The sequence below is a fragment of the Mugil cephalus genome, chromosome 22 (assembly GCF_022458985.1).
Source record: "Mugil cephalus isolate CIBA_MC_2020 chromosome 22, CIBA_Mcephalus_1.1, whole genome shotgun sequence".
NCBI lineage: Eukaryota > Metazoa > Chordata > Actinopteri > Mugiliformes > Mugilidae > Mugil > Mugil cephalus.
Genome location: NC_061791.1, coordinates 785,234 through 927,691, shown reverse-complemented (window position 1 = coordinate 927,691; position 142,458 = coordinate 785,234). Strand labels below are relative to the sequence as shown.

Sequence of the window (142,458 nt, the reverse complement as noted above, 5' to 3'; positions counted from 1 at the left end):
AATGATCGCCACCTACAACACAGACAACGTTAGCTTAGCATTTCCACCCGGCGCTGCTACGTCTCCTGGTGCTTCAGCGTCAGGACGGACGGTTTCTCACATTTACACGGAGGCTTAAACGTTTCTGCAACGTTTTACATGAAAACATCCACAGATGTTTGATAAAGAGAAGCTAATTAAACAAATGAAACAGAAACGCTTTTGTTTTTGATCATTATATTATTATATAGTATCTGCTCCTAACTAACTGTTTCTGGCTGGTTGGTTTTAACCCTCTCAGATATGTAATATTGGCTCATTTTCATGAATTTCGTGTTTTCTCTTTGTTACTTTCAGGTTGTTCTGAGTCAATTTTATTCACAAATGTAGAAAATTGTGAAAGATGCAAAAACAAATAAAAATCTTTGATTTAATCATCGGAGGAAAAAACAACGTGTTAATCTAATTAACCTCCGTATGTTTGACCCCTGTGCATCAGGAAATGGTCTCGTTTTACCTGAAAGGCCGTCTGGTTGTTGTAGTTCTTGATGTCCTTGTTGGCTCCTCTGAACAGCAGCACTCGGGCGCAGCTGTCCTGAGAAACCAGACATTTTTTGATTTGACGCGTCAGTAACTAACATGACTCATATGTAGCTGCAAGAAAACGTATCTGAAGCCTTCGGGATTGTGTGGATTTCTGCATAAATTGGTCATAAAATGTCATAAAATTGATCTTGGTTTAAGCCACATTCTGCTTAACTTTTACGTCCTGTTTGGTTGAAGGAGAAACTTCCACCGTGTGGCAGAGAGTTGAGAGGAACCTTCATTTTTCATATATTTTTAAAATGTGATTTCAAACATTTCAACAGGTCAATTAGACAAATATTTTTTTACTTTTTTTTTTTGCTTAAATCTGTTTATCAGATCTGACTAAAACTAATTAATATTTAAAATTTATTCAAAATTTTAATTTCTTTTATTTTATATGGGAAAAACAAACACAAAATATTATTATTACTATTTTCACTATGAATGATCAGAAACAGGACATTTCTTTGGATTATCTCAGATCGTTGTATATTTCGTTTTTGTGCAGAATCAGATTTTCTTAGAACTCCCTGTTTTTGTCCCATCGACTCCCATTATAAAATATATACAACTAAATCTTTTGACATGTCACTCAATAACAATACATTTTATAATGTTGATGATTTTCTCTGTTCAGAAAGGTTCAAATTTGTCAGTTTTACTGTTGATCACATCATCTGCTCACCACACAGGCCTGTGGTAGAAACAGCTTAGTTTCTGTATTTTATACATCGATTCCAGGAAAGATAAATTTTATATCTAAAACCAGCTACTAACAGTGTGAAAGGGAAGTTTTTTGAATAGGACACAGGGGTTAAACTAATACTGCAGAAAACATGACACGTTTCCGTGTTTTTATTGAACACAACATGTAAACACTCTCAGCGCAGGGCGGATAAAAGCTGATGACTTTCTCCCTGGAGTCAAACCGACCTGGAGTCCAATCAATGAGCCGAGCGTGGAGGTGAAGCTTAAAGCCGCCCTGACCTATAAAAACCACACACCAGCTTTCACTTCGCTGTTCTGATAGAAATGAATCTGTAAAGGCCTCGATGTTCGTGCAGAACGTTCAGACGGAGACGAATCCTAGAGACTCAGACAGAGACAGAAACTCTGGCACTAATCTACAATAAGTAAAACATTTAACAGTAATGGAGTCAAACTAAACACTGCTGCACGTTTGAAGTCTGAACACAGAACCTGGATGTTCCACAGAGCAAATGATGAAACTGAAACTGAGTGTTCTGTGAAAGAACCCACAAAACCAACATGAAAACCTGAGATAAGGTGGAGGAGGCATCGTTTTTAAGCTCTAGCTTCTGTCCAACATCTGGAGTTTAACGGAGGAAAAGTGAAGCAACAGGACAATGACCCAAAGTAAATCAACAACACAACGATTCAACAGAAGAAAACGGCCTCAACTCGACCAACGGCCGCTTAAACTCACCTCATCTGCAACTACAGGAAACGTTCGGTCGAAGGTGAAGTGACTGTGAATGTTTACATGTTGTGTTCAATCAAAATCAGATGAACATCAGGACGTATTTTATGAACCAACTTACGCAGAAATCCAAGTAAATCCAAAGAGTTCACAAGCTTTGTCTTGAAACTGTGTTTATATATGTAGAGTTTATATATACGTGTGTGTGTGTGTGTGTGTGTGTGTGTGTGTGTGTGTGTTACCTGGTTGTAAAGTGCACAGAGGTGCAGTGCAGTGTTTCCTGATGCATTCTGGGAACTCATGTCAGCGCCGTAGAACAGCAGGTGCTCCAAGTGCTGCACGTTGCCATAGCGACACGCCTGAATTCACACACACACACACACACACACACACACACACACACACAATCACACATACACACACACACACACACATGCAAAAAATCATAATTGTAGAATCCCTGAACATGTGATCAGTGCAGGTCATTCAACCGACAACGTGTGTGTGTGTGTGTCTCTGTGTGTGTGTGTGTGTGTGTGTGTGTGTGTGTGTGTGTGTGTGTGTGTGTGTGTGTGTTCTCATCTATATTTAGACTCATAGGTTAAAATAAAAGTGCTGCAGAACGCATTCATATCAATGCAGGGTCCCCACAAAGACAGAAACATGTGTGTGTTTGTGCTTGACTCACCTGGTGGATTTCCTGCCACCCGTTCTCATCAGTCATCCCTGTAACCATGACAACCAGAACTCTTTCAGTTTTTTTTTTTAATTAACGAAGACGATGCTGGAAAAATATTCATGGCTGAGTTACAGTAAAACCGAGGACCAGGTGCTGAATAACGTTATTTAACGTGATGAGATGTTATTTGATCATCAGACATTAAAAATACAGGAAATCGTTTAAAAAATCGTGCGTCTTCTGTCATGTGATCAGATAAATCTAAGGTGACCAGATCACAGCTCGAACATAATGAAGAAACACAGATAATTATGGTTTCACTGATTTTAACGTATTAATTCATATCCGACATATTTTAGTAAAGGGATAAATGGAAGTCGAAGCCTCCTGTACATAGGCCCCGCCCATATCACTGCTGAGCCAATCACAAGGCTGCACATTACACGGTGACTCTGTCAGGTTTGATTGGCTGAGAGCCTGTAGCACATGTTTGAAATAAAAAATAATAATATATAAAGCTGTGTATTATTTTTACAACTTTATTACTTTATTTTTTAATGCAAACTGTTAAAAATGATGTATATTTATTTAATATAGAGCAAATATAGTAGGTAGTGGGTCATTGGCCTGAAAAACATTGAAGACGTCTGATCTGAAGTATAAAACTGATGTTTTTAGTGTCAGTTTCGCTAAATGTATGAAGTAAAAGTCGAGGAAAATGTAGTAAAATATATATATATATTTTTTAAATTGACTAGATGGAAAAATTAACACCAATCTGGATGTGACGTAGGATTTGTCTCTGCACCGTCTTTTCCTACCGATGGAGGCGTGGTCCTGCAGTAGCAGCTCGCAGCAGTAGGGGGCGCCGCCCACCATGGCCGAGTGGTAGAGTGGAGTGAGGCCTCTGCTGTCCTTGTAGTCCGGAGACGCCCCGAGGTCCAGCAGAGTCTGAGGACGCGATTCAAGACAAAACTAAAATAAATACCGAAACTGAAATAACAAATTTTAAATTTTTTCCAGATTTTTAAACTGTCATGCATAAAATCCAGATTAAATCAGACAAACTATATATATATATATATATATATATATATATATATTCTGTGATCTTTTTTCATTAACCTCTTGAGACCCCGTGTCCTCATACGGGGACATTAAGCTTTAGGTTTAAACTTTTATCCTCATAACTAGATGCTAGTTGGTGTAAAAACATGACAGCGTTCGTTTCAGTGGATTCATTCTGCAGCCGACAATGTGTAAAACCTCATCAAATTTTCCAACTGAAACTCGTTTATTTACGCTTATTAACTTTTCTAGTTCAACATGACAGGTCAGTTAAATCAGTAGTAACGAGCTATAGTTTCACTAATTAGCAATTAGTACTCGATTAAAGGGATGGGAACTTCATTATTTGCTATTCTGCTTTTGCACATGTTCAGACATGGAAATGAACAGTTTTATATTTTGCTGCATATTGTTGACTTTATTATAATATTGAATGGAATAATCTCCGTGTGAACATATGGAGACATTTTTTTGGTGGAGTGCATTTTTTTGTGTTTTTGCTGAACTGAAAAGTTGGACCCAGGCTAAAGATGAGTGGCTGAGGTTTCAGCCCAGGCTGCAGTGGCGGTGACTCACAGTGAGGGCGGCGCTGTTCCTGCAGAGCACGGCCCGGTGCAGCGCCGTGATGCCGTCCCTGGTCCTGAAGTCCAGGTGGGCGCCTCCACTGCGAAGAACCTTGATGAGCTCACAGCTCTCCTCCAGCTGCACCGCCAGAGTCAAAGGACACTCTGGAAAATGGCAGAAATATTAATTAAAACCTTTGTTTAAACTCAAACCAATTCACCTTTTTTTTTTTTAAATCTTAATATTCTCACCTCCGCTGTCGGAGTCGTGGAAGTTGGGATCGAGGCCTTTCTCCAACCATTTGGAAACCTTCTCCACGTTCTTCTGATGGACATGTTCCATGAAGCGCTTCAGATTGGCCTGAAATAAAATAAAATAAAATAAAACTTATTTTCTTGTTCTTTTTACCAAATAGATCCTCCTTCATGTTTTAATGTTCAGTCGAGTTTGAGAATGTTTTCATGAGTGAACCTAATGAACTGTCCAGTTCATTTTGCTCTGTTATTTGTACATGTTGACTTCATTGCAGTAAAGGATTTAAATGTGACTGTGGTGATAATAAATACAACATTCAGTCACTTTAGTAATTGTGAACATGTTAGCATTTAGCATCATTAGCCTAATAGCATAATTGCCTAAGTCATATTTGAACATTTTTGGAAAACAAAAGGAAACATTGTTTAGTAAGAACTTTGAAATTTTTTATTGATATTGGAACAGAAAGTAAAAAAAAAAAAAAAAAATGACTTGAGCAATTATGCTATTAGGCTAACGACATATTTTTATGTTCATGAATGTATTGATAATCAGGTTTTGGTCAGAATTATAATAAATCTGACCTGGACACTGTGATTCTACTCAGACATACGGGGACCGCGGAAACTGAACGTCCCTGGACTGTATTTTAACTTTTAGAAAAACACAAACCTCTAATCTTCTCGTGTTTTACCTTTGTGTGCAGCTTTGCCAGCTGTTTGTCGTCCACGTAGCTTTGAGTGTAAACCCTCCTCTTATAACGAAACTGTGCAAAAAGAGACATGAAGGTAGTTTTTAATGAGATGAAGCTAAAAGACGTTTTAGTTGAGGTTTTAGTTGAAAATGAAAATAGAACGTCCTCTGTTGCCAAATTGTATGTGAAGTTAGGGGTTTATAAGAGCTTAAACCATTTAGTTTTATGTTGTGGTGCATCACACGTTCACTAAAGTCCAGTTTTACATTGGACCAGAGGTTTTACATCTTTTTAATAATAAAACTCTCATTTTAATAATGAAGGAAAATCAAGTAGAAATGGACTGAAAACCTTAAAATCCCGTCTCTACATGAAATAACAAATGTTTGTGAGAGAAATCTAAAACATGACAATAAAATGCTACTGCTAAAAATCTTAGCAAGAACTCCACATGTGTATTAATCCTCATCTGAAAGTGCACCACGTTTTCCCTCTCTTTTTAACTTGAAGATCTGTGGTTTCTCTCAGATTTATGGGTTTTGTGACGCTCGTTGGCCCCAGATTTGTCCTGTAACTCCTTTAGCCGCTCTCCGCGGGACGTTTACCTCCAGGTATGGGATGGGAGTGATGGGGGGGAGAGGATACTCCTTCAGCAGGCGCTCCTCGTCCAGAAACTTTCCGGCTCGGCCGTTGAACGCCGGCTGGAAGAGACCATAGTTCAAAACATCCGACAGAGACTGAGTCAACGTCACCAGAACCCTCTGCTTACTGGTCCAAACTGGTAACTCTGGGTCCAACCGCAAACACTTCTGAGAGAGCCAGAGCCAGAGGGACAGACAGACGGACAGAGACAGAGACAGGGACAGGGACAGACAGACAGGTTTGTGCTGTGTCTCATATCGATGTCCGTCCTCTGCACATGCACCATGCAGCCTGTTCTGGGTGTGCTTGTTACCGTCTGCTGCAGGTCCGGGATGCCGATGCGGACGACGATGCTGTTTCCAGGGGGCGTGTCATCCGCGTCGTCGTCCCTGGCAACAGCAGAGCCTGTCGGGTTGCCGTTAGTAACCGCCTGTTGCCGCGGGCGATCATGTTTGGTGTCAGCAGCCGGACTCAGAGGCATGTGGCTAGAAAACAAACGCGATAGACGGGTTAGCTTCTAAAAGAACCGTCACTGTTCAGGTGAATGTTACAGAATATTTAGATTTGGAGAAAATGAGTTAAAATACAAAGTCAAACTTTATACATTTTTAACAATAAAGAGACAAGACAAATAATTACAATCTAAAAGTTGAAACAATATAACTTTTTTAATTTTTTTTTTAAATGTGAAAGTGTAAAAAGTTAATTTGATTTACTTTATTTAATTAATAAATTCATATTGGAGTTTTATTATTATTATTTTTAATGATTTAGTTGATCATGATGTGTTTGACCTCCTGTCCTCAGGAGGCGCTGCAGGTCAATAGAAAAACAACACCAGACTATTAAACATGTTTTTCCTCAAAGCCATTGAGTCCATTAATGAACACACTCAGTGACTTTGTTATTCTGTACAATATATTTAAAATATAGCACCGCTGTGATGGGCGTGATTATCAAGAGGTATATGAGGACATATTAAGAGGACAGGTTTATGAGGACATATTAAGAGGACAGGTTTATGAGGACAGGTTTATGAGGACAGTCCCTGAATCTTCTTCTCATCAATAACCTGCTGGATTTCAACACATGGACTGAACCAGTGTTCATGAAACTGTCATGTAATGAACTGAAAAGAATAATATTGAGGAGAAGGTGAAAAGATTCAGGATCCCACCACATTGAATATAATCACAGCTTTGCTCAACATTAATCATATTCACGTTGTCATCACACACAAGTTGCATCTCAAACAAACTTTCCTGAATTTACAAGTATTCGTGAGTCATCATATCATTAATACTTGGATTAGAAACTGATCCGGTGTCAGACAGACGCCTCTGTGGAAAGACACATTAGCATGAAGCTAACAGCTTCCCACAGACATTTCTCACAGCAGATCATTTGCATTTTCGAGTGCAGGTGAACATTAATGTGTTTCGCTGCTCAGCCTCGTCATTTAATCCGTTTATTTTCTCTCTGATTGTGGGACGTCATTTTATTCTGTTGACTCTGATCTGACCTCCACCTTCTCTGACGCTAATCATGTTACATCACTTCCTGTATCTGCATGTCCATACATAGAGAGGAGTTTGATCGATCTGTTTTGCTGAGAATTTAGAGGAAAATGTTGTTGTTTTTTTTTCTTTTTGCTGGATGGAGCTGGATGGTTGTGATGTTTAACTGTATATTAGGAAAATCATTTTATAAAATCTTTCTTTTATTTTTTTAGTTGGGTTCAATGAGAAAACTGATGCAGCTGAACAATATCACAACCCGGAGCATTTTAGCTTAGCTTAGCACAAAGGCTAAAATTAGCTCAGTCCTCTTGTCCATAAAACAATAGAAATATGATTACGTTTGTTTTTTCTTTTTGATTTCTTTTTTTAATCAGACACTTTTAGATTGTCTGATAAAAAAAAAGAAAATCTATCACATCATGTAATTAAGTTTGTTAGCAGAATCTATTAACATTCATGTCATGTTTTTGTAATTTATATATAAATAAAATCATAATCTATCACTTAACTTGCTTCAAGAAGTCCCTGTACTATTTTTATTTGCTTTTTCATTTTATTTATTTACTTAAAATTACATTGCACATTAATCAACTTAATAGTAAATTAGCCAGTGTTAGCCAGCTGGCTAATTTTGAACTGTTTTCCTTTTGGTTACGTGTTTTTAGAACCATTACCAAATGTGTGGAAAACATTAAAGGTGTTGAAATTACAAAGCAAAATGAGTCATCAGTAAAAACCAGGCAGTTGCCATTAGGCTCAAAGCTAAAACAAACAGCGAAGAGAACAATAGACGACAACACAAACAGAGCAATCGACGACAACATGCAGGCTACAGGGCAGATACGGCTAATGATGTTCATCATGTGCAACACATATTACCTTCCTCAAAGTCCTACAGCAACTATACGTTGAGATTTAAAAAGGAGGATAATAATATATATATATAAAAAAATATAGCCCATATATACAGCTGGAGTTTAGAAGCTCTCACAGAAAAGCACAGTTGATTAAAGACGGAAAAAGTCAACTCTGAGCATTAACTGCACTTAAATATCACTGCATTTCTGCACTTTATTCCCACAGCTGCTGTAAAATATTGAAAATTCATGTATATATGAGCAGTTAAATTGAGTTATATCTCATCTCATCTTATATCTTATATGAGGCGGCCGCTAGAGTCTTTCTAACCATCTATGATTCTGAAAAGGAAGCAGGCGTCAGTGCGTTTTATTATTATTTTATTAAGTCCTCCCAACTGAGGATGTTAAGTTTTACCACGGCTGATTAGCATCGGTGCCGCTGAGGCCGTGGCAGAGCTGGGAGAGTCGGAGCTTTAATGGCTGCTTCCATTACAGGCCGAGATGAGGAGCGAGGCAGACGGCGAGGATGAGTTGTGAGTTGTCATAGAAACTGGAATAGCAGGGAATCCTGTGCTAACCTCACAGTGTCACTCTGTGTGTGCGCGTTAAAAAAAGCCCCCCGATCTACATGCTCGCTGTTGCCATGGAAACGCCGTTGAACAAAATTTCGCAGTTCCCGTTTAAAACTAGCGACCTGCTGACTCTCCCCGTCTCTCAGTGTGTGTCAGCCTGTCAAACGACGACACCAGGATAATAAAATAATAATAAAATAAATGATAAGAAACGATAATTAATAAGAATCCCCTTCAGGCTAAAAGTGTTTTCATCTCAACCTCTTATTTACAGATGCAAATTACAGGTGTAGGGTTTATCATAGCCTTTTAGCATGCTAACATTTACTAATTAGGATTAAATACAGTTGAGGACAAGAGATGCTAATGGGAAGCTAACTAGTTGTGTAGTTACCACAGAATAAGATGAGACAAATCAGACCTGCTGATGCTAATGATAGCTTTTAGCTTTTTTTAGCACATCAATTTTTCAATAACAAGAGAATGAGATTGAATTAATCAGGGAATAAGAGGCTAACGTTAGCTTTCTAACTCGTTTGTAACGTTTAGCAGCTAATGAGAAGAGAGGCTAACAGGAAGTTCATTAGTCTTAATTAACCAGAGAATAAGATCAAGTTAATCACAAATTAATCAAAGCAGAAGATGCTAAAAATTGCTTTTGGCTTCTTTGTAGCGTTTAGCAGTTAACAGCAATTAACAACATGACAGGCTAATGGAAGCTAATTAGTTTTTCAGTTACCACAGAATGAGATGAGACAAATCAGAACAGAAGAAGCTAACAATAGCTTTTAGCTTGTTTGTAGCATTTAGCAGTTACAACAAGAAAGGTTAACAGGAAGCTCATTAGTTTTGAGTTAGCCTGTTTATTTGTAGCTTTTAGGAATCAAAGCTAAGAGAGGTTCATGGTAACATGATTAGTTTTGCATTTACCAAAGAACGAGATCCAATCAATCAAAGCAGAAGATGCTAACGATAGATTTTAGCTTTTTTGTAGAATTTAGCGATTAACAGCAACAACACGGCAGGCTAATGGAAAGCTAAATAGTTTTGCAGTAACCACAGAATAGATAGATAGATAGATAGATAGATAGATAGATAGATAGATAGATAGATAGATAGATAGATAGATAGATAGATAGACAAATCAGAGCTGATGATGCTAACGATAGCTTTTACCTTTTTTTCTAGCATTTAACAATTAAGGACATGAGAGGCTAACGGGAAACGGCTAACAGTAGCTCTGCCTAGCTTCCTAGCCTCCCAGATAATAATAGCTCTTCCTAGCATCCCAGCTAACAATGACTGTACTGAGCTACTCCTAGCCTCCCAGCAAATAGTAGCTCTTCCTAGCCTCAAAGCTAATAGTAGCTCTTCATAGCCTCCCAGCTAATAGTAGCTCTTCCTAGCCTCCCAGCTAATAGTAGCTCTTCATAGCCTCCCAGCTAATAGTAGCTCTTCCTAGCCTCCCAGCTAATAGTAGCTCTTCCTAGCCTTTGATTGATGAACACAGACTACTGCCACCTGCTGGTGTCAGGAGGTGGGTTGTGGAAATTGCTGCTGTTTCATGTATGTTTCCTCTGTTTCAATCAATCATCTTCAATCGTGAAATCTTTGAATCCTCAGATGTGAGAGCGTAGTTATGGCACCAGAGGCGACATTAATTCTAAATCAGCGTCTGCTCTCATCACCATGAACCCATGACGACGGTTTCACTGGAGAGTCGACACCCCCGAACATTAAGCCGATTTTCACAGCACGCTGAAACGATCAAGCGGCGCTAACAGGACACAAAAGAAGCATCTCGCTGAAAATGAATCACTTCCTTTCACTGACTGGAGTGAAAGCCTGGATATCACTGACATGTTTAACGCTAACATCCGACCTGTAAAGGAATCCTCTGCATGTCAGCCGCTGAAATTTCACCACATTTAAAGAGCATTTTATTCCTTTTGCATCAGCCCTCGCCAGCGTGAACAGATCAGCCACAAACACACACAAGATGTTTACTAAACTTTAATATTCATTCAAGGTCTCACTGAGGGATACATCTGTATTTTAAGCTCTTCAATTATTTAGTCCTTGAAATGTACACAGAGTTTCCTGTCAGCGAATAATAGCGTCAGATCAGTGCGTCATGATTAGAAATAATAGAAGAAATCAATTGAAATAATAATTTCATGTTATTCTCCTTCTTCTTTCACTGACGTCGTCTCAAAATAACACACAAAACTGACAGAAATGACACAAACGACACATTTCCATCAACGTTTTTAACAGTTCCATCTCGTTCTGTTCATTTTTTGGGACAAACTCGTAATGTTTGAGTTAATTTGTGTTTTATTTTGCAGATTTCTTAAATTCTGGTTGAAGTCGATGCAACATTTTGATGATGTTTTGGTTTAACTATCGTCAGTAGTTTAATGGAACAGACTGATGAATTAGCTCCACCCACTGTTTGTCTCAATTAAACATCTGCTGATATTCACTTTTTTCTTGCAGCTCTTCCTAGCCTCCCAGCTAATAGTAGCTCTTCTTAGCCTCCTAGCTAATAGTAGCTCATCCTAAAAACATTTTTGATAAAGACCCAGCTCATATTTGGTGGTTTTGATTTATTCATTCTCTACAATGTTTTCAGACACATCATAAAATCTTTTATCAGCTTTTTTATTATTCATGATTTACTTTTGCTAGTTTCTATGTGCGTGTTTTTATCTTGTTTTTATTTTTTTGTATTTCTAACACGTCTTTTCTGTTCAGCCCTTTATTTTGCATTTTATGCATGAATTGTCCTACATAGATGAAATTTATTATTATTAAAGTTTATTATTATTACTAGCATGTTTGTTGCTCTTTGAGTTTTTATCGGTTTTCTCTTTTTGTGTAAATATGGTTTTAGGGTTTGGGTTCTATTTACATTCATTCATTTATTCATAGCGATTCATTTTTAAACCGTTTGCGTCAGAGAACTCGTAAACTCTGTGTTGATGAAGAATGAGGAAACAAGAATATTTCGAAATATTTTCAATGTTGTTTTTCTTCTTCTTGACAAAAAATCCAAACACAGCTGGTTAATGCTGCATAAGTTACGCCGAGATATTTTAGACAAATGTTTTATCCACTTTTTTTTTGCAAATTTTATTTCTACTTTATTCTTATTCATGTTTTACTTATTATATGTCTTTTCTTATTTCGTGGCCCTGTGAGGATCAATAAAATGATCTGGATTTTGAATCTTTGGTTTATTTGTAGCAGCAGTTCCAGTTCACTTTGTTTCAGCTCATTTTTTGGACAGAAAATCTTGGGAATTTAAAGCTGAAGTGTAAAATATAGACGCTCCTGTAAAATGCCTTTACTGTATCTGTGGAGCGTAAACAACACTGAGATGTTATTGACGTCCAGCTCCGACCACTTGACGCCACCACCTCTGCAATCAGCTCTGAGTTGCTGGGTTTTCATTTTCAACACTTGTGATCCACCAATCAGAGGCTCTGAATCAGCTTCCTGCCATTTATCAAACCTTTCCTGCTCCGAGCGGGAAGACGGTCGACTCCATGGAGAGATCTCCAAACACCATTTATCGCTGACTAAGAACTCCCCGACAACCCTTGCAGCTGTGCGTCTTTTAATCTTCACCTCGTTCTTTCTTTCTCAGGGTTTTGAACTGAGATGCTCTCGTGAGAAAAGAAACCGCAGAAATCACCGCCTCTCTACGCACCAGCGCCTCGAATAAGAACTCATTAAATTGGAGCTTTTCACCACTGGTTGACGGATTAACCTTCAACGTGAAGGCAAAGACAAAAGGAGAAGCGACTCCCTGACGGATGTTCAGACATAAATCAGTGACACAGTTTCTCTGCTGGGAAAGAGCTCGTTTTTAAATCTTTAAAATTTGAAAAAAAAAATTAAAAATGGTTGCTATGTGTCCGGGTTGCTATGACATTTCTGCTCATCTTATGATAAAAATCTAAAATCCTTCATTCAGCTGTACTATAAATATCATAAAACTATGATTACACACTTAAAGTGACTTGGACCCGTAACGTGGCCTGACCTGGACCAGGTATGTGGTTCTACGCAGGCTAACGGGGAACGTGGACTCAGGGAACTGGTGACTTTGTGGAGTGATTGCATGTGATGCGGGTTTTATTCCTCTCATTCTCATTCCTTCTCAAACACTTTCACGCCTCAGAAAGCGAAACGCTTGTGTTACAGCGTCGACAATCAGGGCACATTTTCCCTGGATGGAGCTCGGCTCCTCGTTATCTTCACGCCTGCTATTGTAAATGTGAATGAGTCCTTCAGGTAACACTCAGTGGGAGCAGAAGCAGCTTTTTGTGTCGCTCCCAGCGGTTGTTTTTCCTCCACTCGTCTTCTCACAGTGCTCTGTTATGTAACATCCTCGGCTTTTCTTCCAGGATGTTTCGCCAGATCTCTGTCCTGAAATTCTCTTCGATCCGAGCGTCAGGAGGCTTCGGCCTGAAATAACTCGGGGGTCACCAGTTTGATCATTTCCAGCTTTTGTCCTGAGCAGATCCTCCCACACAGGCTGAACAATGCTGGGCTCCACGTCTGGAAGTGAGAGGGTGTCCTGAACGGGTTTTAGCGGGACTCAGAGGGGAAGCGGTTAAAAGCCAAAAAAACTCAAGCTAAAAGAAATTTGTTGATATCGAGACGTTCAACTCCGCGGCTGAAGAAATTCAGTTGTTTGACTTGTAGCTGGAGCCGATAGCCAGTTAGCTTAGCATTACACAAAGTCTGTGAGTAACAAAAACACCTCCACACGCAGCTGTATAGTCCTGGGTCATTCCTACTATTCAGCCATTTTAGCCTGATTTACTTCATCAGAAATCTCATCTGAAGCAGGATTTATTAAACTATAAGAAGCTACTAATAATCTAATGATTCTGACCAAATGTCCACCCTGTTACATTAATATATGTTTTGAATGCACATGAATATTATTGTGAAAGTCTCTGAATGATTGGAATCTAAATGTGCGACTTTAACTCTGTTTGGGGAAAACGTGTCCTGTGAAAAGCTTAAAGTCTGATGGTTTACATCACACCAGCAGTTAAATTAATTTGTTCTTACACCATCAAAGACAACTTCTGTAAGTGATTTCAAAATCAATCCTATAATGTTTTTTATCAATGAAACCAGAAGGAAATGACATATTGCATCATGCAGCCTTTACTCAAAAACAGCTGGAGTCCAGAGCTCTGATTGGTTCATGAAGCTGCTGCTGCCCCATAAACCACCCAGAGGAACGATAAAGGGTTAAATTTATTCCTCCCGCTTCCCCAACGGCGGCCATTTTGTTGTAAACTAATTGTTGTAAACTCAGATGACGTTACTCCACATTTTTCCCCAAATGACCTCATTGACTCGGTGGATCTTTGCTGGAGCAGAATCAGTTCCTGATGGAGAGACTCCAAATAAACTTTGCAGCACAAAACTAATTGTAAGTGAGGCAGGAAGGGGGCTAGCTTCCAGGTTAGCATTCCAGGGTACTTCTGGCCCCGCCCCTTTTGGGTTAATGTTAACTGGACAGTCCTACGTCCTGAGCATCTGTCCTCTTCTTATTTCTTATCGTGTTTCTGTACGTGAAGTTTAAGCAGCAGTACGAACATATACTGTATATATCTACAGACCATATAAATCTAAATATACATGTTCATGGAAAAAACAAACAAACAAGCAGGAAGTAAATGCTAAATGGAGAAGGGAAGGATTAGATAAGTGTAAAGCTTCTTCCTACTCCTTTTTGAACCTGTTTTTTTTTGTATTACATATTCACTACATTCATGTGCTTCTCCTGTACAGCATGATATTTACGTGTCCTTCAGTTCTTCTCAGAATATGAGTTTGGTGTCGCCAGACTAATGATAATCTGCAAAATAAACCAGAGAGAATATGTTTTTTTTTTCTCATTTTTCTGAGCTGGGATTCCATCAGTCGTCAAATTCATGGTTAAAATTAGATTTTTTGATATCAGCAAGTTGCATTTGATTCCCATTAATTATTGAGGAGCCGATCAGAGGCTGAGATGTCCGTCTACAATCCTCTTGTATAATTCAGACAGACTGAATGTTCCTCTGTAGTGAGAAGAGCGTCTGTGTTTCCAGCTGACAACCATCACAGCTCGGTTTTACACACCAAGACTCAGAATCAGAAATGAGCCGACGCTGAAACGACGGTTCAGTGATTTTATAAGAAGAAAACAAAGAAAACGTCCCGAGGAACCAGGTTTGACTCCCTGATTCATATTTAATCTTAATGTAAATCTGTAAAGTTCATTAGTTACACTAGTGAAAACATCCAGACACAAACCTTCATGAAGCCTCTGGGGGATGTGGACTGATTTGAGGAGTTGACGCATATTTTGGAGCAAAGCCACGATTCGATATCAACATCTCTCTCAGTTACTCAAAACTAAAACTGAACAACAAAACTTTCATGAAGATTTAGAGACTGTTTTCACTTGTTTACCTGAGGAACTAAGGAGCTATTTTGCTCTATTATTAGCATGTTAGCATATTTTTGTTGTTGTTGTTTTTTTAGTCAGTACATCCAGCTCTTACTTTAATAAACTTATAATTATTTCCTTAACTGACCTGGACCCATGTGTGTGACTGTACACAGGTTCCTCTCAGGACTCTCAGTTATTAGAAACTAAATATATATGCACTTAGTAGCCAGTTCATTAGTAACACTAGTGAAATCTAATATAACAAATCCTTTTATAGTTCCAGATGTTCCAGTTTGAACAACTGCAACACTTTCTTTAAAAAAAAAAGACAATAAACACTTTGATGTATTTTCAGAAAATCCTGCTTAAGTTTCCTAATTAGATCAAGTGTTATTTTAAAAGCAGTAAGTAAAGAATGTGAGGACTTCCTCCGCTACTGTTGACAGAATTCCAGCAGCAGAGAAGTTCATCCACTTCTTCTTTAAAGAGTCATTTGAGCTCTGAGACGTTCAGAGACTTTTAAATATCCAGAGAAAACCTAAATGGAGACGAACCGGGTCACGAGATTCAGCCGTAAACATGAAGATGGATGAGCTGAGAGAGTCTGGGAGCCTGGAGGGGCCACGTTGATCTGGTTTTAGATTCAAACTCCGCTCTAACTGGGTCTAAATGAGTTTAATTAAATAAACCAAACCTCATTTAATCACATAAATGTTCCAGTGGTGTGGAGCTGTTACTTGTGTTTGGAACAATCATGTTCTTAGGAAGACCTTCATCTAGAAATCAGTATTCGCAATGCGACTTCACTGAAATCCACTGAACGAGGACGAAGACACAAAACTAGAGACATAACGATGCCACAAAGAGCCTAAATGAAGACGCAAAGGTTTGGGATCAAACTCAAAAACTACAACTACAAGGAGTCTCAAAAAGATCTGAAGAGACTTAAACTGAGTCCTGAACAAACAATCAGACACAAGAGACACAAAACTACAACAAAGAGTTTAACTGACCTCAAGAAAACTCAAGAGGAGCACAAGGATTCTCAAAAACGATGACAAAATGACCACAAAGAGACTGAAAACAACCACAAGACGTCTTCAAATTGCTGCAAAACAACCTCAGACTCAAAACGACCAGAGACTAAAACCCAACTGAAAGACACTCAAACTAATACAACAACACTTAAAACAACCAGAACGAGACAAAAATGACCAGAAAATGACTTAAAATACCCAGAAAATGATTCAAAACAACCACAACAAGACACAAACTGACCATAAAGAGACTCAAACTACTACAAAGTAGCTTCAAAATACCCAGAAAGACACTTAAATATCCAGAAAACTACTCAAAACAACCAAAAAACTAAACACACAGAGACTTAAAATACCTGGAAAACTATTTAAAACAACAACAAAGAAACTCAAATAACCAGAAAATGACCCAAAATGACCAAAGAGATTAAACCACAAAAAGTCTTAATCGCAGCAAAACATCTCACAGAGAAACAAGTGAAGCGTCCAAACTACAACCAAACACCTGCAAACGTCATCACTTCATAGCCTGAAACACCGATGAATGAATGAACTGTTTTTATTGGTTCTAAACCCAAACCCGCTGACACCAGATGGATCCACTCACCTATCGTCAGCAGTCCCATCAAACTTTTCCACTGAAGCCTTTACTGAGTTCTACTGATCTCTGCTGGTCTGCTTTGGTCTGGGAAGCCCTGGTTTGGTTTTCTGGTCCGGTGCTGTCTTTGGCCTGGTTCTGGCTCTGGTTCTGGTTCTGGCTCTGGCTCTGGCTCTGGCTCTGGTTCCTGGTCGTGGTCCAGTCTGAACGGATGAGGTGAGGGGTGTAATCCTGTGGCGGTGGCAGAAGCAGAGGCAGACGTGTGGATGTTGCTGTGGTTAACGTGAAGGAATCCTGCAGGGGAGTTTCAGACGGTATTCTGGGAGCTGCCCTGCCCATCCTGTAGAAAGGGAGGAAAAGAGGGAGGAAGAGCGAGAGGAAGATGGGGTGGGAGGTAAAGAAGAGGGAGGCCAGGATACAGAGGAGGAGGAGGAGGAAAAAGAGAAAACATGTGAGGAGACGGTGCAGCAGTTTGAATCAGATCTGGGTCAGACTCGGATGCCATTTCAGGTTCGGTCCCTTATACAAGCTGTTAGCATGGCAACGAGGCCGAGCCGCTACACCCGCTTCTCTCTGATTATGTAAAGTTTCACATATCGATTTATTCCTCTGTTTCTATTCTGAGCCAAAAGAATAAAGACATTTAAAATAAATGAATAAATAAATGACTGGGAGCCTCAGGATTCAGAACATCAGCGTCGGGTTCAAAACATCCACAGAGTGACGCTCAAAACACTCATTTAAAATCTAAACCAAAAGTGCAACCGCAGAACAACATCCACCAAAGGGCCATAACATTATGACCACCTCCAGAGCTCTGAGGGTGTGCTGTGGTGTCTGAGACATCAGTTGGATCGGACTTGTTTTCATCCACAGATGCTGGACCATTGAGTCAAAGGAACATCCACACGACCAGCAGAACATGGACCAAACATCACTCCGCCTCCACCAGCCCCTAATACCCATAATGCATCTTGGTTCCATGTGATCTCCAGGTTAGATTCATAGACTCTATAAACACAGGTGGTGTAAGAGCTCCTCTAAAGAGAAACCAAAGAATGTAGAGCTCCCTCTGGTGGCTGGAGGCTGCAGTGCAGGTCATAAGCTCCACCCCCTCCATGTCAGTGGGACCAAGCTAAAACACTAAAATACACATCAAATAAATATTTATATATCAGGGAGGGTTTCTGTCATTTTAGGTAGTTAACATAATGTTTATGAATATTTCGTTTTAGTTAGTTTAGACGCCATAGAAACAGGATGTGATGTGATAGCGACCACCAGTTGCCATGACAACCACTTCTTAAAGAGGTCCCGTAAGAGTTGGAAAAAATGATTTTTAAAAACAGGTCAGTGTATAATCCAACATTTCCTTGTAACCGGTGGAGTTAAAGCAGAGCGTAGGATAAATTAAATGTAAACGCCTCTGAGTCTGGAGGAAGAGTGGGCGGGGCATCGATGTACAAGATCTCCGGGAAAATAGCTTCAGTTTCACCGATGACAGGAAGTGGAGACGTGGCGTCCATATTTATTACATTAATTATATGATTAGATCCATCAGAACCAGAACCACACGGGTCAGAACCAGTGATCCTTGGGTCCAGGACCCTGACTCTGGTTCTCCTGCTGCCTTGGACCATTACAGACCAGTTATTCAACTCTTCTCTATACTTAATTTGATTTTTCTTTCTATTTGTGGCTCTTAAGAGTGTTTCTTTTATGTGCAACTAGGCTGTTGTGACCAACCAATTTCTTTTGAGGATCATTAGAGTCTATCTAAGTGTAGACTTTTGAGGTCTTGTACTGTAGAATAAATCGTGTTTTATATCCTGAATATTTACAGGAAGCAAAATCTGTCAGGTCTCAGAAAATAGATCTTAAATATATAGACATTTTATGCATCATCTTGAATCTTTGTCAGATTTACCAGTTTAAATGAAATAAAACCAAATTAGTGTCATGGTAGCATAGTGGCAGGCAGCTGCTAGCCTGCTGCTAATTGCTAACAGAATGCTATCCAGCTGGTTTGCATGAGTCTGTCAGAGGAGGAGGAGGAGGAGGAGGACATGTTGGAAACCTTTGCCAAAGATTAGAAGCAGTTCCTTCCTTTGACTCACACTTCCTGTTTCCTGTCTGCGTTGCCAAGGAAACGGATGTTTGGCAGGAAGAAGTAGAGAAGCTGGACGCTACTGATAACACACACGTGTTTATTACTGGTGTCTCTGCAAGGACATTCAGAGTGTGGGCTGGATAACCTCGACTCGGACCAGGTTCTAACCCGACCCCTGATCAGCCGGGCCTCAACGTGTCCTCGCAAACACACCGTTTTATTTAGTGGCTTAAATCTGTGGTGATGAAACCAACTGGGAACAACAAGCGCTCCATTGTTTGATTCATTATTAAACTGACAAGTTCCTTCATTATGAAAAACATGATCACTGTAGTTAATTCAGAAAGAGCTCCACCGGCTAATAACAGCGATCACTGTCGCCTCTAATTCATGGGTTTTAGTTTGGGAGCGTTTTTTCAAACCGGAGTCACTGACGACAACAAATGATCATCACAAATATTCTGGGACGATTCTGGTTTTAATTATTAACCATCAAAAACTTTTCAAAAGGTCTCAAGACTCTTTGCATGAAAAACGATAATCTAAGAAAAACCTCAAGCAGAACCGGCTGTTATGTAGGAGGCTATGAAGGTACTGAAGCTAACTACGACAGGCTAATCTTGGTTGCTTCCTAATATCACAGCTAATAGTAGCTCTTCCTAGCCTCGAAGCTAACAGTAGCTCTTCCTAGTTTCCTAGCCTCCCTGTTAGTAGTAGCTCTTCCTAGCCTCACATTAATGGTAGCTCTTGCTAGCTTCCTAGTTTCTCATCTAATCGTAGCTCTTCCTAGCCTTCCAGCTAACAGTAGCTCTTCCTAGCCTCCCAGCTAATAGTAGCCTTCCTAGCCTCACAGGTATCAGTAGCTCTACTTAGCCTCCCAGCTAATAGTAGCTCTTCCTAGCCTTGAAGCTAATAGTAGCTCTTCTTGATTACCTATGAATAATGAATGCAGACTACTGCCACCTGCTGGTAGTAGTAGTTAATTCCTCCACATGTATGAACAGCTGGTTGTTAGTTCTAGTCTCTGTGGTGTAGGTAGGTGGTCAGTGCATCATGGGAAATAGACCCATAGGAACTTAGCTAACAGAGAGAACTGGTGTTTGATAATTATTTGTTGGTCCGATAAACCAACCAAGTTTACTCCAGCAGAACCACAGAGGTGTGAAAACATCCCTCGATTAAATTCCGACCTCAAGACTTTCACTGTAATTCAGAGACAAACCGACGTCTCTTCTAGAAGCTGAAGACTGAATCTTTACTTCATTTACAGCCTGAATCCGTCACAGCTGGATTTCAGTCGGTGCAGTTGTGGTCACGTCACCAAGGATGCATTTCATCGTTAGGTGTGAACAGGATGTGTGTGAATGTGTCCTGGAAACAAAGCTCCCTCGGCCATTACCATGGTAACCAATGGCAAGAGCTGATAACACACTGTATTCACTGCCTCCGACACACACACACACTTTATCTTGTCAAGTTTCGCACATCTTTGGGAAGCTCAAAAAACTGAGGAGGATCTGCTCGGTTTCCCTCTCAGAGATCAGAAATATTAAATTATTAAAGCCAGAGACTAAATGAACGTTAGCATAGAAGCTAAGAACGTTGTTCAACCTGAGAGTCAGTAAAACATCCAGAAATATGAGAGGTCCTGATCTCGACATCACGGTGGGTTTACAGTTTATTAAATTAATCAAATTCAGTTTAATACCAGAAATAACTTTGCTGCTGTTTATATAACAACTACGAATCGAAAAGATGGTTTTATCTGGAACTATGCATCCGTTACTCATTTCAGTCTCAAAGCTGGTTTATGAGACCTGGGTCATCTGGTCTCTAGAGTCCACATATGGAGGTGGTCTAGGACTCATGTCACCTCATTCATTTGGTTAGTGTGAACCCACTTTAATGAGTCCCGGTCCCGTTATAAACCACCAAGTGACCAGAAGAGGAGCTGAACTCATTCATTCATCCACTGGTAGAAATAAACCTGAATAAAAGACGTCGGTTCATCAGTAATAAGACTTTTAACATATTCTGGACCTGGAGCTGAGGACCAAACTAAAGACAGCAGGGGGCGCTGCAGAGAGGAGCTAAACACCAAAACCAACTCTGACTTAATACACCATGAAGTAGGAGAACGTGCTACGCTGCTAGCACGCTGCTAGCACACTGCTCTTCAAAGCTAATTGTTTAATCGTGTATTTACATACTTTAAATTAGCCACCTGTTAGCACTGGCACTAGGCTCTGAGGCTAGCTAAATGCTGACGTCCGTCCACGGACCAGAGGTTGAACCCCGTTCTGCTGCAGATGAAACGTTTGTCTTTACGCTTCCCACTTTAAGTTGTTAGCATGCTAAATGTTAAAAGCATTTAGCGTGCGTTAGCTCTCTAACGTCGAGCATTTATCGTACACAACTGAGGCAAAACACTCTTTGTGGATTTAGCCGGCTAGCTAGCGATGCTAACTGCAGATGTTCAACCTCTGGGTTTAAGGCGTTGAAGAAGAAGAAGAAGAAGAAGAAGAAGAAGAAGAAGAAGAAGAAGAAGAAGAAGAAGAAGATCCACTTCCTGTTCCTGTTTGAAGTGTTTGAATGTTTTTTCCTTTTTTTTTTGGTGGGAGGGAGGACAGATCATGTCTTTAGATATTCGGTCTGAGACGACGGCCTACACACTCTCAGCTGAGCTTATATAACACACACACACACACACACACACACACACACACACACACACACACACACACACACACACAGGACAGTAAAGTGATGCTGGAGGAAACAGGAAACAGGAGAGAGAGAGAAAGAGAGTGGAAAGAGGAAAAGAAAAGAAACGCTGAGGAGAGGAAATTTGTAAAGGGATGAAATAGGATTAAAAAATATGAATGGAATAAGAAGAGAAAAGGAAAGGAAAGGAAAGGAAAGGAAAGGAAAGGAAAGGAAAGGAAAGGAAAGGAAAGGAAAGGAAAGGAAAGGAAAGGAGGAGAGCGGCAAGGAAAGGAAATGTAGAGATGACAAAAAGAAAAAAGGAAATTAAAGATGAAAGAATTAAAATAAATATCAACTACATAATCACATCTTTAAAGTTACAGAACGGCAGCAAGTGACCGACACACAATTACACACTAACGCACACACCTGCACACACACACCCACGCAAACACACACACACTCACCTACACACAACGCTGCAGAGAGACTCACCCTGAAGAAAAAGAAGAAGAAGAAGAAGATCAGCGACTGGTTCTCCATCATGATGAACTGAACAGAAAAGAAAAGGGACGGATGGAGAGAGAGGAGGATGAGGAGGAGGAGGAGGAGGAGGAGGAAGAGGAGGTGATGGAAGGTGGGGGGAAAAGAAGAAGAAGAAGAAGAGGAGGGAGTATCTGGAGACGGAAAGAGAAGAAGAAGAGGGAGATAGAGGGAGAGTGGAAGGCTGATCGGTTCAGCCCACTCACTGCTAGCATGACACACACTCTACGCTGTGTGTGTGTGTGTGAGCGTGCATGTGAGCGTGCATGTGAGCGTGCACGTTGTCTCCCACTCCAATGCGTGGGTTAGAAAACACACCTCTCTCTCTCTCTCTCTCTCTCTGTGAGGACGAGCGACAGAGAGAGAGAGAGGGGGTAAGCAGCGTGGGTGTGGAGGAGCGGCCCCGTAACCATGGCAACGGGAGAAAAAAAGCCTTCAGCATCAGCATCAGCATCCTCATCATCATCCTCATCCTCATCATCATCCTCATCTTCATCCTCATCATTCTCAGAGGTGGAAGATGATGCATTAAAAAAATGTTTTAAATTAAATTTTTATTTTCTCTTCGACCAATCAGAGGTCACGAATCAGAGTCATGTGACCAGAATCAGGTCTCCCCATTCATTCATTCATTCTTTTATTCATTCATTCATGCATGTCACCTGGTCCTGTAACGCCAGCGTCCGCCCACGGACCAGAGGTTGAATCCCGCTCTGCTGCAGATTAAACGTCCACTAAAATATACGTTAAATCATTTTTTTTTTCACAAATTGTTTCTGTAATTTTAAGCTAGTTAATCTCCTGCGTCCTCATACGGGGACGTTAAGTTTTAGGTTTTATCGCTTCTTATTCTGCTTCATTTAAACCCCTTGTCCTCGTTAGTGGACGCTTTAGTCTGCCATCTAGTGGTAGCAAAGGGTCAATACACTAGATACAATACACTCGATTCATTCTACAGACAAATCTCCGTCAAATTCTACAGTTAAAATTCATTTATTTATGATTATTAACGTTTCTACTTCGATACGACAAATTTAACAATTTTTATCAAAAGCAACGAGCTACAACCTCACTAATTAGCAAGTACTCGTTTGAGGACGTTCACTGTCTTTTCACACACTGGTGTCTTTATTATAATATAAATAATGAAATAATCCCAGCGTCCACATATGAGGAAAAACTTGCTTAGCAGATGAAAGCTCGGGTCTCAGGAGGTTAAGATAATGTTGATGCAAGAGAGTTTTCCTGTTAGTTGACGCTATAGAAACAGGAGGCTTTGGTGGTTTCTGCTAGATGCTAACAGTCTAGTAGAAACAGTCTCTGGAGACACAGGAAGTTGTGGACATAAAATGTTTGGTGTTCACGAGATTACATCAGCAGTTAGCCACAAAAGCTAACAGTTAGCAAGCTAATGAGCAGGTAACTCATCTGTACGAACAACAGTTTTTAGAGGAAGTTGGGTACAAGATATATTTCGTTAGCCTAATAGCATAATTGACTTACTGATACAAAATCAATAAAAATACCAAAGTTCTTTTTTCTTCAAAACTGACTTTGGCAATTATGCTATTAGGCTAACGACTTGGCATTCAAGTGGTAGCTACCTAGGCTAACTGTTAGCAAGCAAATGGACAAGTAATTCTTGTCTACAGCGCCCCCTGCTGATAACAGGTTATGATAAGTTTTTTATGCTAAATGTTCAATCAGCTGTGAATCGTGAGAACTGTTAGCATCTCGAAGCCAACGAGGCTAACACTAATCACACTTAGTTGTAAGTTTCTTGATTATTAGCTTTTCTGCATTAAACTATACAAGGATAACCTAATGCTAACGATACAGCTAGCAGGCAAAAACTATCAGTTTCATTGCTGCTACGCTAACCAGCTAGCAGTTACTAATAAGTCCAGGGTGGTAAAGACGATAATGGAGTTTGATCAGATTTAGGCCGAGCAGACGATCGATACCAACAACTCGTAGCATCTGGTTTGTTTTTCCGATAACGAATTGATCAGGACGTAACTTTGAGAATAAATCTTTTTCACTTCTTTATTTTACGTCAAACTTATCAAACAAACATCAGCCTCCTTCTGTCTTTTCCTTCACATGGTTTTAAATGTTCAGTCTGCGTCTGTTTGAACCGTCTCTAAAGTAAAGTCGGTTTTCCCTCCTGAATGAGCCGAGACAAACGGCGAGAACAGATGGAGCTTAAATGGAATCAATGAGACAACTGTTTGAGATGCAGCCACATATGGTTTCAGGGAGGGAGCCCAGAATGCACTGCAGCGTATGCTGGGTTCAGGCTGCACCATGTTTTGGTCCGATTAGAGTCAAATCTGAGAATTATACAGTCATAAGTCCTTGTTGTGATTTGGCCGAGACCATAGACTGGATATGAATACGGACGGTGGGACTGAAAGTGAAGCCAAAGCTAGTAGAGCTCCCCCTGGTGGCTGGCTGCAGCATGCGTCATAAGCTCCACCCCCTAAAATAGACGCTGATTTTCCTTTTTTTTTTTCCTTTTCAAATGGTTTCTGTCCTTTTAGGTTGTTAATATAATGTTGATGAAGTTCATTATTTGACGCTCTAGAAAACAGGATGTGACATGATGGCGACCACCAGTTGCCATGACAACTGGTCCGTAAAGAGGCCGCATGGGACCGTAAATCTTTCTTAAAATGACTTCAGTGTATAATCCAACATTCCCTTGTAGCTGGTGGGAAAATAGCATCAGTTTCACCAAAGAGAGGAAGTGGAGACGTGGCGTCCAGAAGAAGAAGAAGAAGAAGAAGCAGAAGAATCCAGTGACCTGTCTGGTGGAAGAGCTGCTGAACTAACACCGACTGAAGTGGAGGCGTCTCCAGTGCGGAGTTACAGCGCCCTCTGCTGGACGACAGGAGCTTCAACGCTGAGTTTCTTTTCAAGATGAAGAGTAAAAGCTGTTTCAGGTCCGGCTGACGGCTCAGATAATCCATCGGCATTGATCAGACGAGATGTTAAAAAACAACTTTTCAACACTGAGGATGAAAGAAGATCTGAAAACGAGGCATTAGAAAAATAAGAGCGATATCTTGATTTAGGACCAGCTACTGACTTGATGTGGTTCTGGGTTTAGACTGGATCTGGACTTGGTCTAAGACTGGTTTTAGCCTAGATTTTTACCAGATTTGGACTTGGTCTTAACACTTATTTTAGATTTGATGTGATGTTGTACTGGCTGTAAACTAGTTTAGATTTGGACTAGTTTAGGTTTAGACTAGTTTAAGGTTTAGTCTTGGACTTGTCTTAATCTGGTTTGAGACTAGATTTGGACTAGATTCTGACTTGATGATTAGATTTATTTTAGAGTGTTGTGAGATTTAGTTTTGCACTGGGTTTGGTCTAGAATGGTACCAGACTTAGACTTGGTCTAAGTCTGGTTTTTGACTTGATGCTGGATTGATGTGAAGTGAAACTGGTCTTTGGATTTAATCGAGTCTAAACTAGTTTGAGACTTAGTCTTGGACTAGTTTTAAATTTGGCTGTAAATCCAACTTTTCCTCCATTTTTTTTTCAAGTCTTCTTTCATCCCTGATGGTTTGGATCTGGATTCTGGGATGTGATGGATTTGGTCTAGTTACCATGGAAACGGTGTCAGCTGTGCTCAGCGTCTGATCCAATGATGCTTTTAAACCTGGAAACCACACAGAGGACGAATCTGAACGAATCCGAAGAGAAACTTAAATCTTTACGGGTCTGACCTGGTTTTTCTACGACGGTGGAGACAAACTAACGGCAGCGTCTTATTGTTGGTGTCCTTTAACCTAGAGACACTTTTGACGTTTTAAAATGATCAGATCTGGATCAGGTCCAAACTTTCATGGTCATTTGTTAGAAATCTGACATAAACCAGAAAGAACTACGTCCCTGTAGCGTCTAAATGTCTTCCTGTTTTAATACGCTGTCAAATACAGAAGAGGAGGTTGTCAATGGCAACCGTCAGTCATCCTGACGTCACTTCCTGTTGTCATAGCGACTAACACCAAAACTTGTCATAGCGACTAACACCAAAACTTGTCATAAAAACTCTTGAACAAACTTTAGTGTCGAGCAGCTTCGGTTTATTTATGAAATCATTCAGTCACAGTAAAAGACGTCTTCGGTCCGGGGGGGGTTCATGTCTCTGGTTCATGTCTCTGAGTGTCCCTTCATGTCTCGGTTTGTCCCTTCATGTCTCGGTTTGTCCCTTCAGCAGCAGGTCCATGTAAGCGCCGGTCACCAGACTCTCCTGTTTCACACCCAGCTTCTCCATCAGACCCTCGGCCACCTGAGAGAAACATAAACCACTTTATACCTTTAACATCTACAGGCTGAAGGTTTAGAGTCCGGGTGTGAATCGTATGAGGTCGGTTCTAACGCAGAGGAACCATCACAACCATCACAACCATGAGGCTGATCCACTGATTCTCCTCAGATATGAAGAGGAAAAAGTTAATCTCACCCGAAATCTTAGACGCCATAAGACAAAGGACTGCAGGTTAAATACATGTGTAAACTACACATCAGTGGCTCAGTTAGTTTAGATCTAATGAAGCCATGAAGCTGCAGAGATGAATCAGATGTGACCCCTCTGGAGTAAAAAGATAAAACCATCATTCTATCATGTTACCTGGGCGACAATAAAGCTGTGACATCACATCAATACATCAGGTTGTTGTCCTGAATGAAATGATCCTGATTCTGAGCTGAGTTTGAGCTAAAACATCCTCTTCTTTGTGTGATTATCTCCTGAAGATGCGTTCGCGCCGTAACGCTCTTCTAGTGGTTTGGGCTCCGATCTCAGTCAGGTCTCAATGAAAGGACACGTGATTCTTTCCTGAACAGATGATTGGCCGGTGGGCGGAGCCTTTTATGGGATTCAGATAAATCCTGAAAGTTACTCTGACCTGAAGCAGGTCAGCTGTTCAGAGTCAGTTACCATGGTAACGTAGCTCCATAAGTCTGTGATCCTGCTCCATGATACAGGCCTCTGGTCTCCATTGCTTTTCCTTTTTTATGGATTTATGTTTTTTATGTTTTAATTGGGCTTTTTATTATTCACGCTTTTATTTTGGAACGTCGAGTACTTTGAGTAGATCTCACCGACATCACCCACTTGGATTTATCACATTTACACCAGACGTCAAACTCTCGTCTCTTCGCGTTGTTTCTAAAAAACAATTTAAACCCAGAGACGCTGACGTTAAAAACCTGATCCCTGTAAAAAACCGACCTGCTGTCCGTCCTCCACCGTCTGATCCGGTCTCATCACCACCTCCAGCTCCATGTAGTGTCCCAGTCCCTCCACCGTGTCCAGGTGGACTCTGGTCTGACCAATCAGAAACAGCCGCCGCTCCTTACGCACCTCCCCTTTAACCCCGAGGGCGTCGGCCAGGACCTCCTGCTCGGCCGCCACGATTAAGGTCATTATTAGCATTAGCATCAACACCATTATTAGCATTAACATGTCATCTTTGATGTCGGTTAGTAGTAACTGCTGTGAGTATAGAGTATAGAGTATATATAGTATATAGAGTATATAGTAGTATAGTGTATAGTATATAGTATATAGAGTATATAGAGTATAGCAGTAGTGGGACCTGGAGGCTCTGTGGGTCGTTGGTGTGACTGATGGAGTAACGGGACAGTTTGGGTCCATCAGTGTCCGGACGCTCATAGAAGATCAGCTGACCAGACCCGTTCTAGAAAACAAACAAACATTTCATTTACAAATGAATAATTATTCATCCATCCACGGGGTCCAGACCTTTAAGGGGACACGAGGTCCAGACCTTTAAGGGGACACGGGGTCCGGACCTTTAAGGGGACACGGGGTCCAGACCTTTAAGGGGACACGGGTCCAGACCTTTAAGGGGACACGAGGTCCAGACCTTTAAGGGGACACGGGGTCCGGACCTTTAAGGGGACACGGGTCCAGACCTTTAAGGGGACACGGGGTCCGGACCTTTAAGGGGACACGGGTCCAGACCTTTAAGGGGACACGGGGGACACGGGGTCCAGACCTTTAAGGGGACACGGGTCCAGACCTTTAAAGGGACATGAGGTCCAGACCTTTAAGGGGACACGGGTCCAGACCTTTAAGGGGACACGGGGTCCAGACCTTTAAGGGGACACGGGGGTCCAGACCTTTAAGGGGACACGGGGTCAAGACCTTTAAGGGGACAAGAGGTCCAGACCTTTAAGGGGACACGGGGTCCAGACTTTAAGGGGACACGGGGTCCGACCTTTAAGGGGACACAGGGTCCAGACCTTTAAGGGGACACGGGGTCCAGACCTTTAAGGGGACACGGGGTCCGGACCTTTAAGGGGACACGAGGTCCGGACCTTTAAGGGGACACGGGGTCCAGACCTTTAAGGGGACACGGGTCCAGACCTTTAAGGGGACACGAGGTCCAGACCTTTAAGGGGACACGGGGTCCGGACCTTTAAGGGGACACGAGGTCCAGACCTTTAAGGGGACACGAGGTCCAGACCTTTAAGGGGACACGGGGTCCAGACCTTTAAGGGGACACGGGTCCAGACCTTTAAGGGGACACGGGGGTCCAGACCTTTAAGGGGACACGGGGTCAAGACCTTTAAGGGGACAAGAGGTCCAGACCTTTAAGGGGACACGGGGTCCAGACGTTTAAGGGGACACGGGGTCCGGACCTTTAAGGGGACACAGGGTCCAGACCTTTAAGGGGACACGGGGTCCAGACCTTTAAGGGGACACGGGGTCCGGACCTTTAAGGGGACACGGGTCCAGACCTTTAAGGGGACACGGGGTCCGGACCTTTAAGGGGACACGGGGTCCGGACCTTGAAGGGGACACGGGTCCAGACCTTTAAGGGGACACGGGGGACACGGGGGACACGGGGTCCAGACCTTTATTGCGGACACGGGTCCAGACCTTTAAAGGGACATGAGGTCCAGACCTTTAAGGGGACACGGGTCCAGACCTTTAAGGGGACACAGGGTCCAGACCTTTAAGGGGACACGGGGTCCAGACCTTTAAGGGGACACGGGGTCCGGACCTTTAAGGGGACACGGGTCCAGACCTTTAAGGGGACACGGGGTCCGGACCTTTAAGGGGACACGAGGTCCAGACCTTTAAGGGGACACGAGGTCCAGACCTTTAAGGGGACACGGGGGACACGAGGTCCAGACCTTTAAGGGGACACGGGTCCAGACCTTTAAGGGGACATGGGTCCAGACCTTTAAGGGGACACGGGGTCCAGACCTTTAAGGGGACACGAGGTCCAGACCTTTAAGGGGACACGAGGTCCAGACCTTTAAGGGGACACGGGGTCCAGACCTTTAAGGGGACACGAGGTCCAGACCTTTAAGGGGACACGAGGTCCAGACCTTTAAGGGGACACGAGGTTCGGACCTTTGAGGGGACACGGGGTCCAGACCTTTAAGGGGACACGGGTCCGGACCTTTAAGGGGACACGGGTCCAGACCTTTAAGGGGACACGGGGTTCGGACCTTTGAGCGGACACGGGGTCCATGTTCGTACCATGAAGTCTCTGAGCTTCAGTCGTCCTTGGCCGGAGGCGAAGAAGGTGTCGCGCTGCCTGATGATCGTGCCCTCTGATTGGCTGAGCTCTGCTGCCTTCAGGGCGAACTGAGCGTGGTCGGACACTTTAGCTTTGATCTCCACGTTGGACGGCATGACTCCACTGAGCATGCGCAGAACAGAGAGAGGGAACGGGTCATCGATAACAAGACTACACTAATGATCACATTTATATATTAAATAAAGAAACAAGAGACAAACCAGTTTAATTAGACTGTTGGTCTGATCCTTAAACAAACTAATTATATTATATTATATTACATTATATATGTGTATATATATGTGTATATATATGTGTATATATATATATATATATATATATATATGAAGGGATTTTATTCTGGTTCTGAAGCGTTGCAGGTTTTAATACATTTTCCAAACAAACCCAAACACGTGACTGACAATAACAGATAATATTTATAATAATTTTTAGCATAATGTTCATTTATCTTCGTTTCCGGGTAAAATCGTGAAGCTGTAATAGCGTCGCTAGATCAATAAATATAAACACTTTAAAGCTCTTTTGCACATAAAGAGCTTCTTCATGTTATAATCACAACACACAGAGCAGTGAACAACGTGCTAACGTTAGCCTGCTAGCCAAAGACGCACTGGAGATAATGTCTTTAGCATCGTTAGCTGTAGCTGCCAGCTCGCTCGTAGTTCAAACGGCGACAACCACGCGATATAAACTGGAATTTTTTACCTTTTATTTTTGTTTCTGCTGCAGATTCACGCAGGATGACGCTTAATTTTGCCGCGAAATCCTCCCTCCAGGGGGCGGGGTGAGCGCTACCTCCACGTCACTTCCTGATCCGGTTTATAAAAACTTTATTTAAAACGAGGCGAATTGTAATGCGTTCACTGGGAGCAGGACGTCAGGGGGCCGTCTTTAATATTATCTTCATCGTCCTGTCAGAGTTGGTTTAGTTTAGAATGTCTTCCTCTGGTTTTCACGTTCCGTCATCTTAGAGACTTTATTATATTATTATACATATATATTATTTTATTTTACTTCCTTTAGAGGGTTCAACACAAACGACGTGTTGTTGCTGTCGTGGTTAATAGAAACGGTGGTCCGCTGTCCGACTCCCCCTGAAAGTAACACAAAGCACCCTTACAATATACTACAATACACCTACAATATACCTTAAAGTATACTAGACAGATACTTTATTCATTCCCCTTTATATATATATATATTCTAATAGGTCAAATATGGGATCCAGTGTTATTCATGCCGTTTTTTTTATAATAATAATACTACCTTTCTTATTTTATTTCTTCTACTTTAATTAAAAAAATCAAAAAACAAACAAAAAAAATAAACTTAAGAGGCCCCCAGATTTAATTTAACCACATAAACAATCCTCCATCCCCTCCATGAGTCTTTACGGATTAATTTCATGTTTGAGTTTAATTCGGATCATTTTAAAAGTGGGAAATGTAAAGACTTTGTGTTTGCAGAGACACAACCACAGATACAACCACCCAGAGGAAGGTCTTCCTGTCTCAGCATTTCCTGTAACACAGTTATCACCACAAACACAGCAGTTGTGGTTCTGACAAAGTTTAACACCCTCTCATACACAAACCAAATTCACTCTTTCAATATTTTTTTTTTTTTTTTTAGAATTTTTAATTCTTTTACATGACGATAAACAGATTCTTTCTTTTATAAATTCTGGCTGATTGAAACATTTACATGTGTTGAAACTCACTATTTTATAATATTTAAAAGGACAAAACAAAAACAACAACAAAAAATCATGTAGATCATCTGGACATTTTGTTAAATGAAATCAACTCCACGTTTCTGAACACTGTTGAGCCTCTAGCGTCATATTGAGAACTAAATGTTCAATGCGCGATTCATCCACTGACTAACAGGAGCATCAGGTGGTCATAATGTTATGGCTAACCAGAGTAAATGGCCTGACTCCTAGTTTCAATTCACCTTAACAAGAGGAAATGCAGCTTAATGACATCTTTTACCAAATAATATTGTTGCAGTAATTAGGAGTATTTATCTGTACTGTAGCACAATGACATTACAGGGGCTTCAACGAGGAAACAGTATAAAACCAGGATATAAACATAAAATAATGTAAATATACAGAAGAAGAGAGAAGTGGCAGAACGGTTATTCTTCACCTTCTTGCCACAGTTCACACATATTTTACTGCATCATGAATCTAATTTGTGTCTGAGAAAAGACTCCACAAAAAACAACCGCGCCCAAACCGTCTGAATCCGTCTTTTAACTTCTGCTTCAGTTAGTTCAAGGTGGTTAAAGTCACTGTTTCATGATGGACACATAAGAACAACTCCAGAGTGTTCATGTGTTACCGCGTCTTAAAGAGGACGTGGAACACGGTGACTTAAAGGACGTCCATCGTACTAAAAAGATCATTTACGTTTTACTCTGAATCCTTTTAAGTTCCTCTGTTAAACTCAGGGCGGCTCCGTTAACGTTGTGTCTCTGGACGTCGCTGTAGTTGTTGGTTCTTTTACTTCTGCTTTGACAGTGACAGAGAACCAGGAGCAGGTTCTGAAACCAGTTAAAGGAACCGTGTTCTGGTCCTGGATGTTCTCATGAGTTTATATGTAACCGGCTAGTTTTTACCTCTGCGTTGTGTGATGAGGATTAATGGGCCAGACCAGGATTTCTTTGGAGGAGGCAGTCTCCGTTTATTCTCTGACGAAAGTATAAATGAAAACAAAATCCTCCCATCAGTCACGAACAACATGAGCTCCTACACGCATTAAAGGACAGAAATATGTTAGCTTTAAGCTAGCGAGCGAACTTTAACAGTATAGCTTTAGCACATAGCTAAAACACAAATCTCTGTGACTACTGTGTCGCTTTACCTCTCCAGAGCACAACAGGAAAAGGGAGAGGTAAAGGCGGGAGACACATTTATAGGGGAGGGGGGACCCCGAAAATAAACGTAGGGGTACAGTAGCTCAGTTTTAAAGGTTCCACATAACAACTTAGGAGGACAAACATGTCAGGTAAGAACAATTTAAAGTGAAACAGATTTTGTGTAATTATACTACTGTATACTGTACAGTACTGTATATTTGACCCTGTTACATATACAGTTAAAGACTGAAGGAGAAACATGTTCATCTCCATCATTTACCACCTGTTCTCCTCCTGTTCTCCACATGTTCTCCTCCTGTTCTCCACCTGTTCTCCTCCTGTTCTCCACATGTTCTCCTCCTGTTCTCCACCTGTTCTCCTCCTGTTCTCCACATGTTCTCCACCTGTTCTAGCTGCACTCACAAGAAGAACCTGTTGGATCTGAACCAGGTTCTAAGTAGAACTTTAAAATGGAGCAAGAGACCAGATACAGTCTCCTCCAAAAGTACTGGAACAACGAGGCTTGTTCCTTGTTTGTGTTGTTCACTGAAGACATTTGGGTTTGATGATGAGAAGAAGAGTTCAGAACATCAGCTTTTATTTGCTAGATGTGTTGAACTTATCACCGTTCGTATCAGACGCAGTGTTTTAGGTGAGAAACGTAATGGAACAAATGAAGAACGTTTAATATTTGGTGGTATAACACTTCCTTACAGTGACGCTCTCAAGCCTGCGACACATCGACACCAAACTGTTGCATTCTTCATGTGTGAACTATTACGGTTTTTACCGCAGCTTCTTTCAGTTCTCGTTTCAGTTTCCACTTGAGGAGGTGAAATTCTGCTCAGTCGGGTTAAAGGTCAGCTGATCAACTTTTTCAGTCTAAAACCTTTCACACCTTCAAAACATGTACTTCAACACACACCCATGTCCACACAGCAGACAGACACAGGAAGCCTGGTACAACAAACAGCTGAAACTTTACAATGAAAATAAACGTTAAGAAAAACGTTTTCACACATAAACAGCTGTTAAGGGGCTTGAATGCTGATATTGTAACACTGAATACTATCAGTTAGCTTATCTACCTTCTTCTACCCTTAAGGCTGCAGATTAACAGAGTGCTGCTACTTCCAGTCAGGGAGGAAAAGGACAACAACGAACACCAGGTTCTTCTTGTAACTTCGTAGTTCCGCGTCCGTCATGGCAGTGGACCGAGCCGCACGCGCCGCCGCGCTCGCGTCACGGCCAATGAATCCAGCTCAGCTGGAAAACTAATCGAACTGTGAAGTAATTAACCCGACAACGTCACCGGTTTTACGTTTCAAACTTAGCGTTAGACTAACGTACCAGGGACACACGTGGACAGCAGCTAACATTAGCATACGTTAGCGTTAGCGTCAGTTTTATGCAGTGGTCACGTTCTGAAGCTAATGTTAGCTCAGGTCGGTCTCACACAAAGTAACACTGTTAGTTCAATAAGAGCAGTCATCTACTGGTCACCTTACCCTTATATCATTGTCTGCTCCACTTTCTTTCTTCCTTCCTTCATTCTGCTCAGAGGCCCTGGAGTTACCTGCCTTACCTGTTCACAAGCTGCACGTCTGCATACACGCCCAACACATGACACTACCTCCACCAGGCTTCACAGATGAGCTTTGGCCTTTCCATCTCTTTGGAGATTCATCTGGTCTCATCAGTCCAGAAGATTGTGTTCCAGAACGTTTGTGGCTCATCTCTGTTCCTCTGAATCTTCCTGCTGATGACTGGTTTGTATATGTTGGTTTGGCCTCTATGTTCCTGCTCTGAGTCTCCTCTAACACTGGACACACTGGTCACTTACTGATGTTTTAGGGTTTTTCTTCAGCTCTTAAAATATTTCTGTCATTAACTACTGTTGTTTTCCTTGGCCGACCTGTTCCACGTCTGTTGCTCCGTTCACCAGTAGTTTCTTTCTTATTCAGGACGTTCCACATTGTTGTGTTGCTTTGTCCAATGTTTGTCCAGTGGCTCTGTTAGATTTTCCTTCTTTTCTCCCATAGACAGATCTCTGGTCTTCATGTTGGTTTATCCTCTTTAACAAGAAGTTCATACTTTATAGGTTTCAACCCAGGCCAAACAGTCGACCAGTCATGCAGCTATTTACTGTTTGAACAACCGACCTTAAAGGCAACACCTGGTCAACAACAAACACCTGTCAGTCACATGTTCCAATAGTTCTGCTCACCTAAAAATGCTGTGGTCTAATACTAACAGTGATAAATCCTAAGTTGTTTAACACATCTAGATGTGAACACAGGAAATAAAAGCTGATGTTCTGAACTCTTCTTCTCATCTTTGATCTTAAACCCAAAACAAGCCTTACTGTTCCAGTACTTTTGAATGGAACGGTAACACTTTCTATGAAGGTTGTATTTATAATGCCCTATGAATGCACTCATAATATTTTATAAGGTGTCTATAAAGCATCATAATGGTCATTATTACCTTCTATACATATTCACAAGTCGTCATAACCAACTTCATGATGCATTATGACAACTGGTTATGAATGATTATAATTTTAATCTGAATAGTGCATTATAAATATGTCAATATCTGCCTAGTCACTTGTTAGTTTTATAATGCATCATAACTACTTTGCTTTGCTAAATGTGCATAGTGATGCATACCCCCCCATCCAGAGACTGAGCATTAAACCCCTGCAGATGCCAGATAGACTCTGATACTGCACTGCACCCTGTCTAAACATGCTGCTATACATGCAATATTCATACTGGTCACTTTAAATATCCTTGATTGCACTACTACCTCTCATCTCATCTTATTTTATTCTTAAATTCTATTTTTATTTTAACTTGTTATTCTATTTTATATTTCCTATTCTACATTTATATTATTTATATATCTCAGGTCTGTACATTTATACCAAGAGCTGCTGAACAGAATTTCGTTGTGCCTTGCATAATGACAATAAAGATTCTTGATTCTTGAATGAGTTTTGACTTCGCCTATAGTGCTTTATATCTGCAGTTATAAGTATATGTAATAAAGTTATAATAATTCTATACATCTCCCTACAGCACACTGTTATAAACAGCCATGCAATATCATAAGTGCTATTTGTCAGCGCTAAGTAAAGTGACAAGAATATGACACTATTATTAACAGATATAAGTTACTATGAGTAATTAAAAGGTGCAATGAACTAAGTCCTGAGTCTGGCATCTTTACCCCATATGCACAATGTTAATATCAAAGGTGTTATTTGTCAGCTTTAAGCAAAGTAGAGCAAATGAGGTGTTGTTATAAATGGATATAAGACTGATGGAGGCATAAAACCTGTGTGAAGTCACGTAACAGTAAATAGGCCAACAGCCCAAAAGTAGCCACCAAGTGACCTAATTATCAAATCAAAATATACCTACTTAGCCTCATGTACATTGTATTTTCTTATATCAAGCATGTGTGGCATTTGAGAAATGTCCGCATTTATTTTTCCTATGTACAGCAAAGCACCACTACACTGGCAATGCCGTCAGATATGTTTTAATATCGTTTTTATTAATATTATCATTATCGTAGAAATGTCATTCCTTAGTCCATAATAACTTTATTACATATACTTATAACTACAGATATAACGAACTATAGTAGAAGTCAAAACTCATTATGCATCACTATGCACATTTAGCAAAGCAAAGTAGTTATGATGCATTATAAAACTAACAAGTGACTAGGCAGATATTGACATATTTATAATGCACTATTCAGATTAAAATGATAATCATTCATAACCAGTTGTCATAATGCATCATGAAGTTGGTTATGACGACTTGTGAATATGTATAGAAGGTAATAATGACCATTATAATGCTTTACAGACACCTTATAAAACGTTATGAGTGTATTCATGGGGCATTATAAATACAACCTTTGTAGAGTGACGCTTTATTCATCCCAAACTGGGAGATTTCACCGTTGCAGCAGCAGTGTACAGGCACTCAGCACCACACACGTTATTTACAGAATTATAAAAGAGAAATAACGTACAGAGTGTTATTGTTCACATGCAGAATGAATGCACTGAAGCACTCGGAGGAAACAAAGAAGCCATTTTTGACTTTATCTGATGAGAAGTAAATGACGGGTGTCAGGGCAGCTGTGAGAGTTTACCACCACCTCCACCACCTCCAGGGTGTGACGGTGTGGGTGGATGAGGGCACGTTGTGGCTGGTGGTGCTGGTAAACTACCTCAGGAGTCTTTTGGGCTATAAAAACCCATTAATTATCATTATCATCATTATTATTATGTAGAATATCAACGCTGCGGCCTCCATACGTCAGGACTGAGCTGGGAGTCGTGAGGTGAAGTCGCTTCCTCTCAGACTTCACTGCATCATGTTCAGACTCAGTGTGTCATCAGTGCCATTTAAAAGTTTAATAAACCTTTTTTAAAACATGTAAACGCTTCCAAAGTCAATAAAAGACACAGGGAAAACAAATTATTTTATCACATTAACACGTTATTAAAGCCCAAATTACGGACTTGATTTACATGAACAGATGCAACTTCCTATATAATTATAAACTTAACGTCTTATATTATATTTATCATTCAAAATCTAATATTAAATGGTATAAATTTGACAAAGATGATTTAATTTAATTTTAAGTGCATGACTCTTCTCTGGCTTCTCTTCAACAGGGCGTTCAGGATGTTCAGGGCGTGACCAGCTCATGTCCTGTTGTTACGGTGTGAAAAAAAAAAAAAAAAAAAAAAACAGTATAAAGAGACCAGAGTCTGCAGAAACCCACCAGAAGACTGAGAAGCTGCCTGGTTCTCGTCTCCAGCCGTCATGAAGCTTTACGGAGCTCTGATCCTGATCTTGATGGTGTCCTCAGGTAAAAGCAGATTCATTCATTCACTCTCTCTAGTTCATTTAGCGTCTTCACCTTTTCTTATTGTGAAATTTCCTGAGCTTCTTGTGGGACCAGAACATTTAAATTGATTATTTAAATCATATTTCTATATTTCTTTACAGTGTGTGGATTACAATGCTTCTCCTGTGAGAAATCCACCCCTGAATCCTGCACCAAAAATACAACTTGTGATGCTGGACTCGACCAGTGCTGGTCCAGCAAAACAGACGGTACGTTTATCATCTGCAGCTGACGTGATTAAAACTGTTCATGAGATGAGTTGATAAATGTCTCTGAACGGATTCTTGATTTCAATGTTACTGGAGCTGAGGTTTTTCCATCATGTCTTGTAGGTCAGGTCACTAAAGGCTGTACGAAGGGTAAATGTGAACCTCCTATGGTTTGTTGTAAGACGGACTTGTGCAACAGCGCAACACCAGCTGGTTCCAGCGTCCTCTTCCTCCTGGTGTCCTCGTCCATCGTCACAGTCTTCCTCTGAAGGACACGAAGAAGATTTGATCTTTTCTCGATGATTAAACCTGTAAAATCTGTCAAAGAAAACAGATCTTTCAATAAAAGCAGGATGATCAATCACTGGTTTGTTTGATTCTTTAGGTTCAGACAGGACATGAAATATAGAATAAGTAGAGCTCCCCCTGGTGTCTGGCTGCAGTATAGGTCATAAGCTCCACCCCCACCACAATAGTGGGCGGGACTAGCGCCAAACTAAAACACTGAAATACACGTCAAATATTTTTTTGGTTTGTGTCATTTTAGGTCGTTAATATAATTTTGGTGACGTCTCAACTGCGCCATCTTTAGGACTGTCAGATACCGGAAGTACGCTGTCAACATGCCGTCTATCTGGCACATTGACCTTAGCGGTAGAGCTAAGGCTAAAAATATAGGACTTACGTTTTATAAATATCCCCAAAACGATGAAAGAAGACAGAGGTGGGTCGCTGCCATTAAAAGGCCGTTTATGACCTAGCGCCACCACCCGATGAATGTGTCAGTTTAGTTTTAGTTCGTTATTTGATGCTATAGAAACAGGATGTGATGTAATGGTGACCACCAGTTACCATAGCAACTGCTATGCGTGCAGAGGTCCCGTTGGACCATGAGAGTTGGAAAAAACCTTTTTTAAAAATAAATCAGTGTATGATCCAACATCTCTTTGTAGCTGGTGGAAGTAGAGCAGAGCAGTAGTATTAAATAAACCCCGGGGAGTCTGGAGGATGAGTGGGCGGGGCATTGATATCGTGGCTCCGCCCTCAGACTGTAGGGGTAGAGGGAAAAAAAAACCTCAACTGGTTAAAAAAAAAAGAACAAAAAAAGACACAGCACCACCTGTTGTTTCAGAATCAGAAAAATATATTAATCCTTACAGGAAATTGTTTTGTTGCTCCCATAAAGTTACAGTTCCAAGGTTTTCCTTGGTGGGCTTGACCTGGCCTACGTGGAATGTGGGGTGGTGGTGAAGGGATCGAGGCAGGTGAAGGACAACAGCTGCAGGACCCACAACCATAGTTATAGAGAATAGACCCATGAACTAACGTGCCAGCTTCCTTTATGGGACTTTCAAATGGAGGCCTTTACCTGAGAACCACACCCTCTGGCCTGGCTGGTAGGTGGGAGCTGGCCATCACTTCCCATCCACAGCTTCCTTTACCTGGTCTCCTTGGTGGATCAGGATTTGCCCAGATGCAGCGACAGCATCGGATCATGGTTCGGGCAGAAGGTACCGACACTCCGGGCTCATTATCTGCAAAAATTAAGAGGTTGATAGCCAAAACACATTTAAATGGTGAGAAACGAGTGGCTGAGTTGGGCAGAGACTCGTGGACGTATTCCAGCCAGACCAGGTGTTTGCTCCAGGTTGAGGGATTCTGGGACACGAGATACCGGAGCCCAGTCTCCAACTGCTGGTTAAGGCGTTCAGTCTCACCGTTGGTCTCCGGATGGTATCCTGAGGTCAGGCTGGCCTTGGCTCCAATAAGTCGGCAAAATTCCCTCCAGAACCAGGACACGAACTGGGGCACCCGGTCAGAGACGATGTCCTTAGGAAAACTGTGGACTTTGAAGATGTGGTTACTCATGATTTCAGTCGTTTCTGTCACAGTTCATCTGACAACGTTAATTTCAGTCATTGTGTCAAGGGGTTTAAACTGCTGCCCTTGCAGGCTTCCCCCCTCCCCATGATCTTTCCCATTGACAAACTTATGTGCAGGATATGACGGGTCAGCCAAGGATGTCCAAAAATCAGGGTGTGTGAAGTAGACGTGAATAGGACAAAGTTCATCTATTCGTGGTGTCCATAAATGTGAAGATCAAGAGGTTCTGTGTTGTGTGTGATGGTAAATAATGCACATCCATTAAATGCACACATCCTGGGCCGATCTAAAAGTTCAGTCTTCAGTCCCAGTTTCTCCACTAACCCCCAATCAGCTCCTGAGTCTATGAGAGCTTCCAGGTGTGTGGTGGTGGCTCGGTGCGGTACCGTAATCGCAGTGAGCTTTCGTTCACTCAAGCCGTGAATTAGCTCCCCATCGTGGGTCTCTTAGCTCTATGGGAAAGCGAATAAGTTGCTCCGGTGGTGATTGCCAGGGATCCGGCGATTTTGGTGCTTTGGAGCTTGGGGATTTCTGTCGACGATGACCTGCTACTGTATTCTGAATTAAGATAATTGATCTTGTTGTCCGTCTGGATGGCTAGTGCTATGAGGGAGTCCATGTTGGGGGTAAATCCAAAGGCACCAGGAGCTCTTGAATGAGAACAGCCAGCCCCTTGAGGAAGGCATCGTACAAGCAGGACGAGATCCACCCACTCTCCGCCGCCAGGGTGGCGAAGCAGATGCAGAGAGATGAGCCCCGGGGCCACTCTTCCATGGCCCGTGTTCAGGCTCTGACTAGTCAGAAGGAAATGACTGGGGTAAATTTTTAAAATGCATGGGACGATCTACCAAAAAGGGGTTGCATTGTCTGATCTCTCAGATACCTTAACGAGTGTACTGTCACACAAAACAGAACAGGCTGAAGCCAACTTCAATGAAAAACAAAAAAACAACAAGGCAAAGGACAAATAAAAGTACTTGGTCAAATGACCTAAAAATAAAATAAAACAGGAAATCATGGGTCAACAAATGGAACAAAACCAAAACCTCACCGTGTTGAGACACGGGCATTCAGGGCGTTAACCAGCTCATATCATGTGGTTACAGTTGTATAAAGAGACCAGAGTCTGTAGAAATCCACCAGAAGACTGAGAAGCTGCCTGGTTCTTGTCTGCAGCCGTCATGAAGCTTTACGGAGCTCTGATCCTGATCTTGATGGTGTCCTCAGGTAAAAGCAGATTCATTCATTCACTAACTCATTTAGCGTCTTCACCTTTTCTTATTGTGAAATTTCCTGAGCTCCTCGTGGGACCAGAACATTTAAAATGATCATTTAAATCATATCTCTATATTTCTTTACAGTGTGTGGATTACAATGCTACTACTGTATAGGCTCCAGCCATGCATCCTGCACGAATACTATGTATTGTATAGGAACATTAAACCAGTGTGCGTCCATCAAAGCAGGCGGTAGGTTGATCATCTGCAGCAGACGTGATTAAAACTGATCATGAGATGAGTTGATAAATGTCTCTGAACTGATTCTTGATTTCAATGTTACTGGAGCTGAGGTTTTTCCATCATGTCTTGTAGGTCTCGTCAGTAAAGGCTGTGTGACGGCATGTGAATCTTCTATGAGTTGTTGTAACACGGACTTGTGCAACAGCGCAACACCAGCTGGTTCCAGCGTCCTCTTCCTCCTGGTGTCCTCGTCCATCGTCACAGTCTTCCTCTGAAGGACACGAAGAAGATTTGATCTTTTCTCGATGATTAAACCTGTAAAATCTGTCAAAGAAAACAGATCTTTCAATAAAAGCAGGATGATCAATCACTGGTTTGTTTGATTCTTTAGGTTCAGACAGGACATGAAATATAGAATAAGTAGAGCTCCCCCTGGTGTCTGGCTGCAGTATAGGTCATAAGCTCCACCCCCACCACGATAGTGGGCGGGACTAGCGCCAAACTAAAACACTAAAATACACGTCAAATATTTTTTGGTTTCTGTCATTTTATGTAGTAAATATAATTTTGGTGACGTCTCAACTGCGCCATCTTTAGGACTGTCAGATACCGGAAGTACGCTGTCAACATGCCGTCTATCTGGCACATTGACCTTAGCTGTAGAGCTAAGGCTAAAAATATAGGACTTACGTTTTACAATATCCCCAAAACGATGAAAGAAGACAGAGGTGGGTCGCTGCCATTAAAAGGCCGTTTAGGACCTAGCGCCACCACCCGGTCCCGGAGAAAAATGGCCAGTCAAACGGCAAATATGCATCTTTCACCTTCCAAAAAACAACGCTGTTTAAAGAAAATTGGTATTTTGGGTTTCGATCCCTACTCAACAACAGTTTGGTGCCACTGCAGCATCGCAGGCAGTTCTGCAGGATGGTGATGATCACCAGCCAGACTGATATACAGAGACAGATCAGTGTTTTCAATGAATCCACCTGCAACTAGACCAAAGGTACGTAATGATCAGAAACAAAGCTTTGCACCTGCAGCTGAGCCACGGCAGCAGGATACTGACACGAACGAGTTGTACAGAGTGATGAACCGTCAAACTGATATTACATATATGATACAGATATGGTCGTCATGTTTGCCTCAAAGAGACATCCCTTTGTTTCATGGTGATACACTTGAATTTAGATTTGATCATGCTATTGACTCCAGAACTGACAATGATGCAGAAAAATTGTATTTTTTGGAGCAATATACAAGGAGCGAACCAAGAGATTTGGTAAAGAGTTGCCAGCATATGCCAGCGAGTCGTGGATATGGTCAAGTTCTGAGACTCCTGCATGAGAATTATGGAAGTGAGGTTAAAATTGCTTCCGCTTTAATGGAAAAGGCATTTAAGTGGCCTAAAATCAAGTCAGAAGATGGCAAAGCGCTCAGTGCTTTCTTGTTGTTTCTCCTGAGCTGTAGCAACACTATGGAGGATGTTGAATACATGGATGAACTGGTTGTGGCATCAAAGTTGCCATACAAGCTCATGGTGAGGTGGCAAGCCCAGGTATGTGAGATACAAGAGCAACGAGCAACGAATTTGCTGATCTTGTCAAGTTTGTGGACAAGCAAGCTAAAGTTGTCACGGATCCACTGTTCGGCAAATGCTAGAGGGAACAGCAGATGAAAAGAAGGACAAAGGAAAGCTCGAAAGCAAGCGACGCACAAAACCAGAAGGAAAAAGGGAAGTAGCTTGGTCACTAATGCTACTCCAGTTAAAACTGAAGGATTTACTGTACAAAAGACAAAGGCTGAAATGACTCGTCTCAAAAGCACCTTCAGTAAACCATGTTTATTCTGCGAAAGACATCACACTCTGAAGACATCACACTCTGGAGGAGTGTCAACAGACGATAGGAAGTTCACGTAAGGAGAAAACTGACTTCCTCAGTAAAGCAGGATTATGTTTCGGATGCTTAACTAAAGGACACGTGAGTAATGGCTGTAAGAAAAGAATGACGTGGTGTTTGTGTTCTGAAACATCCTAGTGTGTTACATTTTGAAAAGCAGGAGAGTTTCAGCAAGGTAAATACAACAGAGGCAAAGGTGCAAAAAGATGCTGTCACACACTCTACAGTTTCCAGCATGTCAGTGGCATCCAACGTCGAAACAAGTGCATATACCGGGACCAGAGGTGACTGCATTCTCTCAATCGTACCAGTGCAGGTCAAGTCAAAGAAAGGCAGCAAGGTAGTGGAGACCTATGCTTTAATGGACCCAGGTAGCTCTGCAACATTCGTACCGACACACTAGCCAAACAGTTGAACCTTCAGGGCGAAACACTGAACTGGAGCTGAAAATCATGAGCGCTAAGCATTAGGGTGTAATTTTAACGTCTGATGTGCTGAAAAGAAGATATGGGAAAATATATGCAAACAGAATGACTATGGTGTCATGTTTGATTATAAGGTTATGATTGAATTACAACGATACGTTCGATCATAATGTCATTAGCTTGATTACAACATTAAGTTTGATATGATGCCTTCACCAGGAATATGCTCCTAGAAAACAGAGGCAGAGCACTGGAACCAAAAGTAAATCTACTGTGTTCCTCACTTGGTAAAGTTCACAGATTGTTTGCAATAAACTTTATTATTTTTAAAAAATAATGAGCTTAAGAGTGGACTAGAAGATAAGGGTGTAAAATGGACGGGAGTAACTGTGAAACTGGGAGCCTGGGGAAATTCCAAAACTACTGATGTAAATGCAGGTGTTTGAACCTGAGGAAAAAAAAGAAAAGGTATTTGGACTAGATCACGATGCTCCAGGGCCATGTGGCTCATCAACAGTGACGAAGACAATTTCTAAGGGTATAATTGGTTAAAATAAGGGGCTGCCCCAAAGGTATAAAAGATAAGAACAGCAGCCCTCGTACCTCAGAGTGAGGTTGTGGTGACTATTTTTTTGTGCTGTGATGCTGCTCTCCTTTTTTGCCGGCAGTAAAGATCACTCTGATGCTCTGGACTTTGACTCCTGATGATTTTTTGAGACTCCAGAGAGAAGATATCTCCAGGCTGAATTGAACATCTTTCAAGGACCAATTTTTTACAAGGGTCTGCTATTTTGGAATAATTTGACACAACAGCATCAAGTGGAAAGCTATCTGCTCACAGATGTGGAAGTCAGCAGCATCGATAGCAACGACTTCATTGACTTTCCCAAAGTCTATACACAGAAAAGCATCCCAGTGTCAACAGAAAACATTACAACACAAGACATAGAAAAATGGCATCATCTCAGCGAAGTCAGAATACCTAGTATCAATGCAGATGTTGGACATCGGGAGCAACGTGCACGAAGCATTAGAGCCATGTCATGTGATCAGCAGTAGAGGCAATGGGCCGTACGCCATCAAAATTGTTCTCGGATGGACAGTCAATGGTGAGAGAGAGCTCACACAAGCACTGACTCAGAACTGTGGATATTCACAAGCTACAGTAAACCGCATATCAGTGGAGAATGTGGAGCAGCTTTTGTTACAGCAAAACAATCAGGACTTTCCAGAACGCCTGTGTGATGACAAGATGGAAATGTCACGGGAGGATCAACAGTTCATGGGCTGAAAGACACTACATATCATGCTGATGGTCATTATGTCATAGGGCTACCAAAGAAAAAATATGTTGTCATAATGCCCAACAACAACAGCTCTTGCACTGAAAAGGAAATTGAACAGAAATCCTGTCTTCCATCAAGAGTAGTGACTTCATGAAGGATATGATTAAAAAAAGGTTAAGCTGTCGGAGTCCCACAAAACCAGCTAAACCAGCCATGATGGTAAATTATAGTACGTCCCACATCACGGTGTTTATCATCCTCAAAAGAAACTGCGGTGCTAGTTTTCAAGGCACCTCATTGAACAACGAGCTTCTGCAGGGCCCAATAATTATTTTCAAAAAAATTAAATCGAAGGGAGTCATAGCTGGAGCTAATACTGCCCTTGACAGTAAACTAAGATTGGCTGCTACTGGACGAGGAACAGTTTCAGCTACGTATAGGTTACTAAGTTAATCACAGCCTGACAGCACTATTTCAACTAAGTCACAGTGGGAGCGGGACATTGGTTCATCTCTGACGGTAGATCAATTATTGGAATAATACTCTGACTTGGGCAGATTAGAATAGAATTCCTGAAAGGCTGCATTCATTTGTTTTTGCTCACATACTAAAGATCCCTTACAGTCATATGTTGCTGGAATATAGTGTTGATTTTCCATTAGTTTTAGTCTGAGTGCCAGCATTTTTCCAGCCATTTCACCTGATTCAAAGTATTTCCTGCGTGACTGAAACAAGGCAACGATGTCTCTTCATGTATCATTGCTTGCAAGTCAGATTTTAGCAATAACTGAGTTCCTAAGACTGGAAATTTGAGGGTCAAGCATGTGTCAAGAACTGATATAGGTGCCTGATCAGATATGATAATACTGTGAATCTGAGAATCTAGCACACTCTCCAGTAAGGCTTTCGATACCAGCAAATAATCTATACGAGAATATGAATTATGAACCATGGAATAGAAAGTATATTCACGGGTATTAGGGTTCAATAGGCGCCAAACATCTATCAATGCCAATGAGTTTTTTGGTTCAGTAAAGGCTGTAGAGAGGGCTCCATGTGATGGAAGGGGACGGCTGGAGCGGTCTATAGTCGGATTAAAGTCTCCTCCCAACAGAATGGGATCTCCAGCACACTTTGATAAAAGTACACGTAACAATTATAAAACTACAGCTTGATTACAATTGGGTGCATAAATGTTAACAAATGTATATTTTTGATTTTGTAAGAAGTGTGATATTATAATGTACCTTCCATCCTTGTCAGCATTTTGGTCTGTTAATTTAAATGAGATTCTTTTTGCTATCAGGATGCCGATACCTCTCGCTGCTCCACTTCCTGGTGCAGAAAATACTTGTCGTGCCCATGTGTTTTAATTTAGGCATCTCAGCTTCTTTTAAATGGACCTCTGGAAGCATTGCCACATTACATGCTAATGATTCCAGGTGTGAGATAATCTTATAGCGTTTAACTTTGAGACACCCTTTATATTCCACGATATCAGCTTTATGGTATTAGGACCCATATATGGTCTACATCTTTAATTAATGAAGGAGCTTTACCAAAAAACATACTATCTTCTGTACCAAGGGGTTAAAATAAAAAAAAATACACATAAGGGACAACATACAAAATGCCAAAAGGAATATGCACACATGACAAAGATGAGACAGATACGATACTAGTCTCCCATCCGTGAGCCCAAAGCAAGGAAAATGAGTGCAGCCATCCTCGATATTTAGACCCCTGAAAAAGTTGGAGCTTCATTCAGCTCAGGTCCCATTTCACAACAAATTACATTCAAATTAATGTTGAGCGTGACCAAAACATTTTCAGTGAAAGGTTGTGATGCATGGTAAAACCCGTCAGCACAGGACCCAAAACGGGGCAAAGATCCAGAGAAAGTAGGTTAGATCTGTAGACCTGAAATTGTTTTGCATATCATACATATGATGTCATACATGAGATATACCACCAAAGCATGGGTGAGGGTTCAATAACAGCATAGTATTTCAGGAAAAAAAAGTCACGTCAAAGTGCGTTTACTCTCACACAATGTCCAGAGCCCAGGATGCCAGGCAGGAAGCAGCAGCACATCTTTGGATCAAAGGCACACTGAGCAAAACAAAAAGTTCAAGAGGAGCTTGAACATGAGGCTAAAGCTGAGAAACTGCTGCATTTCAGCCACGGGAGAAGCATGATATGGAGGAAGCCAGGTTACCACCTCATATGCATTAGTGATGGCAGATCAAGCTTCATGAAGCATTGAAGCCTTTCATCCAACTGGTTCACAATAAGCTTCATTTGCTCTAGTAGGACATCTACTGGACGAAGTATGCAAAACATGTATATTGTAGTGATGGCAGTATACAGTGTGTGTATATATATATATATACTGGGAGTATGGAAAATGATTATTTGGAAACGATCATTTACAGTAAGGGGGGGAGGACATAACGTTGAGGTAAGGCCAGTAATTATGGTTTAGGGGACACATCAAGGTTTCTTCCTGTTAAAAGGGAGTTTTTCCCTCAGGCTGGTTTTTGTGAAGCGTCTTGAGACATTTGTATTGTTATTGGCGCTATATAAATAAAACTGAAGACCACTGTGGTAGGTCTTAGGCGAACCACTTCAACCATTATTGTTTTCATGTTTATTTTATCTTGTATTTCACCTTAATTTTTTTGTAAAGTGACCTTGAGGCTCTGAAAGGCGCTTTTAAATAGAATGTATTATTATTGTTATTATTATTACTTCCTGAATCAGTCACGTGGTATCAGCCGGGCAGCGAGGCTTTGGACGTCATCATTTTCAGTTCCTCCCCTAAATGAAGCAAACCTCGATACGTGCATCGCGGAAACGCCCCCTCCCCTACCCAGCACACACATCGAAGCCTCGGTACGGGACGTTACATCACTAATATGCATGCACGGCCACAAAACCCTTTGTTTGAAAATAGACATGACATAAAAGTTTACAGTCAGGAAACATGATTCTACAGAAGTTGTGGGCTTTGATTATTTCCTGCTCAGGCTCTAAGGTTGGCATGCACTGCCAGTCCTCTCGCAAAGTCATAAATGCGAATGTTGGGCATGCGCTTCCAAGATAATAATAAATCAATGAAGTCCCTTGGTTACATTTCAAAGAGACAACCTGTCCACAGGGACACATGACAACAGCCCAGCCACCCGAGGAAACAAGAGAGTTCAAGGAAGTCAAACTAAATTACCAGCAGTCATCTAACTAGAGATCAGCAATGAATGAAAAGACGCTCTCCCAACCTTTCCAAAGATTTTATCATATTTGTTTCGGGTTTTCATTTCTTCCCTCAGTCGGAGAATCAATCCGCTCTCTGCAGAGCTTTCAGATGGCATGTACCTGTAATTACTAGTGTTTTCAGTTTCTGTAAAGACCATTTAGTTAATATTAAAGGTTGATTATGTAGAATAATTATTAAAAGCCATCATTTTAGAGAGGTGCAGAATGAAAGTGTAGCATTTCCTTGAAAAATTATATTTAGTCTGAATTAAATCATTTTATAAATTTTGACGGGTTCGACAATGACGTCATGTTAGTCCAAAACGTAACACACGGATCCACAGTGAACCAGGCAGCTGTAATTATTTCTTGTCATTGTGATTACGATCTACACACACTAGATGGTGCTATTTGGCTAATCACTACATAATAAACCTTTTATATCAACTGAAGTTGAAGCCGTTGAGTCTGGAAAGGTACAACAAGTGAAATTGAAAAAACATTAAGTATAAAATGTTTTGGTAAAAAAGTAAGTTTATCAAAACAAGATATTATACACAATATGGTTAAATCTGAATACTGCAATTATCTTGAAAGATTAAATCTTACTGATTGTCCATATCAACTAAATCAAGTTCTTATTGTATGAAAGTACATGTGTTACTGATACCAAAGTTACCTGTGTAATGTTAACTGTTAATGTAGTGTTTCCTTTTCTAACAGGCGGTTGTCGGGCCTCTGCCCAGGAACTACCAGGTGTAAATGAGAAGCTCTACATTATGTCATTGTCAAATAAACAAACATGAAATATGACTGAAAATTGACCTTGTTGCATCACACCTTTCATTTTCAGTTTGATTGTAGTTTGATGAAAAGCACATATTTATTAATACACAAGACGAGATGTTACAATCTTTTGTGCCATGATCTAAGGCAAAACTCCTTTAGAAGCCAACAAACCAGCAGACCAGTGGTCAGCTACTACCTCACCTAGCCAGCAGCAGTAGGTAACAGAGATGATGGGAATGTAACTACACTCGGACCAGACATCTCTTCCTTCTGCCTATGTCAGAAACGAGGTACAATTAGCCTAGCCACAGAAATAAAACACCAGCTAATTAGCCTAGCCAACTGGGTGGCATATAGAGTAGAGAAAAGTACACAGCAAAGACCTTGTGCTTTTATTTATTTTTTATTTTTTTTTGCAGATCCCAATGGTTTCAGAACTTTGAACGCGTCTTGATGTAGAACCAGCTTGAGACAACTTCCTGAAAACGTATGTGTTGGACATAAAAACCAGTCACAAACATCAGTATCTGAAACCTCATTAGGCCCTGCCAATAACTGGATTCTAGCATCGCCTTTAAAGCATCTAGCACAGGAACACAGTGTGCAAATCTGTCTGTTCTGTCCTCATCTTTGCCCAACAACACTTTTTTGAGTTCCCCATATTTGAACATGTCTTTAAACTCTGGGCTGTCGTGGACTCTCTGTGTGGCAGGCTGAGAACAAGTCCGACTGCTTTACTGCTTTGCTTCACAGATTTTTGCAATGTCTTCATCTGCAAATGACATTTCTTTAAGAAGCAAGTTCAAGTTGTATATGCTATCCCTGTAGTTTTATGTAAAACAAGGTCAGTTTGTAAGTTTGGTCTGTGACTCTGTCTTCTGCATCTGGCAGATGGAAACTTGTGTGGCAACACTCTGAGTATCTTCATCACTTGTTTCACAAATCACATTTTCCAAACAGTTTTAATGTTTTCTGGACATGTGAGAGGTAAAGGAAGATTTTACCCTGAACACACGGGGGCACCCTCTCACAGGGGAAGTTACTATATATACATATATAAACAAAGCTTTTATCCCCTCACACTGTCGTTCACAAAGTGAAACTGTGCATTTTAGTCTCGTTACAGTTGTGTTCAGAGTATCATGATGACGGTAGAAGTGCGCTTTTAATGCTGAATAACCAGTACACACCTGCTTGCAACGAGCTGCAACACACTTGAACATACACCTCGGTTCGTTGCCATGGAGTTTGCAATGGAAAACAAAAGCTTTAACAGATTTAACTGTTTCTGCTGTATGCTAGCCTAGGACGGTTAGCATACAGCAACATAGCGACACGAAGCAGATGTAGGCTACAGCCAGTTCTTTCTTTCTTTTCTGTGCAATTTAAACTATTAGCTTTCTGAAACGTTCTTCAGTGTTTCCATACCTGAGAAATAGAGCAGCTCTTATGGAGATGGTTGGATGAGAAGTCTCTGAACTGAGCGGGCAGTGGAAAAAAAACATGAACCTCCGAGTCCGACGGGTCCTCAGGTGCAGCGTGTTGATTGGCCCGTTCAAATCCGCCGCCTCCAAAATACCGCCAGAGTTCCACTGCGCATGTGCGAGCAGACCAGAATTGCAATATCAACTACTATCAACTACTACAGAAATTTGCAGCGTATTTCTGTTATCACAATGAGAGTATGTAAATTTACAAGAATTAAACCTAAAAATTACAGTATTGACTATTCAAGTCCTTGCTGCATATTTCTCCAATTGCCACAACTGTATGCACATTAACAGTTACAAACTGTATTCTTTAGGAAAAATAAGTGCCAAAATTACAGTATGTGCTGCTATAAAATTACAGTATATTACCATTAAAAGTAGTACAATATTTTTTTTATTACAGCAGGGCAATGTATATATTCTGGAGAAAAAACCTAATTAACTTATTTACGGTAATTATTTGTATAAGACACTGTTTAAAACTGATTTGCAATTTACAGCTTTTAACTGTTATGGTTTACATTCTTTAACTGTAAAATTTATATTATTATATTTTTTACAGTGTACATGTGCAGTGAACCAGCAGGAGCATCACATGCCGAACTAACACTAACAAAAAATCTTGAACTGCCCAAGTCCCTTACACAGTTTCACAAGCATTTTATTCAACCATGGTCACCACAGCCCATTTCACATGTTATTTTTTTCATTATTTCTATCAATGCATTTGAAAATGCACGTACTGTAGATCTTTTAGTGTTAATCAGTGTTTCACGACCCTTTACTGCGGATGTCATGCATACTTTTATCCACATTTAATCGTATCAAATGCTTTGAGACATACACAATTTCTTCAGATTGATTCAGTGTTTCAGGAATCTTCAGTTTCCTCATCACTACAACGTACAAAGGAAATAATGAGGCAAGAATATGTGGTGCAATGCAGAGACCAACTGTGGCCATAAACACTGACAAACAGACAAAACACTCGGGCACATGACAAGAGGAGACACAACCAATATAAACACACAGACAGGAGCTGGGGAACAGGTGGAAACACTCAGCAATCAGGCAGGACACACCAGAGACACACGAGGGAAGGCCAAGTGTCCTGAAACGAGAGGAGAGTTACTTTTCAAAATAAAACAGGAAATCACTGAGTTGTGACACATTCAGGATGTTCAGGGCGTTAACCAGCTCATATCATGTTCTTACAGACGTATAAAGAGACCAGAGTCTGTAGAAATCCACCTGAGAAGACTGAGAAGCTGCCTGGTTCTCATCTCCAGCCATCATGAAGCTTTACGGAGCTCTGATCCTGATGTGGATGGTGTCCGCAGGTAAAAGCAGATTCATTCATTCACTCTCTCTAGTTCATTTAGCGTCTTCACCTTTTCTTATTGTGAAATTTCCTGAGCTTCTCGTGGGACCAGAACATTTAAAATGATCATTTAAATCATATTTATATATTTCTTTACAGTGTGTGGATTAGAATGCTTCTCCTGTGTGAAATCCCCCCCTGAATCCTGCAACAATACTATGACTTGTGGTCGCAAGGCCGACTACCAGTGCTGGTCCAACAAAACAGACGGTACGTTTATCATCTGCAGCTGACGTGATTAAAACTGTTCATGAGATGAGTTGATAAATGTCTCGGAACGGATTCTTGATTTCAATGTTACTGGAGCTGAGGTTTTTCCATCATATCTTGTAGGTCTCGTCAGTAAAGGCTGTACGAAGGGATGTGAACCTCCTGTGGTTTGTTGTAACACGGACTTGTGCAACAGCGCAACACCAACTGGTTCCAGCGTCCTCTTCCTCCTGGTGTCCTCGTCCATCATCACAGTCTTCCTCTGAAGGACACGAAGAAGATTTGATCTTTTCTCGATGATTAAACCTGTAAAATCTGTCAAAGAAAACAGATCTTTCAATAAAAGCAGGATGATCAATCACTGGTTTGTTTGATTCTTTAGGTTCAGACAGGACATGAAATATAGAATAAGTAGAGCTCCCCCTGGTGTCTGGCTGCAGTATAGGTCATAAGCTCCACCTCCACCACGATAGTGGGCGGGACTAGCGCCAAACTAAAACACTAAAATACACGTCAAATATTTTTTTGGTTTGTGTCATTTTAGATAGTTAATATAATGTTGGTGAATGTGTCAGTTTAGTTTTAGTTCGTTATTTGATGCTATAGAAACAAGATGTGATGATTTTGGTGACCACCATGTTTTATATTTTCCACTGGAAGATATACAATTTTAGTGAAATTAACGGGGAAATATTGTAATGTTACATGTTAATTTATATAGAAGTAAGATGGTAAAAATATCTGAAAATAAATAAATAAGAGTGGACAGGGTCAGGATGGACAGTAAAACACCAGATACCGAAAATAATATAATGTGAAATACCTTAATGTCAGATTCAGCAGATGTATACTTTTGAGTACGTTTTGAGTTCATCCTCAAACAGCCTGAACCTGTGAAGCCCGCCAAACGGCCGCAGAGACGCGCGCGCGCGCGCACACACACACACACAAGGAAACACGCGAAAACTAACGGTCACGCAGTTCAAACCGCGCGGTGGTTCTGCTGTTATTTTTTCTTCGGAGAGGATTTAGCACAACGCACTAAAGAGCACGTAAGTAAAATTGTCGTCTTAAAATATGTGTAAAGCATTTGTTCCAGTGTGACAGCAAACAAAGCTTTGTAATAATGCTGTGTTACGTTTACATAGGTCTGTCTGTTACTGTCTGTTGAGCTATGTAACAGATATAGCTAGCTACCGAGCTAGGCTAATCGCTAGCAGTCAGCTAACACGGTGGCCTCACTACTGGTTTGACGCCATTTGTCCTGACTAAAATATAATATATTAAATACACTTATGATTTAGAAATGAATGTCTTTAATTAAAAAAAAAAAAAAAATAGAGTTCTGTTACAAGTTATGTGTCACATTTCATATCTGGGCTAAAATCAGTGATGTAGTGATGATGTGATGTAAAATAATGTGTTATGTGTACGGAATATTATTACGAATATTAACACTTGGTTCCTCGATCTTAATTTACATCACCGTCTGACCTAAACTAAAGTTACTAGCATATAACTTAGTTTAAACATTCTAGACTAACGTTATGTCTGGATTCATAATGTAATATAACAATAATATATTAATATAACTGAACAAGGCTCAACACATCAAACCGAACCAAGTCTGTCCTTGTTACCGTAACAGTGGTCAAAAGTAACGTGAAGGAGACATTAATGTTTCCTACTTTACGTGGTGGATTAATATTTCCCAAACTGAGACACTTTATTTAAAAATATCACAAATTATTATTTACGTTCTGACTTCGGTGGCGATTGTTAGCCTCCTGTTAGCCTGGCTAACAAACCGGAGCCTTGCTGGAAGGCTAGCCTAAGGCTAATTCATTAGCTGGCTAATTAGATAGTTAACTTCAGCTACAGGACTGGCTATATTGGGCACTGACACCGACCATAAAAATATTTTTTCAAATTCACTTACCGGATGGTCTTGTAGGAGGTGCACCAAAGCAGACAGGTGGTAGTTTTTAGTTAAATTGATCCAAATTGGAAAACCTCAAACTCAGCCAAAAGGTTGTCATTTGCTCAGGTGAGGACTAGCAGGGAGACCAAGGCTAGCAGCTAGCGGCCTCTGGCAGCACCTGTCACTATAGTGAAATAAACTATTGAGACCAAAATCGTTTTTTGAACCATAAAAATGTTTAGTAGCCAGCCTCAAGCGACCACTTGATGAACTGCAGTTTTTTGCACTTCAGCATGGGCTTCATCGCTCAGACCCTCTCTGACTTGAAGGACTTGGAGGAGAATGGGATTGTTGTATCAAATGAAACAGTCAAGGGAACCTTGTGTTGTATTGCTTTCAGTTTCAGCTCCTCAAACTGTTTCTGTAGGTTCTGCCTAATAAACACATCTGACTTTCAGGGGGATCCAAATCTGTGTGGACCAGAGACCATTGAGAACTACAATTCTGCTGTTGATCGCCTCCAGACTGAAGATACATCATCAGATGTGAAAGGAGTAAAGTTTCAGTCGGTATTTAATTCTTTGAAATACTTTAATGTCTGTCTGCCAGGTTTGCTATCTTGTCTGGGACACACATCTTTGAGGGTGTTTTGTCTTACGATGTTGCACTTTATCCTAAGTATTTATTCTACAAAACCATGTGAGATACAGCAGATAATGTGGGGCAGTTCACTGATATGTGCTCAGAAAATCTCTGTCCCTCAGGTTGCATACCTTAATGTTCTCATTCAAGAATATTTAGAGTCGAGAAAAGCTCTATTCCCAGAAAGTGGCCTGAAACCAAAGCATCATTATTTACGTCATTACCCAGAAATGATTTTGAAATTTGGGCCCCTGATTAGACTATGGACAATGTGCTTTGAAAGTAAGCACAATTATTTCAAGAGATGTGCAAGGAATGAGAAATAAAACCTGTTAATAAGAATAACTCAAAAAATATCTCAGGTCACATACATTTACTTCTGACGCTGAGCTGCAGTGGCGACAGGCTGAGCGTGGTATTCCTCACATCTTTGTCCTGAGCCACAAACTCTATGAGGGATCACCCAGTCTACCCCTCTAGTGAATTCTAAACATAACCTGGGAGCTACTGATGCTATTTAGTGAATATAGAGAAACAACTAGAAGTTATCTGAACCAATGACCAATATTTAGAGGAGAAATCAAACCTACAAAGCGCAAAACTTCATTTATAAACGACAACTGAACTCAAAAAGACACAAAAAGAAGAGATATTCAATAACTCAAATGTTATTTTATGATGCTTTATTTTTTTTTGTTTTTTTTTTTTTGCAATGACATAGATTAAAATGGAATACAATGGAATTAAATGACATAAAACTGGATAGAAGACAATTAAGTAGAATAAAAGGAAGTTAAATAGAAATAGACGGAATAAAAGGAAGTTAAATAGAAAGAAATGGAATAAAGGAAGTTAAACAGAAAGAAATGGAACAAAAGGAAGATAATAGAAATAAATGGAATAAATGAAGGTAAATAGAAATAAATGGAATAAATGAATACTGTAGGGAACTCCTGCTCCACTGGTCTGTGTTTTGCTGAAACCACTAGAACAGAAGGTCTCCTCGTATGGCTGATCTGGGAACTGGGAAATCAGAAGAACCAGCTGGTGTTGTGTTTAGGCTTCATTAGATGTTCTTTGAAAGAAGCCACGATCACTTTGTCAATCACTGGTCGCCCTAGATCCATGAAAAACACAATAGCGTGTGCAGACTTCCACTTTCTGTGCAGGTCCTCCCAAACGGCCTTGTCGAGCTTCATGAACCTTTTCGTGGGGATGTTAATATTCTCACGCTGGAATTCAGCCCAGATTTTCGTGTACAGTCGGTAACGGATGGCCTCAAACTGGTCGAAATCGTATGGTATTTTTGCTTTTGCAAAGGCCCTTAAAACCAGGCACTCAACAAAAGTGCTGACACACGTTTTGCACCTTTCTTGTTCGTCTGTTGAGGACTCGGTAAATTTTGGCTCAGACTGTACAGTGTCGTCCTCAACTACTGGGATCTCCAGAGAGGAGGGCTTCTTCTGCTTAGAGTCTGGGCCTGGTGTCTCTTTCGGTGATTGGTGACGTTTGGTCACTTCCATGATGGGGGTCTCTGGTGAGCGGCGGGCAGGGGTAACGTCTGGAGATGTTACTGTGGTTGATGCCTCTCCAGCGCGTGGTCTAACAAACAAGCCTCTAAATGCGCTACCGAGTTTTTTCAAGGACCATCTCTTTCTTGGACGTGTCGCTGGTGTAGGTGTCTCCTCCACATCCTGGACTTTTTCGCCCTCAGACTGAACTGTGCCACCCTCAGCTATTGAAAGTTGCAGAGAGGAGGGTTTCATCTGCTCTAAGTCTTGGGCTCGTGTCTCTTTCGGTGACTGGTGATGTTTGGTCACTTCCATGGTGGGGGTCTCTGGTGAGAGGCGAGTGGGGGTAACGTCTGGTGACTGCGTTGATGCCTCTCCAGCACGTGATTTCACAAACAAGCCTCTAAATGCTCTTTTCAGAGACCATCTCTTTCTTGAAGTTTTGGGTGGAACATGTGTCTCCAGATCCTGAAATTCTTCAACCATGGACTGAGCAATGCTGTCCTCAACTACTCTGTCCAGAGAGGAGGTCTCCAGCTGCTCAAAGTCTCGGGCTGGTTTGTCTTTTGGTGACTGGCGTTGAGGTGCAGGGATCTCCACGGTGGTGGCCTCTGGTGAGAGCTGGGCATATGGTTTTACACACAAGCGTCTACATTTGGTTCCTTTACGAGTCAATTTCTTTTTGGACTTCAGACCTGTGGCTTTCAGACCCTGAACTTCTTCAGCCTCAGACTGAGCAATGCTGTCCTCAACCTCTCTGTCCAGAGAGGAGGTTTCCAGCTGCTCAAAGTCTTGGGCTGGTTTGACTTCAGGGTCTAGGAGCACCACAGCCATGGCCTCTGAAAATTCCTCATCGGGAACAGTGACCACCACAGTAGTGACCTTCTGCTGAGACCCAACTCTATCTGTAGAGGCAGCTTTTGATGACCTCATAGAGGGTGATCTGACTACAGCAGGCCGCACCTTGAAAATCCCTTTAGCACAGAAGCCCTTAGTCTTGAATTTCAAAGACAGTTTCTTCTTGGACTCCGGGCAAACAATTGAAGCCTGGCTCACTGCAAAGCTCTCGGTCTCTTCGTCAGACTCAGCGTCCTCATCTTCCACTACTATGATCTCCAGGGAGGAGGGTTCCTGGTGTCCATATTCTGGAGGTGTTCTGTCATCTGGTATGTGATGTTCAGGTACAACCACCCTCACAGCAGAGCCTTCCTGAAACTGCTGCTCAGGTACAACCAGCACCACAGCAGCAACATCTGGAAGCTGCTGCTCGGGCACAATGACCTTCACAGAGTTCAGCTGTGGGACGTCTGGTGACTGTGTTGATGCCACTGTGACTCCAGCACGAGGCTTTCTGAATAAAGGTTTCACAAAGAACCCTTGAATAATGCCCCCCATTCTTTTCAGGGACAGTTTGCATGTCCTGGATTTAGGAGTCTGGACCTCTTCATCTCCAGACCAGTCTGGGACTGCTTCTCCTTGGATCTCCTCTCTGTCTATGTCTGTTTCTGTTGTATTAGTCTTGCAGCTCTCCTTGTCTCCTATGGAGGCTGTCTCTTGGGTGTATGCGTCAAATATTTGAATGTCACTTTTAGTTTTTGTAGACTCCACATCTTCTGACTTTTTGTCAGTGTCTTCGTCTTCCAGGGGGGTGGCCACACTTTTCTTCTTTTTCCTCTTATTTGTTCGAGGTCTGTGCGTCATCATCCCAATAAATTCTTCCAACATCTTGCTGATGTAGCGAACCATACGTCTGATTCTTCTTTTGGGAGTGACGTGTCGTTGGACTTCCTGCTCTTCAGTGTCATCACCAGCAGAGAGGATGGAGTTGACGCTCTCAGCTACGTCTTGAGCAATTAAGCTGGTCAACACCTCTGAAGTCTCAGAGCGGACCTCTTCTTTAATGTCCAGGACTTGAGCAAAGGTTTGAGGAAGTGTGTCGCCCACACTGATCAAGACAGCTTCCTCAGAAATATGACGCCTTTGATTGATTTTCTCCAGGATGAATTTGGAGATTAGCATGATCAAGTCTGTGACGAGCTGTGCCAGCATAGAACTGGTAACATCGTCTGGTTTGCCTGAACTCAAACATGCCCACTGGTCAGATGTGATGCCGTTGAAAAAGGATTCGATCAGTGGACGAACCATGTCCACAGTGATCTGTGGGACGTTGTGAGCAATGCTGTCCTCAACTACTCTGTCCAGAGAGGAGGTCTCCAGCTGCTCAAAGTCTTGGGCTGGTTTGTCTTTCGGTGACTGGTGTTGAGGTGCAGGGATCTCCACGGTGGTGGCCTCTGGTGAGAACTGGGCAGGTGGTTTCACACACAAGCCTCTACATATGGTTCCTTTCCGGGACAATTTCTTCTGGGACTTCAGATCTGTGGCTTTCAGACCCTGAACTTCTTCAGCCTCAGACTGAGCAGTGCTGTCCTCAACCTCTCTGTCCAGAGAGGAGGTTTCCAGCTGCTCAAAGTCTTGTGCTGGTTTGACTTCAGGATCTAGGAGCACCACAGCCATGGCCTCTGAAAATTCCTCATCGGGAACAGTGACCACCACAGTAGTGACCTGCTGCTGAGACCCAACTCTATCTGTGGAGGCAGCTTTTGATGACTTCATAGAGGGTGATCTGACTACAGCAGGTCGCACCTTGAAAATCCTTTTAGCACAGAAGCCCTTAGTCTTGAATTTCAAAGACAGTTTCTTCTTGGACTCCGGGCAAACAATTGAAGCCTGGCTCACTGCGAAGCTCTCGGTCTCTTCGTCAGACTCAGCGTCTTCATCTTCCACTACTATGATCTCCAGGGAGGAGGGTTCCTGGTGTCCACATTCTGGAGGTGTTCTGTCGTCTGGTATGTGATGTTCAGGTACAACCACCCTCACAGCAGAGCCTTCCTGAAACTGCTGCTCAGGTACAACCAGCACCACAGCAGCAACATCTGGAAGCTGCTGCTCAGGCACAATGACCTTCACAGAGTTCAGCTGTGGGACGTCTGGTGACTGTGTTGATGCCACTGTGACTCCAGCACGAGGCTTTCTGAATAAAGGTTTCACAAAGAACCCTTGAATAATGCCCCCCATTCTCTTCAGGGACAGTTTGCATGTCCTGGATTTAGGAGTCTGGACTTCTTCACCTCCAGACCAGTCTGGGACTGCTTCTCCTTGGAACTCCTCTCTGTCTATGTCTGTTTCTGTTGTATTAGTCTTGCAGCTCTCCTTGTCTCCTATGGAGGCTGTCTCTTGGGTGTATGCGTCAAATATTTGAATGTCACTTTTAGTTTTTCTAGACTCCACATCTTCTGGTTTGTCTTTCGGTGACTGGCGTTGAGGTGCAGGGATCTCCACGGTGGTGGCCTCTGGTGAGAGCTGGGCAGGTGGTTTCACACACAAGCCTCTACATATGGTTCCAACTTCTTTCCGGGACAATTTCTTCTGGGACTTGGGACCTGTTTCTTTCAGACCCTGAACGTCTTCAGCCTCAGACTGAGCAGTGCTGTCCTCAACTACTCTGTCCAGAGAGGAGGTTTCCAGCTGCTCAAAGTCTTGAGCTGGTTTGACTTCAGGATCTAGGAGCACCACAGCCATGGCCTCTGAAAATTCCTCATCGGGAACAGTGACCACCACAGTAGTGACCTTCTGCTGAGACCCAACTCTATCTGTAGAGGCAGCTTTTGATGACCTCATAGAGGGTGATCTGACTACAGCAGGTCGCACCTTGAAAATCCTATTAGCACAGAAGCCCTTAGTCTTGAATTTCAAAGACAGTTTCTTCTTGGACTCTGGGCAAACAATTGAAGCCTGGCTCACTGCGAAGCTCTCGGTCTCTTCGTCAGACTCAGCGTTTTCATCTTCCACGACTATGATCTCCAGGGAGGAGGGTTCCTGGTGTCCACATTCTGGAGGTGTTCTGTCGTCTGGTATGTGATGTTCAGGTACAACCACCCTCACAGCAGAGCCTTCCTGAAACTGCTGCTCAGGTACAACCAGCACCACAGCAGCAACATCTGGAAGCTGCTGCTCAGGCACAATGACCTTCACAGAGTTCAGCTGTGGGACGTCTGGTGACTGTGTTGATGCCACTGTGACTCCAGCACGAGGCTTTCTGAATAAAGGTTTCACAAAGAACCCTTGAATTATGCCCCCCACTCTCTTCAGGGACAGTTTGCATGTCCTGGATTTAGGAGTCTGGACTTCTTCATCTCCTGACCAGTCTGGGACTGCTTCTCCTTGGATCTCCTCTCTGTCTATGTCTGTTTCTGGTGTTTTAGTCTTGCAGCTCTCCTTGTCTCCTATGGAGGCTGTCTCTTGGATGTATGCGTCTAATGATTGAATGCCACTTTTAGTTTTTGTAGACTCCAGATCTTCTGACTTTTTGTCAGTGTCTTCGTCTTCTAGTGGGGTGGCCACACTTTTCCTTTTCCTCTTATTTTTTCTGGGTTTGTGCGTCATCTTTGCAATAAATTCTTCCAACATCTTGCTGATGTAACGAACCATACGTCTGATTCTTCTTTTGGGAGTGACGTGTCGTTGGACTTCCTGCTCTTCAGTGTCCTCGCCAGCAGAGAGGATGGAGTTGACGTTCTCAACCACGTCTTGAGCAATTAAGCTGGTCAACGCCTCTGAAGTCTCAGAGCGGACCTCTTCTTTAATGTCCAGGACTTGAGCAAAGGTTTGAGGAAGTGTGTTGCCCACGCTGGTCAAGACACCTTCCTCAGAAATAAGATGCCCCTGTTTGATTTTTTCCAGCAATGATTTAGAAATGAGCTCTATCAAGTCTGACAGCAGCTGTGCCAGCATAGAACAGGTAACATCGTCTGGTTTACCTAAACTCAAACATGCCCACTGGTCTGTTGTGATGCTCCTGAAAAAGGATTCGATCAGCGGACGAACCGTGTCCATTGTGATCTGTGGGATCTCCTCTGTCTGGGAATAGCTCCCTCTGTCCATTGGACCTGTTGTTGTCGTATTACGATACATAATCTTGGATGTGTAGGTTGACGGGTTTGAAAGTTTCAAGTTGCCCGAATAGCGTTGCTTTTTTATCGAAGATCAAGCGATTTAACTATCTAACTCTTCTCTCTGATAAATCTCGTATGAATCTCGTATGTATCTCTGATGAATCTCGTATGAATCTCGTATGAATCTCGTGTGAATCTCTGATGAATCTCTAGTGAATCTCTAATGAATCTCTTATGAATCTCGGATGACTCTTTGATGAATCGGCTCCTATTTAAGGTCTCTGAGATCAAAGGCACTGTGCCTTTGATCTCAAAGGAACTGTGCCTTTGATCTCTGCTAATTGTGGGCGGGGCTTAGGAGATTCCATCCCATCATATGACATCATCACAACATCAAGTGTTGAGTGACGTAATCACTATGGCAACACAGAGACTCTGTGACATCATCACCATGGCAACACCACAGCAGTGAGGTCAGGATTCAAGATTCAAGATGGCTGATTCTACTGTCTTAATAAAAGTCCATAATTATGGTACTATCCAACTATTAAAAACAATTTATGCTTAATATGAAATGTCTGTTTTTGTATTAGGTCTTCAAGATTCAAGATTTCTTTATTGTCAATTTCCCTTCATGTTCCGAATATAGAGATTAAAAATCTGAGTGAACAAAATGCAAAGGCAAAAAATAAAACAGAATAGACAAAACCTTCTGAGAAAGATGTAGTAATTTAATAAATCAGCTCAATCGGTGCAATGTACGGTGCAACAGGGTGTAGTAATGTCCAGTAAGGTTTGCAATATGGTGCAGTAAGATACAATACGGATTAATTAGGTGCAATAAGTTGTAGTAACGTGCAGTAATCTGTGCAATAAAGTGCAATACATTGTAATAAGGCGCAATAAGGTGCAGAAATCTGTGCAGTGAGATGCAACATGGTGCAGTAAATTCCAGTAATGTGTGCAATAAGATGCAGTAAGAAACAGTCAGGGGCAGTGATGTGCAATAAGGTGCAATAAGGTTTAATAATGTGCAGTTAGTTGCAGTAAGTTGTGCAATAACTTGTAATAACGTGCAGTAATATGTGTAATAGGGTGCAGTGAGGTGCAATAAGATCAATAAGCACCTCCTCCTCCAGAGCAATGCTGTCCTTTGTTTTTCGGTGACTGCTGTTGAGGTACAGGGATCTCCACGGTGGTGGCCTCTGGTGAGAGCTGGGCAGGTGGTTTCACACACAAGCCTCTACAAATGGTTCCCACTTCCTTCCTTCTTCTTAGACTTTGGACCTGTTTCTTTCAGACCCTGAACTTCTTCAGCCTCAGACTGAGCAGTGCTCCGAGGAGAAGCAGTCCCAGACTCATCTTCTTTTAAGGCTGAAGTAGATGAGGATGAAGCTGCTCAGCCTGGAGATGAAGAGGTCCAGACTTCTAAATCCAGGACGTGCAAACTGTCCCTGAAGAGAATGGGAGGCATAATTCAAGGGTTCTTTGTGAAACCTTTATTCAGAAAGCCTCGTGCTGGAGTCACAGTGGCATCAACACAGTCACCAGACGTCCCACAGCTGAACTCTGTGAAGGTCATTGTGCCTGAGCAGCAGCTTCCAGATGTTGCTGCTGTGGTGCTGGTTGTACCTGAGCAGCAGTTTCAGGAAGGCTCTGCTGTGAGGGTGGTTGTACCTGAACATCACATACCAGACGACAGAACACCTCCAGAATGTGGACACCAGGAACCCTCCTCCCTGGAGATCATAGTCGTGGAAGATGAAGAAGCTGAGTCTGACGAAGAGACCGAGAGCTTCGCAGTGAGCCAGGCTTCAATTGTTTGCCCGGAGTCCAAGAAGAAACTGTCTTTGAAATTCAAGACTAAGGGCTTCTGTGCTAAAAGGATTTTCAAGGTGCAGCTAATAGCAGCTCTTCCTAGCCTTCTTCCTGTGTTAGAGTAAATCTGCTATTAAGTAAAATGAAATCCGGGAACATTCGGAGCTTGGACACCACATGTGGTCGCCATAATATTAGGAGACTTCGTAACTCAACATGCAGTTCCTCTATCATCCACTAGATGCCGCCAAACCAAGGGTTGACTAAATAGAAGTGAATGAAAAAACTAATATTTAGAAATATAATTCTTTAAAGGTCCTGCTCCTATATGATATTTTGCAAATTAACCTTAAATAAATAAAACTGGCCTCACGTCATGTTTCTCTTTAGACATGTTTACTTCCACCGCTATCTACGTTGGCAACACACCCAGCTGAAACATGACCACATTTAGCACGCCGCCTCATCAATATAACTCTGGACAGAGTGTGTGTGCCTGCTGCCTGGCATTACTGGGCAACAGGATAGGGAGGGGGAGGCAGGGAGGGAGGCTGTGGTTGGATGGTTGGCATTTGGCACAAAGCAAATCAGGAAAGGAGAAGCCAGATGAATCACAGTGCTGAGGAATAAAGACACCGACCGTTTGGCTTCATGATGCCACAGTAGTGTTGGAAACCAGAGAGCAGAGGGACTCGTCGGGTCGTACAGGAGTCAAGATGACCGTCACTTATTCCAGTAAAGTCGCCAACGCCACCTTCTTCAGTTTCCACCGGCTGCTGCTGCGATGGAAGGGCAGCATCTACAAGCTGCTGTACCGGGAGTTCATCCTCTTCGTTCTGCTTTACACCGTCCTCAGCGTCGTCTACAGGTCATGCACAAACACTTTGGTCACACTTTTACTTTAACCCAACCCTAAAACTTGGTGGACTTGTTGGGTTGCTTGAAGTCGTCTGTGAAGGTTCTCAGTCGGTTCTCAGTCATCCAGGATCCAAAAAGGGTTTATAGAAAAATAAAAGGGTGACTGGATTTGTTGAGTTTTGAGAGAAGCTTCTTCAGTTCTAAGAGATGGTGGGAAGCAGAGGTTTAAATAAGAAACTCTGTGGGTAAAACCATCAGAAACTGGTGCAATTAATTGAATGGTTAGAACACCATCAACAGGTAAATATCTACACTAGGGATAGGTCTGGTTCAGGTTTATCTGATACTGGAGTCGGTGCTTAAAGAATGAAAACATACATTTTTATTTTGAAGGAATTGTGTGATGTGCAAGTTGAACAGAATATTAGTTTAAATAATATAAATTTAACAAAGACTAAGAAATAAATTAACCCAGTCTGCATCTTTAGAAGTGAAGTCCAGACAAACTTTTGTCAAACGTTTGGTCTTAGAAATTTTAAAGGTTCATTTCCGTCCATGCAGGTGAAAAACTGACGTCACGTCACGTGTAGCGTCGACACAGCGATGGAGCTAAGGAGGCTAAGCTAATTAAAATCTCACTGGCACCAAATGAAGCACCCAGATCTGTCTGGTTACTACTGTTAGCATCAGCGCTGTTAGCATCAGCACCGTTAGCATCATGGTACCCACTATCTGTACCCATCCCTTATTTAGCCGTTAATGGACATTGAACCAGTTTCTAATGGTTTTACCCACAGAGTTTCTGTTAAACTGAAGAAGATTGTCGGATGAGTCCAGTTGCCCTTGTTTTTCAACGCTTTTTGAATGTATTGCTTAAAGACGATTTGTCCAAGCGTTTCGGTTCTAAAAGTCTGGAGGGAATCTGTTTGGATTTTAGTCTCACGGTGTGAACGGGGATGAGACGTATTGGGTTCAGAACATTTTGTAAAACCTTTTTTTGCTTTTTATTAGCATATGAATTTCCTACCTCGAGCTAACTAGTTGCTAGTTGTTTGCCCCGGTAGCTTCTCAGAGGCAGCATTTTGAGTGAATGGCGCCCTGTTGTGTCGAATGTTTCTAAGTGGTCCATGTTCCCGAGTAAAATTTAGCGTTACATTATTGTCCCCTTTGAGTCAGTGTTAGCAATCAAAAACGATTTCCAGTGTCATAAGTTTAATGTTTGCCATAAACTTTACGAAATGATATTCTGAGGGATTTATTTTTCGTATTTTGAAACTTGACTAATTGTTTATTTTACAGCTAGATTTTCCTCTGTAGCATACATACAGCTAAGTCTTACTAACGGCATCTACTGCTACATCTTCCATTTAACTCTTCATCCTTTAACAACAATCAGCCTCAAATAGGAACAGCATCTAGTGGCCATTAGAGGAACTACAGTTTAGATATTATGCCTCGAAGTAGCCGAAGAGGAACTGAAGAAGAATTTCGCAGTTGTTGTTTGTAAAGACCGTGTCCTCTGTCCTCCAGGCTCGTCCTCTCCGACCACCAGAAGAGATTGTTTGAGAAACTTTCAATGTACTGCGACAAATACGCAGAACAAATCCCCGTCACCTTCGTCCTGGGTAGGTTTACCGACCAGTCGAAAACTTTCACGATGCTCTGGTGATAAATAACGTTTTCTCTGATGTTGTAATTTCCCGTCTGATCTGATGGTGGTGCTGTTTCTCACTGTTGCAATGAATAAATACAGTGATGAGCAGCTTATAATCCGTATTGCAGTATTAGTCAGTATTCTCATTCTTATGCACTTTATTACTGTTTATTTCTCGACATCAGTATTTCCTTAAAGCATCTTGTTTGATTTAATGGACGTTTACCTGTAGGTTGAAGACTGTTGAATTAACACGTTAAAGACGAGTTAAAACTAATTCTGTTCTTCTGCACGTTCAGGTATTTAAAATATTTTTATCTATTCACAACTTTAATAAAAACAAATCAGTGTTTTCAGCTCATTTCTCACCAAAACCCCAAAGATTTAGATTCTGAACAAGTGTAAAGTTACTTAACAGGTTTCTATGGGTGGAGGTGACACTTCACATAACATCATGATAATAACATCGTCATCTGTCTCTGTCTAATGATCTTCACCAGATTTCACTGGTGGTTTACACATCAGGGTGACAAGAACTACAAGCAGGGACAGGAACTACAGGTAGAGACAGGAACTACAAGCAGGGACAGGAACTAGAAGCAGGGACAGGAACTATAGGCAGAAATAGCTGCCTTTAGGGCATTTAGATTCTGAACAAGTGTAAAGTTACATAACAGGTTTCATCATGATAATAACACCATCGTTATCTGTCTCAGTCTAATGATCTTCACCAGATTCACTCCTGGTGGTTTAAACATCGGAGACTAAGCAGATTTACAGAGGAGGATTAAAGAAAATATGATGATTAATAATCACAGGAGGAGTCCAGCTAATTGTCGTCCTCTGGGAACCTGGTGTAAAAAAAAAAAAAAAAACAGACAGATGAGTGATGAGTGTGGAAACTACAGAACATGCAGGATTATCGTATCGCGTAAAAGACACTAAGATATGACTGAACTCTACTTCCCATCTGTGGAAAGAGAGTGTTTGGTTGCCTCATTAGCCGGGGCCGCTAATGGAAACGGATCATTAACGAGCAGAGAAGCTAAAAGCAGGATGAGTGCCAATGCTGCACCACGATGTTCCCAGGGTCCATACAAAAAAAAAAAAAAAAAAAAAAAAAAGAAGTGCTAGTAACAGCAAATACAATCTAAAATACACCCTGGATACAATACCCTGGATACTCATCGTTAAGTAGACCTGGAACACTCTAGAGAAATTATACAGAATAATCTTATTTGGCCTGAGAACACTGAGATCCCCGAGGAGGAGCTGGAGAACATTACAACCTTCCAATGAGGAATAATCCGGAGCTAAACACGTCCCATGATGCAACTGGACAGTGTCCTTCAGCAGCTCAGTTGGCGTGACCAGGTTCATTTGTTTATTCTGTGAAAACAGCAAATGTAAAGAGGTGATTAAATCCTAAATTAAACTATTTATTTCCTGATCATTTCGTTGTTGTTTGTGTTTTCAGGTTTTTATGTGACTCTGGTGGTGAATCGATGGTGGAATCAGTTCGTTAACCTGCCGTGGCCGGACAGACTCATGTTCCTCATCTCAAGGTACAAAGAAACCACCAGTTCTGGCCTCTACAGGACGGGACAGGAACTAAAGAAACACTCGCATCTACAACCAGGGACAGGAACTACAGGACAGGACAGGAACTACAGGACAGGAGAGGAACTAAAGAAACACTCGCATCTACAACCAGGGACAGGAACTACAGGACAGAACAGGAACTTCAGACAGACAGGAACTAAAGAAACACTCGCATCTACAACCAGGGACAGGAACTACAGCAAGAGACAGGAACTACAGCAAGAGACAGGAACTACAAACAGAGACAGGAACTATAGAAAGAGAAAGGAACTTCAGACAGACAGAAACTAAAGAAACACTTGCATCTGCAAGCAAAGGCGTGGACTAAAGTCAGTGACAGGAATTATAAGCAGAGGCAGGAACTAAAGACAGAGATGGGAACTACAAGCCAAGATAGGTACTACAAGCAGGGACAGGAACTACACGCTGAGGCAAGAACTACAGGGAAAGAGAGGAACAACAGACAGAGACAGGAACTAAGGGCAGAGGTAGGAACTACAAGCAGGGACAAGAACTACAGTCAGTGACAGGAACTTCTGTCAGAGACAGGAACAACGGGCAGGAATAGGAACTACATGCAGGAGCAGGAGGAACTACATAAACACTTGGATCTACAGGAAGGGACAGGAACTAGAGATAGAGAGATAGGAACTAAAGAAACACTGATTTTGACAGGTGTTAGGATCTGAGAGGCGAGTACTTGTTCGGTGTTTACGAATGCGACACGTCCTCATGTCCTCTTGTCTTCCTCCAGCTGTGTCCAAGGTAAAGACGAATATGGCCGCTTGCTGCGACGGACGCTGGTGCGCTACGTTAACCTGACGTCGCTGCTCATCTTCCGCTCCGTCAGCACCGCCGTCTGCAAACGGTTCCCGACCATGGACCACGTGGTGGAGGCAGGTCAGAGACCAGACATTACACCAGGAACTTTGAGTCCGGTCTACGTTGGTGAAAGTCACTCAGAGTTCAGCTCCTTCCTTCTTCCTCCTGTAACTACTGGCTGATACGACCCCAGGGACGAGCTCGTTATCAGCCAATTAGAGCGAGGCGGTAGGCCAGCAGTACGTCTGAGTGCTGTTCTGGACATTTAGATGAAATACAAGCCCGGGGTTTGTGTCTCAATGTTTTCAGTCACAGTTGTGTTTGAGAACAAACCAGTTAAAATAGATCAGTCAGGCAGAGACAGGAACTACGGCAGGGACAGGAACTACAAGAAGAGACAGGAACTACGGGCAGGGACAGGAACTACGGGCAGGGACAGGAACTACAAGAAGAGACAGGAACTAGAAGCAGGGACAGGAACTACAGGCAGAGGCAGGAACTGCAAGAAGAGACAGGAACTACAGGCAGGGACAGGAACTACAAGAAGAGACATGAACTACAAGTAGAGACAGGAACTACAGACAGAGACAGGAACTACAGACAGAGACAGGAACTACAGACAGAGACAGGAACTACGATCAGGGACAGGAACTTGAGAGGAGTCTGATAGCAGAAAGCTCTACCTCCAATTCTAGTTTTTGAAATTCAAGGAACCACAAGTGTTAGTTTTTTTAAAGATACAAATAAATAAAGCTTTTATTCTTCATCCTGATCCAATAATTAATTACCTAGTTTTACTGTATTCTCTCATTAGCAAACACTGAGTATGATTCATGAAGTAGTTTCTATTTACTTATTTTTTGCCGAAAATTCTGTACTGGATTTTAACTGATTAATAATCCCAAAGGCAAATCACAAATTGATATTTACTTGATATTGGATCAATACAAAATCTAGCGTTATCAGACACCAGAAGTATTTGGAACAGTCCAAAAACTTCTTGTTTCGGGTTTATAGAGGTTGGAGCTACTGGCTGAATGTGTCAAAGCGTCATCGTCTACTGTTGAGTGACCTGTGCCTCTACCTGTAGGTTTCATGACGCCCGAGGAGAGGAAGGTGTTTGAGAACATCCGCTCTCCTCACCTGAAGTACTGGATTCCTGTCGTCTGGTTCTCCAACCTGGCGTCCAAAGCCCGGCAGGAAGGACGCATCCAGGACAGCATCGACCTGCAGAATATTCTCAATGTATTTGCACTTTATGCTCAACTTTTGTCACAGTCAGAGGACAAAGAAATTCATATTCCATTACAGAGAAAAGGGGCTTTTAGGCTCTGCTTCAAAACTCAAGCTCTTGTTGATGTGGGACCACATTAAGCAGACATTAGCTGTAATGTGACACCCAGTTTATTCCCAGAACAGGTTCCCAGAGTCCTTTTCCAATCAGCCTCTTCGGTTACAGAAATTCAAAGCACATAGATGTTAAAACGCATCTTAACAACAGCTGCTCCGTCCTTGTGTTTAGGAGATGAACGTCTTCAGGACTTGGTGTGCGACTCTTTTTGGCTACGACTGGGTCGGCATCCCTCTGGTCTATACCCAGGTCTGTCTCTGTCCTCCTGGTCTCATATCTGTCTCGGTAACATGTTTAAAGTGGGTGTAATCTCATCACTAAACATTACTGTAACCTAATCAGAGCTCTGTCTGTGTGTGGGGGGGTTATGGTTCATTTTTACATCCATCTCTCTCTCTCTTCAGGTCGTCACTCTCGCTGTCTACACCTTTTTCTTCGCTTGTCTTATTGGCCGACAGTTTCTTGACCCTGCCCGGGGTTACAACGGCCACGACCTCGACCTTTATGTCCCAGTCTTCACCCTCCTGCAGTTCTTCTTCTACTCCGGCTGGCTGAAGGTCGGACAAATTCTTCTTCTTCTGGTGTCCTGACGTCAACAAAGTTGCTCATTAGACAAAACTGAAATCTACATCAAACAACTAGACAGAGATGTAGTGAGGCAGGGAGAATGATTGGTTGGTGGGTTGGTTGGTTGGTTGGTTGATTGGTTGGTTGATTGGCTGATTGGTTGGTTGGTTTAATTGATTGGTTGGTTGATAAGTTGGTTTGTTGGTTGGTTGGTTGATTGGTTGGTTGATTGGTTGGTTGGTTGATTGGTTGGATGATTGGTTGGTTGGTTGGTTTAATTGATTGGTTAGTTGATAAGTTGGTTTGTTGGTTGGTTGGTTGATTGGTTGGTTGATAAGTTGATTGGTTGGTTGATTGGTTGGTTGGTTTAATTGATTGGTTGGTTGATAAGTTGGTTTGTTGGTTGGTTGGTTGATTGGTTGGTTGATAAGTTGATTGGTTGGTTGATTGGTTGATTGATAAGTTGGTTTGTTAGTTGGTTGATCGGTTGATCTTTTCTGCAGCTCGACTGAATTCCAGATGTGATCTCTTGTTGTCAGGTAGCAGAGCAGCTGATCAACCCGTTTGGAGAGGATGACGACGACTTTGAGGCGAATTGGATCATCGACAGGAACCTTCAGGTCAGCAGCAGACGACACTATGTTATATTAAAAACCTTTATAACAACATATACGTTGTGTTTAGTTTGTTTGTGGAACAGGATTCTGGCTCCAATAATGAGAAGGGGCTGACAGCATGTTTGTCATGAGCACGAGATGGACAGAAATACATCCTGGAACGTTTCCTAACTTCTCTTTTATTTTTATCACACAGATCATAAAGTCAGTTTAAGGTCAAGCTAAACATAAATTTAATACTCGGTAGCTGAAGGGAGGGAGGGAGGTGGAGATTCAAGTATTAATTCTGTTATAGATCCTAAATCAAGAAAATTACCAGTTTCTTTTCTATCTAGACTCAGTTACGGGTTCGATGGGTTCAGACATTTTCACAAATTAATTCAGTGTCTGAAATTTTGAATTTTCAAAAGTATAAAATTTGAATAAAACACATGATTAAATATTTGTAGGAAAACCAAAACTAAATCCTACGACATGTACTCAAGAATAAACCCCATGAAGTCTCTGAGTGCTCGTTAAAGCCACGTTTTTTTCCCTTTGCTTCTCGCCGCCTCTCGTTTACCTGCTGCTCCAGGTGTCTCTTCTGGCCGTGGACGAGATGCACATGAACATGCCTCATATGACCAGAGACATGTACTGGAACGACTGCGACGCTCGGCCGCCGTACACACTGGCTGCTGCAGACTACTGCATCCCTTCGTTCCTCGGCTCCACCACCGACATGGGGTCAACAAACAAACACACCCACGCGTCACACAAACAAAAGAATTTAAAAAGGAAACCTGGACATTTCGTCTGAGTAGCTTCTTTGGTTCTGAGAGACTGGAGGAAGATGAGGTTTAAACAAGAATAAAAACTGTTTCTGTTAACACCCAGAATCTAACGCCACTAATTTCCGTTAACGGTTGGACACTTACTCGTCTTCTCTGGCTGAGATTTTAACGTATCCACAGATGGAGATGAAAACAGATGGTAGGAGAGAGGAGTAAAGGAAGTCATTACAGTTTTCCCCCGAAAATAAAAGCAAAATCGTCTGGTGATGTCCTGTAATTCTCTTAAATTCTCTTCACTTTGAGGAAGATGGATTCAAATGAAGTGGTCACATGACCCCAGGCTGCATCTTCTCCAGTGGTGGAGAAATGCCGAAAACGTGTTTCCATTGCACTTTTGAGATAAACTTTTATATCGATACGTCTGAAAAAAAAACTCGATGTTTTAGCTTTAGATATTTGAGAGGTTTTTAGAAATGTAGGCGTTTCCATCACCAGGTAACCTCAGAGTACCACCAGTCTCTTTACTGAAGAAGCTACTCGAACTATTCATCTAGAAAATCCTGATGAATTAATCTCTCATACCTGGATCCTGGTCTCATATCTGGTTCCTGGTCCTTAAACTAATGTTAACACGTATTTGTCACATTAGAACATCAGAGCTGATTCAGACGCTTTTCAACATCATCACATTAGAAACATTAGGACCCTTCTGTCAGGATGTAGGGGTGAATGTTGAGGACCAACGATGAGGAATCTGAGGGAAAAGGAGTTTCTAATGAAAACGAACAAAACGCGCTGCGTTGAGGCAGGTAAATCCAAAAACAAAAGAATCATGAACATGGAACGTGGCTTTGGGACGAAATAACAACAAGGAGCAAAGCGAAGGCAGCGCTATAAAGACACAGGATGCTCAGGGACAACGAGACACAGGTGAGACAGATCAGGGCAATGACACCAAGAGAAACCAATTAATAATCAAGGGACACACAAGGAACGCAGACAGGAAATCCAGAACTTAACAAAATAAAACAGGAAACTCCAAAACATGGCCACAACATAAAAGACAGACATAGAACCTTGATAACTTGTTCTTCTCCATGGTTCCTAATAAACCAGTTCAGAGGGGGACCTTGTAGACCACATTAGACCCTGATTAGACCTGACAATGTTTCCTTGATCTTGTCTGATTGGCTCAATGAAAACCACATGACAATAAACCTCACTGAGAGGAACCAGGAACCACGTTACCTCATATGGTTCCTGGTTCCTATAGAGGGTTAACCCCAGTCTCTAGCTCTGATTGGTTCCTTTGAAACTCTTTTTCCAGACTCTCAGACATCCTGCAGTTTGATGACGTTGAAGTTATCGACAGTCGTCCACGGCAACAGGACTGCACTTTGACTCGGCGCCAAGAGTCGGTATAGCAACCGTTTCTAGTGTTTGTCTGTGGGTTGGATACGTTCCACTTACATATAATTAATAATTCATGAGGCCTTTTACCAGCCAGGGAACACACCAATACTTTAAACACTTTTCAGTGTGAACAGCGCCACCGTTAATTGTGGCCGTTAATTAGACACTAAACATAAAGCATCAAATATTTAGATTTAACTGTTATTTTGTCATTCTGGAAAGTTGATTTATTTTATAGCAAATTTAGCTCAATAGCATATCCATTCATTGGCTAGTCACTAGCATTCTTAGGCTAATCAGTATCTGTCATAATTTGTCATCCTGCAACATTGATTTATTCTCAAATTTAGCTCAGTAACAACGTAACTTTCTAACTTTTATCTGGCTTTTATCTGAACGGACAGAGACACTTTAATGTCAGACTTATAATTTTCAGGTCCTGGGTCGAGTCCGGCGGCTGCTAAGTGTCCAGGAGCCTCCTGACCTCCGACCTCCTCGGCCCATCTTCAAACGACACAGCAGCGACGCGACTGGCAGCTTCTTCCCAGACCTAAGGTTTTAAAGTGCTACGTGTAAAACTGGTAGCAACAGAAAGCATCAAATAATATAGTATAAAATAGTCTTTACATTGAGCGGGCGTCAAATTACAAATTAATTAAGCTAAATTACACTTATTTTTCTTAAAAAAACATTCAGAATGAGTTTGACACCCTGTTTTATCTGGATGTCTCTCATGTCTCTGTTGTTTGAAACCTTTTGTTTTTAAATCTGTTCAGAGTCAATCTGGGTCCAGATCACATGGCTCCGCCTTCCTCCGTGGCCATGCCCCCGTCATCCGTGGACACTCTGTCCACCTTAAGGGAGGTCAGCAGCAACCCGCCGTCGTCTGAAAGTTCGCCCGTGTTCCCTCGGCTCGTCATCAGCCCCCCGCTGTTTGGTGACGTCTGTCACAGTCTGGACTCCTGCTGCAAACCTCAGAACGGCTTCGACCTTTCACCCACCGAGGAGGCTCCTGGCTCAGAAACCCCGCGGTGACTAGTTCACTCCGTTTCCTACTGTCCACAGTCAAACATTGAGTCGGGGATGGGGGCGTCATGGGCATTTATTTTCTTTTAATTTTCCAAACAGTTTTCAACATATCTTGCAAATAATATAATTTTGACCGACATCAAACCGAAGCATTTCCAGGCTGCTGAGGTAGAACCTCGTCTCGCAGCTGAATCGTCCTGCTTTAGTGAGACTGTCCATCATTCGCCTGCTGATCGGCTTCTGAGGCGTCTATGCTCCTTTTCTTTATTTCCTTTTAGAGATATTACATATAGGTATTGATCCGACTCTATTATCACTTCCCTCTGTGAATTTTTAGTTTAGAAAAAGTAGGTGTTGAGGTTCTAAACCAGAGACCGGAGCTTGTGTACGTAAACGAACAGGAAACTGGTCTCTGGATCCTCTCTTGCTCTGCTCTGCGGAGACTTGTCGTCATGTTGGTGGTTCTGACGCTTTTGCTTGAAATTACGATGCTGCATAAACGTTTCACTGGTTCCAGGTTCTTCACTTTGGAACGTTTCAGTCTCTCCTCCATCACGTCTTCGTTGATGTGAATGAGATGCTGTGATATAAAGATTCAGCAAGAAAAGAACCAATAAGAATGAAGATGATGTTTATGAACTGGAACTGGTTCTTTTAAAGCAGTGATTCCCAACCACTGAGCCATGAGAAATGATATAATTTCACTTCATTTGTCAGATAATTATTATTTATTTACTGCCACTAAATCAGTAAAGAACATTTAAATTCCCGTCCACTAGAGGGCAGAAGGCAGATAATTAACCTGTCGATCTACCTGCTGCCATAGAGATGAATAAATACAGGAAAAGAAAAAGTACTGAATCCAAACTGGGTCACCACTCCCAAGACAGTGAAGGTTCTCTTTCCTTTGGATTTATCTTTACTAAAGCTAATGGAAACTTGAAGGCCATCTCCAAACAAAACACCCATCCCTTCAAAATAAAAGCAGCCTGGGAAACATGCAGCTCTGTGGAGGGAAACCACAGAGATGAATGAGCAGCTCTCACAGCTGCTGTAGCGACTCAAAGCCAAATTAAAACGCAGCGTAGCAGAGGAAGATCTTCATGTGTGTCCTTCTTCAGTTCCCAGATTTCACACTGAGTTAGTAAATTAGTAAACTGACATTAGATGATCATCGGTTTATTATTATACTTTTTGTGGCGTTTTTATTGGTGGTCTGCTGTGGAGATATGATCCGTGGCTCAACAAAGGTTGAGAATCATTGTTTTAAAGAGTCGCCTCTCGATGCTCGTCTCTAGTCAAGACAACGTCTACGATGCCATCGTCCACCTCTAGTACTGATCATCTCTCTGTGTTCCTAGGACTGGCTACTCGGTTTGTTGTTCCCCAACTCAACTGGGACCCAAAGAATTTCGTTGGACGACGTGTAACGTCCCGAGTCAGCGTCCGACCCGACCACGGGGCCGACAGTTCTCGCTCCAGTTCTCCAGACAGAACTCTAAAGCTTCGGTCCGCAGCCTCCCGAGTCCCAAGGCGCTGGGCCGGCGGAGACGAAGCCTGGCCCGGTTCCACTCCCGACGGTCTCCAGGACCGACCCCGGACACCCTGCAGATCCCAGAGCCGGATTACAACCAAGACTTCCAGCCAACGGCAGGAACTGAGGACGACGAGAGGGAAGGAACCGACAACAGAGAGGAGACGAAAAACAGCCAGCAACAGAGTTCAGAGAAGAAATGATAGCCAGCCACAGCCCGACCCAACAGAACCCACCTCAGAGCTGATATCAACATCATCAACCTTCAGTCTGACTCAGAACTCATGTTTGGAGCCAATCAGGTAAAAAGCTGCCACTGTTTTTTAACTCCTTGTTTCCCAGAGTCTGTACAAGCTAACGCAGCTAATGCTACTGTGGTAGCACCTGGTCACACTTTAACAGGAAACACTGAACACAAGGTTCTGATGCTTTAACCCTGAAACGTCTTTAACCTCCTGAGACCCGGCGTCCTCGTATGGGGACATTACGTTTTAGGTTTGTTGCAGCTTATTCTGCTTCATTTAGACCTGTTGTCCCCATAGGGGGACACTTTAGTCTGCTGTGTACTGGCAGCGAAGGGTCAATACACTTGTTTATTTATTATTATTACCTATTCTAGTTTGATATGACATGAAAATTTAACAAATTCACGCAATTTCAACTCAAGTACTCATTTGAGGACATCGGGATTTCATCATTTCCAATTCTGCTTTTGCACATTGTTTTATATTTTGATTCACGTTGGTGACTTTAATCACAGTGAAATAATCCCTGTGAACATATAATTTATTTAAAAACTACTTGCAGTTCAAAGATGATGGTTATTTTTTTTTTTATACTTTTAGGTCGTATTAATCCCAAATACCTAAAGATCTTAATCTTTTCTTAAAGAAATTAAGATGCATTCCAGAGAAACGCTTGTGTCTCAGGAGGTTAAAATGGGAAGAACAACAGCTTCTAGTCAGGAACAAATCTCAAAGCACATTAGTTTAAATGTGGAAAATGCTACAGATGCTGTAACCACTTAAAGAAATCAGGTTATTCTCTGACGCCATCTAGTGGCCATTGCAGGATGTAGTATTCACTAAGGACCTGGTTCTCAGGGGTCGAGAACAAAATGTCTTCATGTTTCTGTGAATGTACCTGAAGACCTGAATGTAACACGATCTGTTGCTGCTGATAAACACACTTTTTTTTTTTTTTTTTTTTCAAATAAAAAGTTGACTTGGATTAGTTGCTGGGTCTCAACATTCGTTTTAATTGTTTGTTATTTATTGATCATGCAGTTGTCAGTTATTAATGAGGTTACTGTTCAGCCGGGTGTCTTGCCAGAGCAAAGCCGACCCGGTCCTGTCCTTTGTCGAAGATGGTGTAATACTCTGTCAGAAATACATCTCCCAGAATCCACAGGGGGCCTTCTGGAGAAAAGATGTCCACCGCCTGGAAACCACTGAAACACAACTCCTGGACTCCAAGCATCTCCTGATGACGACACACAGACACACACAGAGGTAGCAAGTTCATTAAAATCAGGCTCTGACAATAAGCAATAACAACAACTAACAAATATTTTACTTTCTGAAGACAAGAAATGAGAAAACAGAACTCACCTTCCTGACGTAATGCTCAGATGTCAGTGTGTATTCTTTCCCACCCAGGACGAAAGTGACTTGAGGCAAACTGGACAATCTGACACAGTCGATAAGAAACTGCAACACAAAAGTTGTTGTGTCAACAGCTGCTATTCCAACTAGCATTCCTTGACTGGCTAGTCACTACTATTCCTACAAGCAATTACTAGCAGGTTGACTAGTCATTATTAGCATTCCTTGAATAGTCATTATTAGCATGCCTTGACTAGTTACTATTAGCATTCCTTTTCTAGTCACTACTTTTCCTACTTGCATCCGTTGACTAGTCAACATTAGCATTCAATGGCTCGTCACTAATATTTCTACTAGCATTCTTTGGCTAGTCACTATTCAACTAGCACTCATTGGCTATTCCTACCAGCATTCTTCGGCTATTCCAACTAGCATTCCTCAGCTAGTCACTACTATTACCGTTAGCATTCCTTATCTATTCACTGCTATTACTACTAGCATATCTTAGCTATTTCAGCTAGCATTATTGAGGTAGTCTCTACCCAAAATGTGGATTATCAGATTGTTTACAACCTCTCCGATGTTTGTGGGCGTGGCTCCAATCAGTTGCTGGAGATTGAGGATGTCATTTGTTGGACCAGCGATGAGGGACGTTCCCGTATCGATGATGGCCTGGCATCCGTGGGGACAAAACGAGTTCACCCCCTGCACCGCCACACTGAAACCGACAGCATCATCACAAAGAACACAAGAACACAACTAGGGTTTATTTCACGCGGTCACCAAAGAAATAATCACCCGTCCATCTTGATCTGCCAGTATCCTTTAGCAGAGAGAGGCACCCAGTTGATTGGTCCAGTGTACAACGCCTCGTTGCTTCCGCCCAGCGTCAGTTCTCCTTCTGGGTCGGTGCTACTCGTCCTCCTGGAGGGTCAGAGGTTACACTCCGGTCAGGTTTCTATCTCTATCATCTGGTGAAATGTGGCTTGGCAAAACAACACTTTGAAAAGTTGAGGGGTTGGTTATCAGACAGTCGACCCTGTGATTTCAATCACAGCCTCCTGAAAACGTCAGTGAATTAAGACAATTTAACACCTTTGGAAACCAAAATACAAAAATTATTCCGAGACCTTTGGATGCTCTGGGCATTGACACCTCTAGGGCCACAGAAGAAAGGCCTACATCTGTCTCCTGGACACTCATGAAACATGGGTTAACCTTTGGACCCTTCCTGGACTTCCCCAACCCTTTCAAACCATGAAATTCGTAAAGGTCTAACGGAGGAACTTAGGAAAACCTTTGGGAATAGTTGTTCCCAAACAGCTGAAACAAATACCGCTTCTCTTTCCACCGCTTCCTAAAGCACCTGCTGAGGTAGAAGGAGAACACCGGCTCGTCCACAAGCTTCTGCGCCACCATGTTGTCAAACACAGGGTTCCCGACGATCTCGGCCAGGGATCGGTATCCCATTCCCAGAACGCCGTCGAACTTCGCCATGACGAACGCGGCGCCGGGTTCGTACACGGACTCCCCGAACTCTTGGTTCAGGGTGGTCAGACCCCCGATCTAAAACACAAACATCTCGTCACCTCTTCATCCAGTAACAACACCAGTTAAAAGTTTCCAGACGGCACCAATGAATTCAAAGCACAATTCTTTATCAAAATCTGGTAAAACAGTTTCAGAATTAACTCGGAATTTACTAAAGCTTCACTGTCTCCAACAATCTTTATCGATACAGTTGTTGTTGTACTTTTAATGTGTCTCTGGCCATGACTCCCAGCAGGTGTCCTGATCCATAGTGAATCCCAAACATCCGTCCATCGTGATGGAACGAGCTCGACTCAAATGCCTTGAAACGCTTGTGAAGAGCTGCCAACACAAACATCATAGGCTTTAATAGCATCTAAATTATAAAATAAATAAAAAAAAAGGTGAAGAGCTGTTGTGTGATTGAGTCAGAAAAATGTTTTATATTTTATATATTATATTATATATATATTTTTTATCTGTCAAAGAGAAGTAAATGCTTGGAGGACTGTCAGATAAATTTGTGGATGTTGTTGTTTTGTCGACAGTAACTATTTCAGTTCCAAATATAAATAACAATAAAACAATAAACTGAATATTTGTGATCACTCCTCATTATCCTTTTAACGCTACAGTATTATATGGCTAACCTAGCTCTTAGCATTAGCATCTTTTATTTAGCTACATTTATCAGAACTGACACTAACTGAACCTGAGGCTGATCCACTAGTTCACATGGATCATTGTTTAGACCAATTATCCTTCATTTGCAATCACACGTCACTACTAGAGGAAGTAACATCAGCACAAAACTGAACAGAGACAGGAACTGAATATTAAACACAGAAAACGTTAATCAATTCACCAGATAAACTGAGCTTTAATGTGATCAGAACACACTGACTGTATAAAACTCATCAGATCTGAACCTTAAACCAAAGCTTCACCCTAAATTTGAATTATTTACCTATTTTTTTTGTTTATTTTTTCACAGAATGGGAAAACTGTGAGTCCACAGACCTTGAACTTGTTGTTATCATCATCTGGTACAAACTAAACTAGAGTCATACTGTCCTGACCCCACAAACACTGGTGTTGTGTGGTGTTGTGTGGTGTTGTGTGGTGTTGTGCGGTGTTGTGTGGTGTTTTTGGCTGTTGTGTGGTGTTGTGTGGTGTTGTGTAGTGTTGTGCGGTGTTGTGGTGTTGTGCGGTGTTGTGCGGTACTGTGTGTGCTGTGTGTTGTGGTACCACAGGCCTCGCTGACGCAGTAGGACGACGGCACCCAGAGGTCGGCCGAGCCGGTGTCAAAAACCACCGAGAAGTTCTGCTCCGGGGTCCCCAAACCGATTTCACCATAATACTGAGCCTGACACACACATAAATAAAAAAACACACACATGAAATATTTCTAGCATTTAGCACAAAACAACTAAACCAGAAAAACTGGTGGCTGGTTTGCTTTTCACTTCCCTTTATTGTTTATTCTCAGTGCAAAGGAATATTTAATAAATCCAGGTGATGTAAAAAAAAAAACATAGAAGGATTTGGCGCCACCCAGTGGTGACAGCATGAACTCCTCAGAATGCAGCGTCAGAAAATTAAAAAATATAAAAAAATCCTTGTTTATTCGATCTGATAAACAGCAGGTGGCGCTAAGTTATAGCTTAAACCAAGGGTCTTCAACAGGTCCGTGACCCCTAGAGGTTAAGCAGAGGTACTGCAGGAGGGTCACAAAATCTTTGGTTGATTAAACATTTTTATATCTTTTTTATTTATTTTTTTTTTATTTCTGTTTTTAGTGAGGCTGTAATTGTCCTTTCCGAGCTGAATTTGAGCTAGCTACCTCTAGCCTTTGCTTTTCTTACGTCCATGAAGTTGTAAATCTTCTCGTTGGCGCGTCCCAGCCTCAGTGACGGGGTTCCGGGCGGGAAACACTGAGCGTAGCGGCGGTTGAACATGTCGGGGCGGTGCACCTTCAGGAACTCCTCGAGGAGGCCGTCGGCTCGCAGCCTGGTGCGAATCGAACGCACCCGCGTGAGAGGGACCCTGGGGTCGTTACAGGTGTAATTTAAAATGCAATTAAATCTGAGCAATTTAGTTGTTTGATATATAAGTGCAGCCAGTTAGCTTAGCTTAGCATCAAGACTAGGAGAGAGCTAGCCTAGCGAAATAAAATACTTCTGAATATGACTGGACAATCGACAGCTTTATTATCTACTATATTATTTACTTCGCTGTATAAAGGCGGCGCCATATTCTGCATTTGGAGCCAGAGTCTGATCAAAATACGGTCATAGGGCGGAGCCACGATGTCACCATAGCCCGCCCACAATCCCTCAGACTTGCGATGCCCCGCCCACATTTCCCTCAGACTGACTCGCGTTTTTCAACACTTCACACTTCAATAATCATCATTATATTAACTGCCTAAAATCACAGAAACCATCCTTGAAATAAAAAATATTAGTGGTGTGTTTTAGTTTGGTCCAAGTCCCGCCCAATAACATGAAGGGGGTGGAGCTTATAGACTATACTTCAGCCAGCCACCAGGGGGAGCTCTACTAGGTTTGGATTAAGTTTAGATTTTTCTTCATACGGTCTATGTGAAAGTAAAAACAAATCCATGCATCAGATTAATAACAAAACCAGTTCTCTTCAGTTCGGAGCCCCCTGGTGGCTGCAGGTGTAATAGATACAATAGTTAATTTAACGTGTATTATTTATTTAATTATTTCTTTTTGTCCTACCTGACCAGTGCCGAGCTGGTCCACACCAGAAACAGCAGAAACAGGAGCCTGAACATGTCGGGACCTGGATCAGAGCAGGACTCTGCTGGTTGGTTGGAGCCGAGGACGTTTATCAGACAGAACTACGACTCTGATTGGACCAGAGAGGAAATCCACCCCAAAAACACTCGGATCAGAAACTAAGACACTACAGGAAATGATTATTCAAACCAATCCACAATAAACTAAATAAACACATACGTTTGTGGATGTTGGAATTAAACACAAGAAAATAATCATAGTGAGAATAAATTTATTTCACTGTAAATCTTGTTTGTACTTTAATATAATCTTTTTATTTTAACTTGTCCTGCTCTGAATTTCCTCTCTGGGATCAATAAAGTCTTTATTCTAATAAATTATGTTCATGTTTTACCAGTTTGAGTTTCTAAATTCCCAATATAATCAGATATTTAGGAGGAAGTAATAATAAAAGTCTTATTTTAAACTAATAATCATCAGAAAAGAGTCTGTGGACTCTGGCTGATAAACGTTGGTCTGTTGACTCTCTGAGGTCTCGGTCACTTTGACCTGACGCAGTAAAAACAAGAACCACAACCAGACGACGGGTTAAATGATTAGAAGATGATTCACATTGGTTCTTTTTTTATGGTTTAAAAAAACAAACAAAAAAACAACAAATAAAAACGAATCAGCTGATCTCATGAGGATCGGTTCATTTATTTCAGTAAACAAAACAAACAACATCCAGACTTTCATCGGCTAATGTTAGCATAGCCAGCCATGTTTAGCTTCTAGCGTTAGCCTGCTAGCCTGCGCGGTGCATCCACAGTCAACAGAGAAAAGGACTTTAATTTGAGCTACACAGAGGTGATAAATAACACAACTGATCCCTCCCATGTTCTCCTCCTCCTCCTCCTCCTCCTCTAGCAGGGGTGATGGTCGGGAACTCTCTTCCTACAAACAAACAACAGACAAACATCAGTAAACATTCGCTGCTGATGCTACTGAAGCTACTGATGCTAATGATGCTACTGATGCCACTGAAGCTAATGATGCTACCGATGCTAATGATGCTACTGAAGCTAATGATGCTACCGATGCTACTGAAGCTAATGGTGCTAATGATGCTACTGATGCTAATGATGCTACTGAAGCTAATGGCGCTAATGATGCTACTGATGCCACTGAAGCTAATGATGCTACCGATGCTAATGATGCTACTGAAGCTAATGATGCTAATGACGCTAATGATGCCACTGGAGGCCGGACTGACCTGGGTGCAGCCTTGATGATGTTGTCGACCCTCAGGATCATCTCGGCCGCCTCGGAGGCGCTGAGCAGCACCTGACGCTTCACCTGGAAGGACTCGGTGATGCCGAGCTCCGCCATGTTTCCCACGGTGCCTTCAGACATGTCTGCAAGGTCACATCAGGCCGACAACATCAGTGGACCAGTCACGATCACAGGGTGAAACCAACTAATAAAAGACGTTTGTTTTCATCTCTAAACTTCATCTGTACCTGTCTCACTTCTGTTCGTCACGTCTTACAGATATTTCCTCATATATTTATTGTTATTATTATAGAGCAACAACTCAGCACAGGTTCATTCACACTGGTACATGTTGTTATGTATATTTTGACTATAATTATCTGACTCTTAGTTTTCTTCTTATCTCTGTTCTGAACACTGAGTAGAAGCAGTGATTCTGATAAATCACGCTGCTCTGTCTCTGCTTTTATTTATATTTCTACTTTATTTATCTTCCTTTTATTTCCATCTATACAGTTTTACTTAGTATTTATACATTATAGTTACTAGTAATAATCACTTCGTTCCATCTCAGGCTTCTGTTTGGTTGTAAATGACAAATAAAAATCTTTTTAGATGATTTAAAATTTAAAAAGACTTTTTAAAGACTTCTTAGTAAAAGAATAAATAAATCCATCAGATTTATGGTATTTGAGTGAATAGTTGTAAATAAATGATGGAATTATTAGTTTTCATTAATCTGAATATATACGCTGAATAAACCAGGTAACGTAGCTCATATAAAGAAGTTAAAGATGCTTTAGACCAATGAACAGTGAGAACAGAACAACATGAATATTTTTCTACGCACTTATTCTTATTTTCCGTGTGTGTGTGTGTTTTTTGGTTTGTTGTTGTTTTTTTAGAGTGGGATTATAGTAAAGTCTCTGTCTCTAAGGTTCTTTGTACAGTTCTCAAAGTTACACAACTAAACATCCTCGAATGAAATGCCACATTTACAGCACCGACGTGTCGTATTGTTCCTGAATGCCACCTGAGACGTGAATCAGTCGTCTTTTTTTTTTTTTTTTAGATGTTCGTCTCCAGCCTCTAAATGTTCCTGCTCCTTGTGTTTGATTCTCTTCATCTACTCACTCAGTCCATACGTGGTCTTGTTCTCCTGATGTGCAGCTCTGAGCTGAGCCACCAGGTCGGCGCTGTCGTAGCCGGCGTTGTCAGCGATGATGGTGGGAAGCTGGAGGAGGAGGAGAAGAAGAAGAGGAGGCGATCAGAGAAATGTTTCACATCATACAAGCGTTTCATCACAGACGTCCTGGTACCAACCATCCTCAGAGCCTTCGCAAACGACTCCATGGCAACCGCCTCCTTTCCTGGTGTCCTATTGGCCAGATCAGTCACCACCTTGGCCATGAGCATCTCAGAGCAGCCTGAAGAACAAGGACACGCACAGGGATTAAAGGTTCTGGTTCTAGTTCTGGTTCTGGTCCTGGTTCTGGTCCTGACTCTGTGTTTTTACCTCCTCCGTAGACGGTGCGCGGCTCCTTCACCGTCTGGGACAGAACGCAGAGGGCGTCGTGCAGCGAGCGCTCGGCCTCGTCCAGGATCTGCTGAGTGGCTCCTCGTAGGACCACGGTGCAGGCCTCACCTGAGAGGGGGAGGAGCCAGGGGTCAGAGGTCAGAGGTCACAGCCTCAACGAACCGCGGGACGGACTCGGTTCAATCAACACTTAAAACCTGCTGCAGACCCTTTAAATACGAGTCGTCTGCCCCCTGGTGGATTCATCCAGGCTCTGCACTCACTAGCTTTGGAAGCCGTTTCCAATATGGCCGCCGTTCTTTTTTAAAGGGATATTTTTGCCAATATTTAACCGTTAACGTCTCAAAACATAAATTAACATAACATTTAGTGAATTTTCCTAATTTAATGAGGACACTGATATATCTTATTATTCTACATGATAGTTTTTCATTCAGAAATGTTATAGAGAGAATATGAATTTAGAAATGATATAAACACATTTATTTCTAACTTAAAGTCAGTGAGATTTTATCTATAAATTTCTATTAAAAAGACATTTAGACAAATATAAAAGAACCTGACACATAAACTTGGGAAATTTTTAATTTGTAATAATTATTGTGGAGGTTTAAATTGCTGATGTTAGTAAATTTAAAGGTTTTTAAAGGTAACAGGAGGATTAAGAGGCTACGTTAAGAATATAATTTATGTTTTTACTAAAGTTTCAACATTAACATTAAATTAATTGAAGCTGTTGCAGTAAAATCTAACTGGACACAGCAGCTTTATATAGAGGTTCATTACGTTTATTTAACTAAACTGCTTAAAATTATTGTAAATTCCTGAATATTCAGACTGTGTTTACAGTTTATATTCAATGTTTCTCAGTTTTACATTGATACTGATATTATTTTAAATGTTTTTGCCTTTACATAGTGTTTCTGTTTGAGTGTCTCTGCTTTGCTCTGAAGTTTCATTTTGATGGAAATCTAAATGACAAATAACAGATGCATCCATTCATTCATTCATTCATTCATCTCGTACCCATGTCGACTCCAGAGAAGTGGATGAGCGTGTCCTCTCCGATCATCACCTCCTCGATCAGCTTACAGTGGCCGAGCTTCACCATCTCAGGGTGATCGAAGGTGGAGGTGATTTCTCCACCTGGTTCAAACGAGTCACAGTTCAGACTCAACACGTGACGTTAGCATCGCATTAGCATCAATCGTATCAAGTATTAACATTTACTCACCGGTGACGAGGGCGAGACGCTCCACTCCGGCGAAGTCGGCGTGTTCGATGGCCATGACGCCGGCCTGAGCGAAGAGCTGCTCCGGGTAGTTATAGATCAGCTGTCTGGACGTAAACAAAGAATCAGCTGTAGACTGTATAGAAATATGGACTCCTCCATAGACTGTATATAAATATGGACTCCACCATAGACTGTATATAAATATGGATAAATATTTTAATGTTTTAGTTCGGCCCGAGCTCCGCCCACTAACACGGAGGAGGTGGAGCTTATGACCTACACTACAACCTCCAGCCACCAGGGGGAGCTCTACCAGCTCCGGCGTCACGTTAGAGGTGGTTTTTACCTGTTGATGAAGCAGCTGATGCCGTGTTTCAGGATCCGATCGACCTTCTCCTTCATCTTCTCCTTCTCTGCCAGTTCGATCTCTGCAACTTTCGCTGTGGAGTCGACGCGAACCCTGGAGCCGAAGATCTGACGGACACAAACGCGACAATGATGATGATTAATCTGAATGAAACCAGACTGGACCAGACTGGAGTCCAGGATGTGGGTCCGTACCTTGATCTTGTCGGTGTCCATGCCGGTGTTGGCGATCAGGATCTTAACGTTCTCCAGCCTCTTCGGTTGGTTCACTCCGATCTTCTTGTCCAACAGGAAACCTGGACACAGAGACGAGGACGAGGAGGAGGACACAATCAGAGCCCAGTCACCAATCAGAAGCAAGAGGAGGGTTAAAAGAAAAGGGGGCGGGGCTAACCCTCGTCCAGGTAGGAGTCGGTGAGGCTGCCGCCCAGCTTCTTGATGACATGGATGGCCTCCAGGTTCCCGGAGCCCTTCAGCCTCATGACGGCGTCCACGGCGAGCTGGGAGAAGTGGTCTTTGTGGTGGGTCAGCAGCTTGGAGGACAGCGTCGTCCTGGCGATGTTCAGGAGGTCCTCCTGGAAACGGGCCGGGTCGTTGCTATGGAGACCGGAGGAACGCAACGTTCAAGCGACCACACGATGGCACGATCTTTACTTTTTCCCTTCCTTTCCTTCCTTATTTCATCCCTTTAATCTTTTCTTTCCTAGTTTTTCTATTTGGATTATAACACAAATAAAACATCAATAATGAAAAACTACAAAAAAATATTTGGTAGAAACTCAGAAGATCGTTCGTATCTAATTGACGTGTCCTCTGACCTGTGGTCCACGGCCGCCTCCCTCAGAGCGTCTCTGGCCACCTGCGTCGCCTTCCTCCATCCAGAGATGATGGTCTGTGGGTGGATCTTCTTGGCGATCAGAAGCTCCGCCTCCTGCAATAGGGGACAGAGACGGTTACTAACGAGGACAAAACTCTTCGTCTGGACACGTCCGTCAGATAGAGAATGGACATTTACCCGGAGCAGCTCTGCAGCGAGGACGGTGACCGAGGTCGTCCCGTCTCCGACTTCATCGTCCTGAGTCTTGGACATGTCTGGAGACACAAAGGTTGATAACTAGGACGAGGGGACAAGGAGACGAGGGGACGAACCAAAACAAAGATCGACCGTCTCGTCTTCACTCACCAACCAGAACTTTTGCCGCTGGGTTGTCGACTCCGATGGCTTTCAGGATGGTCGCCCCGTCGTTGGTCACCGTCACCGTCCCTCCCTTCCCTCCACCCAACAAGATCTTATCCTGGAGACGGAGAGGACGAGGGGGGTTAACAACACAAGACAGCGTCCTGTCCTCACACCATCACAGTTTAACATCATCATCATCCTTCCTGTGAATGACCCACCATGCCTTTAGGCCCCAGGGTGCTCTTCACCAGATCTCCGATAGCGATGGCGCCAATGAAAGACGACTGAGTGGAAAAACAACAACGACGACGATAAAGATGAAGCAGCGTTTCAGACATTTACGTGTTTAAATTTAAAATCACCAACACATCAGGAATAAACTCACCAGTCGAGCAGTTTCTGCTTTTTCTTCGTCGGCTCCATGTCTGAAGATATTGACCGGGGCCATCGATAAGGACGCCTAAAAAAAATAACCAATCAGGACCATGAACAGATGCACACGATGACCCATGATGACCACAATATATTACACTTAAGTTTAACGGAGCAGAGAGTCAGTAAACGCCTCCTTTTTAAGGTTTTAGTTGCTGTTGAATTTGCAATACTGACTCTATAAAACAAACTATCATTTGAAAATAAATACTATATATTAATAAATATATATAATTGGCCTTAAACTAAAACGAAGGTAACCAGCAAATATTTAAATTTAAAGAAGCTGCAAGAATAAATAAATACGAAAAACTAAGAAACAGGAAGAAGCTACGATGGAGTTGATGGATTCTGGGCGTGGGTCGCATTATTTATTCCGAGCACCATTAAAGGTAGCATCAGTGAAGCCCCGCCCCTTTCATCCTGGAAACCGCTAGAAGCTTTTTGACAAATGACGAAAAAAACAATACAAAACTTAAAAATACTACTTAAATCTGCGGGTATAGATAAAGTACATTTAAATATGAATCATCTGTCTGTTCCTTCTTATTCATCGATAATTATTTATCCACTAACTATTCATTTGTTCCTCTCTGACAACCACAAAGCCCAAGTGACAAGCTAGCCTAGCATGCTAACGGGCTAACTTCGAGTCAGAATAACGAACAGACTTCAGCAAACACGCTATTAAACAATAAAGTAAATACAAAGACGGCTTCTTCAAACCCGAGAGCGTCCGTACATCCTGTTTAGAAGCACATATCTGTAATAAGGCCGTTAGCTTAGCCGCTAGCCCATTTATAACGCCCATGTGCTTTCTCACCGGTTAGCACCGCTAGCTAAGACAAAGCCACATTACTTAAAAGTAATTAAAGCAGCGCAGTTTAGAAGCGATGCAGCAGAATCTACATGAACACGACCATGGTCAGAAGAGAGATGTCGTGTTTTAATCGTCTCCATCGGTTTAATAAAAGAGGAAATCTGAGAATAAACTCACCATGATGAATGTGATTCTGGGCTGAAGCCGTGCACGCACTCAGAAGAAGGAAAGGATGGGGCAGTGACGTAATTACGTAAAAACGTGATGTGGCGTTCAAGGCCAATCATGGTAACACACCACTGTTTTTTTATTATGATTATTTCTTTGATTTTCCCAGCTTTTTTTTCGATGTGTATTTTTAATTTCTCTTTGGTGTTTGTGGTTCGTAGAGAAGTAGAAAAACTAAGTATTATCTTTAAACGAGGGTCGTTTTTGGAGAAAAGAAAACGTGCTCATATGTGGACACACACTGGGATTATTTCACTGTATATAATAATAAATCAATCACTGTGTAACAACATATTAAACGGTTTTATTTTTAAGTCCTGAACATGAACAGAAACAGAAACGCAGCTGATGAAATCTGAATATCAGTTTAAAGTGTGTTTGTACTGTTTCTATATGTGTATCTGCACCTTAAATGTAGACGTGAGTAAATAAAATAAATGTATAACACACGAATGTCGCCTGTAAAAACGTAAACAATCTCAAAATGATGTATTTTCTAAATAATAAACATTATAAATAGTCACCAGCACATTAATAAGCTGTGCTACTTTCAAGACTTAAGGATCATTTATTAATTCGCAGAGTGGAAGCACCTGACATCCCCAACAGAGCTCATAGATTTCATTTGATATTTTAATTGTTTAGTTTCTTGACACATAAAACTTGCAAAAAATGACAAAAAATGCAACAAAGTCGTTAAAGTAACACTTTGACTTCTAGAGATTGTTCAGTTGATATTAGTGATATTTTTATGTTACTACTATTACTCTCTGGTCATCATCACATTAAGCTCCGCCCCCAAACAGGAACAGAATGACTCCTGAACAACTTTTCTTCCGCTAAAATCTCGTAGTTCGGGCTAGCTACCAGGCTAGTAGCACCTCAGAATTTTAACGATTTTCTTGCCCAATTTATTTTTACAACAAACCTACATAAACCTGGTTCATGTCTCAATGCAATATGTACAGTATATTTTCAACGTATTTGTACGTCATCGCCTCTTCATTAGGCTCCGCCTCCTGCCCTTGTGATTGGCAGCCTGGACGGGCAGGCAGTAGATGTGCATGGGGAACTTCCTGAAGTAGCTGCTGACCCACGGTCTGCAGGAAACAGAGTTCAAACAAAGTCAGAGTTTATTCTAAGTAGAAGTCTCCTCCCACCATAAATCCTGGCTTTATAATACTTTTGGTATTAAAGTGTACATCTCTCTGTGTACTTGTATTATTTGTGTCTTTAAAATGAGGTAGTAACGTCTTGGACGCTCAGGTGTGTGTTTGCAGGTGTTCTTCGTACTTGGCCACTCGCTGGCTCAGACTCAGGTAACACAGGTTCTGCTGCAGCAGCTTGTTTTCCTGCTGACGGAGGAATTCGGCTTCTTGCTGTCGCTCCACATCCAGACGCAGAGACTCACGAAGCTCCGCCTCGATGTGGGTGAGCTGAAACAAACGCACCTTAGAGTTACTATTAGTCTCATCGTTGCGATTAGATATGTTGAGGTAATTCCATGCTTTGCCACAAGGGGGTGCAAAAGTATATCTACCTATGTTATTTAAAGTCCTTAAATCCACCAATTCCTAAAATGCTGCAGAAATACACAACCTGACTAATAAATAAAGTCTCCAGATGGACCTAAAGGTAGGAAGGAAGGAAAGAAGGAAGGAAGGAAGCCAGATGCATTGTTATTGTTGTATTGTTATTTTCTTGTCTTTTGTAAACGTGAGATTAATTTTAACTCCATTCATGTGCAGATCTCTTTCATTTAAAAGCATTAAGGGATGTGATTTGGTGTATTACCTCCTCCAGGAGACTCCTGTCGGCCTCCATCGTCCTCTGCTGGTCGTACAGAGCCAGAGACGCTGGTTCAGACGCTCGCCTCACTTTCTGTCTCTTCACCTGGGCTGGACCTGGTCTGCCTGGTTCACCGGGTCTACCTGGTCTGCCTGGTTCACCGGGTCTGCCTGGTCTGCCTGGTTCACCGGGTCTGCCTGGTCTGCCTGGTTCACCGGGTCTGCCTGGTCTGCCCGTCTGCTGCTGGACGATGGGAGGCAGGAAACAGGTGCTGATGGAGAGACGAGTTCATGTTTCACTTCATCGTGTTGTGATCTTGTCGAGCAGCTGATTGACAGAACTAATGAACACACACACACGTCTGTAATCCTGTCTTTGTGAGGACCAGGCCTTCTGCTCCGTCCTCGTCCGTCCAAAAAAACAAAACCAGATCAAAAAGAAACGAACGTCCTCAGAGTCCAGACAAACACACACATCCTCGTCCATGTGACCTGGTTTCCACACAGTAACACGTTCATCCGCTCAGGTCACTTATCAGCACCATCACACGGATCAGACCTGACAGAGTTTCCATTTCTTCTGCAGGAACAATGTTTCCATCACAGCTTTAACTTGGTAACATGTTTGATTTGATATAATTATAGTTTCACTTAAAAGTTTTTTAAAACGACTCAAAACATCAACAGATTTTAATTTCCTGAAACTCAGACAAATAGAAAACAAATAAGTGAATTAGTTTATTCTGGAAAATGAGCCAATATTACATATCATATCTCTGTTTAATCTCTGCTTCAGTTTGGGGCCTGAAAAACGTTGAACAATCATTGAACAATCACTACAGCAACAATAACTTTCTCTATTTCCTAATTAGTTGAACTATATTTCAATTTAATTTCATCTTTCCTTTTACCTGTGTTTTTTAAAGTGTTCTACTAATCTACTGTGACCAAACTATTTAATCTTGTGGACGACTAAATTCTATCTAAGTCTAATCCCTCGTCAGAATAAGAATCACGGTCGGGTCTCGTGTCTCGGTACCTTTGCTCTCTGCTGTCTGACTCCTCCTGAATCTGAGAGAGAAGTCGAGCTCCGACTCTGACCTGAAACAAAGGATAAAGTTTCAGTTAATTACAGGAGTCTGGAGGAGGAGGAGGAGGAGGAGGAGGACAGAGGGAGAGAGATACAGAGACAGAGAGAGAGAGAGAAAGTTCCCCACGGCAACAGTTACCGCGGTGACAGGAGGCATCTGTACATAATACATAAAGGTGATCGTGCCTCCTCTACCCTCCATCTATAGGACGGTCTGGAGGCCACATTCAGCCCAGTTTGATCTGAAAGAGGCCGAACTAGTCACACAACAGCACATTAACCTATAAATAACAATAAGCAAAGACGAACATGAGAAAAGTTTAATGAACTGAATTATTATAAAACAGGCAACGAACAACTGGACATATGTGAAGAAAAAGAAGTTCTGTTTAGTTCTAGGTCTCAGTGTTGCGTTCACAGCTCTCACTAACAGAGAACAGAGTGAAACAGAGGAATAACTGTATAAAAAATGCAAAAATGACATTAACCTCCTGAGACCCTGCGTCCTCATATGGGGACGTTAAGTGGAGGGTTTAGTCTGCCATCTAGTGGCAGCAAAGGGTCAATGCACCAGTCAGAGAAAACATGATTCATTCTACAGACGATCACAGGACAAAACCTCATGAAACTTTACGGTTAAAACTTATTTATTCTTATTATCGTTTCTAGTTTGAACAAATTTTTATCAAGAGGCCACAATGTTGCTATATAGCAAGTACTCGTTTGAGGACGTCGGGACTTCATTGTTTGCAGTTTGGATTTACATGAGGCTGCCAAGACCCGAAAATGTTATCAGTACTTTAACTCTTTAGAGAGCATTAATTAAAATACGTATCATAGGACATAAGAAGACGTCTTTAGTTTTGTGACATTTTTGAAATTTCTTTAATGTTCCTGAGTTAAAACCAGATGAATGAATGTCTCATATCTGGTTCTGGTCTCATATCTGGTTCCTCGTCCTTAAACTAAGTCAAATTGACCCAAAGAATAGGAGGGTTAAATAAAGGTTATTATTATTATTATTATTATTACTATTATTTTTATTACTATTATTATTATTATTATTACTATTATTATTATTATTATTATTTGTCCACCCGTCCATCCGTCACTCAGTCTCTGGGGCTGACAGACGACACCCTGATGCTAACACTGATAGCTGAGTGGAGATTAGTTACCTGTATCAGCTTAGGAACGCTACACCTGGTCATTGTCTTCTTTTGTTTTGTTTGGATTTACCTCGCTGGTCCAATCTAATTAACCCGCAGGGGTCTGTCGCGTCATCACTGACCCTAAAACCACTCAGCTGATGCTTCTGTTACCTGAGCTTCAGGTCTGAAGAACTTCACAAGACACCGTCCTCCTGAACGTTCAAAATGAATAAAATGTCTGGAATCAAATTCTGCTCTTCTTTTTTAATTATTATTAATTTTATCACGTTGCAGCCGTGGCGCCTCCAGGCTAATAGTAGCTCCTCCTAACCTCCCAGCTAATACTAGCTCCTCCTAACCTCCCAGCTAATACTAGCTCCTCCAAGCCTCCCAGCTAATACTAGCTCCTCCAAGCCTCCCAGCTAATACTAGCTCTTCCTAGAATCCCAGCTAACAGTAACTTTTCCTGTACTCCAGGCTAACTGTAGTGCTACCTGGCCTCCCAGTTTAGACCAGTTCCTCCTAGCCTCCCAGCTAACAGTAGCTTCTCTAGCCCCCCAGCTAATACTAGTTCTTCCTAGCCTCCCAGTGAATACTAGCTCCTCCTAGCCTTCCAGCTAAGTCTTCCAATCCTCCAGGCTAACCGTAGTGCTTCCTAGCCTCCCAGCCAATATTAGTTTCTCCTAGCCTCCCAGCTAACAGTAGCTCTTCCTAGCCTAGCTTCTAATCACTGCTAACAATCACTAAAACGTCTCTTTAAATTACATTTCTATTGGTCGGATACGAGGAGGTTTATTGTCACCACACTCACATTTATTTCCTCCAGTATAATGTTGTTAATATAAAGTAGCCTTAGCGTTGTTTTAGGTGAACTAGTTAAATCATTCTAATATAACAGTCAAAGTATAAATATTAACTGCACAGGGACGATCCCGTACGGGCCCAGGACAGGTTCAATGATTCATTATAGTTTTAGATTTAAAGTTAAGAGTTGGACACGTTGACACAAACAGAACTAGAAACGTCAAAAAATTCACAAACAATTAATTTTACAATTACATTTCTACTTTTAAACGCCCTTTAGCTGGTTTCTCTTTTATTTATCCAGGTGGTAAATGTTGATATCAGGCTGAAAACTCCTGCAGCAGATCAGAACCATTCATTCATTCATTTATTCTGTTTCAAACTTGCATATCTGAACTTAAAAACCCTTTAAAAGCGTCTTCCACTCACCGTTTGCTGAGTGTCCATCTCTGTTTCGCTCCTGATCTGTGTGTTTAGTTTCCGTCCTGCAACTTTACCTTGGTCCCTGCGGCCGATTGCCTCAGACACCTAATTAGTTCCTCCTCCACCTGAATTAGTCATCAGCAGCCGTGTTCGGCTGAAGGAGTTACACCTGCTCAGGTCAAACCTAAAAGATGAAACGAAGAGAAAGTGGTGAGACTCGCAGGGAAATTTTCACATAATTCATTGTTCAACATGTTTTTGTCTGTTGGTCTGATGGAAATAGTCCTGTTGAGCAATTTATACACATTAGTGCTCTCTCTTCTTCATCTTATCATCATATTTATGATTTATTTCATAATGATATTCTTCAAACTAATGTCTCATATTGACTGGATCACATACTTACCTTATATTAATGTGATATTACTCTATGCAAACAAACCTCATGTTGTCTATATTGTAGTTTTTCCTAATAATTTAATATCATTAAATACTGTGTGTGTGTATTTATATGGTAGAGACACGGACTCAGATTTTTTCTAACGTGTTTTATTAAAGCAGTTCAGGAATCAGTCAGTTTTGTTCTTAGAAAAAAAAATATAAATTTTAACATCTTAACGTTCAGAAATGACTCAAACTACATCAGTGTTTGTTTTTATAAGTAACTTGACACTCGTTTTATTTTTAAATTTCATCTTTAACAACAGTTTTTTTTTCATATATTCCAAATTTCATAATTTATAAAAAAACAAAACGTTTTAGGATTAAATTCCCCACAATTGGCTGGTCACAGATATAATGTGTCTGTGACGTTACTTTTAGAGTTTTTTTTAGCATAATGAGGTAATATTACACAAACACACAAAAACGAGGGAAAGAATTAATTATTCTGAACAGAAGAAACGTTTTTCTTTTGGATCATCTGAGTGATTTTAAAGTCTCATGTCGGACTCCTGGTAATTATTCCTGTTGTTTTAGTGAATTATGGGACATATACTGAGTTTAATCGCACCATAGTCTGTGTGAAGCCTAACGAAGCAGAAAAGAAATAAAACGTAAAACACATTAAATAGCACAATATTACGGATCTGATCTAAATAAAATAAAAAATAATAATAATATTATAGAAGAAGTGACGACAGTCGTCTCTGATTCCTCTGACTGTCGTCTTAGTGTAGGGACAGAAAAATATACAAAATGTCAATTTGAATGTTTGGCTACGACTTTTTGCAGCGTCTGTAGAAGTGGAAGTAGTAATCTGTGAACAGCGCCCCCGCATAGTGGTGGTCAGTACTGCAGTCTCCTTGACCCTGTAGGACGACAGGGAAAAACACGTATTTATTATATTGTCATGATAAATATGCTCTGGAAAGTAATGAATCATTAACAATAAACTGGTGACTTCTGTAAATATTAACACCTGTGTTGTTGTCACGAGTGAAGAAATTAGTTATAGAGATAGAATCATGTTAACGTTAACGCATTTTAAAGCCTCTAGTGGACGTTAGAGGAACTGTAGCATCTTGGCATTTTTGTGCTTCATTTATTAATCTTTGAAGTTTTTTAATCCTCTAAATAAAAAGTCTAATCTCATCAAGGCTTCTGGAAAATAAACTCTTGGTTCCTGCATGAAATTAACTTTATACGACAGTAACTAAGTAAATGTTTGTCCTCGTCTGCGCTCAAAATGACCCATAACTGGAGAAAGGTTTGTGTTTGATGAAATATGAAATGAATGAATGAAGTTTCTTACAGCCACAGCCGAACGGAAGTGATATGAGCTGCGATAGTGACGAGCCACGTGAAGAGGCCACTCGTGTTCCCCCTGCAACAACACACACAAGACACATTACAGACATTTATTCCTCTGTCAAATGGCAGAAAGTTCAATCTGTAACAGACGTTTTTAAAAACAAATTAGTTTCTAGGCTGATAAAGTGTTTCATTCATTCAGTCCTGTTTACCTGAGTGTTTAACGGGTAAATGTTCTCAGTGACGGTGTTGACGTCCAACAGAGCAGAGCAGGACACCGACTCATCAAAACTGCACAGGTGGACGACCAGCAGCTCCGTGGAGCTATGCACAGACAAATCAACACCGATGAAGGAAATGTGGATTATTTCAACAACAGGAGACGCAAAAATGTCATCGACATAAAAACTTAGGCTGTCAAAATGAACACATTAACGTGGATTAATCCGTTATCACAGGGAGATATATGGGGAAATATTCCCTTCTTATTTGAGTCTGTTTGCACATGCAAAATGCAAAATATAAATTAATGCAAAAATATAAATTAACGATATTTAATCGCGATTAATCGATATTAATCAACAGCAACGCTGAGATTAATCTGATTAAATCTTTTAATCCTTTGACAGCACCAATAGTAGACGGAGGGAGAAGATCCTGAACACAATATTCAGAAACATAAATAATTAAATACTTATTTTGAACAAATACATTTTACATTTTAGAATTATTTGCTGCCTTTCCTTATTTGACCTCAGTGAATATTTGTGCGTCTCTATTAGCTGGATTTTACTGCCGATACATCCAGAATTATTATAATGGTTAATTATATAATAATTGTTTTAACACTTACATATCCTGAATTAAAAGTGCAACTCAAACTAATTTTTACATCTATTTTGAATTTTATTTGAATACAAATACAAACACATGATGAACTTTGGTTTAATGAGATTGTGACTGGATCATGTCTCCATGTGGTTCTGGTTCTGGTCCAGTGGTAGGTAGAGATCCATCAGAGACAGCAGCTGATACAATATTCTACTGACCACATGGTGGCGCTGCTGCTTAGTTACGGACAAATCAAGATTTCAGATTCTCAAGATTTCAAATTCATATCTCCAGTGCTGGAGACAAATATTAATGAATGGATGAATGAATTAATGTGTGAACACAGGAACGAGGTTATTCTGTTACTCACTTCATCTGCAGCGTGATTCTCATGTTGACTGGGACGAACTGGCTGATGGGAACTCTGAAGACGTATCTCCCCGGACTACAAACACGAAAAACACCGAAATCAACTCACGTCTGCAGCGACATTCGTGACTTATTATTGTTTATTTGCTCAAGTTGAACAGTAAAAGAAATGAAAAACTCATTAACAGTATAATTTAATAAAACGTTTTATCTGTTTTTCTTTACTCACCCACATTCGTCTCTCATGCAGTATTTGTTGTCGATCACCTGCTGGTTCTCTTTGATTATGAAAGACTCGATGGTTGTGTTGGTCCCTGGAAAAGATGAAAACAAATAGTGTGTTTCCTTTCATTCAGATCATCTTCATCCTGAAACAACACCAACGTGACTGGATTCTTTTAAACCGATGCCGTCGTTACAATTAATGTTAGAAATTGAGAAATATTAATATAGATTAAAAATGAAGGATATTTAATCGTGATTAATCATATTTATTAGTGTAGAAATCAAAGGGTTAATATAACATAATGTATAAAATACATGTTTATGTTGAAATATCATTAACATCATAAACAGATATTATTAATGTAAATTTTTCCCAAATTAAATTTCCTTTAAGTTTCTAACATTTTAACCACAAACCACTAAAACTGGAGAGATGTGTTCGACTTTAGGAATGTGCACGTTTAAGAAAACTTATTTCAGACATTTTGACTGTAGCTGATGCTAATTCAGCAGCGACGGGTCAAAATAAAACGCCAGTCACAATAAAAAAGTAAAAATAAAAAGGCTTATGTTGGAGGACTCACAGTCTTGGGCACTTCTCAACGAGTAATAAAGTGCTTCTCTTCTTTTTTCTGTTGAGAATAAAACATCAAATGTTACTAAACCACATTTAGTTTAAATTCATGTGTTTTATTCTTATATGAACAATCAGTGACCTGTAATGTTTGAGGTTTCTGTTTCAGGAGACTCAGTGACGGTGGCGTTGGTGCTGCCCTCTGTTGACGAAGGGCAGCAGTACACCTGGCTACAGTAGAGCAGGTCACAGAAGTCCACCTCAGGAGGCCAGAGGACCGGTGGTCTGGACGGCAGGACTGGAGGACAGAAAGGAAATAAAATAAAGTCTACAAACATCTAGAGACTACTGAAACTGGCTTAAGACCTTTATTCCAGACTGGAAGGACAGTGGAGAACCATGTTCTACCAGGAAGAAATAAATCCTGATTGATGGAGAAACGTTTGGAAGAAAAGCAGCAGTAGAACTCAGGGCTGTGTTTAATAGTGGAAGGAAGAGCATTTCACACCATGGACAATGTGAAGGGAACTCAAGGGACTGAACAGAAAACCACTGATCAGGGAGGACAACCGGGAAAAAAGGCTCCAATCTGACAGGGAGCAGCACAAAGACTCTGGAGACATGGAGGGAGGTCATGAGGTCTGAGGAGTCCAGTTAGATATTTTAGATGAATGTAACGTCTCTATTTGCAGATTTTTTTTTTTTTTTTTTTTTTTTTTTTTTTTTGTCAAATGGATCAATCATTTTTCTCGTTTGCACATGCTCAGTGGAGGTCTGATGTGAGGCTACCTGTGCTGGTCCAGGCTGTGGTCTGCAGAGGCATGATGGTGCCGTTACTAAACAGGAAGAAAGAAAAAGTCAGTTATAATAAAAAAAAAATAAAGCTACTGCTAATAGTGCTAATAGCTAACAGTACAATATAAAACCTCAGTTTAAGAGACAAACCAACAACAACAACAACAACAAAAAAAGATATTTACTTGTTGAGTATTTTCTATTTGTTTTTGTCTAAAGCTGAGTTTTTACAGTGTACTAGGCTTTTGCTCCTAGGTCTTCAACAGGGGGTCTGCGACCCCTAGAGGCTCTGCAGAGGTACTGCAGCAGGGCCACAAAATCTTTGGTTGATTAAACATTTTTTATGTATTTAAAAAAAAAAAAAGAAAAAAAGAAATTCCCCACAAATTTAAATTTCTTTAAATACACATTAACATGAATCCAACATATTGTATAAATGGAGGCAGAAGCTCCCATCAGCCAACTATTAAATATAAAATTAATATTTGAACCTGTGTATTATTTGAACAGCTTCATACTGAATGCAGAATGATAATAATACTGTATATTTATAAATAGCTCTAGGCCGAGTTTTATATAGAACATATATAGTTAGTGTTGGGGTCCTTAGCCTGAAGAGTCCCGCTTTAAGTGGACCAAGTTATTATCTGATGATTTATAGGATTTAACAAGACGATCACATTAGAAATAATATTTTTTTTTTTTTTTTTTTTACCTGTTGTTGGGAAAAACCTCAAAGTCTTCTGACTTCAGATTCAGCAGGTACAAGGTGGTGAAAGAGATCATGCTGCACACACAACATCATTGTCCGTAGTTAATCTCTGGTCGATATATTTGTTGTTTTATGGATTTAAAACATCAGACAGTGCCATGAAGGCCTCACCATAGAGCTATAGCGACCAGCAGGGCGGCGATAATGGCCTGGAACAGCCGATGATGCAGACAGTAGTTGTATATGTGACTACGATCCTTCTCCTGAATCTGGACTCTCGGCGTCTTACAGGCGTCAGGACTCGATGGCGTCGACACTACGCTGTTGTTCTTCGACCTCCTGTTGAAAAAAAAAACCACCAGAGCTCGAGCTTTTATTTTGAAAAGTGTATTCCAAGATTAGTCCCATAATTAAGATAAACGAGCTTTGAAGGCTACAGTAACGGACCAATGAACAGCGCTGAACTCTCCTCATTCACACCCACAGTAGTTTCCATAAACCCGACTGTCCTTGAACTGTGATTTACATTGATTCACTGATAACACGGCCAAGTCGCTATTATGCAACGCACAATTTATTCAGTGCTTTTCCAGGGCACTGCTGATAACATGGACGTACAATACTACTTTAATGAATTTTTGATGGCTGAGGTTTTTAAATGTCAAGTTAAGACTGTTCTACTGACAAAAGTCTAAACTCAGCTTGTTGTAATTTGAGTAATCACTGAAAATAGTTGTACTTTACATAAAAAACAAACAAATAAATAAATACATATTGTAGAGTATCCTAATTATTTTCTCCAATCTCTAAAAGTATATATGCAAAACCACAGATTTTACAAGTATATTTCTGAAACTGTCTCAATCATCCTTTCTGAAGAATTAACGAACGCAGATTCTGACAGCGTCCATATGTAAATAATATGTCATGGCTATTCAAAATAAAACCAACACAACTGACATACCGCAGGCCAGACAGTTCTATTCTGTTGAGTAATAACATTTACAGAAATGCTCCCTTCAGCCTCCGAGCCTCTAGGGGGCAGCACGACAATACTAGAAAGACTAAAGGTGGTCAGTTTTATGAGACATTGAAATGAAAAAAATAAAAAATAAAAGTCTAAACTGACTGATCTCTAAATTCCCAGGTCCATTTAAGATCTTTAAACGTCCAACGCTAGCTAGCAACAAGAAGCTACTGCAATTAATCCAAAACTGTTGTGTTGAACTTCTTGACTACACTGAGATTAATCGGATTCAAATTTCTGATGGTGTGACACCACTAGATATTATCTATAGTAACAAAGGACTGAGTTGACAGATTAATTAATTGATTAATTGATAAACAGGTACCCGGTGGAGCGCAGGCTTCCCGTTAGACTCTTCAGTTTGGCCAGTCGGCGGTTCCAGCCCTCAAGCTCTTGGATTCGAGTCTCCAGATTATCAGTGAGCTTCGACAGCTGCTGCACCGCCCCCACGTTCTCCATGAAGATCTGCTCCTGGAGGAGGAGGAGGAGGAGGGCATCAGTGCTGCTTTATACGAGACAAACATTTTCCAGAAACTCTACAAGTCCAGTTTCAGCTTTGTTGGGCGTATCGATCTAAATGTCGATACCAAGGCTAGTATCCGTATCAGATTGATACTAGCGTGATGAGATCGATACTTTTATTACAGTTCCTCTTCTACACGTCCAGTGAATTTCTTCTCATAGAGTTCATGCAGCTTCTCAACAAGTCTGTGCTACCTGCACCACCTTCTCCATCCACCTGTGTTAAAAGGTGGAACTGATACTGGTACTGAAATGTGTCGATATTTGGAAGAGAAGATGATTACACGGGATGCAAACCCATTTCTTCAGTGGAAAGTGAATGAGCCAACATTTCCCTCTAGGAGCTATTTTTATATTTATTATTACATTACAACTATCGGTTTTTATATCGGCAATATCAGCCCTGTATGTACCTGGTATCGGATTGATACCAAAATCCCCGGTATCACCCACCCCTAAATCGAGTTGAACCCAAGAGAACTGGACTTAAGATAAGATAAGATAAGATAAGGTAAGATAAGATAAGCTAAGATAAGACAAGCCTTTATTTATCCCACAGCAGTCGAACTGAAGAGGAAACGTCTTCAGAAACCTCAACAAGTCCAGTTGTTCCTGTTTCATATTCGTTTCTTGGATGAACCTTGAACCCAGATGGACCTTGTCCTACCTTGTCTACCATAAGGAAGTTGTGAATCCTCTCTCCGTCAGAAAAGATGACATCGCCGACCTCCTTCACTGCGGTTGGTAGCAGCTCCTTCACCTCCTGAGCTATTATACCTGAAACACCACCACACACGTGTCAACGCCAACGGACTCAAACACAACATTTATCAGACGTTCTGGTGATTGTGGTACCTGTTTGGTGGGGTTGGTCTATTCCCATGGTGGAGGCGAAGTCTGGTTTATAATCAAACTCGACTAGCCTCATCTGGGTGATCCTCTTCAGCTGCTGCTCAGAGTCGACCTTACAAATAAACAACACAATTGTCGATAAAGAATCGAAAGAAGTTGAAGGAGTGTTTGAAACTCTAACCCTAAACAAACAAATCTAACATCAACCATTAGTTGAGTAATAAATTCCAGTAGTTTACAGATGCTGTAAACGTATCGGCTCGTGCTTCTTCTATCATTTATTTCTGTAAACATTTCATCGTCTCTTCACCTCCTGTATGTTCTGCTTGGCGCGGGAGTCCGACGGCTGCATGATGGCGCCCATCACCTTGGCGTTACCGCAGACGACCAACGCCTCGTCAGGTGAGTCCGTGTTGATGCCCACGCGACCCTGGAGGACGACGGCATCCTGCGCCGCCCCACGCTGCCACATGGCGTCGCCATCGGTCTCAAACTGGCCGGGGTTGGAAGCCTGATGGAGGAAGACATAGCTTATGTCTGCGAAAGGCCTCAGTCGATCATTTGCAGCATATAATTCATTAGAGTTTCTTTGTTTTGCTTTTGTTTCTTATACAAAAATATCAACACAGATTTTTTGTATATACAGGCTATATTTTTTGTAACATATACATATTTTTTATCCCCCTTTTAGATCTGTGTTTGCAAATTTTTGTACATTTTATGTTTATATTTTTTGTTTAGCTCCTGCACCGTAGACCTTTATGCTTAGATCTTATTTCTTTCTTCTGAGCTTTAATTTGCTCATTGCTTTGACATAAAACAACATTTTTACCCTGACGATTATTCTTTCCGACACCAGCGCTGTGAGGAGGAAAGTTTCATCTCCGACCGCTGCGTACAGGCCAACCACCATTTGAAAATACCTGCACAAACACAAGCACTCATCATTATGAGCATATAGCTCTGGCTGGTGTCCATTCATGTTCCCAGTCTCGTACCTCTGGTCAGGGTTTGGTTTTCCTTTTTTCCTCATGTTGTTGGCTGTCGTCTCGCTGAAGTGCAAACGTCCAAGCGTCACCTTGGTAATTTTATCCCCCGGCAGACTGACTCTAGAGAAATAAATGTCCACTTAAAATCAAACCACTGACTGCGATGAATAAATACATCTTTGTGCTTCTTGTCGGGGTGAGAATGCTGAGCTAAGCTATTGTTAGCTTAATAGCTAGGTCACAATACCTCTACCCTTCTGTAACGGCATAAATTAACAGACATGAGTCTTTAATGTGCCACAAACCTTATGTTGTAATATATGACATAAATCCTTACTAGAAGAACCAAAACATGACATTACCAGTAACTGTTAGCTAGCCTTAGCTAAAGCTAACATACCCACAAAGGAATCAATGTATCTTCTGTCTGAGAAATTGCATTTTATGCTTCAACTTCTGTAATTTAATATGTTATGTCAGCATATTTCAGTATTCTGGATCTATATAGTCTAGTGAATTTCTTAGACAAATGTAGTTGAGTTTTCACACCTCCAATATCACACGATTGCTTTTATTTTTTAACTTCAAACTGTTGTAGATCACATCGGTACTGATATTATAATTTAATGTAACATTAAGTCATAACTTCAGACTCTTGGTGGATCCTGTCCCACGCTGGGACTCGTACCTACCTGACCGGGTGGAAGGGCTTCTTGCTGCGGTCGGGTTGAGACTGTTCGATGGTCACCAAGTGGTTGGGAGTTTCCAGCTAAGAGGAGGGGAAGACATATGATTGTCACAAATCGGAATACTGCATTAAAGGATGCTAATGGCTGCGTGCTAGGCCATTAGCATGGCCAATGGGAGGAAATGAAGACATGTCGTTAATTTTTTTCTGCAGTCTGTGGTATGTACCTTACAGACACGGTAATAATAATAATCCTGTACGCACCTTAATCCCAAACACTTTTATCTGGAAGTGGTCGACTTCCTTCGGCCCGCTCTGCGTCCCGACGTACTGCGGCTCTGCAGCCATGCCGATGTGAATGGTCACCTGAAAGTGGTTCTTTTTCTGACAAACAAAGGCCTCGTCAGGGGTAGAATAGTTGAAGCCTTTATCTGTATCGACATGGTAGGCGGGAGGAGACCTGAAACACAAAATTAATCCCCGTTTAAAGTGAAACTTGTTAGTCCATCCAACAAATGACTAAAATCAAAGCCATTTATTCAGCAGGTCCTGTACTCACAGTGTCTGGAAGCTGCTGCCGTACAAAGTGCTCCATTGTTCTGGCCTGTACTGTTCCCAGGTCAACAGCTGGAAGGATCCCAGTCCACCAACACCAACACAATTCCCTATACTGCCGCCATGAGTCCCATCAGCCACAGAGCAGTAACCATCGACTCCTGACAATGGTTCTTCAGACTTCGACATCCTCCTTTTTTTACTCTCCGGGGAGCTGCAGCAGGACAAGACAAGAGTCAAAATCCACTAGGATGAGTTTTGTAATGAAGCCTCAGTTAAAATTATGATGGTTACATAAACCATTGTTTATATCATACACTAAAGACAAGTCTATTTTGTCTCTATTGGACCTTGGACTCAATCATATTAAGATGTCGGCCGTCGTGCTGACGGTTCTGTCTTGCCTTCTGCTGCTCATTGTACTGGTGTTCCACATGGTTCAACTTTAGGTCCACTAAACTTTGTCTTTGTAGGATTATTTTCACCTATATTCTACTTTTTTTCAGTTTTGTTTTCTCTGTCTCATCTAAAACTACAGAATCTCCTCTTTCCATTCATACAAATCACAACAGAGCCACAGCTGACAGAGGAAACATGCTGATTCATATCTTGATATTTCATCAACTCCCAAACTGACCACAAAAGCAACTGATATTGTTTGCGTTACCTTTTGTGGCCATTTTGAGCCTGTACAAATGTTTTTCCATCAACTATGAACCGCACCGTGACTTGCCTGAAAGAATTTGAATCTTGCATGTGCCTCAACTTCCTATATGATTCTTTGCTTCCATGTTATTGCTATTTTAGCTTTAATAAACATAGTAGAACCATCTTGTATGGAACCAGACTTTTACAACAATGTGTAACACGCCTTCGTGACTTGTTTCCATGGGGAGTTAAATGCACATATCAGTATTTTTATGGATTTTATAATGTGCAGTCATCGTTGAATGAGATGATCTCTAGGCTAAATAAAATGTCCAAAGGTTGAATTGTGCGTTCGTTGCCTCCTGTAATGGAATCAGTCGTATTATGGAGCCAGATTCACTTTCAAGATGTAAAAATCCAACGTGGAGGAACTTTGGGTTCTTTGTTTGATCCAAATGTGCAAATGGAGAGTGGACCTGGTTCTGTTTTACTAGAACCTTTGGAAAACGTGTGAGCTGTGTTTCTAGAAAACTCTGGGTCCAGTGTTGCTGAATGAGTTCATTGACATCTCTGACAACATTCATAGTGACACGTGTTAGCTTACCAGCTGTGTAGCGAGGTCATGGATTCCTGCAGACAGGTTGAAGTGGCCGTCGATATATCTGGGATCATGCCAACGCTTGATGTGCTGTAGCTTTTGGAGTGAGGTAAAGGCGGAGAAGGAGGGGTGGGTGGGGTGTAAACCTGCGAGCAGCTCTGGGGACTCAGGTGTTGTTGGTTTTCAGGTGAGTAGTGTGAGTTTTGGGGCAGGTGGAGGGGTGGGATAGGTGGTGCAGGTGGAGTCCCAGACTTAATATAAGTGTTAGTGAGGCTCAAATGGTGATGATGCTGGTTGTGGCTCAGCAGGTTGGGATGGGTGGGGGTGGAGACTCGGTCCTTAAAGTGACAGGACGAGGAGGCGCCGAGTTGGGTCGCCGGTTGATAAAGTTGCTGGTTGTTCTGTTGGTTGGACCAATAGGACGACTCATAGTGGAAGTCTGCCAATTAGAAAAGAGCATCATTAGGTTTGGATATCTGTACTGACTGATTCATTTCCATCAGCCACATCTAGAGTGCAGAAAACTAAAACGTGGCAACAACAGGTCTGTCTTTTTCAGGAGTAGTTCCGAGGTTATGGATGGTACCTGGTATCTGTGCAGGTGAACAGGCCTCAGAGCTCGAATCAGGAGGAGACTCAGGGAGCATGCTGGAAAATAATAATAATAAAAACACGTTATGAGTAGATTTTAATTTTTAACGGAGTATTTTAGTGTATTTCCATCACTGAGCTGATAACCAACTGGGTCAGTGATGTTTTTATGTAGAGTATGTTATGTAAAAATTGTAGATTTCACAAGCTCCTGTTACTACTCTTACTACTTCACCAACATACTAGAAATGTTTGAAGACTTTAATGTTAATATTTTATCTTAATAAACAAAGAATTTATTATTTTTAATAATTTAAGATGATAATTTCAGATAATTTAAGACTTTACTTAAATACATAACTTACCTAAGACCATGAAAAATTAGTTTTACTTATTACCAAAACTATATATAAATTCACACATGGATATGAATAAGATGATTTAAATCGGCCAAAAACTATTAAAACAATATCGTAAGTCTTTTTGAAATGGTTTCATTTTCTAACTAAGCTAAACAAAAACTGCATTAAAATTATATTATTTTGCTAAAATCCATTAGTTATGTCTTTGTCTGAGGTGAATCAAAGGTGCAAATGAATGAAAAGGAGTTCTAAAGTTTGAGTCATGAATGCAGTTTTTCTGGAAATCATCTTACAAGCTGCTGGGGTCCATGTCGTTGCTCAGATATTGCTCCAGGATGCTCGTATCCACGGCAACATCCTGACCTGTGTACAACATGATTTAATTCATTATTATGAATGTGGTTTGTCACAAGCCTTCAACCAGGAGGTCAAGTCCCATGTTTTAACAGAGACTTTGCAGTTTAGTTAATATTAGCTCAAAACTTCAAAAAGATAGGTCCTTATAAACCACCTCCAAACCTTCTCCAGGACCATAAGAACATCCCTAAGGATCTTTGGGACCTGCTCATGACAAACTACAGCTGAAGGACAAAATGATCTCCCTCAAGGTTCACTCTTACTAGTTCCAGTACCTTCTCAAAAACTATAGGAACACTTGAAAGAGACACTGGGTCATTTTTGAGGATCCTGGAAAGACATTTTCATCTCTTTGAGGACGAGTTGGTCACTTTAATTTCTTTGAAAACCCTCTTCAAGGACCATGAAACTCTTCTTAACCTTCTCTAAACCTACAAGAACCCATTAAAGGACCACAACTTCAAGCACCTCTATATCTTCTCCAGGAACCACCGGAAGCATTTGAAGAACAACTTTACCTCTTCAAGAACCTTGGAACCTCCTTGGAACTAATTACATTCGCTTCAAGAGACACTGAAGGACCATAAAAACCCCTCTAAGGATCCCTGAGACCTTCTCTTGACCAACGACAGCTTAAGGATGGTTTCCTTCCTGTCTCCTTGATGACAAACTGGTCACTTTTATTTCCAATAAACCTTCTGTGAGGACCATGGAACTCATTTGAATCTTCTCAAATTCCCAAGAACCCTTTCAATGAACACTACTCATGCACCTATATAGTACATCTTCTCCAGGAACCACTGGAACCACCTGATGGACAAGCCGTGTCATCAGAAAACTTTCCGGATGAAGAGCTTTAATTGTCTCACCGCTGAAGAACTGCTGCAGAGCCTCGTTCTCTCCCAGGACCTGGACGGGCAGCCGGTCGGCTCCAGGCTCCATGCTGCCCAGCAAGGAGGAATCAGAGGGGATGGGGCTGTCTGGAGAACATAAATAATAATAATAAAAAAAATCCTCAGGTTAACCCTCCTCAGACCAGGAACCATATGTGGTAACGTGGTGTCCTGGTTCCTCTCAGTGAGGTTTATTGTCATGTGGTTTTCATTGAGCCAATCAGAGAAGATCAAGGAAATGTTGTCAGGTCTAATCAGGGTCTAATGTGGTCTACAAGGTCCCCCTCTGAACTGGTTTATTAGGAACCATGAAGAAGAACAAGTGTCCTAATGTTTCTAATGTGATGATGTTGATGATGTTCTAATGTCAAAAATACATGTTTACATTAGTTTAAGGACCAGGAACCAGATATGGGAGATTCATTCATCTGGATTTAACACAGGAACATTCAAAAAATTTTTGCAAAAAGTCTCCTTGTGCTCTACAATAACACTCTTAAGGTTTGAAATTTCCAAGTATTTCACAGCAATCAGCTTTTGTGCTTTTTTGTGAGCTCAGATGTCTTTATCAAACCATGTCCATGTTTCTTTTTCCGTGTTAACTCATCAGTTACTAATAATTAACACAGAAAGTCTGGAGCGAGATAGAAACGCCAGCCACCATTTTCATTATCTGCCAGGTAATTATTGACTATTGATCAATTGTTTGGGAAAATAAATAGCTGGACATGTCCTTTCGTTATAGTTTAGACTTAAAAACAAGTGTTCTGACCTAAATATCTGCAGCCGGACCGTAAAGTTTGTCTGGAATCTCTCCGGAGGGAAGTCATTCAGTTAAAACACGCCCCATTCAGAGTGAAGTTTAACCTCTTAAACTTCAGCAAATAAAACATCTTTCACTTGTTTTTACTTTCTAGAATGTTATAAAACAAACTATATATGTATTTTTGAAACATATTTGAGGGAAAAACAAGATTTTAAATCTGATTACAATGAAATTAAAGAACAAGTTAGGAAACTGTGAAAAGAAAAATATTTTAGTTATACATCAGCTCATTGTCTGCAAACAATTTAACTCCTTCTACTCAGGATGAATTATTTATTGAATCTTGTTTTAACTACAAAAAAAAAAAATCAAGTCTGAATAGTTGAAAGAAAATAAGCAGCATTTGATTAAAAACACACTCTATAAAACTGTAGCAAGATAACTACTGCTAAAGCTTTTAAAGTGTCACTTACATTGGACAAAATAACATTAAGATTTACTCAGAAAACACACACACACACACACACACACACACACACACACACACACACACACAGCCTGTATAGCCTGAATTTGACTTCAGTAACTGTTGTAAGAACTGAACTCTTTATCCGCCCTTCATCGATCCCGACCTCCTCCTGGATTCTCTATTGTTCTGTATAAATGCCACGTAGAGATTTAATTGCACCTAAAGTGCGAAAAAAATAATGTTCATAGTGATTTATATGATAAATTAAAGTTCTGTTGTCTTTTATATTAACGTAAATTCAACGTAGAGAAGAACATTACTGCAAGAGGAAACATTTGAGGACTCATTTGTAACCGTTTATGATTGTTTGACTATTTATTGATCAGCTTTTAGCGGCTTTTCTTTCACTGAGTCGTACTTTGAAAATAAAAATGAGTTTTTTCTTGACATTACAGCTGAATTATTACTGTTTTTTGTTGTTTTTTTTTTTTGTTTGCTTTTTGTGATATTTTCCTCTTTAAACAGAACCTGCTTCAGTACAAACATACCTGGGAGCTTCTCCAAGATGGCCGCCAGTCAGTCGGTGATCCCTGACTTGATCTGACCAGCTCGGCCTCAGGTACAATCCATGAGTGATTCAGGATTTAGATCCTCTGTCTGTCCTCTGAATGTGTCCGATATTCTTCTTCTTCTTCTTCTTCTTCTTCTTCTTCTGCGGTCGTATTTACTGACGTGTCTCTTCGTGCTGGGAGGAATTCTGTCTTTCTTGCTGCTGTTGTTGTCTGTGGCGTCTGATCGTCTTCGTCCCTCAGATGGACTTTGAGCTTTGAACAGGAAAAGGTGAAAGACGTTCACACACCTGACGCAGACGAGAAGCCATAAACTAGTCAGGAAAAAAAAAACACACAACGTCTGTCCTGGATAAATATTAAAATGAAGGTCAGGAAAATAAAAGAGCAGCAGAGTTAAAAACTATTCATCTGAATTTAATTTCACAGTTTTTGAAGCTGAAAAAGCTGCAAATAAACTGTCTAGAAACCAGGAGGTGCTGCAGAGAGGAGTCGGGATGTTGACTCCTGTCTGGAGGAGGAGGAGGAGGAGGAGGAGATGAAAGGAGGTGGATAAGAAGAAGGAGAAGTAGAAGAAGGAAGATGAATAAGAAAATGAAGAAGGAGAAGAAATGGAGAATGTGAAATGGAGAAATTAAGAAATTAGCAAAAAGAGGAGAAGAAGAATGATCGGAAGAAAAAGAGGAGAAGAGGAGGAGAAGAGGGAGGTGGAGAATAATGAGGAGGAGGCGAAGAAGAGTTCATCATGTAGTTCCCTCTTCTCTCCATCAGGGGGCAGTAAAGCTTCAGTTTCCCTCCTTCCATCCACAGCACCTCCTTTTATCCAGGAGGAGGTGCTGCAGGAACACAATCGGCTTCATGACTGACCTCTGACCTCAGGAGACCGAGGTTCAGGAGGAGGAGAAGGAGGAGGAGGAGAAGGAGGAAGCGGAGGAAGAGGAGGAGGAAGAGGAAGAACAGGAGGAGGAAGAGGAAGAACAGGAGGAGGAGGAGGAGGAGGGATACTTGTCGTCAGGACGATGACTGAGATGTTTGTGTTGTTGTGGGTAATTGTGCAATTGTTTTACACATTTAACTTCATTAACCACAGATCAGTGTTCTGAGCGCGCTCAGTAGACGACTCATCGGTCCACATCAGCTGATACCGACGACGACGAAGAAGAAGAAGAAGAAGAAGAAGATGAAGAAGAAGACTGAATCCTGAGCTAAACCTCACTGATTAATGAGGAGAGAGGAGGAGCAGAGGTCAAAGGTCACGCTTACATCCTCCTCCTCCTCCTCCTCCTCCTCCTCCTCTCTCCTGCTCCTCTGGAACCCTTCAGAATAAAAGCTTTAGCAGGAAGTCGCTCTCAGCCTCTCGTCATTAGAAACAGATTCAGAGAATCAAACTCTTTGAAACTTAATGAGGCCGTAAAATAAAATGTTACCACTCAATTTCAAATCTCCTCCTCTTCCTCCTTCTACACCTCCTCATTCATTTTCTTCCTCTCCTCCTCCTTTGCCTCCATCTCCTTCGTCTTCTTCATTTTCTTCTTCGTATTTGATCTGAAACGACACTAATAAACTTCACGCTGAGTTCTGTGGACGGGATGAATGAAGAGGAGGAGAAGAGGAGGAGAAGAGGAGGAGGTGTTTATTGTTGCTTAAAAACATGTTGAACTAGTTTGATTTTCTAATAAAGATAAATGAAGTTCATCAGTTTTTAACTGTTCAGAGATGAAGTAACAGAACTCGGACACGTTTCAGTCAAACTGTTTCTTTATTTACGCCACAAACTAAAAACACTCACATATTTTACAGGAACAGAATTCATTTCTGAAGTAACAACTATTTTAGTTCTGAACTCTTCTTTTTTTGTTGTTTTTAAGAAATTTAACCTGAAATAAAAACTCAGGACATTTGGTTTTCTAAACACAAATTCACACATTGAACATCAAAAAAAAGAAAAACATCAGCTTCAGCTTTTAACGACGTCTCACGTCTTCGCTCATGGAGAAAAAAAAAAAGATTTGTGTCGAAGCTTATTGCAGATTGTGAGTTTTTCCTTCGTGCAACACAGAGAAATCATCAAATTTAACACCAAACACAGAGAGTGTTGAAAACATTAAAAACTAATCCTCCAGAGGACGTTTGAGGCTCATTCCCGGCAGATGTTGGTCCCGATTTCCAACCCAGACATCTGGTCTTCGTCTCCAGCTCCCTGTCCAGTTCATTAGGTACAGCAGCACCACGTCTTTCTGTCTAAATAAAGCCGAGTCTGAAAGGTGGTGATTCACCTGGACGGTGGTTGTGTGATTGTGGAGGACGGAGTTGGTTCGGGGGAGATGATATATATTTTAGAAACAAGCTACAAGTCAATAGAACTAGAAAATACCAGAACCTTCATGTAGACTGGATTTAGAGTAGGACCTGTACCTAATAAAGTGGCCATCTATTATTTGTACATGTGACTGTAACCTCCTTGTATCCAACCAACAGAAATGCAATGATGTTAGCATGTTAGCGTGCACTTAGCGTAGCATTTAGCACTCCATTTCATAGTTTTCTCTGCAGATTTACATTTATGTCACATTTTGTCATTACGTCCGTCTGTACTAAATAAACATCATAGAATGAACTGGTGAAGATGATCCGGACGCATGCGTGTGATTCTACGCAGGATTACGGGGACAGTTAATATCTGGACTTCAGAAAGACTCAGACTACGATACAAACACAAAACCAGAACCGTCCTGTAGTTTAGATTCAGAGCAGGACTCTTATATCAGAATACATTCTCTAGTGTACCTAATGAACCGGCAAAGCGAGTGTCCCTGAAGTGAACACAGACCTAAGCTTCTGGTCATGATGACCCCTTGTGGCCACATGAGGAAATACACTCTCCTTCAAAAGGCAAATACAGGTTGTTGTTTTTCATCATCCAACCTCAAGGGGGCAGTGATGAGTCAATTAGATGTGTTCTTGTAAAATGACACCAAGTGTAAAATATAGAATATAATATCTGTACAACTCTTCAAAACATTACAAACAGCAAAGACTAAACAAAAGGAAAACACTAGGATTGTCACAGTAGCCTGTATTTACAACAATATGTACAAACACATTTACTGAACACACACAGTCACACATGTGGTCCGTTTAATTCTGTACAGCTGCTCTGACCTGTGGTTTCTTTGGAGATATTATGAATATTACGACCAGTTTTTATATTTCCCAGCTGGTGAACATGAGCTACAGCTGTTTTTATTTTTTTTATTTGTATTTATTTTTGTGTGTCTTGATTCCCGTTTTCAGTGTCGAGGTCGACTCTGTGATAAAAATCACACAGACGCTGCAGATTTCACACACACTCGCAGAAACACGAGTCGTCGCCGCTGGCGTTTGGTCGAACATTTGGAAACACGGGGCTGTAAATTCTGTTGTATTTCAAAATAAAAGCTGGTGAATTTACAGCCCCTCTTCGTGCTGACTTTGTGTTTGTCCTCGGGGTCAGGATTGAGATTTGATAATTAAAGATGAAAGGAGGCGCGGAAAAAGGTAAACGAGTACATGTTGTCCTGTGGTTTTACTTCCTTTCACTTCCTTTCTGCTACATTTGCTGCCTCAGAGTCTCATCAGTCCGTCTTATGTTCGTAGACTGTAGAAAACATGGCGCCATGACAGTTCCTGTTAACCCTTATGTTGTGTTAGCATCAAATTTGACTCGGTTACAAGGTAAAATACTTGAAATACGAACCTTCCAGGAATATTGGTGAACCCATCGATCATAGAAAAACGTCTTAGGGAGCTCCGTGGATCAAATGTGGCTCAATTTACAATTTTTTTTAGATGGTCTGCTAAAGGTCTGCCGAGCCAAAAAATAACATTTAATTCAGTGTTTACATGGATATAAATGTTAGATATGAGCTGAAAAACAAAAACTGGATGAACATTATTTTTTGACAATTTTGGGATGGACTACGTCAATTTGTGTCGCTAACACAAAATACGTCGGCATCTTTCTAACACGTTAAAAGGGTTAAGCCTGTGGAGCTCCCCCTGGTGGCTGGCTGCAGTATAAGTCATAGGAGCTGTCGTGGCGTCCATTTTTTTCTACCGTCTACGGGATAAACTGAAATGGTTTTGTCAGGTCAGAATTTGAAACTCTTGGTTTGCGAGTTTAGCGACGTGGAGCAACAAACGCCACCGAATGTCGCGCCCTTCCTCGCCCCGCTGCCTCTTCTTCGTCTTCTTTAACGCCTCCGACGACCACGAGCGCCTGCGTTGAGTCACACGACTGCTTCTCTGCGTCCTCATCGTACGCTGAATCCAGCGTGCTTCCTCCTCCTCCTCCTCCTCCTCCTCCTCTGCTGTGGAGTTTTGGGATGGCCACGCCCCCACAGGTTCGCTTGGCGAGCGTTGCTAGCTCCTCCCTTGCAAGCGGGTTGAAAAGCAGGTATAACAGCGGGTTGATGCAGGCCGGTAACGGCGCCACGAGGAGCAGCACCCCCTTCGCCGCCTCCGGGCCGGCGGCGCTGGTGGAGGGGAGTCTCAGCAGGGCGGAGAAGGAGAGGAAGGCAACGGGGAGGAAGAGGAGGCAGTCGGAGAACAGAAGCCAGGCCACGTGTCGAGTCAATGCCGCCTCCTCCTCCGAGGTGGGCGGAGCCTTGCTGGCGCGACAATAGAGGCGAGTGTAGGCGAGAGTCATGAGGAGGAAGCAAAGCGAGTCGAAGAGCACCAGGGAGACGGAGAAGGCCAGGGAGGAGGAGGAGGAGGAGGAAGGCAGCGGCAGACAGAGGGAGGTAGTACTGTGTCCGGCCACCAGAGGGGGCAGCGTGACGGCGAAGCCCAGGAGGAAGCAGAGACCGACGGACAGACGGACGGAGGGCTGCGACATGGAGCGACCTGGAGAAAACATCACGATAAATTATTAACAATAAACTATCCTGGTTTATTGGTGAATCGATTGGAAATTTTGTAGCATTTCAAAAAATTTATTGAGCTTCGAGAATTTAAAAAAATTTAAATTTGCTTGTTTGATGTACAAGGTGGTACATGGACCTGCCCCAACTCTAACGTCTGACTTTCTTCAATAAGGGCTTCCTCAAATAAATGCTTTTACGTTTTCCCTTATTGGGATCTATTGTCCAGTTCTATGTTGCCTAGGGGCTGTGGATGCTAATTAGCATTGATGCTATAAAATAGTATTGTTGCAATGAAATAAACAAATAACTCATTAGATTTTTTTGTCTGTATTCACTGCAGTTATGTTTAAACCTGTGGATGCTTCCTCACCGCTGTTCCTCTCAGGTTTATTTGAGCGTCCGAAGGTGGTGGAGGTGATGGTGGAGGTGGAGATGGGGGAGGTGGTGGGGGAGGTAGCAGCGAGGCATCGCTCCAGAGCCGCGACGGTCAAAAGGAAGAGACTGGTCTGTGACGCAAACACGCACAGGAAACCGCTGAGTCGACACAGGAAGCTGGTCTCCCACTTTGCACCGTACCTGAACGCAACACAAACCTCTTAATAAGTTTAATTAATGAGTTAATCCAGAAACAGGAATATAACACAACGCGTTAAACAAACAGTACATTTTTTGGGTAAACTGGTTGTGGGTGTTGTTAGGTGTATTTTAAAAATTTCCAAACACCATGCTTAATGCTAAGCTAAGCTAACTGGAAGTTCCAACCCTCTTATTTATTTCCTAGTGACTAAAGTCTTGTCTATGGATGGAGCTAGGTCTTCTTCTATGTGCTATCATCAACAACTCTGGTGGTAGGAACCAAAATGGTGGACGGCGTTCCAGAATGACTGACTATTTTTAGTTCTGCATCATTTTCCAGTGAGTTCTCAAGAATTTTCTTTGTTGCAGCTACGTCCCCAAAAACCACCTTGTCCCCATTCAGGTTCAGATTCAACTGTTTTCATCTCATACCTCCAGAAGCTTCCAAAGGTCCATGCGTCCACCGCGGCCAACCAACCACTCCACACTCCCATGAGGCCGTTCACCAGGGCGAGCAGGCCAATCAGGAGCTTGGGGGGCGTGACCGAGGAGGCTGGAGAAAAGAAGACGGACAGGACGACGAGGCTGTTGCTGACCAATGAGATCGCTGCGATGAGCCACACCCCTCCACGGATCGTCCAGCTGCCGAGAAGATGAAGGCAGGGACGAAACGGTCCTGCAGCACAGTTAGTTAGCTGTTAGCTTTAGCATTTAGCATGGAAACTAATATGATGCATTTAAACTCAACAACAAACAATTATTTCTATAGTAACGTTGACACTGTTTATTTATTCCACGTATGGGAATTTGATGAGAATAAGAGACAATGACGACTTTAACAGGAAAATATACAAAAATAGCTTCACAAAAAATAGAAATACAAAGACGTTCTGTGGTGATTAAAAGTGATAAAATTCGTTGTTGCTGAGATGATAGAATGTATTTGACACGACAGCGACGTGGTGGTTTGTGCAAAAAAAGGCGGTGCAGATTTATTAGTGCAAAGATAAATAAAAAATGATGATACACATGATCTACAGCGCCCCCTTGTGTGTGGAGGCCTGCATCTACAACTCGTACCTGGTGCCGGGCTGCAGTGGACAGAGTGCTGAGGTTTGGGTTCATCTTCAAACTCCATCAGAAAATCCTCCCAGTCCTGATCAACTGCAGAGGAAAAGTGAGATCAGCATCAGTCCCAACTCTGAAATACATTTTTATTTTCTTTTACATTTGTTGGAGAAACCATCATCTGTTCGTGCGAAGCTGATGAACGTGAGTCAAGAAAAGGTGGAGCAGACTGAAAATAACTGATTTACTTCTGCGAGATAAATATTCCTGCATTCAGATAAGATGAATCACGGCTGCTTGTCACGGGAAATAAGCAATAAGTTTTCATCTGAGCGAGTGGATCTGGCGAGTAACCACTTCTATTTGAATCTGAATGCATGACGGATTTATAAGAAACAGAAATATATCTAAAAGTACAAAGAGGGAAAGAAAATGACTCACATGGAAATTTAAATTTGAGATTAATCCACACAGAAAATGTGTGATGCATCGTTACTGCTACTAATAAAACCACAAACAGAGGCGTGAGTCACGGAGTCGTCCTCCATCGGCACCAACCACATCTTAGTTTAATGGTGATTAGTTGAGGTACATTGTTCAAGTGTTTTCTCTCAAAATAGCTGCTCAGTGTTGGTGTTTTCTCATCGATTTCTGTTTGATTCAGATACAGAAAAAAACTTCTAAGGAACTAAAAAGTTCCTTCAGCCTTCGTTATATGTGTCACCACAGCTACACAGCTGATCAGTCGCCACTGGAGTGTTGCTCAAACTTGACGCTAACTTTTATAATTGAGTTCAGCGCCTCATTGGACCGTTGGAAAAAAAGTTGAAGCTCAACTGTGTTGTTAGCTTTAGGCAGGTTAATCCAAAAAAAAAAAAAAAAAGGCAACTGGACTTTCTGTGTGGACTAATCACAAATTTGATTATACGAAGGAGAAATAAAATGTCCAAAGGTTGAATTGTGTGAACGTTGCCTCCTGTAGTGAAACAGTAGCATTTTGGAGCCAGATTCACTTTAAGAGGTAAAAACCCAACGTGGAGGAACTTTGGGTTCTTTGGTTTGATCCTAATGTCCAGATGGAGAGTGGACCTGGTTCTGTTTCACTAGAACCTTTGGAGAACATGTGAGCTCTGTGGTGTTTCTAGAAACTCTGGGTCCAGGTCTGGTCCAGGTCTGGTCCAGGTCAAGTCCAGGCCTAGACCAGGTCTGGTCCAGGTCTAGTCCAGGTCTAGTCCAGATCTAGACCAGGTCTGGTCCAGGTCTAGTCCAGGTCTAGTCCAGGTCTGGTCCAGGTCTGGTCCAGGTCTAGTCCAGGTCTCGTCCAGGTCTGGTCCAGGGGTTGATGGATGAGTTCAGAATCAGATCGTTACTACTCTCTAATCTAGAAGACTTGGATATTAATTTGAAGTCCTCCTTCACCTTGTCCACCAGAGAGGACAGCGGCGTCTCCCCCTGTTGAGTCTGACGCCTCCTCTCTCTCCCAGGACGAACCTCCTCCTCCTCCTCCTCCTCCTCCTCCTCGCTCACAGGAGACGAAGGCGCAGCACTGGAAGGCGTAAGGAAGCTCCATCACCCTGAACACAAACATCACGAACACCTTTAAAATAAATCAGCTGTTGGGACGGGGATCTGAGCCGAGGTGTTTGAGTCACTGTAAACATGTCAGGAGTAAATCAGCCGTAAAGTGATTGGAATTCAAACCCTTTGTTCAGTCACGTCAGCTGTTTGCGTCGCTGCTGTGATGTGGAGGATGAATCTGCTCCATGTTGGACTCACCTGACTCGGGGAAGGTCTTCTCGGGGAATTAACTCCATCAGCTGATCGTTTCCCGCCAGACGCAGGTGAGTTAAGCTCTGCAGACCAATCAGAGGCAGCGACGACAGCTGATTGGACGACAGGTCCCTGTGGAGACGGATAGAGAACGTTTAGCTTTTTAAATGTCTACAACCACAGCACCACAGCCTCTGGTTGATCAGCACGGCGGGTGTAGCATCAGGAATGGACCCAGGGGCAAAAATGAGCTGTTGGGTCATTATGTCCCCAGAAACTATGAGGTTATCCAAAACTTTGAGCCTCATTTGACAGATCTCAGGTTGTTTGACTGAAAATTGGGCTGCAATTAATCTTAAAGACTCCCCAACAACTACTGATGCTAATGGCGAAGCTAATGGAAACATTAAAGGAGATGCTATAAGATAAGATAAGATAAGATAAGATAAGATAAGATAAGATAAGATAAGATTTGCCTTTATTCGCCCCACAGTGGGGAAATTGTCGTTTACAGCAGCAGAGACGTTCAGCATCACAGACAGAGAACATATGGGTGGACTAAAGAATAGAATATAAGAATATCAAAAATTATATAAAAAGCTATATTACAACAAACCAGGCAGTGTTCAAGTCAGAAAGTGGGTGTGGTTATAAATATAAATATGTGTTCACACATTACACAACAGTACAAAACGGCAGTTATATAAAAGAATATATAGGCATGTGTACATGTAGTTAGGAAGGAGTATTACGCATTGACAGGCACATATAGACAATGCTAACAGAAATGCTTATGTTAATGCTAATGGAGAAGCAAATGGCTAGCACTGAAGTGCTGCTTTCCATCAGTTTGTTCCTTCTCCGGGAAGATTTACATAAACATTGACAGCTGACTCAGACTGAAACAAACAAGTATTGAGAAGTAGTCAATAAATCTGTTGCTTAGCTACGAACATGTGTCAGAATCTTTCTTAATAGATACAAACATGTTTAAACATGGCGTCTATGAATGAACACAACAGCTTTGTTTTGTCACTACCACACATTTCTGACTTCTGTCTTTGACAAAGTTTCAGACAAACTCACAGTTTGGTGAGAGCAGGAAGAGCCGAGAACGAGTTCAGCTTCACTGACGACAATCTGTTCCACGACAAATCTCTACAAAACAAGAAAATCAGACATTGAATTAAAAATATTTATCAGTGAAATAAAACCAAACTTCCCTCAGGCACCAAATATGTATTAAGGTTGGTCTGGAGTCTCTTTATTGGGAACATAGACTGTAAATTAAGATGGACGGAGGAACTGCTCCTCTAAAGTGAAGCTAAAGCTAGTAGAGCTCCCCCTGGTGGATGGAGGCTGCAGTATAGGTCATAAGCTCCGCCTCTTCTTCGTGTTAGTGGGCGGGGCTTGGGCCAAACTGAAACAGTTAAAGTGTGGGCGGGGCATCAACATCAGGGTTCCGCCCTCGGACCGTACTGATCAGACTCTGGTTCCAAACTCACAAGATGGCGCCGCCCGTGTCCTCGGGAAAAATAGCATCAGTTTGACCAATGAGAGGAAGTGGAGACGTGGCGTCCATATTTATATACAGCCTATGGTTGGGTACTGACTGTACTTGTTATCTTGTTTCAAACATCATCTTGTTTCAGTCTGTTTTGTTCCTGATTCAATCGAATCACATTTATTTGTTTCTGTTCCAGGTCTCATGTAACGACTTTTTAATCCGGCAGCGACCTCGCGGTGCCCGACCCGATCTCAGCGAGGCCCGTTTGTTCGGATCACAGTGAAAGCACCGTGGATCCTGGTGTAACAGTCGCTCTTTGTTTCTAATCCCGGGATAAGAGGAAGGACTGTAATAGTCTTACGACAGAATTATCCAACAAGCTGAAACAAGGGGAACTGGACTTGTTGGGTTTCTTCAGTTCTAAAACTCTGGCACAGGGAAAGTGTTTGATCCAACGAATGGTTCTTTAATGACCCATTATCAGTCAGAGGCTCCAGACTTAAGGTGTGAACGTGGGCGAAACATCTTGTGCCGCTTCCATGCGTCCGTTGTGCCAGACTATGGCATCATACCTGTCTGATCAATGGGAGGACCACCTAGAAGAGTTTCCATTTGGAAATACTTACAGACGCAATCACAGATTAATCAGGGTGTTTCTGTTTCTGTGTGTTTGCTTACAGCGAGCGTAGCGACATGAGGCCGGCGAAGGTGTTCTCCTCCAGTTCCTCCACCTCGTTATGGTGCAGATCTCTGAAAAACACACATTTACTTCTATCCTCAGGAGCCGTGATGCCTTCACTGACCCTTTTATCCAAACCTCTAAAGGCCCCGTCGCCAACTGAGAACCTCACTTCACCAAAACAACAGAATAAACGTTCAGGATGTCCATAGTATTTCCATTACATCATCATCAGTCTGTTTTACAGCGCTGATCAGAAATAGACGACGGCGCTAATTAGTCCCACAACGAACAGCTGGCTGCACTTTATTGAGGATTAGATAAACTTTAAAAAGAAAAAGAGTTGCACCTGAGCTCAAAGCGTAACGAAACAAAACTCACATCTTCTGGATACTCTCACAGCCGGAGAAGCTGGGAAGAGTCTGGATCTGATTAAAGGACAGATCACTGCAGAGAGAGAGAGACAAAGAGGAGGGGCGGTGAGATTTCCAAAACACACTGAATGCACCACAGAGACTAAAGCCAGACATGAGGCTGCAGAGACGCTCTCAATGGACGGATCGGACCTAAACGAGCCGGGTCACATGACCGCTGACAACAGCTAGCCGAGTTAGCGTTAGCATAGCTGTGTGTGAAAGTGGATGGACTCACAGCAGCTGCAGCTTTGGAAGTTGTTCACACACTGAACCGGGCAAAGAGGTGATACGAGCTCCTGTGATGGTCCTGCACACAAACACACACAAAAACACACAAACACACACAACATACACACAAAAACACACAAACACACACAAAAAACACACAAAAACAGTGTTGAGGATCAATAAGAAGAAACATGGTGGTGTGTTCAGGTACAGTGGGTGGTATCAGATTAAGTCATTTTGTTTAATAAAGACAATTCAGAAACGTTGTGTTCAAGTGCTCAAGACTCGTTGCTCAGGATCTAGTTTATGTTATAATGCAGCTTTAAATGAACCAACAGACTGAAGAGGTCAAATTATCATGATGAGATTTTTGGAATTACTGATCGTACATAGGGTGATGTTATCGTATCGATTCCCTTTGGATTAAAGGTGCAGCACCGTGTGTTCAGGGGCATCACAGGTGTATTTAAGGTGTGTTCAGGTAAATGCCAGATGTAGTAGAGCATGACAATGTGCTTTATGATGTGTTCAAGTACAGGAAGTGGATGGACCGCAGGAGTTTGAGATCCCAGTTGTTTGTTAGACTGAATTTTTCTTTTTGCATTTAACGCTGTGACGCGTTCAGGGACAACAAAGTGCATTGTGGTGCATTTAGGTGCAATGACAAAAGTAGTAAAATTAGCTCCTTTTCATAAAATGTGTGATGTGTTTAAAGGTGTGTTCAGGTACACAGTGTGTGTAAACTGTGATGTGTTATTGGATTGCACTATGATGCGTTCAGGTCCTTTTAAGTCGTATCACAGCCGGTGTGTTCAGGTGGAACGACTCATTACTGAGGAAACATGAAAACACGAGAGTTTGATTAAATAAAAGAGGTTCTGTGTAAAGTTTGGATCCTCGTATGAATCAGGAAGTCGTGGGGGTGGGTGGGTGGTTCGGTGGGTGGGTGTGGGTGGGGGGGGGTGAACTAAGGGAAGGGTCACTGAAAAGCAGCGAGTGGAAGAATGTGGGACGGTTTGTTTGGTCGGACCTTTTTATTTCCACCTACTGGTTCAGCGTGAGGTTACTGCTGAACACAGATTTAATGGAAACATCGGAGAAAACAAACAGAGCGACAGAGTTTATTATGACACGTGGAAAAGAAAAACTGGGTCACAACAACCAAGGGTTTTAATTTCAAGCCCGAGCTGCAGAAAAATAAAGTGTGGAGGCCGTGACTGGTGAATAAGAGGCGCCGTGTCCTGAATGGAGGACGCGCTCTGAAAACAACTGGACGTGGTCTTACAGACTCTCCAGACTCTTCGTCCCCGTCAGGTCTGGAAACTCAGTGATGTCGGCCGCTCCGTTCAGGGACCTGAGAGGAAACGGAAAGATCAGTTAGTGATCGACTGGAGCAGGATCAGTCTGGATCAGTCTGGATCAGGATCAGCCTGGATCAGGATCAGTCTGGATCGGGATCAGTCTGAATCAGTCTGGACCATGATCAGTCTGGATCATGATCAGCCTGGATCAGTCTGGATCAGGATCAGTCTGAATCAGTCTGGACCATGATCAGTCTGGATCAGGATCAGCCTGGACCAGGACCAGTCTGGATCAGAATGGATCAGTCTGGATCAGGATCAGTCTGGACCAGGATCAGTCTGGATCAGTCTGGACCAGGACCAATCTGGATCAGGATCAGCCTGGATCAGTCTGGATCAGTCTGCAGGACCTGAACCTTTTACACATTTTAATTAATATTGACCAATGGGAAACACCGTCCACCATTCCTTCCTTCCTTCCTTCCTTCCTTCCTTCCTTCCTTCTCCAGGTGCATTTCATTATTAACCATCAGGAGGTTGATATTTATTAACTGATGCAGCAGATCAGCTGCTTTCAGCCCTATTTAAATACGCCCTCCTCCTCCTAACTAGAGCAAATAAATAAAGTTTAATTCTGACGGAGTGAACATCTTATATTTGTGGTGAAGATGCTAGCCTAGCTTAGCTTAGCTTAGCTTAGCTTATTTTGGCTTAGCTTAGCTTAGCTTAGCTTAGCGTAAAGACTGTTCAGTGAAAGTGAATGGCAGTTTCTTACAGTGTGCGAAGCTCCGGCAGATTCTGAAAAGCAGAGCGTCCGACGGCCTGGATCGGATTATCATAGAAGAATCTGACAGAGAAAACAGAGACGAGGTCGACATCACTCAACAAGATATTTACTTTCAGGAAATCTGTCCTTCCTTCCTTCTTTTCATTTTTTATAGAGCTTATTTTAATATTTGTGCTACTTCAGTCAGGAGCTACCGCCCACGACGTCCTCACACAATCACAATAAATGAGTCTCAACTGATGTATCTGTGTTTTTTCTCTTTATTTGATGGATAAATGTTTATCTACGGATGCAGCAGATCTTTTTCTTTGATGGGGATATTGTTGTATCTCCTCCAGGATCAGGAAATATTACATTTTATATTATTGTTGTTGTAAATGTAAATGCGAGACATCCTGCGAAATAGTGCAACAGAAGTTCTTACAAATACAACCAAAGTATAAAATTATAATTGGTTGGTACCTACATGGTGATCAGTGAAGGGTTCCCTGTGAAGGCGTGCTCCGGGATGGACTGGATGTTGTTGCTATGGAAACCACTAAACAGAAAGACAAAAGAAATCACTTGTTCATATCAAGCTCTTCTTCCTCTTTTTCTTCTCCTTCTTTATAAATGAAATCAGTTCCTTTTTGTCGATTTAAAAGTGATTTATGTGATTTCTGGAAGGAACTGGTTCAGATTCAGGAACAAGAACAAGAATTAAAAACACACAGACAACAGAGTGAAAGCTAACGAGTTCACGCTAACGTTTGCTGAACTTTAGACCCCGAGTTGTTGTGAATAAACTAAAGATTAAACTCACAGCTCTTTGAGGTGACTCAGTGAGCGGATGGCCGTGGGAAACTCCACCAGGCTGTTGTAGTTCAAATCCCTGAGGAGGAAAAAGAGACGTGTCATTGTGTAACCTCCTACTGCAGCGCCCCCTGCTGTTTAGATGCTCTACTGTTTACTCTCAATAATGTGTTTTATTATGAGTCATGTCTCAACCGATACAGAGAAATAAAAACCTCTGCATCAACAAGATAGCTCTCCAAACACTCACACTTCACCTCTTTGACCATTTTTTTTAATTAGCTGGAAGCTAGGTGCAGTTAGCCAAGATGGAGGCGACCAGACGCCACGTTGAGCCTCAAAATCGCTCTTCAGGAAATATAAAGGTGACGTAACAGACTGTTTTTCAATCTTTACCATAGAATGCATATAAATATGGACGGTGAAACAGCTCCTCTAAAGTGAGTAGAGCTTGTAGCTGGTGGAGGAAGAGCAGAGGGTAGCAATTATTCAAGGAAAATACCAGTGAGTCTGGAGGAAGTGTGGGCGGGGCATCAATATTGTGGCTCCGCCCTTGGGCCGAACTGATCAGACTCTGACTCCGAATTCACAAGATGGTGCCGCCTGTATCCCATAGAAAATAGCATCAGTTTGAACCAGAGAGAAGTGGAGACGTGGCGTCCATATTTATATACAGTTTATGGTGGAGACGTGTTTACTCCATATTTATATACAGTCTATGGTGGCGTCCATATTTATATACAGTCTATGCTCTCAAACTGCAGCGGTCTGTTCTTTGGAAGTGTGCAGCTCCAGGTCGGATAATTTACTGGGAATACGATGGAAAGTCTTTACGACGCTGTGGGAATGTCGTCTGCAGACTGGGGAAAATGTTTCAAGTAAATGTTTGCGTTTGAAGCCCCCCGATGTTTAGCTTAATCTTTTTTCCTCCGTCTTTTAAGTTTATTAAAGAAACATTTAACTCTGCCCGACTCTTTTCTTTCTTTTCTTTCATCACCGGTGGAGACTAGAGCATTCCTGGAGTCCACACATGGCTTCAATCAGCTCCTCTCATCCATCTCTGGGATGCAGGTGGCTGCTACACACTCTCAGATTCACTGAGGGGAATGAAGCTGCCACATTGTGAAAATACCATTAAATTGAAATTGCTTCAGTCTGGTTCTGAGTGTGTGTGGACATGTGATGATTAGTGACGACAACAGCTGGTGTTCTACTTCTCCGAGTCAATGGAAGATCGGAGGGCTGTGATTGGACGACAGCGGGACAGAGGCTCCTTCCTTCCTTCCTTCCTTCCTTCCTTCCTTCCTTCCTTCCTTCCTTCCTTCTTTTGTTTCTTTCTGTCCTTCCTTCCTTACTTCCTTCCTTCCTAATTTTGCTCCTTCCTCCCTTCCTTCCTTCCTTCCTTTGTTTCCTTTTGTCCTTCCTTCCTTCCTTCTTTTGTTTCCTTCCTTCCTTCCTTCCTAGTTTTGCTCCTTCCTTCCTTCCTTCCTTCCTTCCTTCTTTCCTTTGTTTCCTTCTGTCCTTCCTTCCTTCTTTCCTAGTTTTGCTCCTTCCTTCCTTCCTTCCTTCCTTCCTTCCTTTGTTTCTTTCTGTCCTTCCTTCCTAGTTTTGCTCCTTCCTTCCTTCCTTCCTTCCTTCCTTCCTTCCTTCCTTCCATCCTTCCTTCCGTCCTTCCTTCCTTTTTTCCTAGTTTTGCTCCTTCCTTCCTTCTTTCCTTCCTTCCTTTGTTTCTTTCTGTCCTTCCTTCCTAGTTTTGCTCCTTCCTTCCTTCCTTCCTTCCTTCCTTCCTTCCTTCCTTCCATCCTTCCTTCCTTTTTTCCTAGTTTTGCTCCTTCCTTCCTTCTTTTGTTTCCTTCTGTCCTTCCTTCCTTCATTCCTTCCTAGTTTTGCTCCTTCCTTCCTTCCTTCCTTCCTTCCTTCCTTCCTCGTTTTGTGTCCTTCCTGTTTGTGTGTCTGTTCCATGAATCATGTCAAACATTTGTTTCCACTCATGTCAGAATGAGAACGTGACAGAACCAGAACCAGAACCAGAACCAGAACCAGAACCAGTCCCTCCTGGTTGCTGGTGTCGGTTCTTTTCTCCTTTGTGTTGACGAGCAGGTGTCAGTAATCTGCGGTGGGCCGCTTCTCTTTTTCTTTTTTCGTTTTCGCCGGCTCGTGTTACCCACAGAAGGTTTCGGGGGTTTCTGTGGAGATGTTTTGAAAGCTGGATTTGGGTTTTCTGTTCACCACCATTATCGTCACTTACTGGAACCAGAAAATCCTGATTTGGCCAAAAGGGACGGGGCCAACGTGGAGCTGAGGCTGGCACGTAGCTGCAGCAGACGCTGACGTCGGAGCTCTTTTAAAACCCGGATCCGTTTAAACCGGTCGCATTAACGTATTTTTTGTGCTTTCATTTCCGCCTCCTGTGTTTGTAGTTTGTAGTTTGGATGAACATGAGACTCTGCGGCTGAGGTTTGTTGTTGCTGATTGTCCAGGTAAGCAGCGTCTCTCCGAGCCGGGAGCATGAATAGTAATTATGATTAGCATAGAGCCCGGTGGGCCACACACAGAGCACAGCTCAACACACACAACTATTTCCAAATGTATGTTTGTGTGTCTGAACCTGCTGCTCTGGTTGACTGAGAAAACAGAAACACTTCTATCCACACACTCACATTCCTCACATTATGCACACACACTCACTAATTCATGCAAACACACTCAGGTCGTTCTGTCTCCGGTTAATGTCCAGAAATACTCCCTCACACCAACAACACGGGGTTTATCCCGTAGAGGAAAACACCTGGAGAGTTTTATCATTTAGAGACAGAAAATGATGAAAACAAGTTTAAAAACTGTTCAAATATATAACAACATGAAACTCTCCACTACACTTTTTGCTCTTTCGTTCCTTATTAACTCATCTTTACCCTGATCTGACGATATGATCATAGTAGATCTTAAAAAAACAAGGCTGATTAATTAACACTTGCCAATTTAATTTAATTTAATTTATTGATTAAATCATGACATTAAATCAAATTAATTATTTTTTTCCCCTAAACTCACTTATCTCCTTATTATTTTTTTTTTCATCTGGAAATTTAATTTAATTTAATTTAATTTAATTTAATTTAATTTAATTTAATTTATTGATTATATTCCTTTATCATGACATTAAATCAAATTAATTATTTTTTCCCCTATACTCACTTATCTCCTTATTATTTTTTTTCATCTATAAAATTTAATTTAATTTAATTTAATTTCTAAAACCATTCATCTCATTATATTTCTTAATGTGGACATTAAAACAATTTAATTTAATTTAATTTAATTTAAATTAATTTTTTAATTAATTTTCCTAAAAACAACACACACATCTAGACCTGGAGTTGTTTTGATGGCTCATGCTAAGCTAGGCTAACGCCGTTTTTCCAGCTGAGGATCCTCCGCTACGAAGGACGAGCTCTGATCTCTCATCTCCTGACCTTCGACCTTGACCCCGACTCAAACCCTGAAACTCACAGCGTCTCCAAACTGTGGAGTCCGTGGAAGCAGCTCGTTCCCATGGAAACGATCCTATTGTTGTTGAGATGCCTGTGGAGAGAGAGAGAGAGAGACTGATGGACTAATGAAGCAGAAAAAAGGGGCCCCGTCGTCCCGGGGGCCTCTCAAGAAGTTTTTTTTTTTTTTTTCTCTTTTGGTAATTTCATGCAAATTAGCTTCAAGCCGGCCGGACAAAGAGAGTGACAGCAGACTTCAATGCTGCCGCTCTGAATGCCATCGCACACACAAACAGAGTCCTGCATGTTGTTGAGGATCTGACACCGACGGTCGCGGCTACGGTCGATGCTACGCTTCAATTTAACGCAATTTAACACGGCTCCAAACAACGTCTGCAAAAAAAACAGAAACATCGGCGAGAAACCCCAAGATGAACTGAGATCATTTAAATCCAGATGTTTATGCAAATTAGTTTAAACTGATGTAGCAGGTTAGGCTAAGTAGGTGACCAGCTAGCTACTTACTGCTAACCAAACAATATATAACATAAGATTACACTTTAAATGGCAATCAAACTTGCTAATGTCTATTTATTGGTTTACCAAATGGCTACCATGGCTAACTTGTTAACGAAAAGCTAATTACATGGCTTGGTAGCTAGCTACACAATCACCAACTGATTGAAATTTACTATAAACCTGTTAACCAAAAGTTAATCAAACAGCTTTTAGTTTTAACTTTGTGGCTAACTTTGTGCTAACCTAACATTTACCGCTAACTCACTCCAATACCTTCAGGGCTAAATAATCAAGCTAACTACTAACTATTATTACACATAAACCAAATACTTAGAATAAAAACTACTTAACCAAACAGCAAACCTTCATGGCTAACTCACCTGGTGACCAAATAGCAATAGCTACTATTGTGTTAGCCTTACCTCATTCTAAACAAATGAATTCAATACATACTACTGGCCAACTAACATATCGTTAGCTTAATAACTAATAACTGTTATGATATCAATAAAAATACCAAATATGACTTTCAAATATGACTTTATTATAATGCTATTAGGCTAACGATATGTAGCATACAAGCTAATTAACTGAACCAAATGAAATGGCTTGAATTCCTAATTAAGCTAAGGTAAACAAGCTAATTTAGTAGCTGGAATCAATCCTAGTGATTTAAATGCGAGGAAAGTTTTAGGTCATTAAAGCAACAGAGAATAATTTGTGTTGTGATTGCGTGTTTTTGTGTGTACGTACAGCACCACCAGGCGGCCCAGTTTGCTGAAGGCGTGGTCGGGCACGTGGCTGATGTGGTTGAGGGCGAGCGTCATGGCCTGCAGGGCGGGGAGGTCACTGAGCGCCTCCACCGGGACGTCCGTCAGAGAGTTATCATCCAACCAAAGATGACGGAGCGAACGGAGGCCGGAAAAACAACCGGCGGGAACGTCGGAGATGTGATTGGCATCCAGACGTCTGTGTAGAGGCAGAGGTTAGGTTAACATTTAAATCAATGAGCAGTAAACTAGAAAAGTACTTAATATTAATGCTGTCAGATGATTAAAGTTTTAATCAGATTAATCTCTGTGGATTAATTTTGATTAATCGCGATTAAATATCATTAATTTTTAATGTAGATTAATTGCGTTTCAGTTTACACACAGACTCCAAAAAGAAGGGAATATATCTGCTATATCCGTTGGTTCTGCTGCCTGTCACTACCGGATCAGCTGGTGCTAACGCTAACACTACTTGGAAAAACTGAGACACGTTCACAGTCATTCATCTAGTCTTTCGAGTGCTGTCGTGCTGCCCCCTAGAGGCCCGGAGGCCGAAGGGAGCATTTCTCTAAATGTTATTACACAACAGAGGACAAAAGCATGATTATAAATGGATGTAGCACTGTACCTAAGGTTAAAAACTTCGGGAGTTTCAGAAATATACTGGTAAGAGTAAGATTTTTGGCAAATACTACAAAATGAGATGCTTCACTTTACTTTGAAGCCATTCAAGAGCAACATTAGGCATTGAGAGGTCGACCAGGAATGATCGGCGGGACACTTCAGCGCCACTCGACTCGACCACTCTCAGGACAAACGGAGGTATTTTAATGAGCACAGACTTACAGCTCAGAGCGAGTTCGAGAGGATTTGGTTGAGTCAGTCAAAGCCGGAGCACCCACTTAGAATTATTAATAGGATTAGTGGAAATTCGGGAAAAAACAACCTTATTTGAACTAGTGGCAGCGTAATTACTTCATGAATCCCAATAATGTATACATTATTATTTATTACTGTCACAGACTGGAGACGGGGTTATTTCATTAATTAAATATATTAGATTTCATTAGTAGTGCAAAATTAGCCTAATAACAGTGACTACTCTACAATGACAATATAATAGAGTAATAATATCATGTAGACTGGGTTAATGTGTCTGAAAATGCTTTTAAATATGAATTACATATTGTAACATAATTAAAGAGTTGGTTGCATGAGAATCAAGGCAGACTTCCTCGATTCTATGAATAAATGAGTTAAATTAGCTTGAAGCGGCTCGTCTGGTTTGTAGATTTTCTTGCTGCAGGTCATGCAACCTCCACATGTATGTTTCTTTAGAGGACTGTCTGTCTCCTGTCTGTCCCAACAATAGCTCCTCTGTTCAGACCGAGACGAGGATGAGACTTCACATAATCGTCCATCAGATAAACGAGAGACCTCCAACCAGAACAGAGTCGTCTCCATTCTTATATTCTTATCTACGAACTCATGTTTCTGTCTTTGAAAGGAGGTTCTACTCATGTAAAGCATTCTTAAGATCCTAACCCTAAATCTAGAACCCAACCCTAGACCCCAACCCTAATAAAATGTCTCACAACGACAACACGGGCCCCACAACGTTAGCATCTTTTAGTCTCGTTTTACTGTTTAGTGGAAAGGAATCCACACACACACACGGTCCATTATTAATGTATGTAGGACAGACAGCCTGATAACACACAGTAATTACACTGAAACTGTACCTGAGTGTGTTTTTATCAACCTGCGGGGGCCAGTTTTTCATGGAATACTAACCTTGTGGGGACATTTTTCTGGGGGCCACAAAATGTTTTGAGGGTTAAAACCTGTTCAGACTTGGTCTTAGCTTAGAGGTGTATATTAAAGGTTATGTGATGAGAATTAAAATAGATATAATAGATAAAAGTAACCGGTGCAGGTGTTTGTCTAAATTGTAACAGTCTATGGATAACTCTCTTTTATATTTTATAAAGTTATAAAAGTAACTAAATTCTAATATAATTGACATGAAATGCATTTTCTAATTATGAAATGTGAAAATTAAAATTTGAACTAAAAATTTAGATTACAATTGTATTGTTAAGAAGATTAAATTATCTATATATAATGTAATTATAATCAAACTTGTAACTTTATTCCTTAAATCCGGAAATGATTTATGATTAGGGATTAAATGATTAATGATTTAAAGTGAGATTAAAGTTCAGAAGGTTTAATGGCTGAGGTTGGGACTATGAAATGTTTTCACAACAACGTTAGCTTAAGGCTTAGTTAAAACACCAGACTTGTAGAAGTTAAAGTTGTATATAATGAGAATTAAAACAATAAAAGGATGAAAAGCAGATGTGTAGAGGACGTAGTAAATCAAACGAAATGTGTCTCACAGCGACTGCAGGTTGTGCAGGTTGTTAAAGGCCTCGTCAGGAACGGACCTCAGCTGGTTGTTCTGAAGCATCCTGTAAACACACCAAGTCAATCAATCAATCAATCAATCAATCAATCAATCAATCAATCAATCAATCAATCAATCAATCAACCAATCAATCAATCAACCAAGCAACCAGTCAATGATTTTGATAAATTACTTGAATTTTCATTAGGTAACTCATTAGCTAAAAATTAGCTACTTGTCCGTTTTTTAAACTTTATTCAAAATAAAACTAGGAGCATCAAGTGCTGCTTTTTTAATATTGTGTCACAAATGTTATTATTAATGTCATTATTGTGGCTACAAGAAATGGTGTTCCTCGTGGTTCTATCTACAGTTCACTTCGTTTTAGATTACTGTAAATAGATTAAACTGTTCTTGTTACTGACTTTTCTTTGCAGATGACATGTTTTTATACGTTACAGGTTCCACTCAGACCGAACCTGGTTTTCAGTTTGTCTTTGATTCACCTGCTGTCAAAGACTTAATTTAATTAAATGGTACCCATGGTTCGACTAGATATAGATATAGTTATTATTTTTATTTATGTTGAGTTGAATCTTTTTGTATTAAAGAAATAAATAAAAATAAATTTCAGACACAATAACAATAAAACTACTTAAAAGAAAATTTTATTTATGCATGTTTGGCACATCAGGGCCTCCGTACATGCACATCATTAATAGTTGCAGAAGTATTAGTTGTTCAGCTGCGTGAGTTGTACTGTTTGTAGGATTAGCAGTAGTTCAGGAGTCTCTGTGTTTACAGAAAACGATGATGAGTGACCCAGAAATGAGCGGCGAGACGGACGAAGCTCGACACAAATCACCGGCTGATATGAGTAAACATGTGGAATGTAAACAAGGAACACGAGCGTCAGAAAGTGTTCGCTAAACCGTGACACACAGGAAATCTTCAAAGTGTCTCTGTGAATGATTAGCGCCAGTAAACATACCACACATTATTACAGTGTGTGTGTTTTTGTGGATGGGGAGTTTGTGTCTCTACGAGGACCGAATGAACAATTAAACTGTCGTAGTGAGGACGTCGTCCTCGTTGGACACGACTTCAAAGGACAGAGAGAGGATTAAGACTTTAAGGGTCAGATTAAGAACTGGGTTAGGCTTCGGTTAAGGGGCTACAAAATAAAGTACAAACTCTATTAAATTTACAGGTAACGAATACAGATAAAGTTGTAGTTTCACAATCCAGTCATGTTTTCTCCTTCAGAAATGCTTTTTAAAAATGATTCAAATTGATTGATGAACACTGATTCATTTTGATTTAATGGTCAGTTTTAGAGGAATCTCATCTTTATCGTAATGTGAGATTAAGACTGAGCAAAAATTCAACTTTTAACAGTTTGAAAATGATCTTTTTAGGCTAATTTAAGCTAATATAGGTGCTTAAGTTATGTTTTTAGGGCTAATATTGTCTTGCTTAGACTAATGAACTTAATTAAATGGCTAATATTAGCTGGTTTAGGCTGCTGTTAGCTTGTTTATACCAAGGTAAGCTAATATCGGTGCTTAAATTATGTTTTTCAGGCTATCATTGGTATGTGTAGGCTATTTAAACGGCTAATATTATCTGTTTTAGGCTAGTTAAATCACTAATAGTTGTAGCTAACATTGTCTTGTTTAGGCTAATGCAGGCTAATGTAATTGTTTAAGTTATGTTTTTAGGGTGAATATTGTTTTATTTAGTCTAATAAACTTAATGAAAATGGCTAATATTAGCTGGTTTAGGCTAATGTAAGCTAATATAGGACTTAAGTTATGTTTTTCAGGCTATCGTTAGCTCGCTTAGGCTAATTAATTGACATATTTGATCTTTTCTTGGCTAATTAAATCAGTAATAAACACCTTTTTTGGCTAACTGAGTGGCTAATATTTGCTTGTTTAGGCTATTGTTACATTGTTTACGTTAGCTTATAGTAGCTCTTTAGTTTTGACTAGTGGCAAGGCTAATGTTATCCAGTTAATGAAACTGATACTGAGTGTTACGCCTGCAGTCGAGAAATTGATGGCGTCCCTCAAGGTTCTATCCTCGGTTCTCTTCTTCTTAGATTACAGCACATTGTTCTTGTCACTGATTCTTTTTCTTTGCAGACACAGCGTATTCCACTCTGGTTTGTCTTTGACGTCGTTGCAATCAAGCACAAAGATTTTCTCAACCTCCACCAGTAACTACGCTCATATTAAAATCTTAAATGGCACCACAACTCTTAGCAGAACCACTGACAATGACAACAATATATGCAATATATGTATACGTGGGTACTTACAGCACTTTGAGGTTGTAGAGGCCATTGAACGCTCCTCTGGGGATGAAGGACAGATCATTTCCTGCCAAACGTCTGAGACACAAACAAAGAGAGAGTTTATATAATAAACAACGAGGAGCGAGGAATCCTGATTCATCTGTGGTGATGTTTGGCTGAAATCCACTTCCTCTTAGCATGAAACACAACCTGGGATCTGTTCATGAGTAAATATTGACAGTGAATGTGGAGAGTTGAGTAACAACTGGACATTTATACAGTTAACTGTTGTTACACATCATACAATGAGAGAAAAGCACAAATATACAACACTTTGTAGCTCCTACTGGCCTACCAGTTAACAGAAGGTATTCCTAGCTTCCTGGCCTCGAAACTAACAGTAGCTCCTACCAACTAATCGTAGATCATACTAGCTTCCTAGCCTTCCTTCCCCGCCAGCTAATACTAGCTGTTCATAGCATCCCAGCCTACCAACTAATAGTATCTCCTCCTAGCTTCCTAACCAAACAGCTAATAGTTGCTTTCCCTAGCCTCCCAGCTAATAGTTGCTCCTCCAAGCTTCCTGGTCTCCCAGCTGACAGTAGCTCTTACTAACTGCCTAGCCTCCCAGCTAATAGTAGGTCTTCCTAGCTTCTGAGCCTCTCTGCTAACAGTAGCTCCTCCTAATGTCCAAGCCTCTCAACTAATCGGAGCTCATACTAGCTTCCCAGCCTCCCAGCTCATAGTAAATCTTCCTACCCCCCTAGCCTCCCAGCTAAAAGAACCACATTCCTTGAGTTTCTTGGTCCAAGAAGTTCTTCTTCTTATTTTTTTCTTCTTCTTGGTTCAATTCCTACAGTTTCCACCAACATTTGAGGGTCAGATGAACTCTGGGATCTTGGTCTTGGTTTCTAACAGACTTCATCTCGTGGTCTTGGTTTCTTTGGGCCATCCTCATAAAAGATATCTTCATTCTCGAAGAAACTTCTTGGAAATTCAGGACTGAAGTTCTGATTGTCTCTCCGGACTTCCATTAGTGTAAATGTCCTTAGGAGCCACCGTACTTTACATTAAGGGTTTGAAATGTAGAGGAAGTTTGATATTTCGTGGTCAGCTGAATTTCTTCATAAACCATTCGTGCCCATGACCCTCCCAGGACGCTTTGACCAGGGATCCTCTGAAGGTCTGTATGTTTTCCAGGGGCCACGGGGAGTTCAGCCAGTCCACAGTGTACCCAGCATGCATCTGTGCGGTGTCCTATCGCCGTAGTGACGTTTCTCACGCCGCGGTGACAAATATCACACACACACAGCTGGCAGCAGAGCAGAACAGCAGCCAGAGTCATGTTCAGGTCCCGTCGGGTTCAGGATCGCTGCCTTAACCCTTCATGGTGGAAGGAACCATATTTAGTAACTTCAGCACATTTAAACCCTCATGTGGTCTACAAGGTCCACATCTGAACTGGTTTATTAGGAACCATGAAGAAGAACAAGTGTCCTAATGTTTCTAATGTGATGATGTTGACAAGTGTCTGAATCAGCTCTGATGTTCTAATGTGACAAATACATGTTTATATTGGTTTAAGGACCAGGAACCAGATATCGGACATTCATTCATCCGGATTCAATACAAGAAAATTAAAAGTAAAAAAGTCTTTTTATGATCTACTATAACACAGTTTAAGCATTTCTAGGTATATCAATGAGTGCCCTATAAAGGGTTAACTGGGGTTTTAACTGGGAGGAAATGTTCATACAGATGGGATTACGTATCATATCCTCACAGATATCCGAGCTCTTCGCCCGCTCAGACACCTACGACTCCTTGGAGTTCATGAGATACCTGATAATGTTTGAGGGATTAACATAATAACATACGGTTTATATAATGTCTGCTCCGACTCCTCCTGAACCATGGGGCTGAGTTCAGGAGGACGTCTGTGGAGCTCGAGGGCCAGGATTCAGTATCAGCCCATTTAGAGATAGTTTAGGGTTTTAGTTGTGTGTTTTAGCATCCCGGCTAATAGTAGCTCTTTCTAACTTCCCATCTAATAGTAGCTCTTCCTAACACTATAGCCTCCCAGCTAATAATAGTCCTCCCTAGCCTCCCAGCAAATTATAGGTACTCCTAGCTTCGCAGCTAATAGTAGCTCTTCAAATCCTCTCAGCCAACAGTAGCTCTTCTTAGCATCCCAGCTAACAGTAGCTCTTCCTATCCTCTCAGCTAATAGTAGCTCTTTCTAGCATTCCAGCTAACAGCAGCTCTTCCTATGCTCCCAGGTAGTCATAGCTCTTCCTAGTCTCCCAGCTAATAGAAGCTCTTCTTAGCATCCCAGCTAATAGCAGCTCTTCCTATCCTCTCAGCTAACAGTAGCTCTTCCTATCCTCTCAGCTAATAGTAGTTCTTTCTAGCATTCCAGCTAACAGTAGCTCTTCCTATCCTCTCAGCTAATAGTAGCTCTTTCTAGCATTCCAGCTAACAGCAGCTCTTCCTATGCTCCCAGGTAGTCATAGCTCTTCTTAGCCTCCCAGCTAATAGTAGCTCATCCTGTCCCTCTCAGCTAATAATAGCTCATCCTAGCCTTCTAGCAAAATAGTACTGCCACCTGCTGTTTGTTTCATCAGACTTGGATGAAATGTCTTCAACGAGTCCGGTTCCCTTTGTTTCACCTTAGTTATTTTGTTTTTTAACATGAGCGTCTCCAGGAAATGAAAGTTCATGTTTTGGACTCACAGCTCTTCCAGGAAGTGCAGGTTGGACAACTCTCCGCTGGACAACACAGTCAGATTATTCATGCTGAGGTCACTGCAGACACAGAAAGACAGGAATAAAATAACAATTAAAAAAACACATGTAAATAAATCAACATCTGAATTATTATAAATCCTGAATCGTTAAAGACCCTCAGAGAGAAACAGGGTCCGTCCACAACACTATACAGCAACATATTTAACTCCCAGAGATACAAAACATGACACATGCACATGAATAATATGTTTAATTATATAAAAACAACTCTCCCCGAGGCTAATAACAGGTAGCTTAGCATAGCTTCTGCACAGTTTTATATTTATTTTTTATTCTTATTATGTTTTATGCACATGTGCTGTATGTGCACAGACACTTAGATGTAATGAAGCTGATTCTGATAACTGGAGTTTCACCAGATGAAGGATCACTGTTAGCTTTGTCCTCGTTATGAATAATACGTCTAATAACAGGTAGCTTAGCGTAGCCTTAGCAGCGCCTTGTTGCATATGATGAATAATATGTCTAATTACGTCAAAATCGAAATCCAATTTAACCGAAGACGTGTTCAGTGTTTGTTCTGCATCGTGGGCGTTTGGCTCTGAGAGACATTTGTTCGTTTCTCTTTTCTTTCCTTATCTGACCTCATCCACCCCCCACACCCACCCTCCACCACCTCTTTCTCTGAGGTCGATAACCATCTGCAGGTAGTGTCTCTGGACTCAGGAGGTTCTGGGGTCTGAAAGGAGACGGAGACAGACTGTCTCTGTCCTGGACGCTGGCTGAGGGAGTGTCTGCAGGTTGAATAATATGACGACTGTGAAGGAGCTTTCTCAACATCCCATAAAGCAGGTTAACCCTTTATAGGGCCAAGGAACCATATGTGGTAACTTGGTGTCCTGGTTCCTCTCAGTGAGGTTTAGTGTCATGTGGTTTTCATTGAGCCAATCAGAGAAGATCAAGGAAACATTGTCAGGTCTAATCAGGGTCTAATGTGGTCTACAAGGTCCCCCCTCTGAACTGGTTTATCAGGAACCATGAAGAAGAACAAGTGTCCTAATGTTTCTAATGTGATGATGTTGATGATGTTCTAATGTGATAAATACATGTTTACATTAGTTTAAGGACCAGGAACCAGATATGAGACCAGGAATCAGATATGAGACCAGAACCAGATATGAAACCAGGAACCAGATATGAGACCAGGAATCAGATATGAGACCAGGAATCAGATATGAGACCAGAACCAGATATGAGACCAGAACCAGATATGAGACATTCATTTATCTGGATTTAACTCAGGAACATTAAAGAAATTTGAAACATTTCACCAAAGTAAAAGAGTGTTTTTGATGCGTCTATAATAAGACTAACTCTTGTGTTGACATTTAGAGTTCCCCGGTATTTCAGTGTGTGTCGTCTGAAGGGTTAATGTGTGAGTGCAGCTTTACAACAGAGTCTGCTACACAAACACACAGAGGGCGTTTGTTTGGACGTATTTCAGTGTTACGGCCGATCGGCTTTTACTGCCACCCACTAAAAACACGAGGAGATTTCATTCATTCACGGCCGACACATATATAGTTTATTTATTTATATGTGTGTGTGTGTGTGTGTGTGTGTGTGTGTGTGTGTGGACTATTTGTGCCTCAGACACTGAGTTGTTCATTAGAGTCGAGACGCCTCCGTCTACAGCCTCCATTAAATCTACATCTACACAAATCACAGCAGCGGGTTTGTTCAGGATTTGTGTCGGTGAGAATCTGAACCTATAAATTAGACAAATTATTAGTTTTAAACTGTAACTTAACCCATTTATTACCTTCAACTTTTCTAACACTTTTTATCATTTGTGCCAATTGGACCCAATTTAAACTCCAAATGTGACTTAATAGAATTTCTAAGTTCGTTGTCTTGTTCTCTGTAACATTTGTTATGAAATAATAACGTGATATTTAGACACGTTAAACATTGAATCCAAAGATAAATAATAGGAGGTTAACGTGTTTTTAATAAACATAAACTGTTAGCACCGTTAGCTTTGTGACCTGTTAGCAAATAACATGTAGCTTAGCATTTGTGCCCTTTTAGGTCATGTTAGATAGAATGAAATAATCTTCAAACAATCTTCTGAAATTGAAATGATCAATATGATAAAACATATGATTAATATGATTAAATGGATCATAACCAAATACTTGAAATATTTTGCAAATAAAATAAAAATATTTGCTAAAACTTGTAGCATTAAAAAAATCTGGGAAAAGGAGTTATTTAATTTTTTTGAATATAAAATTATTTTAAAAAATTCAAAAAGCAGGAAACAGGGAAAAAAATGAAAGATGCAACAATAAAAGAAACGAGTTTGAACGCTTTCTGAAATCTGAAATGATCTCTGGAGCCGCTGGAATCCATCGTTACTGTAAATCCAGACCAAGTTTTCACCTTTGAAGGAGACGGTGAAGATGTTTGGTTTGAGGCTTTAACTCTGGAGAAAGAGATGAAAGAAAAGACGAATACATTAGGCCACGTTGTGTGTTGTCTTTATTCCGTCTCTTTGGGCTCAAACTGATGGATATCGGACGATTATTCAAATGTCGGCGCGGCGCAGAAAGACAAACTCTGGACGAAGAAAGAAAAGGGATCTGTGTAGTGTGACAGCGAGGCCTCTCTCTGGTTTTGTCCTCTTTCGCTCTTTCTTTCGGCCTTTCTTTCATTCGGTCGGGGCGGGGCGGCAGTGGGGCCCCCCGGGGCGACTGAACTTGAGGATGGTGGGGGGGATTGACGGGTGGGTGAGGGGGAGGTCTGTCCAATCAGTCCATGTCGTCCTCTTCCAAAAGAAAAATAAGACAGAAGAAGAGAAACAGCAGCTCTGTCAAATCCTCCTGAAACCGAGCGACCGCAGACGGAGAAATTATTATTATTATTATTATTGTTATTATCATCAAGGCTACGCATCATCTAATGTTTGGAACGGCGCAAGTTGGCGAGAAACTTTCGGTGGCGCTTGTTTTTCCCATGGTACTGCAGGCAGTGAAGGCAACATAGAAAACACCAGACAATAACAAAAACAAGTTCACGCTGAAATACGCAGACACAATAACAGACTCTAAACCATAGACTGTATATAAATATGGACGCCACGCCTCCACTTCCTCTCATTGGTCCAAACTGATGCTGTTTCCTCGTGGATACAGGCGGCGCCATCTTGTGACTTTGGGTCTAAAATCTGAGTCGTGATGTGATGGAGTCACGATATCGATGCCCCGCCCACATGTCCTCCAGACTCCAGAGGTTTTTTTAAATTAATGCTACGCTCTGTTCTACCTCCACAGGCTACAAGTAAATGTAGGATTATACACTGGACTCATTTTTAATTATGTCACATCCTGTTTCTAAAGCGTCAAATAACGAAGAAGGGGAGGAGCTTATGACTTTTACTGCAACCTCCAGCCACCAGGGGGAGCTCAGCTAGCTTCACTTTAGAAGAGCTGTCATAGCGCCCATATTTATGTACAGTCTAACTCAACCATGGACAGCGTTTCATAGCCTTTCGTTTACTTCCTGGTTTCAGGACGTCTGGCTCCTCCTACCTGACGACAGGTCATGAAAGTTGTTGAGCTGTGATTATAAATGGGTTCCCTTCACTTCTGATGATAGAATCAACCATTAATTAATAGAAACGAATATAAACGACTATGAATCAGATATGTTCATGTTTGCTGGGAGAACTTTTAACAACCTCCACAGAAAATTAAACATTTCCACGACCTGTGTGTTAAACCAGAGTCAGTCTGAATGCTGCCATCTGTCAACGCCTTTGTGTGTGTGTGTGTGTGTGTGTGTGTGTGTGTGTGTTGCATGTCTAAGCAGTGCAGTGTGAAGCCTGAATGGATGTGATTGACAGCAGCAGCACAGGAATGCGTCCAGCCTCAATGTGATGAATGAACCCATGTACATGTGACGGATTCTGTGGCCACGCCCCCTTCTGGCAGCCATACTGGACGTCCTAAACCCCGACCAGTTCCTCTACGCTTTAATTAAACGTCCTCAGGTTCAGACGTGGAGCCAGAGGAACCTCGTAAAGTTTATCTGGAGTCGCTCCGCTGGGAACTGATTCTGCAAAGATTCAACGGGCCAATCAGAGCGTTTCAGGGCGGGGCTTAAAGTTGGGGCGTCGTCACTAACTGTGATTCACCGCACGCAACAAAACCATCAGTTTAAATCCAAAGCTCGTCTTAATATCGACTTTCTAGTTTATTTCTGGGAATACGAACACTAGACGAGCTCCACAGACCCGAACAAACAAACACTCATTTGATTTATTCTTCAATTAAGTTAAAGAAACAACCACCAAAGAAGCTGAAGTGAAACTAATGAAACGTGAAATATCTTCAGCTTTTAACTTTCTTTCATCTATAAACTAGAAACACTAGTATGTGTGCAAACACAAACCAACTAAAAGACTCTCAAACTATAAAATATAAAACTAAGCAACAAAAAAATATGTGCAACTAATTTATACACTGAATATATTATATCTTTATATTGTTATTTATGAATAAAAACATCAAACAATTTCCTGAAAAGATCAATAAAGCTTCTGATTCTGATTCTCTTCCAATATGAGACATAAAACTGCAAACATACTGCAAACAGATTCATGCAAACGCCAAGTTTGTGCAAAACAAAAAAATCTGGTAGAAAGACGACACAAAATTTCTGCAGCGACTCGGCCGTGATTTGTTGGATTCGTTTCCCACTCGCAGCTTTAATAAAGACACAAAGAAGCTTTGATCGGCGGTCGCTGTGTTTCCATCTGCCCGACTGTAAGGAACACACACACACACACACACATGCACACACACACACACACACTGAATAGAAGAAGCTTTTTCTTTAATGAGAGTGAAATTTAAATCCTGGACATTGTGCTGCTTTCAGGTTTTTCTTCTGCGCACATTGAGGACGCTGACGTAACGCTGCGTCCGGGCCGGTCACCTGCTGGGAGGTGAACTGGATCTGAATTCATTCCAGTGTTTAACAGTTCACACTGAAACACTAAAACTTCACTGATAATTGATGCTAAAAGGGGCCACGGAAAAAGGTCTACGAGAACCCCGACAAAGTCTTCCAGGAGGACGCCTCCCTCAGAGTCAGAGGAACCCTTCAAAGAGCCTCAGGGACATCTCCAAGGAGGCTTTAATTCATTCTAAAAGACACTTCAAGAACCCAAACGTCTGCAGAACGTCATGAATACACCTTTACGTTCTAGATCTAAGGGCTCGAGAATATAAAGGGACGTCTTAAAGAACCACTCACACTTTGAAGTCCACAAACATCTTGCAAAACCTCTCTCAGAAAATGTGCAAATACGTGAAAGTGGTTCCTGAAATTAAGGCAAGTTAACCTCACGTACCCAGAACTTCCTGAAGAAGAAATTTTCTGAAGGTTACCTGGAACTTCTGTGGTGCTCTTTGCATAATTCAGATCTTCTCATGAACCTGGAACCTTCTCACAGATCTGTGGAATCTCTTGAAGAACCTCTTACTTCTCTTTAAGCCTTTTTCAACAACTCATATTGAAACATCTTTAAAAGTCACTAGAACCTGTTTAGGTCTCATTAGAGACCAAATACCAATGAAACTCCTGAAGGTTCCTCTTCTGTGAAGTTCTTGGCACCAATTGAACCTTCACCAAATCTCTGGAACCAGTCAAACACAAGCTTCTGTGGAACCCTTGAAGAACCCAGGAGGTTAAACTTTGTCAGACTTCATTTAATTATAAGCTTTGTTGAACTCGCACAAACCACATGGTTTGTGTTGTAGCTTCTCTAAACACAAGAAACCTAACGTTCTACGCTCTGTTTGTTGAAGAACATCCTAAAGAATTATGCAGATTTCAAAAACCACAATTGAGCCCAATTCCAAGAACATGAAACCATAGAACATCCTATGAAAGAACCACAAAACCTGCAGAACTTCACAAATAAACGTTTGAACCTGGAACAACCTAGAACTCTAAGGGCCCTGTAGAATCATCAAGAACATCCTTAAAGACACTATCTGGATTTCAAGAACCAGAAACAGTTGCAGAACTTCGTTAATAAACCTTTTAATCTTCACGATTCAAAAACCACAACAATCACATAGAGCGTTGAGCCCTGAGATCGTAGAACATCTAAGAACATCCTAATAAAACAAAAAAAGCACAACAACCATAGAGTTCGTACGACCCTGAGGTTCTAGAACATCTAGAACAGACACTACATGGATTTCAAGAACCAGAAACAGTTGCAGAACTTCATTAATAAACATCTGGATCTGGAACAGAGAACTCTAACTTCATGCATGAACTCTGGACCTGGAACAACGGGTTCTAAGGAATCTCAAGTGTTGAAGAACATCCTAAAACAAAACTGAGCACTTTCAAAAAAGCACAACAGCCACTCAGAACTTTGCAGAACTCAGATGATACAGAACATCCTAAAAGACACTTCATGGATTTCGAGAACCAGAAACAGCTGCAGAACCTCATTAATAATAAATATCTGGATCTGGAACAAGGAGCTCTAAGATCTGAGATTTTAGAACATCCAATAACATCTTTAAAAAAGCCACACAATTAAAACAAAACAAAACAAACAAACAAACAAAAAAAGAATCTAAGAAGAACTTAGAACGTCCAATAACATCCTAAAAGACCCTTCATGGATTTCGAGAACCAGAATCAGCTGCAGAACTTAATGCATGAACCTCTGGACCTGGAACAACGGGTTGTAACTACGATAAGTAAGATGTTCTTCTAAAACAAAATTTAATAATTTCAAAAAAGCACAACAGCCACTCAGAACTTTGCAGAACTCAGAGGTTACAGAACATCCTAAAAGACACTTCGAGAACCAGAAACAGCTGCAGAACCTCATGAACTTTGTAAAAACCCGAGAACTTGTAAGAATAAACTTGTGTAAAGTTCTTGCAGAACCACCGGTTCTTCTCAGACAGAACAACAGCCGCAGACCTGCAGAGATAAAGTGACGCAGACAGGTGCGTCCTTTCTCACGTCTGCGTAACAACATGTGCGGACGCTCACAGGTTCGAAGCCCGGCCGCTGACTTACAGGTAGGAGGTGAACACGCTCAGGTTCCTCGGTACCTCCCGGAGCCCCAGGTCCGAGCAGTCCACCCGGTGCAGGAGACCGTCCACCTCGCACCGACAGCGGCCAGGACATCTGGACAGCCCCGCAGACCCGTCCCCTTCCCCGGGGCTCTGCACCCGGACCACCGCGGAGCTGTTCACCCCAGCCACGGAGCTCCTGGAGCCCGCAGAGAGGAGCGCTAAGGCGGCCAGGAGAGCCACCAAGGCCGGCATGGGTTCTCTGCTCCGAGGCTGAAGACAGGAGGAGGATGAGGGGATGAGTCCGAGACCCGAGACCGGATCAGGATGAAGGAGCAGGAGAGAGTTGGAGAAGTTTGGAGGAGCGGCGCAGTGGAGGGGGAGGCTGGACACGCGTGGAGAGAGAGGGAGAGGGAGGGAGGGGGGAGGAGGGAGAGAGAGAGAGAGAGAGGGGAGGGAGCAAAGTTTCTTTGGTATTTTTTCAGTTATTTTTATTTATTTTTTTATAATTTATTTGACTTAATTTTCTAGAGATTATATATATATTTTATTTGGTTTAATTTTATCTTTTATAGTGTTTATGTTTTTTTTTGATAATTTGTATTTTCTGGATTTTTTTTATTTTAATTATTAGTTATTA

At 41.5% G+C, this 142,458-nt stretch overlaps 9 protein-coding genes and 1 long non-coding RNA gene across 16 annotated transcripts in view; 4 read left to right on the top strand and 6 right to left on the bottom strand.

Annotated features, from left to right (window-relative positions):
* shank3b (SH3 and multiple ankyrin repeat domains 3b) overlaps positions 1–17,125 on the bottom strand; it is a 35,964-nt gene extending 18,839 nt beyond the window's left edge. For 6 of the 7 annotated variants that reach the window (XM_047574891.1, XM_047574894.1, XM_047574893.1 and 3 more), the window contains exons 1-11: positions 16,976–17,125; positions 6,224–6,395; positions 5,874–6,077; positions 5,269–5,340; positions 4,571–4,679; positions 4,332–4,483; positions 3,509–3,638; positions 2,697–2,734; positions 2,251–2,367; positions 497–574; positions 1–12 (exon numbers count right to left, since the gene is read on the bottom strand). The exon at positions 1–12 is cut by the window's left edge and continues 55 nt beyond it. In XM_047574891.1, coding sequence (XP_047430847.1) covers positions 1–12; positions 497–574; positions 2,251–2,367; positions 2,697–2,734; positions 3,509–3,638; positions 4,332–4,483; positions 4,571–4,679; positions 5,269–5,340; positions 5,874–6,077; positions 6,224–6,391 — 1,080 coding nt within the window. In that variant the 5' untranslated portion in view covers positions 6,392–6,395; positions 16,976–17,125. The remainder of the gene's footprint in view (positions 13–496; positions 575–2,250; positions 2,368–2,696; positions 2,735–3,508; positions 3,639–4,331; positions 4,484–4,570; positions 4,680–5,268; positions 5,341–5,873; positions 6,078–6,223; positions 6,396–16,975) is intronic. The other variant, XM_047574895.1, reaches the window with a different exon arrangement.
* A 20,440-nt stretch (positions 17,126–37,565) lies between these two features.
* LOC125000199 (weak toxin DE-1-like) lies at positions 37,566–38,302 on the top strand. The gene is made up of 3 exons (XM_047575597.1): positions 37,566–37,690; positions 37,831–37,938; positions 38,062–38,302. Exons 1-3 carry the CDS (start codon positions 37,645–37,647, stop codon positions 38,205–38,207), a joined length of 300 nt encoding a protein of 99 aa, XP_047431553.1. The 5' UTR covers positions 37,566–37,644; the 3' UTR covers positions 38,208–38,302.
* A 2,635-nt stretch (positions 38,303–40,937) lies between these two features.
* On the top strand, positions 40,938–41,652 carry LOC125000245. The gene is made up of 2 exons (XR_007111301.1): positions 40,938–41,049; positions 41,184–41,652. It is a non-coding gene; the product is annotated as an uncharacterized LOC125000245 (long non-coding RNA).
* Positions 41,653–51,433: 9,781 nt separating this feature from the next.
* LOC125000182 (lymphocyte antigen 6B-like) lies at positions 51,434–52,380 on the top strand. Its single transcript, XM_047575579.1, has 4 exons — positions 51,434–51,551; positions 51,646–51,768; positions 51,909–52,019; positions 52,143–52,380. The coding sequence occupies exons 2-4, from the start codon at positions 51,723–51,725 to the stop codon at positions 52,283–52,285; spliced, it is 300 nt and encodes a 99-aa protein (XP_047431535.1). The 5' UTR covers positions 51,434–51,551; positions 51,646–51,722; the 3' UTR covers positions 52,286–52,380.
* An 11,084-nt stretch (positions 52,381–63,464) lies between these two features.
* Positions 63,465–75,653, top strand: LOC124999755 (bestrophin-3-like). The gene is made up of 13 exons (XM_047574764.1): positions 63,465–63,731; positions 65,252–65,346; positions 66,853–66,940; positions 67,732–67,877; positions 68,890–69,044; positions 69,322–69,399; positions 69,555–69,707; positions 70,257–70,337; positions 70,909–71,060; positions 72,435–72,525; positions 72,957–73,075; positions 73,297–73,551; positions 74,911–75,653. The coding sequence occupies exons 1-13, from the start codon at positions 63,580–63,582 to the stop codon at positions 75,284–75,286; spliced, it is 1,941 nt and encodes a 646-aa protein (XP_047430720.1). The 5' UTR covers positions 63,465–63,579; the 3' UTR covers positions 75,287–75,653.
* Positions 75,654–75,898: 245 nt separating this feature from the next.
* On the bottom strand, positions 75,899–81,528 carry nots (nothepsin). The gene is made up of 9 exons (XM_047575658.1): positions 80,965–81,528; positions 80,083–80,263; positions 79,466–79,583; positions 78,441–78,559; positions 78,054–78,253; positions 77,486–77,611; positions 77,261–77,405; positions 76,694–76,792; positions 75,899–76,565 (listed from the first exon to the last, which is right to left on the bottom strand). Exons 1-9 carry the CDS (start codon positions 81,018–81,020, stop codon positions 76,389–76,391), a joined length of 1,221 nt encoding a protein of 406 aa, XP_047431614.1. The 5' UTR covers positions 81,021–81,528; the 3' UTR covers positions 75,899–76,388.
* Positions 81,529–81,667: 139 nt separating this feature from the next.
* Positions 81,668–88,104, bottom strand: cct2 (chaperonin containing TCP1, subunit 2 (beta)). Its single transcript, XM_047575657.1, has 16 exons — positions 87,986–88,104; positions 86,942–87,016; positions 86,775–86,840; positions 86,560–86,671; positions 86,392–86,468; positions 86,195–86,307; positions 85,771–85,973; positions 85,572–85,672; positions 85,357–85,484; positions 85,011–85,114; positions 84,803–84,922; positions 83,756–83,884; positions 83,563–83,666; positions 83,374–83,473; positions 82,241–82,382; positions 81,668–81,921 (listed from the first exon to the last, which is right to left on the bottom strand). The coding sequence occupies exons 1-16, from the start codon at positions 87,986–87,988 to the stop codon at positions 81,891–81,893; spliced, it is 1,608 nt and encodes a 535-aa protein (XP_047431613.1). The 5' UTR covers positions 87,989–88,104; the 3' UTR covers positions 81,668–81,890.
* A 480-nt stretch (positions 88,105–88,584) lies between these two features.
* Positions 88,585–93,490, bottom strand: LOC125000164 (pulmonary surfactant-associated protein A-like). The gene is made up of 5 exons (XM_047575560.1): positions 93,298–93,490; positions 90,863–90,924; positions 89,831–90,095; positions 89,330–89,472; positions 88,585–89,136 (listed from the first exon to the last, which is right to left on the bottom strand). The coding sequence occupies exons 1-5, from the start codon at positions 93,313–93,315 to the stop codon at positions 89,028–89,030; spliced, it is 597 nt and encodes a 198-aa protein (XP_047431516.1). The 5' UTR covers positions 93,316–93,490; the 3' UTR covers positions 88,585–89,027.
* Positions 93,491–93,937: 447 nt separating this feature from the next.
* Positions 93,938–108,678, bottom strand: LOC124999738 (myelin regulatory factor-like protein). Its single transcript, XM_047574739.1, has 24 exons — positions 108,415–108,678; positions 106,608–106,718; positions 105,675–105,744; positions 105,015–105,076; positions 104,435–104,867; positions 103,187–103,396; positions 102,892–103,087; positions 102,632–102,708; positions 101,949–102,059; positions 101,783–101,873; positions 101,261–101,461; positions 100,954–101,062; positions 100,766–100,875; positions 99,902–100,047; positions 98,721–98,888; positions 98,553–98,624; positions 97,832–97,878; positions 97,185–97,340; positions 97,053–97,100; positions 96,473–96,557; positions 96,245–96,319; positions 95,256–95,367; positions 95,045–95,116; positions 93,938–94,601 (listed from the first exon to the last, which is right to left on the bottom strand). The coding sequence occupies exons 2-24, from the start codon at positions 106,678–106,680 to the stop codon at positions 94,509–94,511; spliced, it is 2,817 nt and encodes a 938-aa protein (XP_047430695.1). The 5' UTR covers positions 106,681–106,718; positions 108,415–108,678; the 3' UTR covers positions 93,938–94,508.
* A 1,497-nt stretch (positions 108,679–110,175) lies between these two features.
* On the bottom strand, positions 110,176–142,218 carry LOC125000442 (leucine-rich repeat-containing G-protein coupled receptor 5-like). The gene is made up of 20 exons (XM_047575995.1): positions 141,823–142,218; positions 134,689–134,760; positions 131,980–132,051; positions 129,649–129,720; positions 127,227–127,442; positions 125,977–126,048; positions 122,474–122,542; positions 122,138–122,209; positions 121,660–121,731; positions 120,869–120,937; positions 119,591–119,662; positions 119,321–119,386; positions 118,939–119,010; positions 117,840–117,911; positions 116,760–116,885; positions 116,403–116,557; positions 114,996–115,079; positions 114,348–114,591; positions 113,710–113,915; positions 110,176–113,319 (listed from the first exon to the last, which is right to left on the bottom strand). The coding sequence occupies exons 1-20, from the start codon at positions 142,071–142,073 to the stop codon at positions 112,595–112,597; spliced, it is 2,859 nt and encodes a 952-aa protein (XP_047431951.1). The 5' UTR covers positions 142,074–142,218; the 3' UTR covers positions 110,176–112,594.
* Between the last annotated feature and the right edge of the window lie 240 nt (positions 142,219–142,458).

Coding starts and splice junctions, on each gene's coding strand:
- LOC125000199 (XM_047575597.1), top strand. CDS start 37,645: ATGAAGCTTTACGGAGCTCTGATCCTGATCTTGATGGTGTCCTCAG. Junction 37,691..37,830: donor GATCTTGATGGTGTCCTCAG/GTAAAAGCAGAT, acceptor ATTTCTTTACAG/TGTGTGGATTACAATGCTTC. Junction 37,939..38,061: donor CTGGTCCAGCAAAACAGACG/GTACGTTTATCA, acceptor CATGTCTTGTAG/GTCAGGTCACTAAAGGCTGT.
- LOC125000164 (XM_047575560.1), bottom strand. Junction 90,096..90,862: donor TCAGACAGCAGAGAGCAAAG/GTACCGAGACAC, acceptor TCTCTCCATCAG/CACCTGTTTCCTGCCTCCCA. Junction 89,473..89,830: donor ACAGGAGTCTCCTGGAGGAG/GTAATACACCAA, acceptor CGTTTGTTTCAG/CTCACCCACATCGAGGCGGA.
- LOC124999738 (XM_047574739.1), bottom strand. CDS start 106,680: ATGGAGCCTGGAGCCGACCGGCTGCCCGTCCAGGTCCTGGGAGAGAAC. Junction 104,868..105,014: donor TTCACCTGCACAGATACCAG/GTACCATCCATA, acceptor TCTAATTGGCAG/ACTTCCACTATGAGTCGTCC. Junction 97,341..97,831: donor CACAGCCTGGACCAGCACAG/GTAGCCTCACAT, acceptor TCTGTCCTCCAG/TCCTGCCGTCCAGACCACCG.
- LOC125000182 (XM_047575579.1), top strand. CDS start 51,723: ATGAAGCTTTACGGAGCTCTGATCCTGATGTGGATGGTGTCCGCAG. Junction 51,769..51,908: donor GATGTGGATGGTGTCCGCAG/GTAAAAGCAGAT, acceptor ATTTCTTTACAG/TGTGTGGATTAGAATGCTTC. Junction 52,020..52,142: donor CTGGTCCAACAAAACAGACG/GTACGTTTATCA, acceptor CATATCTTGTAG/GTCTCGTCAGTAAAGGCTGT.
- cct2 (XM_047575657.1), bottom strand. Junction 85,673..85,770: donor CGACTCCTACCTGGACGAGG/GTTAGCCCCGCC, acceptor CTCTGTGTCCAG/GTTTCCTGTTGGACAAGAAG. Junction 83,474..83,562: donor TTGCGAAGGCTCTGAGGATG/GTTGGTACCAGG, acceptor CTCCTCCTCCAG/CTTCCCACCATCATCGCTGA.
- nots (XM_047575658.1), bottom strand. CDS start 81,020: ATGTTCAGGCTCCTGTTTCTGCTGTTTCTGGTGTGGACCAGCTCGGCA. Junction 77,612..78,053: donor TTCTCCTTCTACCTCAGCAG/GTGCTTTAGGAA, acceptor CTGACCCTCCAG/GAGGACGAGTAGCACCGACC. Junction 76,793..77,260: donor CGCCCACAAACATCGGAGAG/GTTGTAAACAAT, acceptor TTTGTGTTGCAG/TTTCTTATCGACTGTGTCAG.
- LOC124999755 (XM_047574764.1), top strand. CDS start 63,580: ATGACCGTCACTTATTCCAGTAAAGTCGCCAACGCCACCTTCTTCAGT. Junction 65,347..66,852: donor CCCCGTCACCTTCGTCCTGG/GTAGGTTTACCG, acceptor TTGTGTTTTCAG/GTTTTTATGTGACTCTGGTG. Junction 72,526..72,956: donor TGACTCGGCGCCAAGAGTCG/GTATAGCAACCG, acceptor TATAATTTTCAG/GTCCTGGGTCGAGTCCGGCG.
- LOC125000442 (XM_047575995.1), bottom strand. CDS start 142,073: ATGCCGGCCTTGGTGGCTCTCCTGGCCGCCTTAGCGCTCCTCTCTGCG. Junction 129,721..131,979: donor CTCTACAACCTCAAAGTGCT/GTAAGTACCCAC, acceptor GTGTGTTTACAG/GATGCTTCAGAACAACCAGC. Junction 119,663..120,868: donor ACGAAGAGTCTGGAGAGTCT/GTAAGACCACGT, acceptor GTTTGTGTGCAG/GACCATCACAGGAGCTCGTA.